Source organism: Camellia sinensis, chromosome 6, assembly GCF_055761805.1.
Source record: "Camellia sinensis isolate YWXY chromosome 6, ASM5576180v1, whole genome shotgun sequence".
Classification (NCBI taxonomy): Eukaryota; Viridiplantae; Streptophyta; class Magnoliopsida; order Ericales; family Theaceae; genus Camellia; species Camellia sinensis.
This window is the reverse complement of record NC_138966.1, coordinates 88,529,083-88,673,261: the sequence shown is the minus strand read 5'-3', so window position 1 is coordinate 88,673,261 and position 144,179 is coordinate 88,529,083. Positions and strand designations below refer to the sequence as shown.

The following is a 144,179-nucleotide window of genomic DNA, read 5'->3' as shown; positions in this document are numbered from 1 at the left end:
GCATGAAGTGTCATGGCTTGTTTATAATGACGAATATGATTAGTGGGGTCCAATTTTCTGTCATATAGGGTGAATGATGGCGCTTTGAACTTCTTGGGTAGCACTGCTCTTGTGATTCGTCACACAAAAAGGTCGTGCTTGTCTTCCTCATCTGAATCATTTTTCCTCCCTCACTTATGCCGTGCATATGGACTTCCTTCGGATGAGCTGGAGACATCGACCCGTCCCTTCTTTCTAGATTCCGGAGATGATAAGTCAAAGTCACTGCCACTATCGTATCTCCAAAGCTGATGTCATTGACCATCCTTCTTTCCCAAAGGTCGACCCCGATCTTAGCACGCAACCTGTTGAGATTTTGCCACCTCCAGGGCCAAATCCTATCAGAGGCGCTCATTCTCAAAAATCATGTTTTCTAACCACTGTTCGTTTTGTTTAGCTTGATCCATAATCGTTTGCATTATCTCGTGCACTGATGTCGAGGGTGAGTTCTGGGCTGCTGAGTTGAAGTTCAAGGCCTGTCGTGCAGCGATATTCTCTGGCTCAATCTGTTTCTTGGAGTGATGTTATCTCTTGGCGTAAGATTGTCAATGACTATTAGAGGATCATCTGTCACGCCCGCCATGGATGTGCTTGAGTATTCTCACAGACGGCACCAATTGTGGGAATATGGTTTGGAAATACTCTAGTATCCTGTAGGACGATCCCGATCCTCAGCTTGTCACTTGAAAAAGGATAAACACTTCGGTCGGGGGTGCCGGTAATTGTGGGAATATGGTTTGGAAATACTCTAGTATCCTGTAGGACGCTTTTGATCCTTAGCTTGTCACTTGAAAAAGGATGAACACTCTGGTTGGGGGTGCCGGTATTAGTATTCCGACGGACAAGTCAATATATACTCTCTCATTTGCTTGTATCATAAGTTAATCTTATCTATTCTCACATACCTCTCTTTAGTTTATGCTCCTCCTATTTATACTCGTCACTAATCTTAGGGGTCGAGCCCACCTTTAATCCAACGTATAATTGCTCACTCGGCCATTATGTCATGCCTATTCACACTCGGCTTCTTTTACAGCAGATTCTATAGCCGATTTAGTTATTCAGCTTCAGGATCCCCCCAGGCCAGAGCTGAATAGTATATATGCTAATTTTTCTTTAAATTCACTTGGCTTTCCTACATAAAAATAATATTCGGCTCCCACAAAATTAATTTCAGAAGTAAACTGAGGAAAGATTGAAACATGAAGGGTTAGAGTGAGAAAAAAATAAGCTTTAAAAGCCAAAGTGAAAAAGTAGCCAAACATAAATGTGGCAAAGTGTAATTTATCCATTTGTTTTATTTTTTTTTGGTGGCTAAATCTCGTGTTTTATACAAACTTATAGAGGGACAAGGAAAAAGAAAAAAAGAAAAGAAAGGCTAGTAATAGTGTATATAAAATTAGATTTTTTTTTTCTTTTTTTATTTAGAGAACCAGGCAAACTTCCAAATATATTACCCATAAGATATGAGTTTTACAGACTTTGCCAGTTTGTGCGTTGGCTTCACCAGAAACCTATCCACTTTAGTTACAAACAAAAATTGAAATTGTTTACTTAAAGCCAATACATCCTGGACAACCAAATCAACCTCCCAGTCCGGATTGCGTTGTCGCTCAAAACTATCTACCAATATCTGACAATCTGTAAAAATCGAGAGGCAACGAATCTGCATCTTGACAGCCCATTTAATAGCCTCCAAAAGAGTTCTAGCTTCTGCTAATAAAGGAGAATACAATCGAATAGAGCACTTGTTGAGATACCTGCACTTGAGCTTCATCAAAACAAACCCATGCCAGGCCAACTACTTCGGTGCTTTGCTTCCATGCTCCATCCACCACACAAGTAAAGAGCTAAAAATCATCAGATAGTATAGAAGTATTAGTAATAACACAACATTTATTTGATGAAGAAACATGTAGCTTGGCATTAGCACATTCAGATTTATCATTATCAGCTGTTGCACTTCTATTGTTCCATTTCCATAGAAGTTCAGTAACCAAGTATAAAGTTTGATCTATTGTTAGTTGCTTATGTTCAAACACCTTAAGATTGCGCTTCCTCCACATAGCCCCCATAATAGCAATAGAATGACTTATAATGTCTTTCTCTTGAACACTTCAAACCCATCCCTCTCACCATGTTCTAAAGTCAACAGGATGCCCACAAGTAAAATCCAATCCCAAAACAGTACCCCTCCAAACTCTTTGTGACCAAGGACATTCGAAAAAAGCATGCTCTACTGTCTCATTTACATGCTCACACCTGACACATCTTATATCGGCCAGCATACCTCTTCGTTTAAGTTGCCAACTCACCGAATGAATATTATGAAGACACTTCCAATTAAATAAAATCCATTTCGAATGTATTTTAGTCTTCCACAACTTTTTCCAAATAAAAGAATCAACCACATTCCCTGTATTAGACTTTTCATATCTTTGCCTAATGGCAACCTAATAACCTGATTTAACTGAATACATACCATTCTTGTTGTGAATACACACCAACTTGTCAGAGCAAGGAACTAAAGGAATGTGAATACCTAAAATGGATGAGACAACATTTTCAGGAAACAGCCACTGAACTAAATTCCGACGCCAACAATTATTCAGAAAGTCTATCAAATGGCTCACTTGCAATGTAGGAAAATATTGTGATAGCCCAACTCCTCTTACTAGGTTCTCCTGACTAGGAATTCACAAATCCTCAAAAGGATTTATTGATTGCCCATTGCCAAACCTCTATATCAGTCATTCCTTCAACAACTCGCTACCCCAAAGAATACTTTTCCATCCCCATAACCAGTGGCAGCGCCAAAAAAAATTAAATTAGAGGGGGCACTTATTAATTACAATATCAAAAAATTTTACAAAAATCTTTCACACAAGTTTTTACGATTGATTTCGAGAAACATCAAAAAAATAATGTTATTTGTAATTAGTATATCATGGATAATATAATATATATATATATATGTGGATATAAGTCTTAAAATAAATTATATAATTATAAATAAAAACAAAATTATACAAATTTGATTAAAAATTCAATATAATGGTAATACCACGTCATCATTGATATGTGATATCACCAACTAATAGTACATAAACACATAGAGAGTGAACCTCTCATGTCAAATGTAACTAATAATCTAATAAATTTCATATTTTTATTGTGATATTACTTATACTTACATGTCAATAATTATGACATCACCATTACATTCAAAAATTTTCATAGATAATATGGTTTATAGTAGTCTCTTCATTTTCAATTAAAATAACCATTATTATTCTTATAATTTTTAAATGTCATTAACATTTCACTCTAATAATATTTTTGTAATTTTTTTTATTTAAAATATTTTCTTTATGTTTGCAAAATTTAAAAAAAAAAATTCCCAAAATCCAGGGGTGGCACATGACCTCCCTAGGCCTTCAATCCCTCCACCACTGCCCATGACGCTATCCTATTTCCCCCCAACTTGAAGAAAATTATTACAAAAACTATATTTACCTAAAAGTACTTTAGCAAACAAAGATGTTAGATTAGAAATTAACTGCCAAGCTTGTTTTGCTAATAATGCTTGATTGAAACAACCCAAATCTTTAAAGCCAAGGCCTCCCTCCATCTTAGCTACACACAAACTATCCCATTTTTCCAACACATCCCTTGTTCTTTATCTGATTTTCGTAAGAAATGACGAATTATAGCTGTTATTTTTTTAATGACATTACATGGCACTTTAAAGACTGACATGATATATAACGGAACTGCTTGTAACGCATGCTTAACCATAATACACCAACTAACAAAATTTAACAAACCATATTTCCACCCCTACAACTTCCTAACAACTTTATCTACCACGGCATTAAATAACATAGTTTTTGACTTACCCGACCAATCCATGGACACCCCCAAGTAGACTCCAAGATTAAGTACCACTTTAAAGTGGAAAATTGACTCCAACATATACCATTCCCTGGCACCAAAATTGGGACTTTGGTACAACTTTGATTTGTTAATGTTAATCCTTAAGCCCATTTGTTTACAAAACACATTTAACAACCATTGCAAACACCATATTTCCTCCCCCTTAAATTGCATAAATAAAAAACAGTCATCTGCAAACATCAAATGGGAAATTGGAGGTGAATGCCTACTGATGGCAATACCCTTGCAAATACCCTACTAAGCAAAATGAGCCAATCCCTCAGATAATGCTTGCATGACTATTATAAATAAATAAGGCGACAAAAGATCTCCTTGCCTTAATCCAGCTTGTGGAGTAAAAATTCTAATGGTTGGCCATTTAGAAGGATGGAAAAAGAAACTATTGACACACATTGATGTACCAGCTGGATCCATCTTTCACTAAACCCCATACGACGAAGGATTGAAATTAAGAAATTCCAATCAACCAGGTCATAAGCCTTATTCATATCCAATTTTAACCAAAAAACATTTTCTTCCCCTTCTTTCTATGTCTGATGAACTCCATTAGCTCATGTGCTAGCAACATATTATCTGAAATGAGACGACCTATAAGAAAGGCATTTTGGTAAAATTAGATAAAATTACAAAAACATGAAGTAAATTAAAAATATTAGTAATTCAATGAAATATTTCTCAAATTGCAAAATTAATGAAAGCTTTGAAAGTAATTATGAAGAGGTTGAATCTAGAATTTTTAGGACAAACCTACCCTCTAGCTTTTTTTCTTCCTATTTCTCTGTTGTATATTTGGTTACTGTCGCTAAGAATATGGCTGAATAAGGAATTTGTAAAATTCGCAAACCAAATTGGTCTAGTCTAATCTGGTAAGTTTGGACTGGATTTTTGAATCCGTAATCCAATTATGGATTGAAAAATTGAGGAATTGTTTCCAACGGATCATTTTCGGATTTCACTTTACGATTCCGGATTGGAACCGATCCAGACTGTATGCAACTTAGATTATATTCACACCATACATCCTTGATACATACTATATCCTATCTCTTATATATCAAACCAAAATCCTAATTTATAACATTTAATTCTCTTCTCTTCTCTTCTCTTTGTGTGCAACAACTGCTTTGTTGCTATTGTTGTGTCATTTTATAGTTTTAGTTTTGTAATGATGTAATGGTAGATTCAGTTTTATTTTATTTTATTTTTTTAAATTTGGTGATGGCTATTGCTATTTGTAACGCCCCGAAAATAATTACAGTAATTCGACCCAACACAATTTAAACCAAGACAACATAATCGAAATAGTAAACTTTCGTTAATCTGAAGTGTTATACAAAAAGTGACACATGCGATATACATTCATAAATAGTTTATCCTGAATCTACAACATGTGTTACAAGTAGTAAAGAGGGATAAAAGCTAAACAGATATTTGCACGCCCTAAAGGCTTACATCTTTCCAAGTCATTGCTTGGTTACAACAAAAATGAGACTAGCTCAATACAAATAAAGCCCTTGGCTATACAAAAGAAAGCTCTTGCTCCAAGGTCCCTCTAAGCTATGGCCTTGGTGGAGGCATATTACCAACACCTGAAATGGTTTTTCCCAAATAAGGTGAGCCAAATCCCAGTAGGAACAATCTAACACAATAAATGAATCTTAACAAAGATATAGGTACAAGATGCATACACAATGCATATGATAAAACATTCGTATTCTACATGATCATAAAATGCCAACTTTTCCATCTCAATCCATTTCCTTTAATTCATTTTCATGCTAATTTATTTTATCTCAATTCATGAGTTAATTTTATTATCTTCCAAACAACCCAATTGAGACTACAACTCAACGGTTCTCAAATCAACACAGCTTCACACAAACACTTCAATTTTTCCATTTTACAAAAATTTCGTCTGCGGGATTGGCACCTATGTATATGCACGGTTTCGGGACTTTCACTCAGGACACAGAAGCCAACTTAATTTGAATGGAATGCATAATCTATCTCCTCTCAAACATTGGAGTACATCTTCTTTCTCCTCTCAAACAATCATACATATACAATGTATTTAAAACATAGTCATATTTAATGACAACCAACAGGGGATTAGTTTCAATTCACCTAATTCTCATGCAATTTCTACAGCAATCATAGCTATCCTCTACCGATAGCCCAATATAGATATTTCTAAATAGATATTCAATCTCAAGATAGATAATTTATTCAAAATTTCACAGATGAGAGGTAATGCATATCCAACTCCACAATTCACAAATATATTCATCTAATTTCACAATTTCAATCCCAATTCCATTTATTTGTACAAAATAAGTATTTGAAACATTTTAGGACAAACTCTCGTCTTTCCCAAACATCAACCCAATTGCCAAAATCAACTATTTTGCCACAATGTAACCTCATATTCAACCCCCGTAACCATTTATAGCACATCTACTTAGAAACCCCTCTTTTAATTTTGAACCCCAAATCCTAGGTTTGCTCAAAATACTCTCAAGTCCCACCATTGTTACACAAAGACGAATAACTAAGTTAAAAACCATATGAAAGTGTAGAAAACCCCTACCTCAAAGAGAGAAGATGAGCAAAGCAAAGATGAAACTCCAATGACGCCGAAACTAAAGTCTATTCGAATCAAAACGATGCCCATGATGTGCTCTGCCTTGTTATCAAAAAGGGTAGGGTGGAGAAACCACTAGATCTAAATGGAAATGTAGAGAGAACATAAGTTTAGAGAGAGGGTCTCAATTTGTTGGATTTGAAAGGAAATGGATCTGAAAAAAGTGATATAAAAAGTCATTTTTACGAACTGATATACACATAGTCCGCTCGAGCGTGAAAAGTGATGCTCAAGCATCAGACACAAAATGTTGTTCCGCTCGAGCGCTAAGACACAATCAAAAGAGCATTACCACTTGAGTGCAAAAAAGGCCGCTCGAGTGCAGAATACACACATCCAGTAGTTTTGCAGCCAACAGGCCAACGCTTGAGCACCCACCTGCTCGAGCGTAGGAAATGCAGTTCGAGCATAGAATACACTCTCCCAATAGTTTTGCAGACCTATAAAAGTACTGAAAGTTTACAAAGCCCGCTTGAGCCCAAGAAGAGCCGCTCAAGCGGAGAACCAAAAATCTAGGCAACAAAAGGTTTGAAAACCAGGCAACCAACATGTTCCAAACATAATCACAACAATCCTAAAGCCAAATTTAAGGGAAATACAAGGGAAGCTAGATATAAACAACAGTATGAAATCATTAAACCCGAGTCTAGGATACAACAGGAGTCGAATCAAAATTAAGATCGCTATGCTATTGTTGCTGTAGAACTAGATATTATATTTGTTTAAATTACTTGTGGAACAATATGCATGTTTATGTTTTGAAAAATTATGGACAGATTAATGTTAAAATGAAAATGTTATATGATTTTTCTTTATTAATAGATTATGTGAATCCATGGTTCCAAACTGAGTTGAACCACGTTTAAATGGTTTAGTTTGGATTGGTTCCGTGATTTAAATGGATTGGATTGGTTTCAATTTTTATGGAACCGTAGACAATGGATTGGTTCTGGTTTTATTCCAAACGAAACCAATCTGAACCATGCCCACCCCTAGCTAACAACTATTGCCATACCTTCTCCCACCATCCCTAACCCTTCTTTACTATCCCCCAACCCTCTCCAGTCACTTTCACCCCTTACAACTCTTTCATTGTTATGGATTCCACCTCCCGCCACTCCAATCACCATAAACCTCCTCTAACACCTCTTTGTCATGACCCAAAGCCCCTAACCCACATTCTTGCAAGAATAATTTGGCACATGTGTAACTTGTATCTAGCAAAGGTGGCACTTCCATAAAACTTTGTTTTGTGAACATGGTGGTTGGAAGTTTAAACTCATCATGAGGAAAGGCTAGGGGGTTTATCGCAGCTCCATTGCCTAAGTTTTGGTTGAAAATAAGTTGTTGGATGAAAGAGATGAGGATTTGAAATGGTGGGAGAGTAATAGAGGGCAATGGGCACGGGATGGGGATGGTGATTGTAAACACAAATTTCGTAGCTGCAATTAAGACACGAAATAAATGCACAAATAAGTAATTTTATTGATTATAAAAAGGGCAAACTTCACTTTACCCCCCTATGGTTTTGGCCATTTGCTAATTACCTCCCTGACGTTCGAATATCACCACATAATCCCCCTATGGTTGATGGACTAATACGCACACTAACTTCTGTTAACAGAAGTTATAAATTGACAATTATACCCTCATTCATCTTTTTTTTTCTCTCTCTCTCTCTCTCTCCCCATTTCATCTTCATCGTCATCATCTCTAGTTTTCGCTACAAAGAGGACAGAAAGGAAAGACCCTCTTAATGGGTTCAAGAAATATACAGAAGGGTGGAACATTAGCAATGAACATTACTGGGCAGTAAGTTAGTTCTATTAGCTCTCTAACCAAACCTTGAATTTTTATTAATTTATTATTATTATTATTTGATTTTCTAGATGTTATATATAGCGATCTTGATTTTTCCCCGTCATTTATTGTGTTCTGGACTCGGGTTCCATAGTTGTTTGTTATTGTCCATATCTTGTTTCCATCATTTAATTCCTTGTATTTTAGTTTTAGGATGTGTTGGGTGAGTTTGGTACAGGTTGGTTATGAGTTGAAACAAATGGTTGCTGCCCAGGATTTGGCTTTTTCGCTTGAGCGAGGCTTTTTGTGCTCGAGCGAGCCTTGAGTATTTGCTTCTTCGCTCGAGCGAGGCTTCTTGCGCTCGAGCAAGCTTTGTGTGGTGTGTCTCTTCACTCGAGCGAGAATTGTTGTGCTCGAGCATGCATCTGTGTCTCTTTTGGACTTGAAGGTTGCTATTCTTCACTCGAGCGAGCTTTCTTGTGCTGAAGCAAGGTCTGTGTTTTGAGTTCCTTCGCTCGAGCGAGCACTTTTGCGCTCAAGCATGCGTCTGGGTTGCAAACCTGAAGCTTTGCTCTTTTCACTCGAGCGATGCTTCTTGCGCTCGAGCGAGGCCCTTTTGTATGTCTGGTCGCTCGAGCGACCACTCCTTTGCTCGAGCGAGCCCTGTATATATCAGTTCGCAGCAGCGTGATTCTACATCACTTTTTCATCACCATTTCACTCCAAACCCTAAATCTGGCTATTTCTCTCTCTCTACACTCTCTCTCTCTCTCTACAAATACACCTAGTTCTAGAGTTTCTCTACCCTAGTCCCTTTGTATAAAAGTTAGGGCTTGGCTTAGGCTATCTATTGATCTGAAAAAGTTTGGTTTTGGAGCATCTTTAAGTTTCTCTTCCTTCTCCTTTGAGCCTCTCCATTTGAGGTAGGGTAAATCTCATTCTTATGAGCTTTAACATAAATGTTGGTCATTTTGTATAATGGTTGGATTTGGGAAGTTTGGGTGTTGATTTATGAAAGAGGAGTTTTCAATTTTAAACTCCATGTGTGTATGTGGGTCTTAAAAATGGGATTATTGGTGTATAATTGTTGAGATGGTGAGATTAGGACCTTTGGGCCAATGTTGTGGAATTTGGGGGAAAATGCCCTAGTTTGAAATTAAATAACTACTTTGTATAAATAGTGAATTCATTGTGGAATTATGGAATTGGGAAGGATTGTGATTAGATGGTGTGGTTGGATTGAATAATCACCCACCTACGAAAAAGTTGATAAATTATCTGTTTGGTAAATTTATTATCTGTTTAGAAATAACTGTTTTGGGCTATCGGTGGAGGATAGTCTTGATTGTTGTAGACACTGCATGATGATTAGGTAAATTGAAACTAATCAATTGAATTATGTCATTGAATATGACGGTTGGATTAAAATGTTGAATATGTGAATTGTTAGGTCATTGTATATGCCAACATGTTTAATACACCGTATATGTATCTTTGTATAGGAGGAGATAGGGGATGTACTCCATTGTGTGGGAGGAGATAGGGGATGGACTCCATTGATAACTAAGTTGGCCGGAGTGTCCTAGGTGAAAGTCCAGAAATCTTATTTATTTATGGGTGCCGGTTCTCTCGGACGTAGTTCCATAAAATAGCAAATGAATGGAAGTGCATGAATGATGTTTATGAGGGAAGTGTTAATAATATGAGTTTTAGTCTCATTTTAAATTGATTTGGATAAATAAAAGGAAATGGGTTGAAACGTAAATGTAAATGCTGATTGGCTATGGAAAGTGTATAAGTTGGTCTTATGTGTTAAACATTTATCGGATGCTAATATTTTAGTTAATTCTCATATTTTGTTTAGCATATCTCCACTGGGCTTTGGCTCACCCTATTTGGGACATCATTTTTTAGGAACAGGGGACATGCCGCCTCCAAGGTCTTAGCTTGGGAGGTGTTGGAGTTGAAGACTCTCTTTTATTATTTTGTTTTGATGTTAAATGTAAATTCAAGCCGAGGGCTTTATATGTAAAGAGTTAGAACTCTTCTGTTGTTGTAACCAAGTGTTCACTTGGAAAGTTGTAAGCCCGTAGGGCATCTACTTTGTTGATTAACATGTGTCACCCTTTGTATAGAGCACTCTGATGAATGAAATATAATGTTTCCTTTATGATTATGGACCTTATGGATGATTGATTTGTATTGTAATTATGAGGGCGTTACAACTTGGTATCAGAGCGTACTGGGTTTGAATACTTTTGGTACGTAGGAAGTGGTTAGTACTACAATGGGTTAGTCTCACTTGTTAGAGACTTATGTATGATGTTATGTGCTTATATGATAACATGCTTATGTGATTATATGGGTATGGGATTTAGTTTCTAGGATGATGATTAGGTCCATGGATTTCTGGGTGTCCTGTTGGAAAGGCACTTGATCACTGCCGTTTCTAGCTAGAACTCTAGCAACGTCACAGAACGGTCATTATCCGAAAATGAAATTCGTAAGTGTCTATGTGATTATGTGCTTATGTGGAGTGAAATATTGTTGTCCACTGTATTAGGACGCGAGTGAAATAGCTTCAGCACATTTGTGAATGTGCTATCTACCTTTATTAGGATGTCAGGACGAGGTCGTGGAGGTAGGTGTGGTAGGCCTAGGAGGCAGGAGATGCCTATACCGGATGAGATTCCGGCACAAGAGGAGGGAGTTGGTCAGGCCAACGTGGCCGAACCAGTAGGTCAGCAGGCCATGGGCGCCTCAGCCCATGAAATGGCCGGAGCATTGAGAGAGTCTATGGACATTCTCCGAGCTGAGAATCAAGTCCAGGCCTAAGTAGCTGAGGCAGGGCCGTCTTTTCTGAAGAGGGAGTTTTTCCGGTTGAACCCGAATGAGTTTTTGGGAGATCCTAAAGAGCCACTGAAGGCTGATGAGTGGCTTGAGCAGATGACGAAGACATTTGAGATGCTTGGCATTAAAGACGAGGGTTTACGAGTGACCTTGGCGTCCTTCCAGCTGAAAGGAGACTCGGGTCAATGGTGGAAGTATGTGCGAGAGTGCATTTGAGGGACTTGGAAGGCCTTTGTTGAAGCGTTCCAGGACAAGTATTTTCCAGCTACAGTACGGGAAAAGTTGAGAGATCAATTTTCTCAGCTTAAGCAGTTGAATACACCAGTGGCAGAGTTCGAGGCCACCTTTACTAGCTTGTCCAGGTTTACACCAGAGTTGGTGGCAACCGAGGAGCGTAGATATTTGGAGTTCAAGAAGAAGTTGAGGACCGGACTCATGTTTCGAGTTGCCGAGTCCATGATTAGGGACTATGGGCGCCTTGTGGAGGCTGCAGCCCATCTTGAGACCATTATGCATGCAGAGGAGGAGAGGATGAGGGGCTCCAGGAGGAGTCAAGATGGCCAGGGGGATGGTAAAAAGCAGAGGGGCCCTAACCCTCAACAGTCCCAGGGAGTGCATTCGAGATCTACCTTTCCAGTACCGAGTTCGGGTTCTAGGAAAGGCGGTTAGGGAGACATCACTTATTACAAATGTGGACAGTTGAGCCACAAGTCTCTAGCTTGCCCACAGAGAGGAGGAGGGCAGCAAACAGCACCATCTTCGGCCCGTTCTCAGGGCCAGAGTCAGGGTAGAGGCCAGCCGCTCACTTGTTATCAGTGTGGGCAGGCGGGCACCTGAAGAGGTTTTGCCCACAGCTGGGTGGCATACCTGGTGCATCTGGTTCGAGACTGGCATAGAGTTATCAGCCAGCGCAGTCAGTTCAGGCCTCGAGGGCCAATCAGGGAGCCTCTTCGGCTCAATCTGTGCAGCAGTCTTATGCTCCAAGAGGTGAGTAGGTGGATCAGAGGCCTACGCGGCGCGTGTATGCTGTTACAGCGCCGGATCTTGTACCTACTCCACCAGTAGTGAAAGGTACCTTTTTGTTTTGCAACTCGGTTGCTAATGTGTTAATTGATATGGGGTGCGTCCTATTCTTTTATATCTTCTGCTTTTGCATCTGTTTTGGGATTTGAGTTAGCGCAGTTAGTTTCTCCTATTTGTGTTATATCACCTATTGGGAGTGATTTGATTTTGAAACAGGGATGTCGGGGCTGTGGTATGGAGGTCACCGATCGTTTGCTTCCATTTTCTTTCGTAGTAATGGATATGTTTGGATTTGACGTGATTTTGGGTATGGACTGGTTATCGTCATACCAGGCTGTTATAGATTGCTATCACCAGAGAGTTACTGTATGTACCTTGACCGGTGAGTGTTTTCATTTCTTAGGGGATCGGGTTGGTAGAGTCTTACCACCGGTGTATGATCTACGAGGGCGGAGTGAGTTTAGTTGCCTTCTCGCTAGCTTTATGAGTAGTGAGTGTGATGAGACCCGAACTGAGTTTCCAAGAGTGGTTTGTGAGTACTCGGATGTTTTTCCCGAGGATCTTATTAGTTTACCACCCCATCGAGAGATTGAGTTCTCTATTGACTTAGTGCCTGGCACGGCACCGATTTCCATGGCACCATATCGTTTTGCGCCAGTTGAGTTGAGTGAGTTGAAGGTTCAACTCCAGAAGTTACTAGCTAAGGGTTTTATTTGCCCTAGCACTTCGCCTTGGGGAGCACCAGCCCTCTTTGCTAAGAAGAAAGATGGGGCTTTGAGACTTTGCATAGATTACCGAAAACTGAACCGGGCTACGGTTAAGAACAAGTAACCTATGCCACGTATAGATGATCTGTTTCACCAGTTGAAAGGATCACGTTGTTTTTCTAAGATAGACTTGAGATCGGGTTACCATCAGTTGAGGGTCAACGAGGAGGATATCCTGAAGACGGCATTCCGCATGCGGTATGGCCATTATGAGTTTCTGGTGATGCCTTTTGGGCTTACCAATGCACTGGTTGTGTTCATGGACTTGATGAATCGGATTTTTAGAGAGTTCTTAGATCACTTTGTAGTCATCTTTGTGGAAGATATTTTGATTTATTCACCTTCTGAGGAGGAGCACAAGGAACATTTGTGAGTAGTGCTTTAGTTTCTTAGAGCCCATAAGATGTATGCTAAGCTTGGGAAGTGTGAGTTCTGGCTAAGAGAGGTTAAATTCTTAGGCCATGTGGTATTCAGGGAAGGGGTAACTGTAGATTCATCCAAGATAGAGGCAGTGCAAGATTGGGCACAATCTAAGAATGCCTTCGAGATCCGTAGTTTCTTAGGGTTGGCCGGGTGTTACCATCGGTTTGTAAAAGATTTCTCCAGGCTAGCTTTGCCTTTGACTAGATTGACACAAAAAGGGGTCAAATTTGTGTGGAGTGAGACTTGTGAAAAGTCGTTCCAAGAGCTTAAGGTTAGACTTACCACCGCTCCAGTTTTGATTATTCTGGAGAGAGATTTAGGTTATGCAGTGTATTGTGATGCCTCACGAGAGGGTTTGGGATGTCTATTGATGCAAGAGGCGAAAGTAGTAGACTATGGTTCACGTCAGTTGAAAACACATGAGAGGAACTACCCTACTCACGACCTAGAGTTGGCGGCTATAATATTTGCCTTGAAGATTTCGAGGCACTATCTTTATGGTGAGAAATATGAGGTGTTCTCGGATCATAAGAGTCTGAAGTATCTGTTTACACAGAAGGACTTGAATTTAAGGCAAAGAAGATGGATGAAGTTCATAGAAGATTATGACTTTGAGTTGCATTACCATCCGGGAAAAACCAATGTTGTGGCCAATGGCCTAAGTAGGAAGTCCATTAGTGATGTAGCTTGTATTGCTATCCGGGAATGGGAGATGTTGGTGCTCTTGGCGAGTTTGACTTGCTTTTGGGTGAGTCTGTTGAGTCTGCGGCCTTGTTGTGTGTAGTTGCACAACCTATGCTTATGAATCGAGTATTAGAGGCACAGAGGGGTGACTTTGAGGTAGAATCCCTCTGGGAGAAGATCTATAGTGGGAAGATAGAGAAGGGTTTGACTATGTATCCCAACCTGAGTGTGAGGTACCGAGACCGCTTGTTTGTGCAGGGGTCTTACCGACAGGAAGTACTCCGAGAATTTCACCATTCATGCCTTGCGGTGCATCTAGGAGGCACGAAGATATACCATGATCTGAGTCGCTAGTTTTAGTGGAGAGGTATGAAGAAAGATGTGGCGGTGTTTGTGTCAAAGTGCCTTACTTGTCAGCAACTGAAGGCCGAGCATCAGAGGCCAGCGAGTTTGTTGCAACCCTTGCCTATAGCGAGGGAAATGAGAGCATGTCACGATGGATTTTGTCGTGGGTCTTCCGAGGACTCAACGAGGTAGTGATGCCATATTGGTGGTAGTTGACCGGTTGACTAAGTCGGCTTACTTTATTCCTATGTGTGTAAGAGATTTGGTAGATCACCTTGCCGATTTATATATTCGGGACATAGTGAGGTCGCACGGGGTCCTAGTGTCGATTGTCTTAGATAGAGATCCGTATTTTACTGATACATTGTGACAGAGTTTGCAAAGTGCCTTGGGCACTAGATTGACTTTTAGCACGACTTACCATCCTCAGATTGACGGCAATCCGAGAACACTATTCAAGTCCTTGAGGATATGCTTTGAGGCTGTGTCCTTGACTTTAAGGGGTCGTGGGAGAGACACCTACCATTAGTGGAATTTGCCTACAATAACAGTTTCCAATCGAGTATTGGTATGGCACCGTTTGAGGCCTTGTATGGCCGATCGTGTAGATCTCCAGTGTGTTGGGCCGAGATGGGTGATGCACCTTTGTTAGACCCAGAGTTGGTGCGGGAAACGACGGAGAAAGTGGCACTTATCCGTAGAAGGCTGGTTACAGCCCAGAGTCGCCAAAAAAGTTATGCCAACCGTAGGAGGAGACCTTTTTCATTCGAAGTGGGTGATCACGTCTTTCTGAAAATATCACCTAGACGGGGTTTAATGAGGTTTGGAAAGATTGAGAAGTTGTCCCCTCGGTTTATTGGCCCTTTCGAGATCCTTGAGAGGATTTGAGAGGTTGCCTACCATTTAGCATTACCACCAAACCTCTCCGGAATGCATGACGTGTTTCATGTTAGTATGCTTCGGAAGTATGAGCCGGATCCATCACATGTTTTGGATTGGACCGACTTAGAGGTAGATGAGGATTCCTCGTATGAAAAAAGACCGGTGCGGGTCTTGGATAGGCAGGACCAAGTCTTGCGATGTAAGACGATTTCCTTGGTAAAGGTCTTATGGAAACATCACGGAGTTGAGGAAGCCACTTGGGACTGTGAATTGGAGGTCCAAGAGAAATATCCGGACCTATTTGTTAATGATTGAGTCATGTTGAAATTTTGTTTTGTCGATGAGCTCTAAGAACATTGTATATGTTTGAGATTATGAAACATTATATATGTTGAATATGTTTTAGAAAACCAAATATGATTATGAAAATTGAATATATTTTGAAAAATATGAGATTATATGTGTTGAAGTTAGTTGAATTTCAAAGGAATGCATGTTGAGTTATATTGTATATTGTTCTCTTGAGAAGAGATGGAATGACCGGAAATGGGTCAAGACGGTGGGTATTGAATTATAATCATGTTGAAAATTGAGTAATCACAATTTTGGAACTTGTATAAAAATTTCGGGGACGAAATTCTTTAAGGGGAGGAGATTATAGCGATCCCGGTTTTTTTTTTTCATTTATTGTATTCTGGACTCGGGTTCTGTGGTTGTTTTTTGTTGTCTATATCTTTTTCCATCCTTTAATTCCTTGTATTTGAGTTTTAGGATGTGTTGGGTGAGTTTGGCACAGGTTGGTTGTGAGTTGAAACAAATGGTTACTGCCCAGGATTTGGCTTCTTCGCTCGAGCGAGGCTTTTTGCGCTCGAGCGAGCCTTAGGTATTTGCTTCTTCGCTCGAGCGAGCTTTATGTGGTCTATCTCTTCGCTGGAGCGAGAATTCTTGTGCTCGAGCATGCGTCTGCGTCTCTTTTGGACCTAAAGGTTGGTATTCTTCGCTCGAGTGTGCTTTCTTACGCTCAAGCAAGGTCTGTGTTTTGAATTTCTGCGCTTGAGCGAGTACTCTTACGCTCGAGCGTGCGTCTGGCTTGCAAACCTGAAACTTCGCTTTGTTCGCTCAAGCGATGCTTCTTGCGCTCGAGCGAGGCCCTTTTGTATGTCTGGTCATTCAAGCAACCACTCCTTCACTCAAGCGAGCCCTGTATATATCAGTTCACAGCAGCGTGATTCTACATCACTTTTTCATCTCCATTTCACTCCAAACCCTAAATCTGGCTATTTTTCTGTCTCTACAAATATATAGCGATCCCGATTTTCCCTTTCTTTGTTTACTGTATTCCAGACTTGGTTCCGTGGATGTGTTATTGTCTCATTCTCATTTCCATCCTTTGCTCTTGGTATTTGAGTTTTAGGTTGTGTTAGGCAAGTTTGAAACAGGTTAGTTGAGCTTTGGTCTCCATTCTTGTTGCCCAGGTTTTTGGTGATCCGCTCAAGCGAGTCTTCTTGCGCTCGAGCGGAGTTTGCATCCTTTTAGCATTTTGTGCGTTTGCAAAAATACTGCAAGTGTGTTTTTCACACTCGAGCTGATTTCCTTACGCTCGAGCGGGTCGCGCTCGAGTGGGTATCCTTGCGCTCGAGCAGGTATTCGATGTCTGTAAAAGTACTGGAAGAGTGTAATCTACGCTCGAGCGGGTTCCTTTTTACGCTCGAGCAAGTGATGTCTTGTTTTGTGCCTTGGCGCTTGAGTGGGTATTTTTGCGCTTGAGCGGATTAAGTTTTTGTGTTCTCCACTCGAGCGTCCTATTCTCCGCTCGAGCGGGTCATACGTATATCAGTTAGCAACTGGGTCATTTTAGATCATTTTTTACACTCTCTCTCTCTCTTACTTTTCAAAAACCCTATTTTGAGAGCCTCTCTCTCTAGAATACTTCTCTCTAAGGTTTGATCTAGTTTGAGTGATCTTCCACCCTTGTCCCTTTGTAAAAAGTGTAGAGCTTGGCTTGGGCTACCTTTCCATCCGAGAATCTTGAAGTTTGGAGCATTTTTGATTTTCTTCATCCTTCCTTTGGGTCTCTCCATTTGAGGTAGGGATAACTACTCATTTTTATGATCTTTGATATAAACTATTAGTCATTTTGATATAATGTTGAAGTTGGGAAATTTTGGGTGTTAGGGTTTCAAAATGTATAAAGAGGGGTTTTGTTCTTTGGGCCAATACATGTGTATTTTGGGTCTCAAAACGGGTTATTGTTGTTTATTGTCGATATTTGAGCCTTTGGGTCAATATTGAGGAAAGAGAGAGAAAAGCCCTAATTTGTAATGTAAATTAATTTGTATAATTAATTTGGGAAAGTTATGGAAATGTGAAATTGAGTTGAGAATAATGAAATTGAGAAGTTATGAGAATAAATGGTGGAGTTGGATTGATTAATCACTCAACCTTGAAAATATTGAAAATTTATCTGTTGATGCATTTATTATCTGTTTAGAAATAATATCTTTGGGCTATCGGTGGAGGATAGTCTTGATTGTTGTAGACACTGCATGATGATTAGATGAATTAAAACTAATTAGTGGAATATGTCATTGAAAATGACGTTTGAAATAATACATCTAATTTGTGTATTGATTAAACATGTATATGATAAACGTTTATATACATTGTATTGTATGGAAGGAGATAGGGGATGTACTCTACGGTTTAGGAGGAGATAAGGGATGGACTCCTAAACCGGATGTTATTTGGGAGGAGATAGGGGATGGACTCCATTGATACAGCAAATATGTGTATCTATTGTGAAGTATGGAAGTGTTTTGATATGAGTGATATCTCATTTGGAAGTGAATTGTGGATGAAGGAAATGTTTTGACATGAGATGTAATCTCATTTAATTTGTTTGGCCAGGTTCTGAGCCATGTTTATTACTTGAAACTGTATAAGTAAAGGAAAGTGGAATGACACATAGATTATTTGCCATGGGACTGGATTGTTTGCATGTTGGGTAATGTGGGTTAAACATTTATCAAATGTTAATGTTTTAGTTATTGCTCATATTATGTTTAGCATATCTCTACTGGGCGTTGACTCACCCTATATGGGACATCATTTTCAGGTGCTGGTGACATGCCACCTCCTAGGACGTAGCTTGGGAGGCATGAGGCAGTTAGATGCTTTTGTTGTTCTTTTGTATTACATGTATATCAAGCCAAGGGCTTATTTGTGTAAAGAGTTAGAACTCTATTTTTATCGAACCCAAGTGTTGACTTGCAAAGTTGTAGGCCCGCAAGGCATTTCTTTTGTTGTCAACATGTGATACTTTTGGACTAAATACTCTGATGAATGGAAAAATGTGTATTTTCTCTTATGTTTATGGATGTCTCGAATGTATGATTGGTGGGTTTATTTTGAGGGCGTTACAAAATATACCTTGTTCTAGAGTTTCTCTACCCTAGTCCCTTTGTGTAAAAGTTAGGGCTTGGCTTGGGCTATCTATTGATCCGAAAAAGTTTAGTTTTGGAGCATCTTTAAGTTCTATTCCTTCTCCTTTGAGCTTCTCCGTTTGAGGAAGGGATAATCTCATTCTTATGAGCTTTAACATAAATTTTGGTCATTTTGTATAATGGTTGGATTTGGGAAGTTTGGGTGTTTGATTTATGAAAGAGGAGTTTTCAATTTTAAACTCCATGTGTGTATGTGGGTCTTAAAAATGGGATTATTGGTGTATAATTGTTGAGATGGTGAGATTCGGACCTTTGGGTCAATGTTGTGGAATTTTGGGGAAAATGCCCTAGTTTGGAATTAAAGAACTACTTTGTATAAATAGTGAGTTCATTGTGGAATTATGGAATTGGGAAGGATTGTGATTAGATGGTGTGGTTGGATTGAATAATCACCTACTTATGGAAAAGTTGATAAATTATCTGTTTGGTAAATTTATTATCTATTTAGAAATAACTGTTTTGGGCTATCAGTGGTGGATAGTCTTGATTGTTGTAGATACTGCATGATGATTAGGTAAATTGAAACTAATCAATTGAATTATGTCATTGAATATGACGGTTGGATTAAAATGTTGAATATGCGAATTGTTAGGTCATTGTATATGCCAACATGTTTAATACATTGTATATGTATCTTTATATAGGAGGAGATAAGGGATGTACTCCATTGTGTGGGAGAAGATAGGGGATGGACTCCATTGATAACTAAGTTGGCCAAAGTGTCCTGGGTGACAGTCCTAAAATCTTATTTATTTATGGGTGTCGGTTCCCTTGGACGTAGTTCCGTAAAATAACAAGTGAATGGAAGTGCATGAATGATGTTTATGAGGGAAGTGTTAATAATATGAGTTGTAGTCTCATTTTAAATTGATTTGGATAAATAAATGGAAATGGGTTAAAACGTGGATGTAAATGTTAATTGGCCATGGAAAGTTTATAAGTTTATAGCGATCTTGATTCTTCCTCCTTTGATTGTTGTATTCCGGACTCGGTTCCGTGGATGTGTTGTTGTCTTATTCTCGTTTTCATCCTTTACTCTTTGTATTTGAGTCTTGGGTTGTGTTGGGTAGGTTTGAAACAGGTTGGTTGTGTTTGGAAACTAAAAGTTGATGCCCAGATTTTCGCCTTCACGCTCGAGCGTGAATATTCATCTCCCAGTATTTTCTCTGCAGGTCATCGTACGCTCGAGCAGGAGTTTGGACGCTCGAGCGGGGACCATGGTCTGCAAAACTTCTGGAAGTGCACAATCGACACTCGAGCAGCGCTTTTCACGCTCGAGCGTGAGTCTGTGTCTGACGCTCGAGCAGGGAGACTTTTATATCAGTCTGAAAAGTGACATTTGGATCACTTTTTGACTTTCTTTCTCTCTCCTACTTTTTCAAAACCTCCATTGGAGAGCACCTCACTCTAAAACTCCAACTTCTCTCTAAGGTTTCATCTAGTAGGGTTGATCTTCTATCCTTGAGCCTTTGTAAAAAGTGTGGAGCTTGTTGAGGGCTACATTTTGATCTGAAAATATTGGGGTTTAGAGCATTTCGAATTTCTTCATCTTCTTCCCTTAAGCTCCGAATTTGAGGTAGGGATAACTACTCATCTTTATGAGCTTTGACATAGATTTTGAGCATTTTGTATAAATGGTTCGATTTGGGTGTTAGGGTTTAAGATTCGGAATATTGAGAAAGAGGGGTTTTGTTATTTTAGCCCATAAATGTGTATTTTGGGTCTTAAAATGAGATTAGTGATAATTATTGTTGATATTTAGACCATTGAGTCAATAATGGAAAAAGTGGGAGAAATGTCATATTTGGGTTTTATTAGGTCATTAGTGTAATTAATGACTTCCATTGTGAAATATGAAATTGGGATGGAAATAATGAAATTAGCATGATATGAGATGGAATGGTAGAGTTGGATTTATTAATCGCTCACTTTTGAAATTGTTGATAAATTATCTGTTGGATGCATTTATTATCTGTTTAAGAATAATTGCTTTGGGCTATCGGTGGAGGATAGTCTTAATTGTTGTAGACAATGCATCATGATTTGGAAAATTAAAACTAATCAATTGGTTATGTCATCGAGTATGGCAGTTGGAATAATACATCAAATTTATGTATTGATTGATCGTGTCTATGATATGTGTTTATATTTATTGTGTTGTGTGGGTGGAGATAGGGGATGTACTCCATGATTTAGGGGAAGATAGGGGATGGACTCCTAAACCGAATATTGTTTAGGAGGAGATATGGGATGTACTCCATTGATACAGCAAATATGTGTATCTATTGAAGTATTGATACAGCAAATATGTGTATCTATTGTGAAGTATAGAAGTGTTTTAATGTGTTATTAATACAGCAAATATGTGTATCTATTGTGAAGTATGGAAGTATTGTTGATATGAGTTGTTATCTCATTTAAAATGTCAGTAACAGAAATAGTGTTGATATGAGTTGTGGTGTCATGGGAACAGTTTGGCCAGGTTCTGAGCCATATTTATGAATTAAAAATCGGTTAAGTAAAGAAAAGAGAAATGAAACATGGACATGTTTAACATTTAATTGAATTGGGTTATGAATTGATCTATGTGGGTTAGACATTTATCAAAATCTAATGTTTTAGTTATCACTCATATTATGTTTAACATATCTCTACTGAGCATTGGCTCACTCTATATGGGACATCATTTTCAGCTACTGGTGTTATGCCACCTCCAAGGACGTAGCTTGGGAGGCTTCAGGCTGTTAGACCCTTTTTGTTGTTTTTGTTGTATTACATGTATGTCAAGCCAAGGACTTATGTTGTGTAGAGTTAGTACTCTCCTTTTTATAACCAAGTGCTGACTTGGAAAGTTGTAAGTCTACAAGGCATTTACTTTTGTTGTCAACATGTAATACCTTTTGTAAGAATACTCTGATGATTATGATATGAAATCTCTTTTCTTTATCGTGAATGTATGATATTATGGGTTTTTTTTAGGGCGTTACAACTTGGTATCAGAGCGTACCAGGTTCGAATACTTTGGGTACGTAGGAAGTGATTAGTATCACAATGGGTTTGTCTCGCTTGTTAGAGACTTAGACGTAATGTTATATGCTTATGTGATAACATGTTTTTGTGACTATATGGGTATGGGATTTAGTTTCTAGGATGTTGATCGAATCCTTAGGTTTCTATGAGTCTTGTTAGAAAAGCACTTCATCAATGCTGTTTCTAACCGGAACTCTAGTAACTCCATGGGACTATCATTATCCAGAAATGAAATTCGTAGGTGCTTATGTGATTATGTGCTTACGTTAAATGAATTACAGTTGTCCAATGTATTAGGACGCGAGTGTTATAGCTTCAGTACATTTGTGAATGTGCTAATGTCTTCGTTACCTTTATCAGGATGTCAGGACGAGGACGAGGTGGTAGGCGAGGTAGGCCTAGGAGGCAGGAGATGCCTATACCGGATGACATTCCAGCGCAGCAGAAGGGTGTTGGTCAGGCCAATGTGGCCGAGCCAATAAGTCAGCAGGCCATAGGCGCCTTAGCCCGCGAGATGGTGTAGACACCCCATTTTTGACCGACCTTGAGACTCAGACGTCACCAGTTGAGCACTTGGTGATATTGCATAATGTGCTCGTTCAGAAGTCTCAGAGTCGCGGCCGTGAGCCCTGCCTCCGAACTTCCGAACCCTCTTCTGTGCCTTGCCTCGGTTTGCGAACCAGACTCGGTTTTCTCTGTTTCTTTTCCTGAGGGGAGGGAGAGGTCCTGTAGACCATCTCTCAGTGGCCGTGGGCTACATTTGGTGGCCGTAGGCCATTTTGCCCATTTCGGAGCCCGGTTTCCGATTTTTCGGGACCGTTGGCCGTGTGCCTCGGTTTGGGACCGCTTAACCATCTCCGTTTGCTCTAAATTTTGGAATACATCTTATTTACTCCCTTTCAAGGGACACTGGGGTCGGAGAAACCCACTTCATGGCCAAATGCCACTTTCGGTGCTTAACAGCCCGTTTTCGGGACCCCGAGCTGCGTGTTTTGGCCCCCGAGCATTCGTTTTGCATCGGTTTTCGTTCATTTTTGGCAGGTGCCTCTGTTTCATCACCAAGAAGGTCACTGGAGGGTGAGAGGCCAGCAATTATCTTAGCAACCAGTTATATTCCATTTTCGCCCTCCAGCGCCCGTTTTTCTCACTTCCGAGCCAATGTTGAACACCTTGGGGCCACTTTCTTCAACCCCAAACCACATATTTGTGTTGTACACACATGGGAGGACCCTAAAAGTTGGTGGCCGGCCAGAAACTCCAATTGAACCTTTTGAACCCCTCCTAAAAATGGCTTGTTCTCTCTCCTGTTTTAGAGTTTCCAAATTCAAACCACAAGGTTGTGAAGAGGAGACCTGGGAGGCCACCTTTTTGTGGTGGCCGGCCACTAAAGCAAGTTGACCTTTTTGACCCCTAGCCGGCCGGCTAGGGGAGGTGGCCGGCCGGCCACCCGTAAGTCCAAAAGGTGGCCGGCCATGTTCCTTGCAAGTGGCACTTTACAGTTGTATAGCTGTTTCCCCCAGAAAATATCTTGATCCGGGGGATATTTTGTGGGGGAAAGTCTTGGTCCTTTTCCCCCACCCTTTCCTTCCATACTCCCCCTCCTTTTTTGGTCCATATAACCAGCTGCAAGCATTGGTCTTGAGGGTTAGAAAAATTGCTTCAAGGATATACATACATATCTCCATCCATCTCTCTCATTTTCCTTAAAAAACTCCTAAGTTCTACCTCATTTCTTCATCACCACCAAGCACCATCACCATCACTCCATACCAGCAGCAAGGGGAGGAATTCCAACAGCTTAGAGTCATCAAACTTGGTCCAAGAAGCAACAAAAGCATTGGTCTTCAAGGGTAAGTCCACTTTCCCTCTTTTCTAGCTCATTTTTGCACCATTTCTTAGCCATATGTGCTTACTGATTTGAGCTCCGACCAAAACTGAAAAGGTCATTTTTTTGAGCTCATTTTCTTGTTTCATTAAGGGCTCAACCCTGTTTGAGCCCACCATATTGCACTTGCTTCAATATCCCTCCTTGGTCCCCTTTTCTTGCATGTCTTGGCAGCCCATTATGCTTCCATTTTTGGGCGTTTTACAGAGCTAGAAAAAGTCTTATTTTGACCTTATTAACATGTTTTATTAAGGGTCTTTGCTTGTTTGATGAATTCTTTATATACCTCATGTTATAGCCACTTTTTGAGCCTCATTTTGCATTGCATTTCTAGCATGTTTGTATACTGTTTTGGGGTTTTTACAGTTCTGTAAATATGCATATTTTTTGTCCCTATTCAATGTTGTAGAAGGGAATTTTTCAGTTTGGGCTTTTCATATACCACTTGCCTCTTTGGCCACTTTTTGGCCCTTTTTCTTGCATAAGAGCTTAGACATATCTATGTTTGTTTTTAGGGTTTTTACAGTTCTTTAAAGTGGCTTATTTTTTTCCCCTCTTCAATGTTGTTGAAGGGCCCTAACCTATTTGGAGTTAGCAGCTGTGAGTTGCTTCATAATCTCATGTTTAGGGCCATTTTTGCATGCCATTGTTTCCCTATCTTTGCTTGCTTTTTGGCCATGATTTGTACTGTAAAAATGCTTATTTTGAGGCTGCCTTTCTTCTGTATTTTCATCTCGTGTACCAATCATGCATGCTTTGTATAGCTGTAGTTCATTTTATGCGCCTAATTTGCATTTCGGGAGAGATTCCATGCATCGGGTGTCATTTCGCCTCGTTCCGGGGCTGTTTTGCCCCTCATTTTGCTACTGAAAATTGCATGTTTGCATATCACTTTCCATGTCTTTGCCATGTCTCATTAGAGTGGCATTTCGGTGCCTGAGGGTCGGTCCTCGGTTTGCGTGCACGTGTGCACGCATTTCGAGTTGTTTTGTTTTCATCTGATGGCTTCCTATGTGAGTGTGGCTGAGGCTCTCTCATGTTGGTATAAGCCCATTATTGCATTGCGTATGCCATTGCCTCGGTTTGCGTGCCCGTGTGCACGCGTTTCGAGGCACTTCATTTTCATCCATCGGCCTCTTATGTGAGTGTGGCTGAGGCTCTCTCATGTTAGTATAAGTCCATGTTGCATTCTATATGCCATTTTAGCCATATTGCATTGTGTATGCCATTGTCTCGGTTTGCGTGCCCGTGTGCACGCGTTTCGAGGCACTTCATTTTCATCCATCGGCCTCTTATGTGAGTGTGACTGAGGCTCTCTCATGTTAGTATAAGTCCATGTTGCATTCTATATGCCATTTTAGCCATATTGCATTGCGTATGCCATTGCCTCGGTTTGCGTGCCCGTGTGCACGCGTTTCGAGACACTTCATTTTCATCCATCGGCCTCTTATGTGAGTGTGGCTGAGGCTCTCTCATGTTAGTATAAGTCCATGTTGCATTTTCCATGCCATTTTAGCCATATTGCATTGCGTATGCCATTGCCTCGGTTTGCGTGCCCGTGTGCACGCGTTTCGAGACACTTCATTTTCATCCATCGGCCTCTTATGTGAGTGTGGCTGAGGCTCTCTCATGTTAGTATAAGTCCATGTTGCATTTTCCATGCCATTTTAGCCATATTGCATTGCGTATGCCATTGCCTCGGTTTGGGTGCCCGTGTGCACGTATTTCGAGGCACTTCATTTTCATCCACCGGCTTCTTATGTGAGTGTGGCTGAGGCTCTCTCATGTTAGTATAAGTCCATGTTGCATTCTATATGCCATTTTAGCCCTATTGCTTTGCGTATGCCATTGCCTCGGTTTGCGTGCCCGTGTGCACGCATCTCGAGGCATCTCATTTTTATAGCATTGTGCATACTAGGCTGTATCTTAGTTGCATTCATGCATATCATGCATATTGCATCGTGTTCGGGATAGGAGTTAGCCCGGGCACGGGAAACGAGGTGCGTTTCGTACTCCGCGTGACGGAACGTGTCTCAATTCCCTAGTCACTGACACTCCGGATCATCCATGATGGAGTTAGGTTCTTGTTGTGTTTATACGTGCATTCATTCTATATTGAGTTGCACATTTCGACTCCTCTGCCATCATGCATCGATATGCGTGATTGGTGGCACGAGGATCGAGGCATGCATATATCTGTGAAAATACATTGCTATGCCCCTTTCCTGCTCTCTGTCGCAGCAAATGAAGAATCAGCAAACTTCCGGAGTTTGGCGCGCTTCCCAAGAAAAATCACAAAACAAAGGCTAATTGGGGCATCCCGGTGGATTTCCACGCAAGGCAACCCAGACATGCATCATTCATCAGAAGCAAGGCAGTCCCTGGCTTGCACGCCAGTTTTACAGTTTTTCTTAGTTAATTTGTTAATTAATTAGGAATTTGTATATTATTCAGACTGTTATATTTGGACTGTAATATTCTTTTATTCGGGACTGTATTATTTATTCGGACCCTCTGCGCGAGGGCAAAACTGTAATAAGTGTGGGTGAGTGTGATGTATGTCTTCCAACCCCACGTCTTTCTTCCCTTTTATTTACCTGCTTATGATGGTTAGATTAGGGCATGTTTAAATTAGCATACAGTATGACAGCATGTTTGCATCATTCATCTGTATTGCATGCACCGGGCTCGGCGCACCATACTAACTGCATCGTACTTTCAATTCCGAATTGAATACATGTTAGTTGTAGCATTTCATATGCCATGTTTAGAATAGCCGAGCCTGCTATAGTTGCATTTTTGCATGTGTTGCATTAGGCATTTCTGTATATTTAGGATCATGCATGATTTCTAATAAACTTCTTTTTTTAGCTTGGAGTACTCGGTGAGTTTTATGCTTTAGCATCCTTGCATGCGTGTGAGTGACTGCCATGAATAGCATGCTTACCATGAGGCTAATTGCTAATGTGATATAACTGTCTGAATGCCTGTGGGTGAAGGTTGGGTTATTTGAATTGGAATAATTCATCAAATATGTGTTTTAAGCCCACTAGATAGTGGCAAAACGATCTTTTCCAAGCCCACCTGCGGGTGGCAAAATCTGCATTTTAAGCCTACTTGCGAGTAGCAAACCATCTTTCAAATAAACAAGCATGAAATGTTTTATTCCAATTCGGGCGACCCAGTCTATACTTATATGCTGTGTGCATCACATAGTAACCTAGGCTAATAACCGGAATAAGAACACACAAAGTTTTCAAAAATAGATATCACGGTTAGTAGAGGCCGATCTTTGATCGGGCGAGCGGGGGTGCTCACAAAGTGACCTTCCCCAATCGTACCCAAGTTCCCGAGCCGAGGCAACTTTGGTGATAACGGACACGTGGTCTTTGGCACCGAGTCAGGGTTTCCTAAATTTCCCATTAAAAAACATTTAGGTGGCAACTCTGTATCTGGCAAAGCAGTCCATGTTTGGCACTTCTTTCAAAATCTGTTTTCTCAAAACGATTTGCCAGATTTAGACTCTTTGGTTCAGACTTAGAACCGTGACAAATTTGAGAGTCCTGAGCTGTAGTGACCCCAAAATGAACAGAACGGGAGCTCGTTTCTCCCGGGGCGTTCGGGGACGTCTACAGATGGCAGGAGCTTTGAGGGAATCTATGGGCATTCTCAGGGCTGAGAATCAAGCCCAGGCCCATGTAGTTGGGGTAGGGCCTTCCTTTCTGAAGAGGGAGTTCTTCCGGTCTAACCTGGACGAGTTTGTGGGTGATCCAAAAGAGCCACTTAAGGCAGATGAATGGCTCGAACAGATGACAAAGACGTTTGAGATGCTTGGCATCGAGGACGGGGCTTTGAAGGTGACCTTGGCATCTTTCCAGTTGAAGGGAGATGCGGGTCAGTGGTGGAAGTTCATGAGAGGTCGTGTAGGAGAGACTTGGGAGGCCTTTGTAGATGCTTTCCAGGAGAAGTTCCTGTCTCCAGCTGTCCAGGAGAAGTTGAGGGATCAGTTTCGCTAGCTTAAGTAGCTGAGTTCATCAGTGGCCAAGTTTGAGGCCGCATTTACTAGTTTATCCAGGTTTGCACCTGAGCTTGTGGCATCTGAAGAACGCCGTTGTCTGGAATTTGAGAAGAAGTTGAGACACGGGCTCAAGATAAGAGTTAGGGGGTCTATGACCCGGGATTATGGGCGCCTTGTCGATGCTGCGGCCCATATGGAGATTATGATGCAAGAAGAAGATGAGAGACAGAGGGGCTCCAAGAGGAGTCAGGATGGTCAGGGGGACGGTAGGAGGCGAGGGGTCCTAACCCTCAGCAGTCCCAGGGTGCTTTTGCTAGATCGACCTTTCCAATGCCAAGTGTAGGCTCTGGAAGAGGCAGTCAGGGAGACATCACCTGTTACAAATGTGGTCAGTTGGGCCACAAGTCTCCAACTTGCCCGCAGAGGGGAGGAGGTCAGAGAGCAGCTTTATCTTCGGCTCGACCTCAGAGCCAGAGTTAGGGTAGAGGCCAGCCACTCTCTTGTTACCAGTGTGGTCAGGCGAGGTACCTAAAGAGATTTTGCCCGCAGTTGAGTGGCACATCTGGTGCATCTAGGTCGAGGCAGAGTTTTCAGCCAGCTCAATCAGTTCAGGCCTCGAGGGCCAATCAGGGGGCTTCATCATCCAAGTCTGTGCAGTAGTCTTTTGCTCTGAGGGGTGAGAAGGTAGATCAGGGGCCTACACGGCGTGTGTATGCTGTTACCGCGCAGGACCTAGTACCGGCTCCATCTGTTGTGAGAGGTACCTTTTTGTTTTGCAACTCGGTTGCCAATGTGTTGATTGATACGGGTGCATCTCATTCCTTTATATCTGCTGCATTTGCATCTGTTTTGGGGCTGGAGTTGGCACAGTTAGCATCTCCTATTTGTGTAGTATCACCTGTAGGGGTGAATTGATTTTGAAACAAGGGTGTAGAGGGTGCGATATAGAGGTCGCCGACTGTCGACTTCCATTCTCTGTTGTAGTTATGGTTATGTCGGGTTTTGATGTTATTTTGGGTATAGACTGGCTATCGTCATACCGGATAGTTATTGATTGTTACCGCCAGAGGGTCACAGTATGTACCTTGAGCGGGGATTGTTTCCATTTCTTAGGGGATCGAGTCGGTAAAGTGTTGCCACCGGTGTATGATCCGCGAGGGCGGAGTGAGCTTAGTAGTCTCCTCGCTAGCTTTATGAGTAGTGAGTGTCATGAGACCCAGACTGTGTTGCCGAGAGTGGTTTGTGAGTACTCGGACGTTTTTCCCGAGGATCTTGTGAGTTTGCCACCACATCAAGAGATCGAGTTCTCTATTGATTTAGTGCCCGGCACGGTGCCGATTTCTATGGCACCTTATCATTTTGCCCCAGCCGAGTTGAGTGAGTTGAAGATTCAACTCCAGGGGTTATTGGATAAGGGCTTTATTTGCCCTAGTGTTTTACCGTGGGGAGCACCGGCCCTCTTTGCCAAGAAGAAAGATGGTGCCTTGAGACTTTGTATCGATTACCGAAAGTTGAATCGGGGTACGGTTAAGAACAAGTACCCTATGCCCCGTATAGATGACCTGTTTAACCAGTTGAAAGGGTCCCATTGTTTCACTAAGATAGATTTGAGATTGGGTTACCATCAGCTGAGGGTCAGGGAGGAGGATATTCCAAAGACGGTATTCTGTACGCAGTATGGCCACTATGAGTTCCTGGTGATGCCTTTTGGGCTCACCAATGCACCGGCAGTGTTTATGGACTTGATGAACCGGGTCTTCCAGGAATTCTTAGATCGTTTGTGGTCATTTTCGTGGACGACATTCTAGTTTATTCACCTTCTGAGGAGGAGCACAAGGAACACTTGGGAGTGGTGCTTAAGTTGCTTAGAGCCCATAAGCTATATGCTAAGTTTGGGAAATGTGAGTTTTGGCTAAGAGAGGTTAAATTCTTAGGCCTTGTGATTTCTGGGAAAGGGGTGTCTGTTGATACATCCAAGATAGAGGCAGTGCAGGATTGGGCACAACCTAAGAGTGTGTTTGAGATCCGTAGTTTTCTAGGATTAGCTGGGTATTATCACCAGTTTGTGAAAGATTTCTCCAGGCTAGCTTCGTCGTTGACTAGATTGACACGGAAAGTGGTCAAGTTTGTATGGAGTGAGACTTGTGAAAAGTCGTTCCAAGAGTTGAAAATTAGATTGACCACCACTCCAGTTTGATTATTCCGGAGAGAGGTTTGGGTTATGCGATTTATTGTGATGCCTCACGAGAGGGTTTGGGTTGTGTGTTGATGCAAGAGGGAAAAGTTGTAGCCTATGGCTCACGTCAGTTGAAAATTCACGAGAGGAATTACCCTACTCTGGACCTAGAGTTAGCAGCAGTAATTTTTGCCTTGAAGATTTGGAGGCACTACATTTATGGTGAGAGATTCGAGGTATTCTCGGATCAAAAGAGTTTGAAGTACCTGTTTACACAGAGAGACTTAAATTTGAGGCAGAGAAGGTGGATGGAGTTCATTAAGGACTACGATTTCGAGTTGCACTATCACCTGGGAAAGGCCAATGTTGTGGCCGATGCCCTTAGTAGGAAATCCATTAGTGATATAGCTTGTATAGCCATCCGGGAGTGGGAGATGTTGGGTGCACTTGGCGAGTTTGATTTGCTTCTGGACGAATCCGTTGAGGCTGCGGCTTTGTTTTCTATTGTTGCGCAGCCTACACTTGTGACTCGAGTGTTAGAGGCACAGAGAGGTGACCTTAAGGTAGGGTCTCTCCGAGAGAAGATCACTAGTGGGAAGGTTGAAAAGGGTTTGGCTGTGTATCCCGACCTGAGTGTGAGATACCGAGACTGTTTGTTTGTGCCGGAGTCTTGCCGAGAGGAGGTACTCCGAGAGTTTCACCATTCACGTCTTGCAGTGCATCCGGGAGGCACTAAGATGTATCGTGATTTGGGTCGCCAGCTTTGGTGGCGGGGTATGAAGAAGGATGTGGCAGTCTTTGTATCGAAGTGCCTTACTTGTCAGCAAGTGAAAGCCAAGCATCAGAGGCCAACGGGTTTGTTACAACCCTTGCCTATTGCCTAGTGGAAGTGGGAGCATGTCACTATGGACTTCGTTGTAGTCTTACCAGGACTCAGCGGGGTAGTGATGCTATTTGGGTGGTTGTAGACCGGTTGACGAAGTCGGCGCACTTTATTCCTATGCGCGTTAGAGATTCGGTAGATCATCTTGCCGACTTGTATATTCGGGACATAGTGAGGTTGCACGGGGTCTCAATGTCGATCGTCTAAGATAGAGATCCACGTTTTACTGCTAGGTTGTGGCAGAGTTTGTAGAGTGCCTTGGGCACTAAGTTGACCTTTAGCACGGCTTATCATCCTCAGACTGACGGGCAGTCCGAGCATACTATTCAAATCTTGGAAGATATGCTTTGAGGTTGTGTTCTTGACTTTAGTGGGTCATGGGAAAGGCACTTGCCCTTGGTGGAGTTTGCCTACAACAACAGTTTCCAGTAGGGCATCGGTATAGCACCGTTTGAGGCCTTGTATGGCCGACCGTATAGGTCCCTAGTATGTTGGGCCGAGGCGGGTGATGCACCTTTGTTGGGCCCGGATTTGGTGAGGGAAACGACGGAGAAAGTTGAGCTTATCCATAAGAGGCTTGTTACAGCCCAGAGTCGCCAAAAGAGCTATGTCGACCGTAAGAGGAGGCCTTTGGCATTTGAGGCGGGTGATCATGTTTTTCTGAAAATATCACCTAGGCGGGGTTTGATGAGGTTTTGGAAGAGTGGGAAGTTGTCCCCTCGGTTTATCGGTCCCTTTGAGATCCTTAAGAGGATTGGGGAGGTTGCTTATCGTTTAGCTTTACCGCCACAGTTGTCCGGGGTGCATGATGTATTTCATGTTAGTATGCTTCGGAATTACGAGCCGGATCCATCGCATGTATTGGATTGGACCGACTTAGAAGTCGATGAGGATGCCTTGTATGAGGAGAGACCGGTTCAGGTCTTAGATAGGCGGGATCAAGTCTTGCGAGGCAAGACCATTCCCTTGGTGAAGGTTTTGTGGAAACATCACGGAGTGGAAGAAGCCACTTGGGAACATGAGTTGGAGGTCCGTGAGAAATATCCGAACTTGTTTGTTAATGTGTAATCATGTCTCGGTAATTTGGTAATATTGATGAACTTTAAGAGTATTGAATATGTCTTAAGTTGTAAAACATTGTAAATGTTTCAGTTTATGGAAGTTTATTTTAACATTGCATATGTTAATTCTGTTTTAGAAATGCAAATATAATATTGGCATTGAATATGTTTTGAGATGCATGTTGATAATGCATGTTGGAGATTATGTTGTAAATTGCCTCTTGAAAAGAGATGGGATGACCGGTAATGGATCAGGTTATTGAATGTTGGTTGGTAATGTTATTGAGAATTGAGGAAAACTTGTTTTTGAAAACTTGTACTTAATTTCGGGGACAAAATTCCTTAAGGGGGGGAGGTTATAGTGATCCTGGTTCTTCCTCATTTGATTGTTGTATTCCGGACTCAGTTCCGTGGATATGTTGTTGTCTTATTCTCATTTTCATCCTTTACTCTTTGTATTTGAGTCTTGGGTTGTGTTGGGCAGGTTTGAAACAGGTTGGTTGTGTTTGGAAACCAAAAGTTGATGCCCAGATTTTGGCCTTCACGCTCGAGCGAGAGTTTTGACGCTCAAGCGGGGACCATGGTCTGCAAAACTTCTGGAAGTACGCAATCGACGCTCAAGCGGTGCTTTTCACGCTCGAGCGTGAGTCTGTGTTTAACGCTCGAGCGGAGAGTTCCACGCTTGAGCGGAGAGACTTTTATATCAGTCTGAAAAGTGACATTTTGGATCACTTTTTGACTTTCTTTCTCTCTCCTACTTTTTCAAAACCTCCATTAGAGAGCACCTCACTCTAAAACTCCAACTTCTCTCTAGGGTTTGATCTAGTAGGGGTGATCTTCTATCCTTGGGCCTTTGTAAAAAGTGTGGAGCTTGTTGAGGGCTACATTTTGATTGAAAAATATTGGCGTTTGGAGCATTTCGAATATCTTCATCTTCTTTCCTTGAGCTCCGAATTTGAGGTAGGGATAACTACTCATCTTTATGAGCTTTGACATAGATTTTGAGCATTTTGTATAAATGGTTCGATTTGGGTGTTAGGGTTTAAGATTCGGAATATTGAGAAAGAGGGGTTTTGTTATTTTAGCCCATAAATGTGTATTTTGGGTCTTAAAATGAGATTAGTGATAATTATTGTTGATATTTAGACCATTGGGTCAATAATGGGAAAAGTGGGAGAAATGTCATATATGGGTTTTATTGGGTCATTAGTGTAATTAATGACTTCCATTGTGAAAGATGAAATTGGGATGGAAATAATGAAATTAGCATGATATGAGATGGAATGGTGGAGTTGCATTTATTAATCGCTCACTTTTGAAATTGTTGATAAATTATCTGTTGGATGCATTTATTATCTGTTTAGAAATAATTGCTTTGGGCTATCGGTGGAGGATAGTCTTGATTGTTGTAGACAATGCATGATGATTAGGCAAATTAAAACAAATCAATTGGTTATGTCATCGAGTATGGCGGTTGGAATAATACATCAAATTTATGTATTAATTGATCTTGTATATGATATATGTTTATATGCATTGTGTTGTATGGGAGGAGATAGAGGATATACTCCATGGTTTAGGGGAAGATAGGGGATGGACTCCTAAACCGAATATCGTTTGAAAGGAGATAGGGGATATACTCCATTGATACAGTAAATATGTGTATCTATTGAAGTATTGATACAGCAAATATGTGTATCTATTGTGAAGTATAGAAGTGTTTTAATGTGTTATTGATACAGCAAATATGTGTATCTATTATAAAGTATGGAAGTATTGTTGATATGAGTTGTTATCTCATTTAAAATGTTAGTAATGGAAATAGTGTTGATATGAGCTGTGGTGTCATGGGAACAGTTTGGCCAGGTTCTGAGCCATATTTATGAATTGAAAATCGGTTAAGTAAAGAAAAGAGAAATGAAACATGGACATATTTGACATGTAATTAAATTGGGTTATGAATTGATCTATGTGGGTTAGACATTTATCAAATGCTAATGTTTTAGTTATCGCTCATATTATATTTAGCATATCTCTACTAGGCGTTGGCTCACCCTATATGGGACATCATTTTCAGGTACAGGTGTTATGCCACCTCCAAGGACATAGCTTGGGAGGCTTGTGGTTGTTAGACCCTTTTTGTTGTTTTTGTTGTATTACATGTATGTCAAGCCAAGGGCTTATGTTGTGTAGAGTTAGTACTCTCTTTTTTGTAACCAAGTGTTGACTTGGAAAGTTATAAGCCTATAGAGCATTTACTTTTGTTGTCAACATGTAATATCTTTTGTAAGAATACTCTGATGATTGTGATATGAAATCTCTTTTCTTTAACGTGAATGTATGATATTATGCGTTTTTTTTTTTAGGGCGTTACAAAGTTGGTCATATGTGTTAAACATTTATCGGATGCTAATATTTTAGTTAATTCTCATATTTTGTTTAGCATATCTCTACTGGGCTTTGGCTCACCCTACTTGGGACATCATTTTTTAGGAACAGGGGACATGCCGCCTCCAAAGTCTTAGCTTGGGAGATGTTGGAGTTGAAGACTCTCTTTTGTTATTTTGTTTTGATGTTAAATGTAAATTCAAGCCGAGAGCTTTATATGTAAAGAGTTAGAACTCTTCTGTTGTTGCAACCAAGTGTTCACTTGGAAAGTTGTAAGTTCGTAGGGCATCTATTTTGTTGATTAACATGTATCACCCTTTGTATAGAACACTCTAATGAATGAAATATAATGTTTCTTTTATGATTATGGGCCTTATGGATGATTGATTTATATTGTAATTATGAGAGCGTTACATTATAAAACATGTGTATATAGATGTATATATATGCACAGTCTTGGTTTGATTTTAGAATTGTAGGTTAGCCAAGGGTCAAATCTGAACTTTAGTTATATATAGTAAATAAAAAAACAGTAAAAAAAATAAGGAAAGAAAAAAGAACAACAACAATAACAACACCAGCCAAGGGTTAGATCTTAGATGAATATTTATCCTTTTGCTTTGATTTTACAATTATGACCAAAAACAAGTTTGAATAAACTAGTTCACTTTTTGAGGTCGGCATGCTCTTTATTACAATAAAAATATATACAAAATATTTAAGGGGAAATTATTGAGTTTTTAAAAAATTAATTAAACCACCAACCAAGCTTCTGAATCTGTTGCATCAGTCATTTCAGCCCTATCTTCACACTGCAATTTTTCATTGATATTCATGGGTGTAGTTGCGGGTTTACAATTAAGCATGCCAAGTTTATTAAGAAGATCCTTGGCATATTTTCTTTGGGAAATAAAAATCCTATCTTCTGGTTGTTGAGTGGCGTCGAAATGGGATTGACCGGAGTTGGATTGTAAGAAGCTCAAAAAATTTTGGTCGTAAGAAGATCAAACCATCTTTCATCTACTTTTTCTTTTTTTTCTTTTTTTCCTGGGAAGCGGTTTACACATTTGATGGCATTGTTTATAGATTTAAAGATGTGCCAGGGGCATTTTTGTCTTAAAAATAGTGTTACTCTTCTTGCAAGCGCGTGACTCTCACTGTGTGTTATCTTTAACGAAAAAGCTAATTGTGTATTTTAGTCCACAAACCACATGGGGGTTATGTGGTGATTTTCGAATGTCAGAGGGGTAATCCACACTTGGCCTAAACTACAGGAGGTAAAATGAAGTTTGCCCTATAATAAATGGGTACAATCCTCTGTAGATTTGTTCTATTACAAAAGAACAGATCCTTTGATTCGATCTCTGAAACGGTTGCAATCCAACAGTTGTAAAAGCTTGTTGTTGAACTAGACAAGTTCATAAATTTCTTTAAGTCTTCGAATGGAGAAACTTGGAGAAGAGAGGCTTGATCGAGGGCTTGAATGGCTTGATCTCGAACGAGTTTTGAAACTATCTCTTTGAAATGAGAGATCAAATTTGTATTTGTAACTTGAAAGGATTGGCACAAGTTCAGAGTACTTAATAATCCTTCATTTCAAATTTGAAGAGGTTTAGAGAGAATTTTAAGAAAAGAATTTGACAGAGTTTTGAGATTACTTGGGAATCTGCAAGACCTTAGCAAAATGTCCCTCTCTTTTTCAATAGTGAGAGTCTCTATTTATAGGTTTCAAGAGAGACAAGTTTATTTTGGCAACTCCAAAATTTGATTTTAATTTCCAATAAAAGAGAAATTTGTCTCTCATTTTATAGAAATAATTTGCACTGAAATTTGAATTTGAATTTGACCAAATTTTAACAAAATATCTTCATGGGCCCCCATGCCTTTGGGTTAACGTAATTGTCAAAATAAGTTCACTTTTTTTTTTTTTGTGACCCATAATTTAAAATGGGTTAAAATCTGTAATTTTAGTAGGACCCATATCCATTTGAAAATTTTGATCATCTTAATTTTGATCAATCAAGAAAATTTATTTATCTTGATTAATCAGACGGTGATTAAGATACGTAAAAATTTAAGTGTCTACAGTGGTAAAAGACATGATAGTAGTGGTTGACTACCAAAGTTGTGAAGGCAAGTGCAAAAGGGAGGAGCATGATGTGAAGAGAAAGGGGAGTTTGGTAAATTCAAAGAAAATGAAGGGACTTTTTGGTTCAATTTTGAATAAGGCCTTGTTTTGGACCATTTTTTTTAGTGACTTTTTGATTTTTTTACTAAAATATGATGTAAAAAAAAACTTGTATGTTTAGGACGACTTTTTAGTTTCTTATGAAAAAATGTGCAAAATGTAAAGAGAAAATGGAATATTTGGCTTTTTGGTATAGGTTGTTAGTTTTTTTTATTTTTTTTAATGACTTTTCAACTTTTAAGCTAAAGAGTAATATTACCAAACGAGGCATAAATTAGATTTCATATCTTGACAATGAGAATTTATTTTATTTTTGACCTTCCATGTCTATTGCATCCACCATGTCTAGTGCAACTAATTTTTATTTCCTTATTTCTTCACAATTTTCTTAGATGTGGCTATTTATTTGGAATTTATACATAAAATTACTAGTTCAGATTTTCAGTTTTTTAATTTCTGAATTACAAAATTTTATCAGTCCTATTTATACAATCTCCTATCCAAAAAAATATAATAAAAAATTACAATCTCCAATTTTGATTTTCATTTTTCAACAATTATTCGGCTTTTGTCAGGACAAATCAAACTGTACATAGCCTTAAAAGCTTGTACCATATTTTGGGAGAATCTCATCGACTTTACATTTTAGCCGAAACCCTAGAATCTCGTCTCTTGTTGTTGTTGTAAATTCATCAGAGTAATCGTATTCATAAATACAGAGTTAAACAAACTTAACATATTCAAAAATTTATATCTAAATATTGAATAAAAATTTAATTTATTTTAACCGAACTAACTTAAAATGTTCAATTTTTTATGTATGAACATTTAATATTTTGTCAATCTTAATAATTTGAACAAAATTATTTTGTTCAAATATAAATAATCGAACATTGTGTAAAAATTCAACTCTGGTTATCCGAACACGACACACAAACTCATCTTCCCAATATACGAGCGAAATAAATAAAAAATTTAGAAACTAAAAAGTCATAAACTAACATTTTCAATATTCAAATCAACGTTTTCAATGTTCATATCGAGGCCAACCATTTCAGTGTTATCCATGGTATGCAAATTTTTAAAACAAATTGATTTAAATATTCTTAAACCTTAAATCATCAAAGCCAATAATGTTTTGAGTTTGAAAAATAGTATAATGGAGAAAAGAATAAAGTAAGCTAATTGATAATGGATGATATCATAACTATATGTCAATGGTGAAGATAATGAAAAAATACAATGTTTTTATGTTAGAACCCTAAATCCTATAGGAATGATGGTGTGTAAAGAGTATTTTGTGTTTTTAAATATGAAATTTTTTATTGGATAAAATACACTGCATGTTGTCTTTAATGGTCATTTCAGTAGAAAATATTATTAAAATATAAATTTAATTTATTAATGGTATATACTGAAAGTATTAGTGATGTATAAATAGAATCACCCTTAAATTTTTAGTTTGAGTGCCCTCCATATTAAAACTAGTTCAAAAAGCCCATATTATGTTATGTTTGGATTTCTCATATATATGTGTTTGGTTTGTGTTTTGAGATAAATTTTTGAAAAAAATTTGAGAGAGTTTAGAATTTTTTTTTGATTTGTTTGGTTATATATTTCGAAAATAGTTTTGGAGTTTGAGAGTTTGGGATAATTTGATATTTTATTGTAGTTGAGTAAATGTGTATGACAAAAAAAGTGATTGAGAAAAATAAAGGAGAGAGAAAAGGTGATTGATTGTAGGAGAGAGAAGGTAATTTTGAAAAAAAAAATTCAAAAAATTTGAACCAAACAAAAAATTCAAAATTTTTCTCAAAAATTATGAGTGTGTTTGGTTTGTCTTTTAAAAAAAAATTAAAAAAATAATAAATAAATAAATAAATCAGGGGGGGAGAGTTTAAAAAAAAAATTGATTTCTTTGGTTAAATATTTTGAAAAATGGTTTTAGAGTTTGAGAGTTTGGGATGATTTGATATTTTATTATAGTTGAGTAGATGTGTGTAAGAGAAAAAGTAATTAAGGAGGAGAAACGAGAGAAAAAAAGTGATTGATTGATGTGTAGGAGAGAGAGAGAGAGAGAGAGAGTAATTTTGAAAAAAAAATTTCAAAAAAATTGTAACAAACAAAATTTTGAAAAATTTTCTTAAAAATTGTATCTTGAGATACAAATCAAACAAACCCATATCTTGAGATACAAACCAAATAAGACACTCACAAAAATAAATGATAAATGATTTATGATAAAAATATAGATAGAATCACAAGAGATAAATTATATTATAAATAAATAAATAAAATGAATGGATTTTATTATCATATTTTTTAGGATAAATTACAAATATACTTCCTGAGATTTTTAAACTATGGATTGCCCTATCTGTTTTGAAAAATTACAAATATTCTCTTATCAGAATTTTTTATTTAATAGAATTAACAAAATAAATAAATTTTCTAACTACTCTCCTATACAATAATAACATTATGTGAATTATTATTAATTAAAATATATTTGTGGTATCTTTGAAATTATTTATTGACTTGATGATTTATTAATAAAATGTATCATTTATTATACGGTTAGAAACTTGAAAGGACGAGATGTATTTTTCGAAATTACAAAAGGCAATTAGTATTTTAAACAAATCCCATGATGTATTTGTAATTTACCCTATTTTTTATTAGGATGAGATGAGAAAAAAAAAATTTGTAATTGTTAGATTAAAAAAAATTCAAAAGATCTAAAAGTATAAGATGCCATTTCTTAGGTAAAAAACAACACTCAAGTAGTACACATTAATATGTGTTCCAAAGGAAAAAAAATTAAGTACACACCTAACCTTTTGTATAGTACACAAAGTGATTATCCCAAGACTTAAACCTATAATCTTAAGATTATTAGGCTAAGGTTTTACAATGCTAAGAATTAAATTTTCATTTCCTAAATAATATTTGATTATGTACTACCAATAATATTATAATGATTATATTTATATATTGTATTTTACTTATCATATCTTGTGTGATAATTTATAACCAACCTCATTTTACGGAGTTTAAGACTAGTTTGATTTAGTTTATCTTGTATGATAATTGCATTGGCCTGTAGTGTTTTTATAGCGATCCCGGTTCTTTCTCCTTTGGTTGTTGTATCCGGACTTAGGTTCCGTGAAATTGATTGTTGTCTATATCATGTTGTCATCCTTTAATTCCTTATATTTGAGTTTTAGGATGGGTTGGGCAGGTTTGAAACAGGTTGGTTGTATTTAGAAACAAAAAGTTGATACCTAGATTTTGGCTTTCACGGTCGAGCGTGGCTTTTGACACTCGAGCGGGCCCTTTGTTGTTGCTTCTCCGCTTGAGCGGGAGTTTTGACACTCAAGCGTGATTCTCCATCCCCCAGTACTTTTCTCTGCAGGTCGTCGGATGCTCAAGCGAGAGTTTTGATGCTCGAGCGTGTCCCTTATATTTTGTTCCTCTGCTCTAGTGGGGAATCTGACACTCGAGCGGGTACCATGGTCTGCAAAACTTTTGAAAGTGTACAATCGACGCTCGAGCAGCGCTTTTCACGCTCGAGCATGAGTCTGTGTCTGACGCTCGAGCTGGGCGTTCCACGCTCGAGCAGAGAGTGCAATATATCAATCCGAAGTCCGACTTTTTGGATTACTTTTTCAACTCCTTTTCTCTCTCTTACTTTTCAAAACCTCCATTGGAGAGCACCTCACTCTAAACTTCAACCTCTCTCTAGGGTTTGATATAGTTTGAGTGATCTTTTACCCTTGGGCCTTTGTAAAAAGTGTGGAGTTTGGTGAGAGCTTCACTTTGATCCAAAAATATTGGAATTTGGAGCACCTTCGAAATTCTTCATCTTCTCCTTTGAGCTCCGAATTTGAGGTAGGGATAACTACTCCTCTTTATGGTCTTTGACATAAACATGTGATCATTTTGATTAAATGCTGGTTTGGGAGACTTTGGGTGTTAGGGTTTCAAGAGTTATAAAGAGGGTTTTGTTATTTTAACCCGTACATGTATGTCTTGGGTCTTAAAATGAGGTTAGTGATGTTTATTGTTAGTATTTGAGCCTTTGGGTCAATGTTGAGGAAGAGGGAGGAAAGCCCTAATATTTGTTATTAATTAATTTATATAATTAATTTGGGAATGTTATGGAAATATGAAATTGAGTTGGAAATAATGAAATTGACTCATTATGAAGTAGAATGGTGGAGTTGGGTTTAATAATCACTCACCTTGAAAATTGTTGATAATTTATCTGTTAATGCATTTATCGTCTATTTAAAAATATTTGCTTTGGGCTACCGGTGGAGGGTAGTCTTGTTTGTTGTAGACAATGCATGATGATTAGGCGAAATAAAACTAATCAATTAAGTATGTCATCGAATATGACGGTTGGAATAATACATCAAATTTGTGTATTGAATGAACATGTATATGATTAACGTTTATATACATTGTATTGTGTGGGAGGAGATAGGGGATGTACTCCACGGTTTAGGAGGAGATAGGGGATGGACTTCTAAACCGGATATTATTTGGGAGGAGATAGGGGATGGACTACATTGATACAGCAAATCTGTGTATCATATATAAAGTATGGAAGTGTTTTATTTGAGATTGATACAACAAATCTGTGTATCATTTGTGAAGTACGGAAGTGATTAATATGAGTTGTTATCTCATTTGAAATTGAAAGTATTGTTGATATGAGTCGTTATCTCATTTGGAAATGAATTGTGGGTAAAGGAAATGTTTTAACATGGGATGTAATCTCATTTAATTTGTTTGGCCAGGTGCTGAGCCATGTTTATTAATTGAAACAGTATAAGAAAAGGAAAATGGAATGACACATAGATTATTTGTCACGGAACTGGATTGTTTGTATGTTGGACTATGTGGGTTAAACATTTAATCAAATGTTAATGTTTTAGTTATTGCTCATATTATGTTTAGCGTATCTCTACTGGGCATTGGCTCACCCTATATGGGACATCATTTTCAGGTTCAGGTGACATGCCACCTCTAAGGACATAGCTTGGAAGGTTTGGGGAGTTGAAGACTCTTTTGTTGTTTTTTTGTTATTTTGGTATTACATGTAAATTCAAGCAGAGGGCTTAATGTGTATGAGTTAGCACTCTCTTTTTGTAACCAAGTGTTGGCTTGGAAAGTTGTAAGCCCGTAGGGCATTTACTTTTGTTGTCAACATGTAATACATTTTGTAATGAACACTCTGATAAATAGAAATAAGCTTTATTCTCTTATGTCTATGCATGTCAAGAATGTGGCTTTATATGTTTTATTTTGAGGGCGTTACAACTTGGTATTAGAGCGTACCGGGTTTGAATACCTTGGGTACATGGGAAGTGGTTAGTACCACAATGGGTTCGTCTCGTTTGTTAGAGACTTAGGTGTAATGTTATGTGCTTATGTGATAACATGTTTATGTGACTATATGGGTATGGGATTTACTTTCTAGGATGTTGATTGGACTCTTGGGTTTCTGTGAGTCTTGTTGGAAAAGCACTTGATCAATGTTGTTTCTAGCCGGAACTCTAGCAACGCCTCGAGACTGTCATTATCCGGAAACGAAATTCGTAGGTGCTTATGTGATTATGTGCTTACGTGGAGTGAATTACAGTTGTCCATGCATTAGGACACGAGTGTTATAGCTTCGGCACATTTTTGAATGTGCTAATGTTCTTCGCTACCTTTATTAGGATGTCAGGACGAGGACGTGGTGGTAGGCGAGATAGGCTTAGGAGGCAGGAGATGCCTATACCAGATGAGATTCCGGCACAGTAGGAGGGGGTTGGTCAGGCCAATGTGGCCGAGCCAGTAGGTCAGCAAGCCATGGGCGCCTTAGCCTGCGAGATGGCAGGAGCATTGAGGGAATCCATGGACATTCTCAGAGCTGAGAATCAGGTCCAGGCCCATGTTGCCGAGGCAGGGCCTTCTTTTCTGAAGAGGGAGTTCTTCCGGTCTAACCCGGACAAGTTTGTGGGTGATCCGAAAGAGCCACTTAAGGCTGATGAATGGCTCGAACAGATGACGAAGACGTTTGAGATGCTAGGCATCGAAGACGGGGCTTTGAAGGTGACCTTGCCGTCTTTCCAGCTGAAGGGAGACGCGGGTCAGTGGTGGAAGTTTGTCCGGGGCCGTATTGGTGGCACGTGGGAAGCCTTTGTAAATGCCTTCCAGGAGAAGTTTTTATCTCCAGCTATCAGGGAGAAGTTGAGAGACCAATTCTGTCAACTTAAGCAGCTGAGTATGCTAGTGGCCAAGTTTGAGGCCGTATTTACCAGTCTATCCAGGTTTGCACCTGAGCTTGTGGCATCTGAGGAACGCCGTTGTCTTGAGTTTGAGAAGAAGCTGAGGCACGGGCTTAGGACTAGAGTTGCGAGGTCCATGACTAGGAATTATGGACGCCTTGTGGATGCCGTGGCGCATCTTGACATTATTATGCAGGAGGATGAGGAGAGGATGAGGGGCTCCAAGAGGAGTCAGGATGGCCAGGAGGACGGTAAGAGGCAGAGCGGTTCTAACCCTCAGCAGTCCCAGGGTGCTTTTGTGAGGTCTACTTTTCCAGTGCTGAGTTCAGGTTCTGGGAGAGGCAGCCAAGGAGACATTACTTGTTACAAGTGTGGTCAGTTGGGCCACAAGTCTCCAGCTTGTCCACAGAGGGAAGGAGGGTAGAGAGCAGCTTTATCTTCGGCTCGACCTCAGAGCCAAAGTCAGAGCAGAGGCCAGCCGCTCTCATGTTATCAGTGTGGTCAGGCGGGGCACCTGAAGGGGTTTTGCCCGCAGTTGAGTGGCACATCTGGTGTATCTGGGCCGAGGCAGAGTTTTCAGCTAGCTCAGTCAGTTTAGGCCTCAACGGCCAATTAAGGGGGTTCATCATCCCAGTCCGTGCAGCAGTCTTTTGCTCCGAGGGGTGAGCAGGTAGATCAGAGACCTTCTGGACGCATGTATGCTGTTACCACGCAGGACCTTGTACCGGCTCCATCTGTTGTGAGAGGTACCTTTTTGTTTTGCAACTTGATTGCCAATGTGTTGATTGATACGGGTGTATCTCATTCCTTTATATCTGCCGCATTTGCATCTGTTTTGGGGTTAGAGTTGGCACAGTTAGCATCTCCTATTTGTGTTGTATCACCTGTTGGGGGTGAATTGATTTTGAAGCAGGGGTGTAGAGGGTGTGATATAGAGATCGCCGACCACCAGCTTCTATTTTCTTTTGTAGTTATGGCTATGTCGAGTTTTGATGTGATTTTGGGTATGGACTACTTATCGTCATACCGGGCTGTTATTGATTGCTACCGCCAGAGGGTCACTATATATACCTTAAGTTAGGATTGTTTCCATTTCTTGGGAGATCGGGTTGGTAGAGTGTTGCCACCAGCGTATGATCCACGAGGGCGGAGTGAGCTTAGTAGTCTTCTCGCTAGCTTTATGAGTAGTGAGTGTGATGAAGCCCAGACGGTATTGCTGAGGGTGGTTTGTGAGTACTCGAACGTCTTTCCCGAGGGTCTTGTTAGTTTGCCACCACATCGAGAGATCGAGTTTTCCATTGATTTAGTACCCGGCACGGCGCCGATTTCTATGGCACCTTACCATTTTGCCCCAGCCGAGTTGAGTGAGTTGAAGAATCAACTCTAGGAGTTGTTGGATAAAGGCTTTATTCGCCCTACTGTTTCACCGTGGGGAGCACCGGCCCACTTTGCTAAAAAGAAAGATGGTGCCTTGAGACTTTGTATCGATTACCGAAAATTGAATCGGGCTACGGTTAAGAACAAATACCCTATGCCCCGTATAGATGATCTGTTTGACCAGTTGAAGGGGTCCCGTTGTTTCTCTAAGATAGACTTGAGATTGGGTTATCACCTGTTGAGGGTCAGGGAGGAGGATATTCTGAAGACGGCATTCCGTACGCGGTATGGCCATTATGAGTTTCTGGTGATGCCATTTGGGCTCACCAATGCACCCGCAGTATTTATGGATTTGATGAACCAAATCTTCCTGAAATTCTTAGATCGCTTCGTAGTCGTTTTCGTGGACGACATCTTGGTTTATTCACCTTCTGAGGAGGAGCACGAGAAACACTTGAGAGTGGTGCTTGAGTTGCTTAGAGCCCATAAGCTATATGCTAAGTTTGGGAAGTGTGAGTTTTGGCTGAAAGAGGTCAAGTTCTTGGGCCACGTAGTCTCCAGGGAAAGGGTGTTTGTTGATACATCCAAGATTGAGGAAGTGCAAGATTGGGCACAGCCTAAGAGCATTTTTGGGATCCGCAGTTTTTTGGGATTAGCTGGGTATTACCACCGGTTTGTGAAGGATTTCTCCAGACTAGCTTCGCTGTTAACTAGATTGACGCGGAAAGGAGTCAAATTTGTATGGAGTGAGACTTGTGAAAAGTCATTCCAAGAGTTAAAAGTTAGACTTACCACCGCTCCAGTGTTGATAATTCCGGAGAGAGGTTTGGGTTATGCAATATATTGTGATGCCTCACGAGAGGGTTTGGGTTGTGTGTTAATGCAAGAGGGGAAAGTGGTAGCCTATGGCTCACGTCAATTGAAAATACACGAGAGGAATTACCTTACACATGACCTAGAGTTAGCAGCTGTGATTTTTGCCTTGAAGATTTGGAGGCACTACCTGTATGGTGAGAGATTCAAGGTGTTCTCAGATCATAAGAGCCTGAAGTATTTGTTTACACAGAGGGACTTGAATTTGAGGCAAAGAAGGTGGATGGAGTTCATTGAGGGCTACGATTTTGAGTTGCACTATCACCCGGGAAAGGCCAATATTGTGGCCGATGCCCTTAGTAGAAAATCCATTAGTGATGTAGCTTGTATAGCCATCCAGGAGTGGGAGATGTTGGGTGCACTTGGTGAGTTTGATTTGCTTCTGGGTGAATCCGTTGAGGATGCGGCCTTGTTCTCTGTTGTTGTACAGCCTACACTCGTGACTCAAGTGTTAGAGGCACAGTGAGGTGACCTTAAGATAGAATCCCTCCGAGAGAAGATCTCCAGTGGGAAGGTTGAGAAGGGTTTGGCGGTGTATCCCAACCTGAGTGTGAGATGCCGAGACCGTTTGTTTGTGCCGGAGTCTTGCCGAGAGGAGGTACTCCGAGAGTTTCACCATTCACGCCTTGCGGTGCATCAGGGAGGCATTAAGATGTATCGTGATTTGGGTCGCCAGTTTTGGTGGTGGGGTATGAAGAAGGATGTGGCAGTTTTTGTGTCTAAGTGCCTTACTTGTCAGCAAGTGAAGGCCGAACACTAGAGGCCAACGGGTTTGTTACAACCCTTGGCTATTGCCGAGTGGAAATGGGAGCATGTCACTATGGACTTCGTTGTAGGTCTTCCGAGGACTCAGCAAGGTAGTGATGTTATTTGGGTGGTTATAGACCGGTTAACTAAGTCGGTGCACTTTATCCCTATGCGTGTGAGAGATTCGGTAGATCATCTTGCCGACTTGTGTATTTGGGACATAGTGAGGTTGCACGGGGTCCTAGTGTCGATCATCTCAGATAGAGATCCATGCTTTATTGCCAGGTTGTGGCAGAGTTTGCAGAGTGCCTTGGGCACTAGGTTGACCTTGAGCACAGCTTATCATCCTCAGACTGCCGGGCAGTCCGAGCGTACTATTCAGATCCTTGAGGATATGCTTTGAGGTTATGTTCTCGACTTTAGTGAGTCGTGCAAGAGGCATCTGCCCTTAGTGGAGTTTGCCTACAACAACAGTTTCCAGTCGAGTATCGGTATGGCACCGTTTGAGGCCCTGTATGGCCGACCTTGTAGGTCTCCAGTGTGTTGGACCGAGGTGGGTGATGCACCTTTGTTGGGCCCGGAGTTGGTGAGGGAAACGATGGAGAAAGTTAAGCTTATCCGTAGGAGGCTTGTTACAACCCAAAGTCGCCAGAAGTGTTATGCCGACCGTAGGAGGAGGCCTTTGACATTTGAGGTAGGTGATCATGTCTTCTTGAAAATATCACCTAGGTGGGGTTTGATGAGGTTTGGGAAGAGTGGGAAGTTGTCCCCTCGGTTTATCGATCCCTTTGAGGTCCTTGAGAGGATTGGGGAGGTTGCATACCATTTAGCTTTATCGTCGCAGTTGTCCAGGGTGCATGACGTGTTTCACGTTAGCATGCTTCGGAAGTACGAGCCAGATCCATCGCATGTGTTAGATTGGACCGACTTAAAGGTTGATGAGGATGCCTCGTATGAGGAGAGACCGGTACGGGTCTTGGATAGGCGAGATCAAGTCTTGCGAGGCAAGACAATACCCTTGGTAAAGGTTTTGTGGAAACATCACGGAGTGGAAGAAGCCATTTGGGAACGTGAGTTTGAGGTCCGTGAGAAGTATCCGGACATGTTTGTTGATGTATAATCATGTATTGGAAATTCTGTAATATTGATGAACTTTAAGAGCATTGAATATGTCTTAAGTTGTAAAACATCGTATATGCTTTGGTTCATGGAAATAACATAGAACTTGCCTTGAAATGGAAGTTTATTTCAAACATTGCATATGTTAATTCTGTTGTAGAAATGCAGATATATTGATTGGCATTGAATATGTTGTAGAATTGTGGAATATGTGTTGAAATTGGTAAATTTCAAGAGAGTGCATGTTGATAATGCATATTGAGTTATATATTGTGAAATGCCTCTTGAATAGAGATGGAATGACCGATAATGGGTCAAGTTGTGGAATTTTGGCTTGTAATATTGTTGGGAATTGAGAAAAACATGTTTTTGAAAACTTGTACTTAATTTTAGGGACGAAATTCTTAAGTGGGAAAGGTTATAGCAATCCCGATTCTTTCTCCTTTGGTTGTTGTATATATCATGTTGTCATCCTTTAATTCCTTATATTTGAGTTTTATGATGGGTTGGGCAGGTTTGAAACAGGTTGGTTGGGTTGGGCAGGTTTGAAACAGGTTGGTTATGTTTAGAAACAAAAAGTTGATACCCAGATTTTGGCTTTCACGCTCGAGCGTGGCTTTTGACTCTCGAGCGTGGCTTTTGACGCTCGAGCGGCCCTTTGTTGTTGCTTCTCCGCTCGAGCGGGAGTTTTGACGCTAGAGCGTGATTCTCCATCTCCCAGTACTTTTCTTTGTAGGTCGTCGGACGCTCGAGCGGGAGTTTTGACGCTCGAGCGTGTCGCTTATATTTTGTTCCTCCGCTCAAGGGGGCAGTCTGATGCTCGAGCGGGTGCCATGGTCTGCAAAACTTCTGGAAGTGTGCAATCGACGCTCAATCGGCGCTTTTCACACTCGAGCATGAGTCTGTGTCTAACGCTCGAGCTGGGCGTTCCATGCTCGAGCGGAGAGTGCAGTATATCAGTCCGAAGTCCGACTTTTTGGATTACTTTTTCAACTCCCTTTCTCTCTCTTACTTTTCAAAACCTCCATTGGAGAGCATCTCACTCTAAACTTCAACCTCTCTCTAGGGTTTGATCTAGTTTAAGTGATCTTTTACCCTTGGGCCTTTGTAAAAAGTGTGGAGTTTGGTGAGAGCTTCACTTTGATCCAAAAATATTGGAATTTGGAGCACCTTCAAAATTCTTCATCTTCTCCTTTGAGCTCCGAATTTGAGGTAGGGATAACTACTCCTCTTTATGGTCTTTGACATAAACATGTGATCATTTTGATTAAATGTTGGTTTGGGACACTTTGGGTGTTAGGATTTCAAGAGTTATAAAGAGGGGTTTTGTTATTTTAACCCATACATGTATGTCTTGGGTCTTAAAATGAGGTTAGTGATGTTTATTGTTAGTATTTGAGCCTTTGGGTCAATGTTGAGGAAGAGGGAGGAAAGCCCTAATATTTTTTATTAATTAATTTATATAATTAATTTGGGAATGTTATGGAAATATGAAATTGAGTTAGAAATAATGAAATTGACTCATTATGAAGTAGAATAGTGGAGTTGGGTTTATTAATCACTCACCTTGAAAATTGTTGATAATTTATCTGTTAATGCATTTATTGTCTATTTAGAAATATTTGCTTTGGGCTACCGGTGGAGGGTAGTCTTGTTTGTTGTAGACAATGCATGATGATTAGGCGAAATAAAACTAATCAATTAAGTATGTCATCGAATATGACGGTTGGAATAATACATCAAATTTGTGTATTGAATGAGCATGTATATGATAAATGTTTATATACATTGTATTGTGTGGGAGGAGATAGGTGATGTACTCCACGGTTTAGGAGGAGATAGGAGATGGACTCCTAAACCGGATATTATTTGGGAGGAGATAGGGGATGAACTCTATTGATACAGCAAATCTGTGTATCATATATAAAGTATGGAAGTGTTTTATTTGAGATTGATACAGCAAATCTGTGTATCATTTGTGAAGTACGGAAGTGATTAATATGAGTTGTTATCTCATTTGAAATTGAAAGTATTGTTGATATGAGTCGTTATCTCATTTGGAAATGAATTGTGGGTAAAGGAAATGTTTTAACATGGGATATAATCTCATTTAATTTGTTTGGCCAGGTTCTGAGCCATGTTTATTAATTGAAATGGTATAAGAAAAGGAAAATGGAATGACACATAGATTATTTGTCACGGAACTGGATTGTTTGCATGTTGGACTATGTGGGTTAAACATTTAATCAAATGTTAATGTTTTAGTTATTGCTCATATTATGTTCAACAAATCTCTACTGGGCATTGGCTCACCCTATATGGGACATCATTTTCAGGTCCAAGTGACATGCCACCTCCAAGGACATAGCTGGGAAGGTTTTGGGAGTTGAAGACTCTTTTGTTGTTTTTTTGTTATTTTGGTATTACATGTAAATTCAAACAGAGGGCTTAATGTGTATGAGTTAGCACTCTCTTTTTGTAACCAAGTGTTAGCTTGGAAAGTTGTAAGCCCGTAGGGCATTTACTTTTGTTGTCAACATGTAATACATTTTGTAATAAACACTCTGATAAATAGAAATAAGCTTTATTCTCTTATGTCTATGCATGTCAAGAATGTAGGTTTATATGTTTTATTTTGAGGGCGTTACAATTTTTATCACTTATATTTATTTAATAGTATAATTATGACATGTAATAAATTATGATATAAAAATATACTTATCAGATATTTTATCAAACCACAATTGCCTAAGGTCTGTGTATGACATATGTCACGCCCCACTTTTTATTACCCAGAAGTATAACCAAATTCATATATGGGTGTAACCCTTTTACATATATGGCATTCCGCCCACACAAAAGAGGCCCCGTGGCCAACAAATAAGAAGATCCAAATCTTGTAGCACATTCTGCTTAATACCTAAAAAGATTCAATAGCGTGGGATGAACATATAGTCCAGTAGGGATCTCAACATGATCCATAACAATAACAATTTACAGATAGCTATGATCATGAATGCTCAATATCATACTACAATAGTAATGTGGCAGTTTATACAAAATATACATAAGTACGAACTTTTCTCGAAAACAGCCATTTCATTCAACGTTATCAGCGATTCATCTTTCTTTTCTTTTCATTACCCCTTGTTCCTAAACTTTCATAAAAATAACAACTTAGAAAACAATTCCACTAAGCCCATTACTTTTCTCCCATTTTCCATACTTACAACAGACTTGCCTTTTTCAACACTTCTTTTCACATACTCGATGTCTTTCACACTTTCCAAAATCTAGAAATGGCATTTTGGTTTATTCCCAATACATTCATATTTATGCATGCATGCCTTTAATAGAAAGGAAATAACAAGTCACCAACATGTATATGATCAACAAATGAGGCAACTTAGCCCTCCAAAACTGTAACCATCGCAATCTATGATATACTCAGATACACTGAGACAAAAACAATAAAACTCTGCTCTACCGGCTATATGCACAGTAAACTAAGGATACAACTCTCACAACAGTATGCCATTTTACCAGGCGCTAGCTGGAAGGGTGTGGTACCTTAGATTCTCAACGTAGTCAGTTCTCCAGGCGCTAGCTGGAAGGTAACGGTACCTCTGATTATAAGTGCGGTGTACAACACCAATAATCACAATACAACAAAACAAAACCAACAAGTGTAATACATACACATAAACAATTCAAGATACATAAGCAATGTGTTAAAGTATATGAACACATAGGCGTGTGGAGTACATTCCCTATCTCCTCCTACACACTGGAGTACATCCCCTATCTCCTCCCTAATAATTATACATATATAATGTATCATAGCGCTTCTTTACAAACAATGTTCAATCGACACAGGTGTAATGCATACATGCCAATTCAACACAACCATGTCATCCTCCACCGATGACCAAGGACAAAACCTCTAGATGCATGATTTTAATACACCTATTATAAAGACTCAGCTCTCATGAGATCTTAAACCCAACAACGACACTAGTACGCTAGGTAAGGGCAAAACCCCCAAATGTGTGTATTCAACACTCATGATACAATAGTTCAATTCTCATATTTATTTTCTGAAACTCCCATAGAGTTAACAATTCATTTGCTGTTTCCAAGATCAACTTCCAGGATTTTCCAATTCCAAAACCCCTTTTTCATTTCACAACACCAATTCCATTCATTATAAAGCCATAACCTGACTCGATTCAATACATTCATTTCAAAACAACCCCAAAGCCATAGTTAATCCCTTAGTCATTAACACCTTCACCCAACTCATATTAACAATAGAGACTTACAAACATTGATCAACTACCCTCCATTTTAATTTACCAGATCAAAACATAATTTAGGGCTTTCTCTTCTTTCCACAATAACATGCTAATTTACACTCCAATTATCCCAAAGAACTATCAATGATAAAAATAATCATTCTCAAACAACCAACCCTAGGTTCCCTCACATGGTTTTCAAAGAAATTCAACATGATATGATTTTCATGCAATACAAAACTACCACATGTCTATCTATAGACGGAGTATTGAAAAAGAACAAGGAGAATCCCTACCTCAAATGGAGAACCCAAGGGAAAGAAGAGCCAAACTCGGAAGTGCTCCAATCCCAAAGTTTTTCGGATCAAAACAAAGTCTACACAACCCTTTATCTTTCTTACAAAGTTATTAGGGTAGGAACACCCAAGAACTAGATCAATCCCTAGAGAGAAGTTGGATTCTAGAGAGAGAGGCTCTCAAAAAGGGTTTTGAAAAGTAAGAGAGAGAAGGAGAGTGTGAAAAGTGATTTAAAATATCACAGTCCAGATCTGATATACGTATGACCCATTCGAGTGGATAATAGGACGCTCGAGCGTCAAACACAAAAACTGAACCCGCTCGAGCGCAAAAAGACCCACTTGAGCGCCAAGACACAACTGCAAAACACACCCGCTCGAGCGTAGAACACCTTCTTCCAGTATTTTTTACAAACATTGAACACCCGCTCGAGCGCGGCCCGCTCGAACGTGACCTACTCGAGCGTAAAGAACTCCGCTCAAGCATGAAAAACAAACCTACAGTACTTTTGCAGAGGCACAAATGCTGGAAGTGTGTAAACTCCACTCGAGCGCACAGGGACCCGCTCGAGCGGATCACCAAAAACCTGGGCAACAACACTTGAGATCAAAACTCAACCAACCTGTTCGAAACACGCCCAAAACAAATCTAAACTCAATTACTAAGAGTTAAAGAATGGAAATGCAACACAGACAACAACCATCAACCACGGAACTGAGTCCGAGACACTGTTAAACAGAAAAAGGAAAACTGGGATCACTATAACGTACATAAGTAGCAAGATGCAACTATCAATAGGATCAAAGTAGTAGATTTATGAAATAAAAGTGTGTTTATAAAGAACCTCAAAAAATAATAAAATTACAATAGGTACAAAAAGATAAAGTTGTAATTAAAACACAGGGAAGGATACCTGGGAAGAAACTAGGGCTGAGCAAGGAATCCGTAAAATCCGTAATCCGATCCAGTCTAGTCCAATCCGATAGGTTTAGATTGATTTTTTGAATCCGTGGTTCGGTTCCAGATTGAATAATTAAAAATCCGTAGTCCACGGATTGGTTCCGGATTGAACCCCACGGTTCCGAATTAGAACTGATCCGGACCGTATACAAATAATCTATATTTTTATTATACATCCTTCCCCATAATATCTTCTCTTATTCTATATAAAACCTAAACTCAAACCTAGACCCGTATAATATCTTCTTTTATTACTTTTATTTGTTAGTTTTTAGTTTTAATTTGTAATGGTTTAAATACTTATGGTGAAACTAGTTTTCTTATGGTTGTTTAAATTCTAGAACAATATGCCGCTATCATAGAAAAACATGTTGCTATTGTGGAACTAATATAGCGCTATATTTATGTTTTTATAAAATTAAAGTGTTATATATATATTTTTTTGTTATTTAATTATGTGAATCCATGGTCCTAAACCGATCCGATCCGTGTTTAAATGTATTGGTTCGGATTGGTTCCATGATTTAAACGGATTGGATTGGTTCCAATTTTTCAGGAACCGTAGATAACGGATTGGTCCTGGTCTTACCTCAATCCGGTCCAATCCCGACCATGCTCACCCCTAGAAGAAACTGCAAAATACAAGCCAAAGAAAGAACCTCAAAAATGAAGAAAATTACAACAAGCGCAATAAGACAAAGTTGTAATTAAAACACAAGAAATGATATTTTGGAAAGAAAATGTAAAATACAAGCCAAAGAGATTCTTATTTTTAGCAATGAGGATATTTTGGAAAGAAACTGCAAAATACAAGCCAAAGAGATTCTTATATACATATATATATAGGAGAAATTTTTGGGTGCGCGTAGGGTACCATACTGGCAGCTCACAGGTGGTATCTTTCCACCAATGAGAGATGGAAAAAACACAAGAAGTCAAATTATGGCTCATTTTGAGTCACATCATCTCTTATATTAAATAATAAAAAAATTAAAAAAGTCAAAAAATTAATTTTTAATCATCTTTCCGAAACACCCTATGTCAACAAGTTACCCCATCGAAAAAAACACTCCCAAAAACTAACAGAAAATTCACAGATAGTTTGATATTCTCCCTCCCCTCATTTGCTTTAATAACATACTAGTGGTAACTCGTGCTATGCACGGGACTTTATAAATTTTTTTTAAAAAAAAAAATCATTATAATTATCTTAAAATAATTTAATATTTTACCTTGTGGTATATATGAAATTTATAATTTTTATGTTTATAACTTTCTAAATTATTAGTTTTGAAAATTTTAAAAATAAATGTAGTGCAATTTTGTTAATTTGTATTAAAAAAAGTTAAATCTGATTAAATGAGATTAACTGAGTTATGATATACCTCTTCTTGTTATGAAAATATACAAATTTAAAAGTTATAATTAAAAAAATATATATAATTTTATTATTAAATGTGAAGTGAAGTGATATTTAACAATAATTAATATAATATTTCTATTATTAATCCAATAATTTAAGTTACATTTCTTTTTATTTCAATTTCATAACTAAAAATACAATACGAATATAATACACATACGAATTTCTAGTCTTTATAAATAAGAAGGTTTCAAAATATTTTCAAATTTTCATCATTTTCTTTTAATTTTTTTTATCTGATTTGATTAAATTTGAATAAAAATTTTGATTTGATTTGATTTGATATGAATTACTTTAACTTTTTCATTAAATTTTTATCAATTTTTAAAAGAATTTTTCATTCTTATCCCAAATTTTTTTATTTTCACCAATTTTGATGAAAAAAAACAATAATTTTCAACATTTCATTCTTTTAAATTTTTATCAAATTATAATTTGATAAAAATATATATTAAGGGTTGAAGATTCTCTTAATTGGAATTATAGTGAAATAACATGTTGAAATAGTCAAAGTTTGAGTATGTAGTTGGTTGAAATGTATAATTTAATTAATTCTCTCTCATATTTGTATAAAAATTGACACTTATGACTACATTATAAGTTGGATTATGGAAAAAAATTTGGGGTGTCAAACATTTTCTATTTGTAAATATCTTACATATTAAAAATGAAAAAAAAATGTGTAGCTTTTTTATATGTGTTTATCAGTTTTGTTTGATGGACATAAACAATTGATGTTTCAATTTAAAAAATTAAAAAGTAAAAAAAAAATAGATTGAATTTTTTAGAGATAAAAGAAACCATCTAACTCTTCTATATACTATTAAGATTGACTATTTCAATTTAACAAAATTAAAACGTAAAAAAATATATATATATAGATTGGGTTTTTTAAAGATAAAAAAAAAACATCTAACTCTTCTATATACTACTAAGATGGACTATTTTAATCACATAAAAAAAATTATATTTAGATATTATCCCTATATATTATTCTATTATATGCAACTATAGTTGTAACAAATTAACTATAATATATATATATATATACATATACATATATAAAGTTATATTAAGCTTTCATTTTCAATTAATTGAATTATAATTAACAAACTAACAAACAGCAGTACTGGTCTAATGGGATAGAAAGATAATAAAAATAAAGAATACGGTGATATTTAAAAGTTTTAAATTTATCTGGTTATACAAAAATCTAATGTTATAGTAAAATCTTGAATTCTCAATAAATTTTCACATTTTTTATAAAATAAAATGACAGGAAACATAAAAAATTTGATACCCATTTTTTTAACTTCAATTTTATGGTATTCACTGAAGAAAACAAAATCTGATCAAAATCCTTAGCATAGAACGGATATAAATACTTCGATTGCAACCATAATCACTAATAATTATTTTCTACAATGCAAACTTGTAAACAAACACATAAACTTCACTAAAACCGAAACCAAAGCCAAACCAACGGTAGAGAAAGAGAATCACACAGGGAAAAAATAAAATTAAAAAAAAATAAATTTATAGAGTGTGAAAATGTTGCCTCCAACAACTTAAACCTCACCTAATCCAATCCGTTAGCTTCTCTGCCAGTGCCCGTGAAGTTTAGAAGTTGAGATGACTAATCAGATTATTCTTTAAATAAGACTTGCAAATTGATTAATTTATCTCATTAAGTGATTTAAAATTTTGATATATATACATCAAAAAAATAGATAATTATTTTACTAAATCATAATTCAAATGTAGGTATTGTCATATTTTTTTAGATCCATATTTAAATTCTTATCTTTTTTATTTTTGTGTGATTTCTATTCGTTTTTTTTTTTTTTTGTTAATTTATTTAAGATGGAGCTGTGGGTATCTATTTTTTTTAATTTAATTTATCTGTGATTTCTATTTGTTGTTAATTATTATTATTTAGGTAACTTATGGTGCTAGTTAGATATGTGATATACATGTGAGTTTTATTGATTGAAAGTATAATGGTGAGAGATATTTTTCAAATTAGATTTGTTTAGATAAACTTTAAAGATTTTTAAAATTTAAAATTGGATATTGAGATGGAAAAGAAAAAATTTAACTGAATAAATAAAAATCAAATTTATTAATTTTATCTGTTTGTATATCTGATTTTTAGTTTTTTTTTTATTATGTTATAATATAATATATAAGATATTGATAGATATCTACAATTTTCATAAAAAAATATTATCTGATTTTTTTGGAGAAAAGAGAATGTAACGCCCTTAAAATAAATCCATAAAACAAACAATATTGACATTCTTAGACATAAGGGAATAAAACATAATTACATTTCATCAGAGTAATTCTTACAAATGTATTACATGTTGACAACAAAAGTAAATGCCTTACGGGATTACAACTTTCCAAGTCAACACTTGGTTAAAAAAAAGGAGAGCACTAACTCTACATAAAATATGCCCTTGGCTTGATGTACATGTAATACAACAAAAATAAACAAAAGAGTCTTCAACTCCCACAGCCATCCAAGCTAAGATCTCGGAGGCGGCATAATACCTTAACCTGAAAATGATGTCCCATATAGGGTGAGCCAACGCCCAGTAGAGATATGCTAAACATAATATGAGCAATAACTAAAACATTGGCATTTGATAAATGTTGAACTCACATAAATCAATTCATAACCCATTTCAATTACATGACAAATGTGTCAATGTTTCATTCCATCTTCCATTTCTTATCCAATTCTCAATTTTTAACTATGACCCAGAACCTGGCCAAACAATTTAAATGAGATTACATCTCATATCAACCGTACTTCCATTTCTATTGAGATAACAACTCATATTAGACACTTCATACGTCACAATGGATACACATAATGGATGTATCAATCTCAAACAAAACACTTCCATACTTCATAGATGATACACAGATTTGCTGTATCAATACTTCAATAGATACACATAATTGCTGTATCAATGGAGTCCATTCCCTATCTCCTCCCAAATAAAATCTGGTTTAGGAGTCCATCCCCTATCTTCCCCTAAACCGTGGAGTACATCCCCTATCTCCTCCCACACAACCTAATGTATATAAACACATATCATATACATACTCAATCAATACATAAATTCGATGTATTGTCCCAATTGTCATAATCGATGACATATTCAATTAATTAGTTTTGGTTTGCCTAATCATCATGCATTGTCTACAACAATCAAAACTATCCTCCACCGATAGCCTAAAGCAATTATTTTTAAACAGATAATAATTACATCCAACAGATACATTATCAACAATTTCCAAGGTGAGTGATTAATAATTCCAACTCTACCTTTCTATCTCATAATGAGCCAATTACATTATTTTCAACTCAATTTCATATTTCCATAATAAATGTCATTAATTACACTAATGACCCAAATATACCCAAACATGGCATTTTTTCCCTTTTTCTCAATATTGACCCAAAGGCTCAAATATTATCAACAACATCAATAATCCCTTTTTAAGACCCAAAATATACATATATGAGTCAAAAGGACAAAACCCCTCTTTTCAATATAACACATCTCAAACCCTAACTTCCCAAATCAAACCATTTATACAAAAAACTCAACATATATGTTAAAGTTCATAGAGATGAGTAGGAATCCCTACCTCAAGAGATGAAACTCAAAGGAGATGATGAAGGAATCTCGAAATGCTCCAAAGCCCAAGATTTTCGGATTGATAGGAAACCCAAGCCAAGCTCTACACTCTTTGCAAAGACACTAAGGGAGTAGATCACTCGAGCTAGATCAATCCCTAGAGAGAAGGTATATTCTAGAGAGAGGAGCTCTCAAAAGAGGGTTTAGAAAAGTAAGAAAGAGAAAAGAAATGCGAAAAATGATTCAAAATCACCCAGCTGCCAACTGATATACGACTAGTCCGCTCGAGCGGAGAATATGATGCTCGAGCGTCAAATACAAAAACTGGACCTACTCGAGCGCAAAGTTACCCACTCGGGTGCCAAGACACAAAAACAAAATACGCCCGCTCCAGCGCAAAGGAAAGCCCGCTTGAGCGTAGATTAACCTCTTCCAGTATTTTACAGACATTAAACACCCGCTCGAGCGCCAAGAGGCCCGCTCGAGCGCGACCCGCTCGAGCGTATGGAAATCCGCTCGAGCGTGAAAAACGCACCTGCAGAAGTTTTGCAGAGACACAAAATGCTGAAAGTGTGTAAACTCCGCTCGAGCGCAAAGGGACCCACTCAAGCGGATCACCAAAAATCTGGACAACAAGGAATGAAGGACTAAAGCTCAACCAACCTGTTCGAAACACGCCCAATACATCCTAAAACTCAAATATATGGAATTAAAGGATGACAACAAAACATATACAACAATCAACTCCACGAAACCTAAGTCCAGATATAACAACCAGAGAAGGAAGAACCGGGATCGCTATAGAGAAGGAATGCAACTTTTAATATTTTTTTTAGATCCATATCTAAATTCTTATCTTTTTTATTTTTGTGTGATTTCTATTTGGGGTTTTTTTTTTCAATTTAGTTAAGATAGAGTTGTGGGTATCTATTTTTTTAAAAATTTAATTTGTCTGTGGTTTCTATTTGTTTTTAATTATTATTATTATTTAGGTAATTTATGATGTGAGTTAGATATGTTATAGGTATGTGAGTTTTATTGATTTAAAGTATAATGGTGGGAGATATTTTCAAATTAGATTTGTTTAGATAAACTTTAAAGATTTTTAAAATTTAAAATTAGATATTGAAATGCAAAAGAAAGATTTTAACTGAATAAATAAAAATCAAATTTATTAATTTTATCTATTTGTATATCTGATTTTAGTTTTTTTTTATTTATTATGTTATAATATAATATATAAGATATAGATAGATATTTACAACTTTAATAAAAAATATTTTTTGATTTTTTGGAGAAGAGAAAAAGAATGCAAGTTTTAATATTTTTTTTAGATCCATATCTAAATTCTTACCTTCTTCTTCTTTTTCTTTTTCTTGTGGTTTCTTTTCGGGTTTTTTTTTTTTTTCAATTTATGTAAGATGGAGTTGTGGTTGTCTATTTTTTTAAAAATTTAATTTAACTGTGGTTTCTATTTGTTTTTAATTATTATTATTTAGGTAAATTATGATATGAGTTAGATATGTAATAGACATATGAGTTTTATTGATTTAAAGTTTATTTAGATAAACTTTAAAGATTTTTTTTTAGTTTTTTGTTATGTTATAATATATAAGATATAGATAGATATTTATAACTTTAATAAAAAAAAACTATTATCTAATTTTTTGGGAAAGAGAAAAGGAATGCAAGTTTTAATTTTTTTTTTTTTGGAAATTGGTGAGAGAGATTAAAAGGGAGAGATTATGAAATATTTTTGCTATTAAATAAATAAATCAGTCAATAGTTTTTTTAATCTATTTTGTAAATTAAAAAATCAATAATTTTTGCAAATTGATTAATTTGTCCCATTGAGTGATTTAAAATTTTTGATAGATATACATAAAAAAATACATAATTATATTACTAAATTATAATTCAAATTTAGATGTTGTTATATATCTTTTTGAGATCTATAGCTAAATTCTTATCTTCTTTATTTTTGTGTGTAACCATAGTGTATGGAGAAATTGAAAAAATGCTGCAGTAATTATGAGAGAAGTTAAAAGGGTTTGTAGGTTGGGAGAAGTCAATAAATACTGAGTTTTTTTTTTTGTTAGTTAAATCAAAAAATCAAAAAATTAGGATTAGGATATTGAAACTCCCACAAAACTTGTAGATTAAAAACCCCTTTTTCCTTATATAATACTAGAACAAATGTATTTTCTACAAATTTTGAAGAAGCTTGTAATTTACGTTTGCTTCTTGTTTTTTCTCTTTAAAGATTGTTTTTAGTTTTTTTGAATGGTTAGAATGACAACTACACCTACCGCATGTATGGAGACCAATGTTTTAAAAATCGAATCGGTAAGTGAATCGGAAAAATAATCGGGTGGACGGGTCACCAGTTCAACCATCAGGTTGAACCGGAATCGAACCGTGACATCATCAATATATTAAAATTATATTTAAATAAAAATATAAGTAATAAAATTATAAATTAAAAATTTTAATAATCTTAAATATTTCTCCTAATACCTTTTTTACTAAAAAATATAAAAATATTTTTTAAAATACTATTAATTTTAATTTTAGAAGAAGAAATCAAATATTCAATATTCCCTCCATATGATTTTAATTCAAATAATTTAATTAAAAGAAGATCAAATATTTTGGAGGGATGTCAAAATTTTAAGTTTCCCTTCAATAAATTTAATTGAATCCCACATAGATTTCTTAAGTTTTTTTTGAAGAATTTTTTTCTTATAAATAGATAGAGTCTTTCACAATAATTTCAAACTCTCAATGGAATTTCTCACAAGAGACCCTTGAAAGAGAGTTTCCAATTAAATTATATATATATATATATATAATAAGAAAGAAAGAGAAAAGAAAGAATAAATAAATAAAAAAAGAAAAAAAAATCAATAATTTGGTTTCATCGACCCGATGAACTGGTACTGGGTCGACCGGTTCGGCGGTTCGATCGCCGATTTTCCCAGTTCTCTCAAAATAAGCCAGTTTTCCACTTTGACTGGTTTAGTGGGTGTATTCAGACCGAAATCTCAACCGATCGACGGTTCAACCAGTCGAATCGACCGATCCGATCCGATTTTTAAAACCTTGATGTAGACTGTTCTCTAAAAAATACATGTATGTGAGCATATGAATTCGTGTATATGCATATAATATAAGTATAATTGGGAAGAGGATATTGCAACTTGAAACCTTTTTCTGTCTCTTTTTGACTGATTGACTCTTGTCTCTCATATAAATATCATGCATAATATTTAGGGGTGTAATTTTGGCCCAGCGCATTCAAGCTCGGACCGGGCCGGGCCGAGCCCATGTCGGGCCTTGCAGGCTCCCACCAAAAAATTGGGCCGGACCGACCCACGAGCCAAAAAACTAGGCCCAGGCCTTAGTCCAAGCCAAGGGGTATTTGGGTTTTGGGCGGGCCAACAGGCGAGGCCCCTGGGCTAAGGCCTAGGCTTAGGCTTTGGGCGGGCCTAAACAATTTTTTTTTCCCACCAAAATTTTATTGTTTTCCATTAAAAATAACACTGGGCATCGGGTGGGCCGGGCCTCGGGCCGGGCTTTTGGGTGGGCCTTGAGTAGGTGAATTGTAACGCCCTCAAAATAAAACCATAAATCATGCATTCATTACATCCATAAACTTAAGAGAGTAAAACATATTGCCATTCATCAGAGTATTCTTACAAAAGATATTACATGTTGACAACAAAAGTAAATGCCCTATAGGCTTATAACTTTCCAAGTCAACACTTGGTTTCAACAAAATAGAGTTCTAACTCTTTACACAAAATAAGCCCTTGGCTTGATGTACATGTACTACAAAAAGATGATCAACAAAAAGGTCTCCCGCCTCTAAGCCTCCCAAGCTATGTCCTTGGAGGTGGCATGTCACTTGTACCTGAAAATGATGTCCCATATAGGGTGACCCAACGCCCAGTAGAGATATGCTAAACATAATATGAGCAATAACTAAAACACTAACATTTGATAAATATTTAACCCGCATATCCCAACATGCAAACAATCCAGTTCCATGACAAATAATTTATGTGTCATTCCACTTTCCTTTACTTATACAGTTTCAATTAATAGACATGGCTCAGAACCTGGCCAAACAAATTAAATGAGATTACATCTCATATTAAAACATTTCTTTTATCCACAATTCATTTCCAAATGAGATATTACTCATATCAAAACACTTCCATACTTCATAATAGATGTAACGCCCTCAAAATAAATCCATAATATCATACATTCTTGACATGCTTAAACATAAGAGAATGAAACATAATTACATTTCATCAGAGTATTCATTACAAAATATATTACATGTTGACAACAAAAGTAAATGCCCTATAGGCTTACAACTTTCCAAGTCAACACTTGGTTACAAAAAGAGAGTACTAACTCTACACAAAATAAGCCCTTGGCTTGATATACATGTAATACAACAAAAGACTAACAAAATAAGGTCAAACAGTCTCAAGCCTCCCAAGCTACGTCCTTGGAGGTGGCATGCTACCTGTACCTGAAAATGATGTCCTATATAGGGTGAGCCAACGCCCAGTAGAGATATGCTAAACATAATATGAGCAATAACTAAAACATTAGCATTTGATGAATGTTTAACTCACATAAATCAATTTACAACCCATTTCAATTACATGACAAAAGTGTCCATGTTTCATTCCATTCTCCATTTCTTATCCAAATTCTAAATTCATAATCCTGGCTCAGAACCTGGCCATACACTTTAATTGAGATTACATCTCATATCAATAATTCATCCATTTTAACAATTCGATGAGATAGCTACTCATACCAAAACACCTCCGTAAGCCTCAATAGATACACATAATTGCTGTATCAATAGCATATAAAAACACTTCCATACTTCAAGTATGATAAACAATTTCGCTGTATCACTACGTCAAAAGATACACATATTTGCTATATCCATGGAGTCCATCCCCTATCTCCTTCCAATCAATATCCAGTTTAGGAGTCCATCCCCTATCTTCCCCTAAACCGTGGAGTACATCCATATCTCCTCCCACACAACACAATGTATATAAGCACATATCATATACATAATCAATCAATACACAAACTTGATGTATTCTACCAACTATCATATTCGATGACATATCTAATTGATTAGTTTTAGTTTGCCTAATCATCATGTATTGTCTACAACAATCAAGACTATCCTCCACCAATAGCCCAAAGCAGTTATTTCTAAACAGATAATAAATGCCTCAACAGATATATAATTTCAATATTTTCAAAGTGAGCGATTAATAAATCCAACTCCACAATTCCATCTCATAATGAGCCAATTTCACTATTTCCAACTCAATTTCACATTTCCATAACAATTGTCATTAATTACACTAATGACCCAATTATACCCAAACATGGCATTTTCTCCCTTTTTCTCAATATTGACCCAAAGGTCCAAATATTATCAATAACATCAATAATCTCATTTTTAGACCCAAATACATTTGTATAGGCTCAAAATAACAAAACCCCTCTTTAATCATTTGAAACCCTAACACCCAAAATCACCCAACTCCAACATTACATCAAAATGACAACAAGTTTAGGTCAAAGACCATAAATATGAGTAGTTATCCCTACCTCAAATTCAGAGCTCAAAGGAAGAAGATGAAGAAAAACGAAGGTGCTCTAAATCCCAAGATTTTCGGATCAAGTGTAGCCCTCAACAAGCTCCACACTTTTTACAAAGGCCCAAGGTTAGAAGATCACTCCTACTAGATCAATACCTAGAGAGAAGTTGGGTTTCTAGAGAGAGAAGCTCTCCAATGGAGGTTTTGGAAAAGTAAGAGAGAGAAAGGAAATCAAAAAGTGATCCAAAAAGTTACTTTTTGGACATATATAAAAGTCTCCCCACTCGAGCGTGGAACGCCCCGCTCGAGTGTTAGATACAGACTCACGCTCGAGCATCAAAAGCGTCGCTCGAGCGTCGATTGCACACTTCCAGAAGTTTTGTAGGCGATGGTCCCCGCTCGAGCGTCAAACTCCTCGCTCGAGCGGAGAAACAAAATCAAAGGGTCACGCTCGAGCGTCAAAACACCCGCTCGAGCGTATGAAGACCTGTAGAGAAAATACTGGGAGATAGATTTTCACGCTCGAGCGTCAAAACTCCCGCTCGAGCGGAGAAGCAACAACAAAGGGCCCGCTCGAGCGTCAAAAGTCCTGCTCGAGCGTGAAGACCAAATTCTGGGCATCAACTTTTGGTTCCAAAGCACAACCAATCAATTTCAAACCTGCCCAACACAACCCAAGACTCAAATACAAAGAGTAAGGGAAGGAAATGAGAACGAGACAACAACACAACCACGGAACCAAGTCTGGAATACAATATACAAAGGAAGGGAAAACCAGGATCACTGTAATAGATACACATATTTGCTGTATCAATCTCATATTATAACACTTCTATACTTCACAATAGATACACAGATTTGCTGTATCAATGGAGTCCATCCCCTATCTCCTCTCAAATAACATCCGGTTTAGGAGTCCATCTCCTATCTCCTCCTAAACTGTGGAGTACACCCCATATCTCCTCACACACAATATAATGTATATAAACGTTTATCATATACATGTTCAATCAATACACAAATTAGATGTATTATTCCAACCGTCATTTTAAATGACACATTCAACCGATAAGTTTTAATTCACCTAATCATCATGCAGTATCTACAACAATCAAGACTATCCTCCACCGATAGCCCAAAGCAATTATTTCTAAACAGATAATAAATGTATCAACAGATAAATTATCAATAATTTTAGGGTAAGTGATTAATCAATCCAACTCCACCATTCATTCTCATCTCTTCTCAATTTCATTATCCCCAACTCAATTTCACATTTTCATAACTTTCCCAAATTAATTATACAAATTAATTTATACTAACAAATCAGGGTTTTTCTCCTCTTTTCCTCAACATTGACCAAAAGGCTCAAATATTGACAATAAACAACCATAACCCCTTTTGAGACCCAAAATACACATGTTTTGGCCCAAAGAACAAAATCCCTCTTTGTACATTTTGAAACCCTTATACCCAAATTTTCCAACTTCAACATTAAATCAAAATGATTAATAGTTTATGTCAAAGATCATAAAAATGAGTAGTTATCCCTACCTCAAATGGAGAGACCCAAAGGATTGATGAAGAAAAATGAAAATGCTCCAAACTTCAAGATTCTCGGATGGAAAGGTAGCCCAAGCCAAGCTCTACACTTTTTACAAAGGGACAAGGGTGGAAGATCACTCAAACTAGATCAAACCTTAGAGAGAAATTGTATTCTAGAGAGAGGAGCTCTCAAAATAGAGTTTTGAAAAGTAAGAGAGAGAGAGAGAGAAAGTCGAAAAAATGATCTAAAATGACCCAGCTGCTAACTGATATACGTATGACCCACTCGAGCGGAGAATAGGACGCTCGATCGTCAAACACAAAAACTCAACCCGCTCGAGTGCCAAGGTACAAAACAAGACACCACCCGCTCGAGCGCAAAAAGGAACCCACTCGAGCGTAGATTACACTCTTCCAGTACTTTTACAGACATCAAACACCCACTCAAGCCCGAGGACACCCGCTCGAGTGTAAGGAAATCCGCTCGAGCGTGAAAAACACATCTGTAGTATTTTTGCAAACAGACAAACTACTGAAGGTACGCAAACTCCGTTCGAGCTCAAGAAGACCCGCTCAAGCGGATCACTAAAAATCTGGGCAACACGAGTTAGGACAAAAGCTCAACCAACCTATTCGAAACACGCCCAAGACAATTCTAAACTCAAATACAAGAGTTAAAGATGGAAATGGAATACAGACAACAACAACTATCAATGGAACCGAGTCCGGAATACAGTAAACATGAGAGGAAAATTGGGATCGCTATATGAACGGGTTGGGTCAAGCGGTCCGGGTCCATGGGCCGAGCCGAGGCTTCAAAATGATGGCCCAGGCCCTGGCCCAAGGCATCAGGCTGGGCTTGGGCTCGGGTCTAAACGGGTCGGGCCCATCTCGGGCTGCTCGCGGGCCATAGGCCAAAATTACACCCCTAATAATATTGGGTGGTTTTAAAAATATCTTGAACATGGGGTCCACCACTCCTTCATGAGTCACGAGACCCCTCTCATGATTTAAAACTAGTGGTAACCCTTACTATGCACGATATGTAAAAAATTAATAATATATTTTTATACAAAATATATAAATAGTTAAATTTTTGTATACAAATTATGAAAATAAATAAGATTGAAATTTACAATTTTATCACAATTTATTTATTATTTTTAAATTTGTTACAAATTTAATCATGTAATTTTCAATCGCCCTATAAGGATCCTGGTTCTTCCGCCTTTGGTTGTTATGTTCGGACTTAGGTTCCGTGGAGTTCGTTGTTGTATATATCTTGTTGTCACCCTTTAATTCCATATATTTGAGTCTTGGGTTGTGTTGGGCAGGTTGGGAACAGGTTGGTTGTGTTTAGAAACCAAAAGTTGATTCCCAAATTTTGGCCTTCACGCTCGAGCGGGGCTTTTGACGCTCGAGCGGGCTCTTTGTTTTTGCTTCTCCGCTCGAGCAGCCATTATGACACTCGAGCGTGATTATCCATCTCCCAGTATTTTGTTCTGCTGGTCATCGGACGCTCGAGCGGAGACCATTGACTATTAAACTTCTGGAAGTGTGCATCCGGCGCTCGAGCGGCGCTTTTGACGCTCGAGCGTGAGAATGTGTCTGACGCTCGAGCGGGGTGTTCCACGCTCGAGCGGACCTATTTGTATATTAGTCCAAAAAATAGCTTTTTGATCATTTTTTTTCATCTCTTTCACTTTCAAAACCCTAGATCCAACTCTCTCTCTACACACTCTCTCTCTCTCTAAGATTTCATCTACCTCTAGAGTGCTTCTACCCTAATCTCTTTGTAAGAAAGGTAGAGGGTGGTGTGGGCTTCACTTTAATCTGAAAAATCTTGGATTTGGATCACTTTGAGTTTTCGCCATCTTCTCCATTTGGTCTCTCCATTTGAGGTAGGGACTACTCATCTCTATGGTCTTTGACTTAAACTTGTAGTCATTTTGGTTAAATGTTAAAGTTGGGAAAGTTTGGGAGTTAGGGTTTCAAATCTTGAAATTATAAAAGAGGGTTTTTTGTTTCTTTGAATTATGGATGTGTATTTGGGTCTTAAAAGGAGCCTATTAATGATTATTGTTAATATTTGGACCTTTGGGATCAATAGTGAAAAAAGGGAAAAAATACCATAGTTGGGTATAATTGGGTCATTTGTGTAAATAATGACATTTATTATGAGATAATGGAATTGGTTTGGAAATAATGAAATTGAGAAGTTATGAGAATAAATGGTGGAGTTAGATTGATTAATCACTCACCTTGAAATTGTTGATAATTTATCTGTTGATGCATTTATTATCCGTTTAGAAATAATTACTTTGGGCTATCGGTGGAGGATAGTCTTGATTGTTGTAGACACTGTATGTTGATTAGGGAAAACTGAAACTAATCACGTTGAATAAGTCATTGAATGTGACTGTTGGAATAATACATCGAATGTGTATTGATTGATCTTGTATATAATAAGTGTTTATATACATTGTATTGTGTGGGAGGAGATAGGGGATGTACTCCACAGTTTGGGAGGAGATAGGGGATGGACTCCTAAACCGGATATCATTTGGGAGGAGATAGGGGATGGACTCCATTGATACAGCAAATATGTGTATCTATTGTGAAGTATGGAAGTGTTTTAATATGATATTGATACAGTAAATATGTGTATCTATTGTGAAGTATGGAAGTGTTTTAATATGAATTGTTATCTCTTTTGAAATGGAAGTATGGTTGATATGAGTTGTAATCTCATTAAATTGTTTGGCCAAGTTCTGAGCCATGTTTATGAATTGAAAATTGGTTAAGCAAAGGAAAGTAAAATGAACATGGACATGTTTGTCATGAAATTGGATTGTGTTGTAAATTGGTTGACCAGTGTTAACATTTATCGAATTCTTATGTTTTAGTTATTGCTCATATTATGTTTAACATATCTCTACTGGGCGTTGGCTCATCCTATATGGGACATCATTTTCAGGTGCAGGTGATATGCCGCCTCCAAGGTCTTAGCTTGGGAGGTTGTAGAAGCTGAAGGCTTATTTTTTTGTGATTATTTTGTGTATTACATGTAAATCAAGCCAAGGGCTTATTTTGTATTTTGAGTTAGTACTCTCTTTTTTGTAACCAAGTGTTGGCTTGGAAAGTTATAAGCCTGTAGGGCACTTACTTTTGATGTCAACATGTAATACTTTTGTAATGAATACTCTGATAAATAGAATTATGCTTTAGTCTTTTAAGTTTATATATGTCATGAATGTATGATTTATGGGTTTATTTTGGGGGTGTTACACGCCCTTGCTAGAATTGCAAATTTAGGTGAACTCAACCCAAACAACTTGAGTCAAGCTTAAATTTTTTAAAAATTTAACAATATAATTTTTAATTAAGTGAGCAAAAATTCAAAAATTCAAATTAAATTTGAGTGAACTTGGGTAGAAACACCAAATAACCTGAAAAATCAAAATAAAATTATATATATAAATATATAAATTATTTGCTAATTTATTTTTAAAATAATAAATAAAATTAATTCAAATTTAATATTAATGAACAAAAGAAAAGGCAATATATTTAAGATTTCCAATATAATTTTTTTAAAATATTTAAAAAATAAACCTTTTAGAAATGGATCATCAAATAAAGGGCTGTTTGGAAAGTGTCATATTAGCTCACTTTTTATCTTTTTATCTTTTTTAGGTCACATCACATTTCTACTTTTCTATATATTTTTTCATGAAAAGTAAAAAAGTACTTAATTATCTTTTTCAGGTCACATCACATCTTTATTTTTTTACATATTTTTGTAAAAAGTAAAAAATATATATTTAATTATCTTTTTTAGGTCACATCACATTTTTACTTTTTTGTATATATTTTCGTAGAAAGTAAAAAAATATATTTAATTATCTTTTTTAAGTTACATCACATCTTTACTTTTCTGTACATATTTTTGTGAAAGTAAAAAAATATACTTATTTAGGAGTGTTCTGAGAAGATGGTTAAAAGCTATTTTTTGATTTTTTTTGACTTTTTTGTGAGAGAGGGAAGTGGATTAAAAGTTGGGAAGTGGCTTTTAACCCATTTCCCAATATAGGCCTTATTACTTTCCAAACTACCACTCAGTTAATATTAAAAAAAAATTACTTTTTATAATGGCATAAATAATTTAAATATAATTTTTTAGAAATTATTTTTAATTTAAAAATTACAATAAAATATTAAATAGAATAAAAACAAATTTCTTATAAAATAAAAGTGTTTGAATAAAAAAAGGTAAGAAGAAAATTTAATATGGTATTTTCATTTAATCTGAAAATAATTTTAGATGAATAATAAATTATCACTTATAACCTTCTTTTTTTAAAATAAAAAAAGTTTAGCGAACTATCACTTTTAATAAAAAAAAATTAACATTTCTTTCTAATTGATTTTAGCAAAAGTTTTGAGTCAAAGATATTTTATTCTTTATTTTAATTTCTTTAATTAACAATTGAGATTTTAAAATAAAATAAAAAAAATCTAATAAAATTCACCATATTTGGTAAGTACTATAGCGATCCCGGTTCTTTCTCCTTTGGTTGTTGTATCAGGACATAAGTTCCGTGGAGTTGGTTGTTGTATATATCTTATTGTCATCCTTTAATTCCTTATATTTGAGTCTTGGGTTGTGTTGGGCAGGTTGGGAACAGGTTAGTTGTGTTTAAAAATCAAAAGTTGATACCTAGATTTTGGCCTTCACGCTCAGGCGGGGCTTTTGACGCTCGAGCGGGCCCTTTGTTTTTGCTTCTCCGCTCGAGTGGGCATTTTGACGCTCGAGCGTGATTATCCATCTCCCAGTATTTTGTTCTGCAGGTCGTCGGACGCTCGAACGGGGACCATCGACTACAAAACTTCTGGATGTGTGCATCCGGCGCTCGAGCGGCGCTTTTGATGCTCGAGCGTAAGTTTGTGTCTGACGCTCGAGCGGGGCGTTCCACCCTCGAGCGTAACTGTTTGTATATTAGTCCGAAAATCATCTTTTTGGATCACTTTTTCGGCATTCTCTCTCTCTCTACCTTTTCAAAACACAAACTTGAGAGCCTCTCACTCTAGACTTCAACTTCTCTCTAAGAAATCATCTAGCTTGAGTGATCTTCTCCCTTAGTTCCTTTGCAAAAAGTGTAGAGCTTGGCTTGGGCTACATTTTGATCCGAAAATATTCGGGTTTAGAGCACTTTCGAAATCCTTCATCTTCTCCATTTGGTCTCTCCATTTGAGGTAGAGATAACTACTCATTTTTATGATCTTTAACATAGATGTTGGGCATTTTTGTATAAATGGTTTGATTTGGGAAGTTAGGGCTTAAGGTTTGAAATATTGAAAAGAGGGGTTTTGTTCCCTTTGAACTATATATGTGTATATGGGTCTTAAAATGAGGTTATGAACATTTATTAATGATATTTGGACTTTGGGTCAATATTGGGAAAATGAGGAAAATGCCATATTTGGGTTTTATTAGGTCATTAGTGTAATTAATATAGCGATCCCGGTCTTCCCCCATTTCGCTGTTGTATTCTGGACTTAGGTTCCGTGGTGTTGGTTGTTACATATATCTTGTGTTCATCCTTTAATTCCTTATATTTGAGTTTTGGGATGTGTTGGGCAAGTTTGTTACAGGTTGGTAGTGAGTTTGAACCTGTAGTTGATGCCCAGAATTTTGTTCCTTCGCTCGAGCGAGGATTTTGTCGCTCGAGCAAGCTTTGTGTTTTAGGTCCTTCACTCGAGCCAGGGTTCCTTCACTCGAGCGAGAGTTGGGTGATGTGTTTGGTGGTTCGAGCGAGTAGTCTTGCGCTCGAGCCTACAACTGCGTCTGGTTCTGGACCTGAGAGTTGCATTTCTTGGCTCGAGCGAGTGAGCGAGCTGTTTGTTTTGGGTTTCTTCGCTCGAGCGAGATATTCTTCGCTCGAGCGAGCATGCTTCTGGTTACAGACCTGAAGCTTCGAATTGTTGGCTCGAGCGAGGCTTTCTACGCTTGAGCGAGTTATCTTTGTCTCTGGTCACTCGAGCGACCACTTATTCGCTCGAGCGAGCCTCTGTTATATCAGTACGCAGCAGCAGTCCCCTTCATCACTTTTTGATTTCCTTTTCTCCCTCAAACCCTAGATTCGACCTCTCTCTATATATATATATTTTCTCTCTAGGGTTTCATCTATTTCTAGAGTGTTTCTACCCTAGTCTCTTTGTAAGAAAAATAGAGGGTGGCGTGGGCTTCATGTTAATTTGAAAATTTGTGGATTTGGAGCACCTTGAGTTTCACCTCTCTTCTCCATTCGATCTCTCCATTTGAGGTAGGGATACCCTACTCCTTCTTATGAGTTGTGACATACATTTTTGTCATTTTGATTAAATGGTGTTATTTGGTAATTTTGGGAAAGTTAGGGTTTGATTTGAAGTTATAAAAAGGGGATTTTCAAATGATAAAACCTATGTTTATATGAGACATTGGAGAATGGAATTTTTGTCGTTAAATTGATGAAATTGGACCTTAGGGTTGATATTTGAGAAATGGGGAAAAAATGCCCTAATTATGTTGAATAATTAATTTGGAAAAATGTGAAATTGAGTTGAGAATCATGAAATTGGAGAATTGTGAGAGTAAATGGTGTAGTTAGATAATTTAATCACTCACTTATGAAAATGTCGATATTTTATCTGTTGATAAATTTATTATCTGTTTAGAGATAACTGCTTTGGGCTATCAGTGGAGGATAGTCTTCATTGTTGTAGATATTGTATGTTGATTAGAGAAAACTGAAACTAATCAAACGTGTTGTGTCATTGAATATGACGGTAGAAATAATGCAGCAAATAAGTGTATTGATTGATCATTGTATGTGATGAAGTGCTTAAATACATTATATATGTATATTTGTTAGGGAGGAGATAGGGGATGTACTCCAGTGTGTGGGAGGAGATAGAGGATGTACTCCACACACATATGTGTTCATGTACTTTAACACATTATTTTTTTGTATCTTTGTTTGGGAGGAGATGGGGGATGTACTCCATATGTGCTTATATGTATCTTTGTTTGGGAGGAGATGGGGGATGTACTCCATAGGTGATTATATGTTTGAATACATTGTGTATGTATATTTATTTGGGAAGAGATGGGAGATATACTCCATAGATAAGTAAGCTTGCCGGAGTGTCCGAGGTAAAAGTCCCGAAACCTTATAATTGAAGTACAGGAATGAAGCTGTCAATTGAAGAAGTAATTACGTGAGATGTAGTCTCATTTTGAATTATGGGAAACGGAGGTGTTAATAAGTCGAGTTGTAGTCTCACTTAAATTGTTTGGGTTAGATAATGAACCATATCTAGGAGTTGAATTGGATAAATAAGGGAGGTGGATGGAAACATGGATGTAATTGTTGTTGGGCTATGAGAAGGGTGTGAATTGTTTATGCGTGCTAATCACTTGTTGAATGATAATGTTTTAGTTATTTCTCATATTGGGTTTAGTATATCTCTGCTAGGCTTTGGCTCACCCTACTTGGGACACCATTTTCAGATACCGGAGACGTGCCAAGTTCAAGATCTTTGCTTAGGAGGTTTTCGGAATTGAAGACTCGGTTTTGTTATTTGTTTTATTGATTTTATGTAAATGCAAGCCGAGGGCTTTACCTGTAAAAGAGTTAGAACTCTTCCTTTGTGTAACCAAATAACAACTTGGAAAGATTTAAGCCCGCAGAGCATTCAATTATTTTTGTAAACATTTGTAACTTATATGAAATACTCTTTTGTAATATTAACTCTGATGTATGTATGGAAATGTGATATATCTATCATGAATATAGAACTATTGGGTGTTAGGTTTATGTATTATTTTGGGGGCGTTACAATTAATTACTTTCAGTGTGAAATAATGAAATTGGCTTGGACATAGTGAAATTGAGAAGTTATGAGAAAGAATGGTGGAGTTGGATTGATTAAGCACTCACTTTTGAAAATGTTGTTAATTTATCTGTTGATGCATTTATTATCTGTTTAGAAATAATTGCTTTGGGCTATCGGTGGAGGATAGTCTTGATTATTGTAGACACTACATGATGATTAGGTGAACTGAACTAATTACGTTGAATATGTCATTAAATGTGACGGTTGGAATAATACATCGAATATGTGTATTGATTGATCTTGTATATGATAAGTGTTTATATACATTGTATTGTGTGGGAGGAGATAGGCGATGTACTCCACGGTTTGGAAGGAGAAAGGGGATGGACTCCTAAACCGGATGTTATTTGGGAGGAGATAGGGGATGGACTCCATTGATACAGCAAATCTGTGTATCATTTGTGAAGTATGGAAGTGTTTTATTATGAGTTGTTATCTCATTTGAAATTGAAGTATTGTTGATATGAGTTGTTAACTCATTTGAAAAGGAAGTGTTTTGATATGTGTTGTAGTCTCATTAAATTGTTTGGCCAGGTTCCGAGCCATGTTCATAAATTGAAAATTGGTTAAGTAAAGGAAAGTGGAAGGAAACATTGACATATTTGTCATGAAACTGAGTAATGTTGTAAGTTGATTTATAAGTGGTAACATTTATCAAATGTTAATGTTTTAATTATTCCTCATATTATGTTTAGCATATCTCTACTGGGCGTTGGCTCACCCTATATGGGATATCATTTTCAGGTTCAGGTGATATGCCGCCTCCAAAGATGTAGCTTGGGAGGTTGCAGAAGTTGAAGGCTTCCTTTTTGTGATTATTTTGTGTATTACATGTAAATCAAGCTAAGGGCAGATTTTATGTTTTGAGTTAGTACTCTCTTTTTGTAACCAAGTGTTGGCTTGAAAAGTTGTAAGCCTGTAGGGCATTTACTTTTGATGTCAACATGTAATACTTTTGTAATGGATACTCTGATAAATAGAATTATGCTTTATTCTCTTAAGTTTATGAATGTCTTGAATGTATGATTTATGGGTTTATTCTGAGGGTGTTACAAGTACTAAAAAGTTATATTTTGTTCTTTTGTCAAAAAAAAAAATTATATTAAAAAATATTATTGTTCAAGTCCTTATAGTTTAAAAAGATATAATTTTTTTTTATAAAATTTAAAACAAAAAAAGAAAAAACAATTTAATAGCGATTAATAATTTGAACACATTTATATTATGACACGTGAATATTGATCTCATTTAATTGTAGCAATATAATTTGAAGAAAAAAAATTAAATTTGAAATTTTATTTTATAATTTAATAAAGGATGCAAAATTTAAGGAATGAATATTAATCTCATTCCAATTATAGCAACATAATTTAAGTAAGAATCCAAATTTGAAATTTTATTTTAGGATAAATTACAAACACACCCCTTGAGGTTTGCTTAAAGTACAGATGGCCTCCTATGGTTTTGGAAAATTACAACACCCCCTTGCTAAAAAAATTTATTTAAGAAAATTAACTAAAAATATAAAATTCATAATTTCTCTCATTTACAATAATAAAATTACCTAAATTGTTAATTGAAATATATTTCTAACAGCATTAAAAACTATTAATTAATTTGATGATTTATTAATAAAAGGGACGATTTGTTATGAAATTAGAAATCTTATGAGGTGGAATGTAATTTTCAGAATTACAGGGGGCGATTTGAATTTTAATCAAACCTCAATGGGTGTATTTGTAATTACCATTTATTTTAAGAATATAAAATTAATTTATAGACCAATTACATTGTAATATATAGCAATCCTGGTTCTTCCTCCTTTGATTTTTGTATCCGGACTTAGGTTTCATGGAGTTGATTGTTGTATATGTCTTGTTGTCATCCTTCAATTCCAGGTATTTGAGTTTTAAGATGTATTGGGCGTGTTTCGAACAAGTTGGTTGATCTTTAGTCCCATTCCTTGTTGCTCAGATTTTTGGTCGTTCGCTCGAGCGGGTCCCTTTGCGCTCGAGCGGAGTTTACACACTTTCAGCATTTTGTGCCTCTACAAAACTTATGCAGGTGCGTTTTTTACGCTCGAGCGAATTTCCTTACGCTCGAGTAGGTCGCGCTCGAGCGGATGTTCAAGGTCTGTAAAAGTACTAGACCGCTCGAGCGGATGTTCAAGGTTTGTAAAAGTACTAGAGGAGTGTAATCTACGCTCCAGCGGCTTTCCTTTTGCGCTCGAGCGGGTGTGTTTTGCAGTTGTGTCTTGGCGCTCGAGCGGGCATTTTTGCGCTCGAGCGAGTTCAGTCTTGTGTGCTTGACGCTCGAGCGTCCTATTCTCCGCTCAAGCGGACTAGTCGTATATCAGTTGGCAGTTGGGTGATTTTAGATCACTTTTACACTTTCCTTCTCTCTCTTTCTTTTCAAAAAGCCATTTTTGAGAGCTCCTCTCTGTAGAATCTACCTTCTCTCTAGGGTTGATCTAGTTAGAGTGATCTCCTACCCTTGAGCCTTTACAAAGAGTGTAGAGCTTGTTAAGGGCTACTTATCAATCCGAAAATTTGTGGATTTGGAGCACTTCGGGGTTTCTTCATCATCTCCTTTGAGTTCCATCTATTGAGGTAAATTTGTGGATTTGGAGCACTTCGGGGTTTCTTTATCATCTCCTTTGAGTTCCATCTATTGAGGTAGGGATAACTACTCATTTTTTATGGTCTTTGACATAAATTATTGGTCATTTTGATGTAATGTTGAAATTGGGAAATTTTGGATGTTAGGGTTTCAAAATGTGATAAGAGGGGTTTCATTATTTGGCCTATAAATATGTATTTTGGGTTTCAAAATGAGGTATTTGATGTTTGTAGAGAATATTTGGACCCTTGGGTCAATATTGAGAAATTGGGGAGAAAGCCCTAAATTGTTGTATAAATTAATTGGTATAATTAATTTGGAAATGTTATAGAAATATGAAATTGGGATGGAAATGATGAAATTGGCTTAAGATGAGAATAAATGGTAGAGTTGGATTTATTAATCGCCCACTTTTGAAAATATGAATAACTTTATCTGTTGATGCATTTATTATCTGTTTAGAAATAATTGCTTTGGGCTATCGGTGGAGGATAGTCTTGATTGTTGTAGACAATGCATGATGATTAGGCACACTAAAACTAATCAATTGGATATGTCATCGAATATGACAATTGGTAGAATACATCAAGTTTGTGTATTAAGTGATAATGTATATGATATGTGTTTATATACATTGTGTTGTGTGGGATGAGATAGGGGATGTACTCCACGGTTTAAGGGAAGATAGAGGATGGACTCCTAAACCGGATATTATTTGGGAGGAGATAGGGGATGGACTCCATTGATACGGCAAATATGTGTATCTATTGAAGTATTGATACAGCAAATCTGTGTATCATTTGTGAAGTATGAAAGTGTTTTTATGTATTTTTGATACAGCAAATATGTGTATCTATTGAGGCTTATGAAAGTGTTTTGATATGAGTTGTTATCTCATTAAATTGTTGAAATGGATAAATTACTGATATGAGATGCAATCTCATTTAAAGTATATGGTCAGGTTCTGAGCCTGGATTATCAATTGAGTAATTGGATAAGGAATGGAAGATAGAATGAAACATGGACACTTTTGTCATGTAATTGAAATGGGTTGTGAATTGATTTATGTGAGTTAAACATTTATCAAATGCTAATGTTTTAGTTTTTGCTCATATTATGTTTAGCATATTTCTACTAAGCGTTGGCTCAGCCTATGTGGGACATTCTTTTCAGGTACAGGTAGTATGCCACCTCCAAGGACGTAGCTTGAGAGGCTTAGTGGCTGGGACATCTTTTGTGATTACTTTTATATTACATGTATATCAAGCCAAGGGCTTATTTTGTGTTTTGAGTTAGTACTCTCCTTTTTGTAACCAAGTGTTGGCTTGGAAAGTTGTAAGTCCTTAGGGTATTTACTTTTGTTGTCAACATGTAATACGTTTTGTAATGAATACTCTGATGAAATGTAATTATGCTTTATTCTCTTATGTCTAAGCATGTCAAGAATGTGTGATTGATGGGTTTATTTTAAGGGCGTTACATAATACGTATTAATAACAAATTAAAAAAAATTTAAAAAAAATGAGAAAAAAGAATTATAACTTTCAACCTTAATGAAATGACAATATTTTACAATTATAATAGTATATATATAGATAAATTATAGAATAGATCATTATTTAAAACTTATATATTATGGGATAAATCATTATAATTTTAAATTTAAATTAATGGAATGCTTTCCATATTTAGTGCTCTCAAATTTGAATTTTAAAATGGTTAGTATACTTTCTATTTTTTATTTTATATATATATATATATATAAATGATATACTTCATATTTGAAAATCATAAATTTAGAGATATTAAATATATATATATATATGCTTGATTGAGAGCTATAGAGAATTTTTTTTATTATTTAAAATCAAAAAATTAAAAATTTTAGTTTGAAATATTGGAGTTCCTACCAGACTTGTAGTTATCAACCTCTTTTTACTTATATAATAGATAGATAGATAGATTTAATAAAAATTTATATTTGTTTTAGATATTTTTTTAATATATAAATTTTTTTTTAAAGATTTTTTGGTGTCGTTTGGGAATAGCTCATTTGGGCTCTTTTGGCTCTTTGAGTCATAAAAGACAAAATAGGCTATTTGAGCCATAACAGACAAAATATCACATCCCAACCTATAATCATTACACTCTTCTCTCACAAAAAAAGTCAAAAAAGTCAAAAAGTCAAAAAACCTTTCACAAACCAAGCTTTTGAGCCCAGGCTCAAATAGCCAAAAAAGTCAAAAAACCAACCCACTTCCCAAACGGAGGCTTTATAAAAATAATTTAACAATCTCATCACTAACCATAGTATATGAGAGAAGTTACAAAAGGTGTAGCAATAGACATGAGAAAAGTCAAAAAAACTTGTGAGTTAGAAGAAGTTAAGAATTTTTTAAAAAAAAATTAAAAAATTAAAATTAAGATATTAAAACTCTCATAAAATTTGTGGATTAAAAATTTTATTTTTTTTATATAATATATAGATATAAATTTTCTCTCTCCCCAATTAATTTCTCTTAATATTTTAACTTAATAAAATAATTAAAAATTAAAATAATCAACTTAAAAAAAGGTCATAGAGTGGAGAGAGATTGTGATTGTGGGGAGACTTGAGTCAAATATCAGCTTTAGCTCAGCTCTCCTCTTTTCTTTGACGCGGTTTTTTGAGAACCTAAATCTCTTGTCCTCTTCTTGTTTTTGACGCGGTTTTATAAGGGACCTAAACATCACTTGTCTTTGCGTGTATTGGCTTGGCCCCTTCCTACCCCCTCTCGAGAAATGCGGATGGGGTACCACGCTGGCAGTCACAGGTGATGCCTTGTCACTGATAAGAGATGGAAAAAACATAAGAAATCAGATTATATCAGCAAGTTACCACATCGAAAAAAAAACTCTCAAAAACTAACGGAAAATTCATGGACGGCTTGAAATTCTCCTCCTCTCACTTGCTGGACTGTTTTGGCAACGTGAAAAAAAAAAAAAAAAAAAAAAAAAGAGAGAAGTTAAAAGTCAATTTTCTAATTTATTTTGAATTATATCATTTTTTATATAAAATAATGAAAAAAGTTTAAGAAATTAAAAAGTCAACTTTTAATCATCTTCTCAAAATTTGTATTTATAATTACTTATATATATATATATGAATTGTGATTTTTAAATATCTTTTTTTTTACAAAAAAAAATATAAAAAATGTAGCGTATCTTCAATCAATATATTTTATGTTTGTTTTTATTCAAAATTTAAAAATAATGTACAGCTAAAATTTATAACTAAATTAAGGAAAAATTTATTCCTAACAATATTTTTTACTTTTATATAAATATTCAAAAAATAAACTTGAAAAAGATAGTCAATATAATATTATATATTAAGTAAAAAAATGTGGTTAGCAATTATGGTTACATAAATTTACTATAGTTTTAATTTCAAATTTGAAAATATATATATATATATATATATTTTAAAAGCATTTTATTTAGCTAGTACCAAATATAATTTTTTTAGTAAAAAATAAAAGTTATAAAATTTTATTACAAATTTTCAAATGTCTATTGTTAAATATTATATTCTACTTGTTTTTTTGTTTGTTTGTTTGCGTGTTTATTTTGAAAATTTTGATCTTTGATATAATATAATGTTTAACAATATAAGCGAGCAAAATAAAATGCTTTTAAAATAATAAATTTATGTAAGCATAATTGTTAACCACATTTTTTTACTTCATGTATAATACTATATTGACTGCATTGTTCAAGTTCATTTTTTTAAGCATTTATATAGAAGTAAAAAATGTTGTTAGGAATAAATTTTTCCTTAATTTAGTTATAAATTTTATCCGTACATTATTTTCAAATTTTGAATAAAAGCAAACATAAAATAATTGATTGAAGATATGTTGCATTTTTATATTCTTTTTTCTATGTGAAAAAAAAGACATTTAAAAATCACAATTCATATATATATATATAAATAATTATAAACACAATTTGTACATAGCATGAGTAGAACACTAGTAAATAATATTTAAAAAAAAGTAAAATAAATTGGAGAGAGAGAAAATATGTTATTAAGGCCAAGTTTGGCAATTCAAAAATAATCCATCTTTTTATCTTTTTTTCATCACATCACCTCTCTACTTTTCTGCACAATTTTTCGTAAAAAGATAAAAAATACATTTATTTAGGTTATCCCAAACAACCCCTAAAAGCAAGTGAGATGAGGGAGAATTTCAAACCGTCCGTAAATTTTTGGGAGTTTTTTTTTTCGATATAGTAACTTGCTGACATAATCTGACTTCTTGTGTTTAGTGTTTTGTCGGAATAAAGCTTGAGACCCCCAGTGGGGCTACTGGGAGTCCTCTCTGAATGGCCAAAAAAATAGTTTTTTTTTTTTTGGCCATTGACAGCCCCACACGTGGAGGTAGGGGTGCTGGGGTCGTCCCCCACTGGGGTCCCCAGGATTGCCGTATTTTGTCCATCTCTCACTGGTGAAAAAGTACCACCTGTGGCCGCCAGCATGGTACCTATATGCACCCAAAAATTTCTAACAATTGTGTCAACAAAATGGAGGGGTGTTTTGAAAAGTTAGTAAAAAATTAAATTTTTTATTTTTTTTACTGTTTTGGTGATTTTTTTGGGAAAAAAACTGACTTTTTTGATAGCTTTTTTAGTGGCTTTTTAAAAAAACTTAGTAAAAAGTAAAAAAAAATTAAGGTTGCGTTTGGTATAATTTTGTAAATATGATTTGAAAGTATGAGTTGTATTTTGAGTTTGTGAGTTGTGAAATTATTATTTGAGTGTAGAAAATTTGTTTGGTTATCGTTTTTTAATAAAGTGTTGAATTAAGTTTTGAATTGAGTGTGAAATTGAGTTTTGAAAGTTTGATTTGACATGTGAAGTAAGAAAATTTGTTTGGTTATGAGTTTTGGAAAGAATTTTTAAAACTTAATTCAAATTGGTATAACTCATAACAAAACACATTACTTTCACACTATTGAAAACTCTGATCAACACTCATAATCAAACTCTTTTGAAACTTCAATTAAATTTTTTTTATTATTAACAGAAAATAACATTAATCAATTTTTTAATTGAAAATACTACAAAAGAAATAATTTTTTTTCAAAATAAATATTCAAAAAATTTAAATCATAAATATTTAAATAATCTAAAAAATTTAATAAGTAAAAAATTAAAATAAATATTCAAAAAATTTATATCGTAAAAATTTAAATAATTTAAATATTCAAAAAATTTAAATAATTTAAAATGTTAATATTTTAAATTTAAAAACAACTCTATACTCAAATCGTAACTAAACAAATAAAACAAAACTCAATTAAGATATTATTTTTAAAACTCATAACCATACACATAACTCGAAATTCCATACTACTTTCACAACTCTACACTTAAATCGTAACCAAATACTTAACGAAAAAATTAAAATATTTAAAAATATTTTTATAAAATAGAGTTTGAATTTATTTTTATAAAATATTTTAAAATTTAAACAATTAAAATCGTAATATTTTGAAATTAAAATATGTAAAAATATTCAAAAAATTAAAAAAATCGTAACATATTTAAATATTAAAATATTTAAAAAATTAAAATATTAATTTGAATTGAATTTTGAAAAGAGTTTTGAATTATGTGTTTGGTTATGAGTTTTGAAAAGTAATGATTATATTTTGAATTAAGTTTAGAAAAATTAATGTAGAATTATGATTTGAAAAATCAAAACAAACAATACACTTAAATCAATAAGTAAAACTATAATTTGAAAGGTTAACCAAACGTAATTTAATTTTCTTATCAATTTCACAAAGGAGCACAAAATCGTGTTGAATCAAAAAATAATAATAATAAATTAATAGACAGACCGCGTTAAATTTCCTTTTTCTAACCTTCATAATAGGGAGAGATGAATCAGAGAAGAGAAGGAGAGAGAGAGAGAACATGGCGTTAACGAAGAGAATTCAGGGATGGTTCAAATATCAAGAACGTCAAGCTCTGATCGTTCTAGGTAAATATATATTAGGGTATTGCTACATCCCCTAAAAATACCCCCTAATCTCCCTAATTTTCATATCAAGTAAAAAAAAAAAAAAAAAAAAAGGAAAAAGTTGTCCAAATTGGAAATTAGAGAGATTAGGGGGATATTTTTAGGGCTCCAAATCATTTTCCTATATATTAATTGCATCTTTCATTTCTTGTGGAGCTTATATTTTACTTCAATACTGTAGCAACTAGTTTCCTCATATACTCTTTTTTTATTTTTAAATTTGCATTTCATTTCAAGGTTCTGATATAAATATCATTGGCAACTGGAACTACTAGCATATTATAATTTACGACAATACTACGTAACTCAAATTTTGTGGCTCAAAAGTGGTTCAAATGGCCAAAACGACGTCGTTTTGAGTACAGAACAACATAAAAATGGTCAAAACGACGTCGTTTTGGCCATTTGAGCCACTTTTAAGCCACAAAATTTGAGTTACGAGACATTTTCCTATAATTTACAAGAGCGTCTGCTCCATAAATGCATAAAAAAGCTCCATCATACTTTCTAAAGAGCTATAATTTCAATCCAGTTATTTGTTGCTTTTCCGAGTCCACCAAATAGGCCACATCCATAAAGCCCCAACACATCTGAATCATCTTACCTTATCTTAGTTAATAAGTATATCTTATCTTAGTTAATAAGTAATAGGGTAAATTACAAATATAATCATGAAGTTTGCTTTATATATAAATTATTTTTTGTGATTTAAAAAATTATAAATATCTCATTATTAGAATTTTTTATTTAACAAAATTAATTAGAAAAAAAATTCTAACTATTTTTTTATATAATAATAAAATTACTTAAATTATTAATTGAAATAAATTTTTGAAATCATTAAAAACTGTTAATTGAATTGATAGTTTATTAATAAAGAGAGCCATTTATTATGAAATTAAAAATTTTAATAAGTGAAATTTAATTTCTAAAATTAGATAAAAATAATTTATATTTTAAGTAAGGGGTTGTTTGGGATGACCTAAATAAGGGGTTGTTTGGGATAATCTAAATAAGTGTACTTTTTGACTTTTTATGAAATATGGGTTGGGTTTGGGTTGAGTTTGAAGCGATGGGTTAGAGAGGTGATATGACTTAAATAGGATAGTGACTTTTTGACTTTTTATCTTTTTCAAGACATGCCAAACTTGGCCTAAGTGCACTTTTTGTCTTTTTACGAAAAGATGTGCAGAAAAGTAGAGAAGTGATGTGATAAAAAAAAGATAAAAAGTGCATACTTATTTTGAATAGTCAAACTTAACCTAAATTTTAAATAATATATTTATAATTTATCTTAAACAATAAGAGGCAATAAGAGAATTCAACTTCATCCACCACTAACATGTCATTGATTCAAGCAATTGGAGACTAGGCCCAAGCGTGGAGAAACCTTAATATTTTAACTTCTAACACATCTCAAGTAAGGACACTTTTTTCCTCTAGTATGAATCATTATTATTATTATTTTTTTAAGGTATCAAGTTCTTTCTTATATCTTATTGGGCGGAGTATTTGTATTTGAGTGTTTCAAGTTCATTTCAAAAATATTATTAATAATAATTTACATTAGCCAATAATTTTATTTTATTTTTCCTAATCCATTCAACACCCATGGTAATATAGATTGTTTCAAATCCGTCATTATCTATTTCAATGTTATATTTAAGACTATCTTTATTTTAAAAAAAAATTATTCAATTCATATTTTCAATTGAAATGAGTAATAAATCAAAAGATGTAATTCAAGTGATTATAAAGAGGCATTAGTAATATTAAAATTTTATTTCATATTTGATTCAAGTTGCTACTAACCTACTTTGGTGTTAAAAATAAATAAAAAATCAAATTGTCCAATCACTCTTTAAATTTTCAAAAATAAAAATTACATCTTATATCACTTGTGATAAATAATTCTAGAGGGGTCATCTATTTTTTCCCTGAATTTCAAAATTACCCTTCTTATACTTTGTTGGAACACCTTATTCCTATTCCTAACTTTTTTTATTTTTTCAATTTTTTTTTGAACTAGTTATTCATATTCCTAACTAATTCCACACAATTACAAACTCAAGCAAGCCACCAAATTTGAAATTCCCATCCTATTCTTATCCTCGACAAACCCATCCTGCTGTCGGTCACGGGATAAGGCTACTGAAGTCTATGTCTATAGCTCTTAAATTTTGATTTAAAATAAGATTTCAAATTTATTAATTTTATATTATATTAAAAGTTTAAAATTTAATTTTTTTTTATTGTTTGAGATCTAAAAGGTCTTTCAAAAAAATTTGTTAAGCCAAATTAAAAAAATATATATTATCATTGTTAGGCTTAATTAAAAATTTATACAATTAGTTCAAACAAATATATATGATATAATGAGTTTAAATAGAGTCTAATGTCAAGATTTTAATAGGATAAATAATTTTATTTTAATTTTTTTACCCTCTCTCTTTATCATATTTTAATTGAATAATTTTACCTTAATTTATTTTCTTTAATTTTGTTTGACCCTAATTTTTTTGCCCTATCTCTTTATCATAATTTAATTGAATAAATTTGCTTAGTTTTTTCTCCTAATTTTTTTCCAATAATTTGTGTTTTGTTATCAAATAATTAATAGATTGTGATTTGTGTGGATTATGATTGTGTTATCAGATATCATATTACAATAATATAATTATTTCGTTATCAAATAACAGCAAATTATGTTGTTTGTATCGATTATTGCTGAATTATAAAACAACACCACCCTATTTTATCTTTTTTGAGTCTTTGTAATGGTTTTTTCTTATCTTAATGTATGAAAACAAATTTTAATGATTATATGTATAAGGAAACTTTATGTAGCTACTAAGGTCTTGTTTGGCATGATTTAAAAAAGTCAAAAAGTCACTATCCTATTTAAGTCAAATCATATTATTTAAGTCACATTATCTCTCTAACACATCACTTCAAACCCAACCCATAGCCAATCCATATTTCATAAAAAGTCAAAAAATGCACTTATTTAGATCATCCCAACCACCTCTAAATAATAAAAAAATTATAGATAACTTATTATTTATCCGTAATTTTTTTTATAAAAAATAGAACAAATTACCTACACTTCCCTTGAGATTTAATAAAATTACAGATTTTTCCTGAGATTTCAGAAATTACATCACGCCCCATCGCAATTAACGCCGTTAATGGATATCATAAATTGACTAAAATGCCCTTTTGACAAATAAGAGCAAATTACCTACACCCCATTGAGGTTTAACTAAATTACAGATTCCCCCATGAGGTTTAGGTAAATTACAGATTTTTCTCTGAGGTTTAGTTAAATTATCATTTTTAAATAATTTATGAAACATAAAATTAAAATGGAAAAATACTTATCACACTACAAAAAATTAAGGTTTTGGAGTCCAAAGTTTAGGGACAAAATTATGTTTAGGGGACCAAATATTTTTGTTGCGAAAAGTGTCAATGAAAATTGAACATTAGTGATTAATTATTATCTTTTTGGTATCAATTTTTTTTTTCTCAAAAAATAAACCATTTGAGACCAAATAATTTTGTCTCTAAAAGTTTATTTATTATTGACATTTTCGAAATTTTATCACTAAAAGCCATATTTTTGACTTTTCAGGGCGATCTTTTAGCGACTATCTTCATGACAATAAAAATTAGTCTCTAAATATCTTTTGCAATAAAATTTTCACTTTTAGAGATAAAAAAAATTAGTCTCTAAAACTCTTATATGTTGTAGTGTGAGATAGTAAAAATATCATAAAATTAACAAATAATTAAATAAATTAAAAACACAAGAAATGGCTTGTTAAAAAAATCTTAGAATAAGTTTGGTTTTATTTTTAGAAATTTATTTTTATTTTTTAAAAAAATTAAAATTTAATTTGATTAAGAAATAAAAAATAAAAAAAATTATTATTTTTTTATAATTTTATTTTTTGAGTGGTTAGATATAATTTTTACAAATTAAATATATTTTTTTCATATTTATTTTTATTAATTTTTTTTTTAATTCTAAATTTTTTTTTTCTAAACAACAAATCAAACATGGTTCCAAAAACTTAATTTTTTTTCATCTAATGTAATTCTTTTGTAAATTTTGTTAATTTATCAAAAGGATTTCAACAGGGGAAATATCGTCCATCAATTTATATTTTGATGATGTCAGCTAACTATTCTTAACGTTTAGTTAACGGTAGGAGTTAAATTATTATGCGATTATAAATCTTAAAGGACGAGATTTAATTTATAAAATCTTAAGAAAATCTGTACTTTAACTAAATCTCAAGAGAAGTGTAAGTAATTTGTCCTAAATATATATATATATATATATATATGAGGGCCCACTTTCAAAGTCCATCTCAGGTCCCATAAATCTCAGGGGCGACCCCTGACCCGACCCGACCCGACCCGTAACTCGCAGTCCCCTATTTCTTTCTTTGGCCGCCATAACTCCTCTCTGCCTCCTCGCCACCCTTGTAGGTCCCTGAACTCAACCGTTCGAATATGGTGGGTTTTAGTCAACGATGGGCAGAGGAGGTGGGGCTTCAGGTGATGATCCAAGGGGTTGATTTTAGTGGTGATGGGTGGGTCAGTTTTGGTAGTGATTTGTTGTTGGATTTGGATGATGGTGGTGGTTGGGTATTTTGGTGGTGGTGGTGATAGTGGAATGCCAGAGTGAAGGGAGATGATAATTGTTGTGGTGGCAGTGCTGTGGTTTGGCGGGCGGTGTAATCGTGGTGGGAAGGCAAGTGATGGGGTGAGGCTAGTGGAGATGTGATGGTGTGTGGAGGTGAGACCGTGGCGGGGTGTGGAGGGATGGGGAAAAAATGGTGATGATGGTGGTGTATGTCAAATTATTCAAATGTAGTTTTGCCAATTATAACGGAAGGTCCGTGTAATTTATCCAAAACTATTTTATTTCAATGTACAAGATTGGTTGCCTACCTGTTATATGTTTCTCAAATTATGCTGTAAAAGTACATTTGATAATAACTTCCCTTTATTTTTCTATGTTGGTTTCAACCTAGAAAAGGGAAATTATGCCGATTCCCTATTGTCAACGTAATCACATTGAATTGAATATTTAACACTTCATGTTATTATAAAATAAGATCTGAATCTTCGTGCTAAAAACCAGAATGTCTATATTGCAGGTCTGATTTACGGCAACAGTATGGCCGCATATCTCTTGGCTAACTTGGTGACCTTCTTGACTCACATTTGGAAGTTAAAGCTCAAGCATGCTGTTGCAATCATAAACATTAAAGGTGGAGCGGCAGGTATCATGGGGTTAGTGGAGGCTACTCTCATAGATGCTTATCTTGGCCATGCTGGGATGTTGCTCATCACAAGTGTTCTTTACAGCATTGTAAGTCACCGGAATTCTGCACACCCCTTTCATTTGTGGCATAGCATTGCTAATTTGTTAGTAGTAGTAGTAGTGAAGATATAGATAAACTACTCTGTTCTGACTGGGAATTGACAACCAAAACTAAACTAGGCTAATTGTGCATTTGCTGAGGCTGATAGGCAGGAATTGGATCTTTCCTTGCATTTTACATAGGGAATTATACTTCTTAATTGATTCTCACCGATAGAATAAAACAACTCATAATTTAGCCTTTCTAGAAGCACTTTGTACATTTTCACTTGCTTTCTCAGACAAATTTAGTCATGGTCTTTGGTGTACTACATCCAAGTGCGAAGCCAAAGTTCTCATATCCAGCCAGAACAAAAATAAAAAATAAAAAAAATTGGAGCATTATTGAATGAAATTTAATATTTCATGGCTTTTCAATTGGTGTATTTATATAAATGATGCATGTAAACAATAACCCTTTCTTAGTTAAATACTTTGAATATGCCATTGAATCAAGTTTAACTCAAGAACTCAAATCTTCAAACAATACAATACAATGCAAACCCTAACTTTCTTAATTTTTTGATCCAAAATGCAATTAAATCTTTGATCAAACACCATGACCATTTCTTTAGACTATGTTAACCACTAACCTAGGGTGGCCAAACCACCCACAATGATTCTATTCTTTAGTTGGAAACCACTCAAATCTAGCATCAAAATTAGAGTCAAGATGCATACACCCTTATCTTACATCAAAGCTGGTCCAAATTAATTTAAAATATTTTGCAAATTTGTCTCTCACTAATGAATAGGAGATGGTTTGATGCAGGGATTGGGGTTGCTAGTAATGTCAGTTCCTGATCGGTTCTTTTCCAATGGTGTAAAGTCATGTCCAGCAAGGGAGAAATTATGCTCTTCAAAGCTAACTGCTTCACCATTCTATTGGGGATTAGCTTTGATTGTTCTTGCCAAGGCTGGCGAGGGAATATGTTTGAAAGCCCTCACCTTTGGTAAAATAAAATTCAAAAGAGATCCACTCGAAACAAAGGAATACAAATTTGGTTTCTTGAAGTTTGAAGTTCCCCGAAGAAAGATTCGAGACGAAAGGAAATGTCAAAAGAATATTATTCAAATTACCTGCAACATAGTTGGAGCTGCAGGTGGCATCACATTGATTTTTGTATTGTCGATTTTTACCCCTGATTGGTCTTATCGGTTTTTGATATCTGCATATGTAATGGCAATTGGGATCGTTATATTTTTTAGTGGATACGCATTTCTTTCCCCCCCTCAACTGCGAGCAAGTGCCCTCACAAACATGTTGCGGGTCCTTCTGGCTGCATTCTTAAAGGGGCATCTTGACTCTGCCAAGCAGGGCACAGAATTTAACTATGGGGATGAAGATCAGACACCTCAAGGTCAAGGTCACAACCAGGAGACACCTCAAGGTCCCAAGAAAAGGACGACGCTCGATCGGTGAGTACACAATAATCATAAAGTTTATGTATACATTTTTATGTTACCTTTATAGAAAATTTAGAAACTATAAACCAAAACTTGGTTGGCATCTGTTTTTTTGAAAAAATATTATAACGTTTTACAAAATGTACTAAATTATGATAGCATTATATTTGAAATAAAGTTGGAAATGGTATTGGTGTAAAATTTGTGTAGTTTGTAACATCTTTTACACTTGCGCAGGCTCAATAATGCTGCAATAAATGTGCCATGCAATTTCTACTGGTTTCCCGATGGATGGATTAATTGCACAGTGGATGAGGTTGAGGAGACAAAGCATCTGTTAAGAATGGTTCCAATCTCAGCTACCTTTCTTTTGTATGGGGTGATCAAATCCAACAGTAATACCTTTTTCATTGCGCAAGGAAATGCAATGGACAGGACATTTCATTTTGTATTACAAAAAAAGCAGCATCAAATTCAACTCCCCATTCAAATCTTCCTTCTTATGGCAGGATTTGCAAATTGTGCAGTGAAACCTCTGTATAGGATAGTATTTGAACGACGAATAGAGCGAATGAATGGGAGATACTCAGCTGGAATGAAGGTTGGTTTAGGAATGGTTGCCGCTTTGGCTTGTTGTAGAGTTGCTTGGTGGGTGGAGAATAAAAGGCTAAAAGCTTTGACAGAACATGGCTTGTCAGGTAATCCCGATGCCATTGCACCAATATCTGTATTTTGGCTCTCTCCACAGTTTGTACTGATGGGAATCATGGATGGATTAGCTCTTGGTGGTATGGAGGATTTCTTTAAGTATCAGGTTCCAGAGTCAATAAGGAAGAGTTATGCACTCGTACTCACTGAAGCTGTGATCGGAGGGGGAAAAATACTGAACATAGGGTTTATTATGATATTAGACGTGGTGGTCATGAAGTTGAGAGCTGAAGATGGAAGTTGGATTGCAGACACTGTGAATCAGAGCCGTTTAGATCATTTTTATGCTGCATTAGTGGTGGTGAGCATAGCCAATCTGTTATTCTTTGCATATGTTGCTAGGTTCTACACTTATTGTGATTTTCTAAAAGAGGAAGACGACGATGAAGAAGAAGATCCACATGAAGAAATTAAAACTGGAAAGAAGCAAGACAAGATGGAACCCACACCTGATGAAGAAACTGAAAGAACAATAAGAACTAAGGTTGTGCAAAATGCCACTCAATTCAATGAAATCGAATTGATCGGTAGCAATTCACACCACTCTAACCGTTATCAGCGTTAAACTTTAAAATTTATAATCTGTCAACTGAACCGCTCCGTTCCGCTATAGTTAATGCATATACATTTTTTAACCTCTAATGAAATATCAATGTGAAAAAAGTGTGAGAGATATTTAAGATATAAAATTTATTACAAATTACTGGTTATACATATGAAACATTTTATATAAAATTACTTTGTGTCATATATTTAAAAAATATTATACAAATTAGTGTTATATATTATGCAAATATATGATAATTAGTCAGAATATTATTCTGTAACACCCTCAAAATAATACATAAAACCCAACAATCTTGACACGCATAGATATAAAAGAAATAAACATCTTCCCATTCATCAGAGTAGTTAGATACAAAAGTATTACATGTTGGCAACAAAAGTAAATGCCCCATGGGCTTACAACTTTCCAAGTCAACACTTGGTCACAAAAGGGAGTACTAACTCAATTACAAAGTAAGCCCTTGGCTTGATTTACATGTAATACGCAAAAGATAACACAAAAAATCTGTCAGCCTCTAGCCTCCCAAGCTACGTCCTTAGAGGTGGCATACCATCTGTACCTGAAAATGATGTCCCATATAGGGTGAGCCACAGCCCAATAGAGATCTACTAAACCAAATATGAACAATGACTAAATAATGGCATTTGACAGATGGTTAACACATATAAACCAATGTATCTCACAATACAATTCCATGACTAGCAAGTCCATGTTACAATCCGTTTTCCTTTACTTATTAAATCATTTCATAAACGTGGCTCAGAACCTGGCTAGATAATTTAAATGAGATTATATCTCATATTAATAGTACATCCATTTCAATTGGGATAACAACTCATATTAAACACTTCTTACTTCACAATAGATACACATAATTGTTGTATCAATCTCAAACAAAACACTTCCATACTTCGTATATGGTATACAGATTTGCTATATCAATACTTCAATAGATACACTTATTTGTTGTATCAATGGAGTACATCCCCTCTCTTCTCCCAAACAATATCTGGTTTAAGAGTCCATCCCCTATCTTCCCTTAAACCGTAGAGTACATCCCCTATCTCCTCCCACACAACACAATGTATATAAACACATATCATATACAAGATTAATCAATACATAAGTTTGATGTATTATTCCAACCGCCATATTCGATGGCATACTCAATTGATTAGTTTTAGTTCGCCTAATCATCATGCATTGTCTACAATAATCAAAACTATCCTCCACCGATAGCCCAAAGTAGTTATTTCTAAACAGGAAATAAAAGCATCAAACAGATATAATATCAACATTTTCATAGGTGAGTGATAAATTAATCTAACTACACCATTTAATCCCATAATTCCCCAATTTCATTATTCTCAACTCAATTTCTCATTTCCCCAAAATTAATTATACAAATTAATTTATTATTATAGTTAGGGCATTTTCCCAAATCCTCAATATCAACTCTAAGGTTTGATTTCACCTATAATACAACATTAATTCCATTTTCTCAATGTTTCACATACATATGGGTTTTAATATTTGAAAACCCCCTTCTTTTATAAATTACAAAACAACCCCAACTTTTCTCAAAATTACCCAATACCACCAACAAATCAAAATGACCAAAATTAAAGACAAAGCTCATAAGATGGAGTAGGGTATCCTTACCTCGAAATTAGAAGCCCAAAGGAGAAGATGACCAAAATCCAAAGTGCTCCAAATCCAAGATTTTTCAGATTAAAACAAAGCTCACACCACCCTCTATCTTTTTTACAAAGAGCTTAAGGTAGAAACACACTAAAAAGAGATGAAACCCTAGAGAGAAGGTGTCTAGAGAGAGAGAGAGAGCTCAGATCTAGGGTTTTGAAAAAGAAAGAGATGAAAAAGTGAAGTGTAAACCCGCTGCTATCTTCTGATATACGTATGACCCGCTCGAGCGGAGAATAGGACGCTCGAGCGTCAAGCACAAAAACTGAACCCGCTCGAGCGCAAAAACTCCCGCTCGAGCGCCAAGACACAACTGCAAAACACACCCGCTCGAGCGTAGATTACACTCCTCCAGTACTTTTACAGACATCGAACACCCGCCCGAGCGCCAAGGTACCCACTCGAGCGCGACCCGCTCGAGCGTAAAGAATTCCGCTCGAGCGTGAAAAACAACCCTACAGTAGTTTTGCAAAGGCACAAAATACTGAAAGTGTGTAAACTCCGCTCGAGCACAAAGGGACCCGCTCGAGCGGACCACCAAAAATCTAAGCAACAAGGAATGGGACTAAAGCTCAACCAACCTGTTCGAAACACACCCATTGCATCCTAAAACTCAAGTATATGAAATTGGCGGATGACAACAAGACATCTACAACAACCAACTCCATGGAACCTAAGTCCGGAATATTGTTAAACAATGAAGGAAAAACCGGGATCGCTATATATTCAATCTGCCAATCCATTAAAAATCGCTCAAATCGCAATTTGTCAATCTGTCAATCTGTCATTCGATTTGTAATTTTACTCTCAAACTGTCCAAATCGTATTGCGTACACCCTTAATAAAAACTACCTGATGCTGAAGAAAACTTGGAGAAGAGAACACTAGTGGTAGGGTTGGTCTAAGCAGCAATTTGATTTCTTGTGAATGTTCTTTTGAGTTGTTTAGGTTATTGATTTTTTTAGCTAGGGTTAAATCGTTAATTAATTGTAGGATTATATTATACAAATCTATATATCTATATATATATTATATAAGGAAAATGAGGGTTTTAATTCACAAATTTTGTAGGAGCTCCAATATCTCAATCCTAATTTTCTAATTTTTTTTATTTAAAAAAATAAATAACCTCAGCATTTATTGACTTCTCCCAACCCACTAACCTTTTTGACTTTTCTCATAGTTACCGCAGCATCTTTTTCAATTTCTCTCATACACTATGGTTAGTGATGAGATTGTTAAATTAGTTTTATAAAAAATCTAAAAAAATAATTTCTATATTAAAAAAATATCTAAAACAAATATAAATATTTATATCTATCTATATATTATATAAGAAAAAGGGGGTTTCTAATGAGAAGTCTTCTAATGAAAAATATTTATATCTATCTATATATTCATAAATTAGATTTTTATTTATTCAGTTAAAATATTTTTTTTTGCCTCTCAATATCCAGTTTTAAATTTTAAAAATCTATAAAGTCTATCTAAATAAATTTGATTCGAAAATATCTTCCACTATTATACTTTAAACCAATAAAACTCACATAGCTATCACATATTTAACTCGCATCATAACTTACCTAAATAATAATAATTAAAAACAAATAGAAATCACAAATAAATTAAATTTTAAAAAAATAAATAAAACCCAAACTCCATCTAAAATAAATTGAAAAGAAAACTTAGAAACCACACAAAAATAAAGATGATAAAAATTTAGATATGGATATCAAAAAGATATAACAATATCTAAATTTCAATTATGATTTAATAATATAATTATCTATTTTTTTAATGTATGTCTATCAAAATTTTAAATCACTTAATATGACAAATTAATTAATTTTCTAAAATTATTGACTTTTCAATTTATAAAATAGTTTTTTTTTTTTTAAAAAAAAACTATTGGCTGATTTATTTATTTCATTATTTTAGAAATAATAATTATCCTTTAATTTATGAATTTCAAATGGAAATATATCAAAAATATTTCATAATCTCTCCATCCTAATCTCTCTCACCAATTTCCAAAAAAAAATATTAACACTTGCCTGTCTTCTATAGCAATCTCGGTTTTTCCCCATTTGGTTGTTGTATTCCGGACTTAGATTCCATAGTGTTGGTTGTTGTATATATCTTGTTTCCGTCCTTCAATTCTTTGTACTTGAGTTTTAGGATGTGTTGGGCAGGTTTGTGTCAGGTTGGGAGTGTTTTAAAACAAATGGTTGCTGCCTAGTTTTTGGTGTTTTCGCTCGAGCAAGACTTTTGTCGCTCGAGCGAACTCTGTGTTTTTTATCCTTCGCTCGAGCCAGGGTTCCTTCTCTCGAGCGAGAGTTGGTTGTTGTGTCTGGTGGCTCAAGCGAGAAGTCTTGCGCTCGAGCTTGCGCCTACGTCTGGTTCTGGACCTGAAGGTTGCATTTCTTGGCTCGAGCAAGCAAGGTCAATGTTTTGGGTTTCTTCGCTCGAGCGAGCTTTTCTTCACTCGGACATGCTTCTGGGTTGCAGACTTGAAGCTTCGATTTGTTGGCTCAAGCGAGGCTTTTTACGCTCGAGCGAGGTTTCTTTGTGTCTGGTCGCTCGAGCGACCACTCCTTCGTTCGAGCGAGCCTCGAATATATCAGGTCACAGCAGCAGCTTCTTCTTCGCTTTGTCTACATCTCTTTCTCCTCAAGCCCTAGATCAGCTGCATCTCTTTCTACATATACTTTCTCTCTAAAAATACACCTAGTTCTAGTGTGTTTCTACCCTAGTCCCTTTGTAAGAAAGGTTGTGCTTGGTGTGGGCTTCATTTTGATCCAAAAATCCTTTGGTTTGGAGCATCTTGTGTTTTCTCCATCTTCTCCTTTGAGCTCCAAAAATTAAGGTAGGGATAACCTACTCTATTCTATGAGTTTTAACATAAATTTTGGTCATTTTGATTAGATGGTGTTGCTTAGTCATTTTGAGAAAGTTAGGGTTTGGTTTGAGGTTATAAAAAGGAGGTTTTCGAATGTTAAAACCTATGTATGTATGAGATATGGAAAAATGAAATTGTTGTTGTTAAATCGATGAAATTGAGTCTTTGGGCTAATATTGAGAGAAGGAAAAGATGCCCTAATTATGTTGAATAATTAATTCGAATAATTAATTTGGGAAAATGTGAAATTGAAGTGAAATTCATGAAATTGGAAAATTGTGGGATTAAATGGTGTAGTTGGATAATTTAATCACCCATCTATGAAAATGTCGGTATTTTATCTGTTGATAAATTTATTATCTATTTAGAGATAACTGCTTTGGGCTATCGGTGGAAGATAGTCTTGATTGTTGTAGACATTGTATGATGATTAGGGAAAACTGAAACTAATTACATTGAATATGTCAATGAATATGACAGTTGGAATAATATAGCAAATATGTGTATTGATTGATCATTGTATATGATAAGTGTTTAAATGCATTATATATGTATATTGTTTTGGAGGAAATAGGGGATGTACTCCATGGTTTGAGAGGAGATAGGGGATGGACTCTCAAACCTGTTTGAGAGGAGATAGGGGATGGACTCCACTGATACAACAAATTTGTGTATCACTTGAAATATGGAAGTGTTGAAGTATGGAAGTGTTTTAATATGTGTTATAGTCTCATTGAATTGTTTGGCTAGGTTCTGAGCCATAATCATGAATAGAAACTGTATAAGTGAAGGAAACTGAAATGAAAAATGGATGTAACTGATGTTGAATTGAAAAGTGTTGTAAGTTGGTTTATAAGTGTCAACCATATATCAAATGCTATTGTTTTAGTTATTTCTCATACTTGGTTTAGTATATCTCTACTGGGCATTGACTCACCCTATATGGGACATCATTTTCAGTTTTAGGTGATATGTCACCTCCAAAGACATAGCTTGGGAGGGCTTAATGTGTATGAGTTAATACTCTTTTTTTTGGTAACCAAGTGTTGGCTTGGAAAGTTGTAAGCCCGTAGGGCATTTACTTTGTTGTCAACATGTAATACTTTTGTGATAAATACTCTGATAAGTAGATGTACACTTTATTCTCTTGAATATATTGTCAATTTCTTGCATCATGAATGTATGAATTATGAGTTTATTTTGAGGGCGTTACATCTTCTCTCTTCCCCAAAAAATCAGATAATACTTTTCATAAAAGTTGTGAATATCTATCTATATCTTATAGATTATATTATAACATAACCAAAAAAAAAACTAAAAATCAAATATACAAACAGATAAAATTAATAAATTAGATTTTTATTTATTCAGTTAAAATATTTCTTTTGTGTCTCAATATCCAATTTTAAATTTTAAAAATCTTTAAAGTTTATCTAAACAAATCTAATTTGAAAATATCTCCCGCCATCATACTTTAAATCAATAAAACTCACATGTCTATCACATATCTAACTCGCATCATAACATACTTAAATAATAATAATTAAAAACAAATAAAAATCATAGATAAATTATATAGCAATCCCGGTTTCCCCTTCTTTATTTATTGTATTCCGGATTCGGTTCCGTGAATGTGTTATTGTCGTATTCTCATTCCTATCCTTTAGTCTTGTATTTGAGTCTTGGGTTGTGTTGGGTGGGTTTGAAACAGGTTGGTTATGTTTAGAAACCCAAGGTTGATGCCCAGATTTTGGCCTTGACGCTCGGGCGGGGCTTTTGACGCTCGAGCGGGCCCTTTTGATTTTGTTCCTCCACTCGAGCGGGGATTCTGACGCTCGAGCGGGGACCATGGTTTGCAAAACTTCTGGAAGTGTGCTATCGATGCTCGAGCGGCTCTTTTCACGCTCGAGCGTGAGTCTGTGTCTGACACTCGAGCGGGGAGGTTCACGCTCGAGCTGAGCGACTTTTATATCAGTCTAAAAAGTGACATTTTGGATAACTTTTTGATTTTCTTTCTCTCTCCTACTTTTTCAAAACCTCCATTGGAGGGCACCTCACTCTAAAACTCCAACTTCTCTCTAGGGTTTGATCTAGTAAGAGTGATCTTCTATCCTTGGGCCTTTGTAAAAAGTGTGGGGCTTGTTGAGGGCTACATCTCTTGGGGTTTGGAGCACTTCAAATTTCTCCATCTTCTCCTTTGAGCTTTGAATTTGAGGTAGGAATAACTACTCATTTTTATGGTCTTTGACATAAACTAGTGGTCATTTTGACGTAATGTTGAAATTGGGTAATTTTGGGTGTTAGGGTTTCAAAATGAATAAAGAGGTGTTTGGTTATTTTGACTCATAAATGTGTATCTTGGGTCTTAAAATGATGGTATTGATGTTGTTGATGATATATGGAACCTTTGGGTCATTGTAGAGAAAATGGGGAGAAAGCCCTAAATTGTTGTATGAATTAATTTATATAATTAATTTGGAAATGTTATGGAAATATGGAATTGAGTTGGAAATAATGAAATTGACTTATTATAAGAGGGAATGGTGGAGTTGGATTTATTAATCGCTCACTTATGAAATTGTTGTCAAATTATCTGTTGATGCATTTATTATCTGTTTAGAAATAAATTGCTTTGGGCTATCGGTGGAGGATAGTCTTGATTGTTGTAGACAATGCATGATGATTAGGCAAATTAAAACTAATCAATTGATTATGTCATCGAATATGACGGTTGGAATAATACATCAAATTTATGTATTGACTGCTCATGTATATGATATGTGTTTATTTACATTGTGTTGTGTGGGAGGAGATAGGGGATGCACTCCACAGTTTAGGGGAAGATAGGGGATGGACTCCTAAACCGAATTTTATTTGGGAGGAGATATGGGATGAACTCCATTGATACAGCGAATCTGTATATCATTTATGAAGTATGGAAGTGTTTTAATGTGTTATTGATACAGTGAATCTGTGTATCATTTATGAAGTATGGAAGTGTTTTAATGTGTTATTGATACAGCGAATTTGTGTATCATTTATGAAATATGGAAGTGCTTTGATGTGGTATTGACACAGCAAGTATGTGTATCTATTGTGAATTATAGAAGTGTTTGATATGAGCTATAGTCTCATTAAATTATTGGCCAGGTTCTAAGCCTTATTCATAAATTGAGAACTGGATAAGTAATGGAATGAAACATGGACATATTTGTCATGGTACTGAAATGTGTTGTACGTTGGTTTATGTGAGTTAAACATTTATCAAATGCTAATGTTTTAGTTACTGCTCATATTATATTTAGCATATCTCTACTGGGTGTTGGCTCACCATATATGGGACATCATTTTCAGGTACAGGTGATATGCCACATCCAAGGGTGTAGCTTGGGAGGTTGGAGAAGCTGAAGGCTTCCTTTTTGTGATTATTTTGTGTATTACATGTGTAATCAAGCCAAGGGCTTATTTTGTGTTTTGAGTTAGTACTCTCTTTTTGTAACCAAGTGTTGGCTTGAAAAGTTGTAAGCCCGTAGGGCATTTACTTTTGATGTCAACATGTAATACTTATGTAATACTTTTGTAATGAACACTCTGATAAATAGAATTATGCTTTATTTTCTCAAGTTAACGGATGTCTTGAATGTATGATTTATGGGTTTATTTTGAGGGGGTTACAAATTAAATTGGAAAAATAAAATAAAATCCACAACTCCATCTTAAATAAATTGGAAAAAACAACAAACATACAAACAAAATAGAAACCACACAAAAATAAAAAATAAAAAGATAAGAATTTAGACATGGATTTCAAAAAAATATGACAATATCTAAATTTGAATTATGATATTGTAATCTACTCAAAAAAATTACGATTTAGTAATATAATTATCTATTTTTCTTATGTATATCTATCCAAATTTTAAATCACTTAATGGGATAAATTAATCAATTTTTTAAACTACAAGTTTTGTAGGAGCTCCAATATCTCAATCCTAATTTTCTAATTTTTTGATTTAAAAAAATAAATAACCTCAGTATTTATAGCGATTCTGGTTCTTCCTCCTTTGATTGTTGTGTCCGGACTTTGGTTCCGTGGAGTTAGTTGTTGCATATGTCTTGTTGTCATCCTTTAATTCCATATATTTGAGTTTTAGGATGTATTGGGTGTGTTTCGAACAGGTTGGTTGAACTTTTGTCCCATTCCTTGTTACCTAGATTTTTGGTGGTCCGCTCGAGCAAGTCCCTTTGCACTCGAGCGGAGTTTACACAGGTTCAGCATTTTGTGCCTCTACAGAACTACTGCAGGTGCGTTTTTCGTGCTCGAGCGGATTTCCTTACGCTCGAGCGGGCCTCTTGGAGCTTGAGTGGGTGTTCAATGTCTGTAAAAGTACTGGAGGAGTATAATCTACGCTAGAGCGGCTTTTCTTTTACGCTCGAGCGGCTGTGTTTTGCAGTTGTATCTTGGCGCTCGAGCGAGCATTTTTGCGCTCGAGCAGGTTCAGTCTTTGTGCTTGACGCTCGAGCATCCTATTCTCCGCTCGAGCGGACTAGTCGTATATCAGTTGGCAGCTGGGTGATTTTAAATCACTTTTTACATTTCCTTTCTCTCTCTTACTTTTCTAAACCCTTTTTGAGAGCTCCTCTCTCTAGAATCTACCTTCTCTCTAGGGTTTGATCTAATTAGAGTGATCTCCTACCCTTGAGCCTTTACAAAAAGTGTAGAGGTTAGTGTGGGCTTCCTATCAATCCGAAAATTTCTTGATTTGGAGCATTTCGGGATTTCTTCATCATCTCCTTTGGGTTTCATCTCTTGGGGTAGGGATAAGTACTCATTTCTATGGTCTTTAACATAAACTATTGGTCATTTTGATGTAATGTTGGAGTTGGGTAATTTTGGGTGTTAGGGTTTCAAAATGAAAAGAGGGGTTTTGTTTATTTGACTCATACATATGTGTTTTGGGTCTACAATGGAATTTATTGATGTTGTTGATAATATTTGAACCTTTGGGTCACTATTGAGAAAAATGGAGAAAATGCCAGGTTTGGGTATATTTGGGTCATTAGTGTAATTAATGACATTTATCATGGAATTATGAAATTTAGTGAAAAAAATGAAATTGGCTCATTATGAGGGAGAATGGTGGAGTTAGATTCATTAATCACTCACCTTTGAAATGTTGATGAATTATCTGTTGATATTATTATTATCTGTTTAGAAATAACTGCTTTGGGCTATCGATGGAGGATAGTTTTGATTGTTGTAGACGATGCATGATGATTAGGCGAACTAAAACTAATCAATTAAATATGTCATCGAATATGACGGTTGGGAATAATACATCAAATTTATGTATTGATTGATTGTGTATATGATATGTGTTTATATACATTGTATTGTGTGGGAGGAGATAGGGGATGTACTCCAAGGTTTAGGGGAAGATAGGGGATGGACTCCTAAACCGGATATTGTTTGGGAGGAGATAGGGGATGGACTCCATCGATACAACAAATACGTGTATCTATTGAAGTATTAATACAGTAAATCTGTGTATCATATATGAAGTACGGAAGTGTTTAATCTGAGAATGATACAACAATTTGTGTATCTATTGCGAATTATGAAGCGTTTAATTTGAGTTGTTATCTCAATTGAAGTGGAAGTATTGTTGATATGAGAGGTAATCTTATTTAAATTGTTTGGCCACGTTCTGAGCCGTAGTGTGAATTGAGAAATTGGATAAGAAATGGAAAACGGAATGAAACATGGACACAATTGTCATGTAATTAAAATGAGTTATGAGTTAATTTATGTGAGTTAAACATTTATCAAATGCTAATATTTTAGTTATTACCCATATTATGTTTAGCATAGCTCTACTGGGCGTTGACTCAACCTATATGGGACATCATTTTCAGGTACAGGTAGCATGCCACCTCCAAGGACGTAACTTGAGAGGCTTAGTGGCTGGGACATCTTTTGTGATTACCTTTTGTATTACATGTATATCAAGCCAATGGCTTATTATCTGTTTAGAGTTAGTACTCTCATTTTTTTGTAACCAAGTGTTGACTTGGAAAGTTATAAGCCTATAGGGCATTTGCTTTTGTTGTCAACGTGTAATATCTTTTGTAAAAATACTCTGATGATTATAATATGAAATCTCTTTTCCTAATCGTGAATGTATGATATTATGGGTTTATTTTGAGGGTGTTACAGTATTTATTGACTTCTTCCAACCCATTAACTTTTTTGACTTCTCTCATAGTTACTGCAGTACCCTTTTCAACTTCTCCTTTACACTATGGTTAGTGATGGGATTGTTAAATTATTTTTATAAAAAATCTAAAAAAAATAATTTGTATATTAAAAAAATATCTAAAACAAATATAAATATTTATATCTATCTATCTATATGTTATATAAGGAAAATGTGGTTTCTAATGAGAAGTCTCCTGAGAGCTCCAAACTCTCATTCTAAAATTATTGAACTTTCAATTTATAAAATAGATTTAAAAAGACCTATTAGCTGATTTATTTATTTAATTATTTTAAAAATATTTCATAATCTCTCTCACCAATTTTTTCTTTAAAAAAAATTAAAACTTGTATTCATTTTCTCCTCTCAATCAGATAATATTTTTCATGAAAGTTTTGGGTATCTGCCTATATCTTATATATTATAACATAACCAAAAAAAAATTAAAAATCAGATATACAAACAGATAAAATTAATAAATTAGATTTTTATTTATTCAGTTAAAATATTTATTTTGCCTCTCAATATCCAATTTTAAATTTTAAAAATCTATAAAATCTATCTAAACAAATTTGATTCAAAAATATCTCCCACTATTATACTTTAAATCAATAAAACTCACATATCTATCACATATTTAACTCGCATTGTAATTTACCTAAATAAAAATAAATAAATAAAATAGAAACCACAGATAAATGAAATTTTAAAAAAAATAAATAAAAACCCACGACTCCATCTAAAATAAATTGAAAAACAAAAATAGAAACCGCACAAAAATAAAGATGATAAAAATTTAGATATGGATCTCAAAAAGATATAACAATATCTACATTTGAATTATGATTTAATAATATAATTATCTACTTTTTTATGTATGTCTATCAAAATTTTAAATCACTTAATAGGACAAATTAATTAATTTTCTAAAATTATTGATTTTTCAATTTATAAAATAGATTTAAAAAAAAGACTATTGACTGATTTATTTATTTCATTATTTTAGAAATAATAATTATGCTTTAATTTATGAATTTCAAATGGAAATATATCAAAAATATTTCATAAGCTCCCCATCCTAATCTCTCTCACCGATTAAAAAAAAAAAACATATTAAAACTTGCCTGCCTTCTCTCTTCTCCAAAAAAATTACTTTTCATGAAAGTTGTGAATATCTATCTATGTCTTATATATTATATTATAACATAAAAAAAAAAAACTAAAAATCGGATATACAAACAGATAAAATTAATAAATTTGATTTTTATTTATTCAGCTAAAATATTTCTTTTGCATCTCAGTATCCAATTTTAGATTTTAAAGATCTTTAAAGTTTGTCTAAACAAATCTAAGTTGAAAATATCTCTAATCATCATACTTTAAATTAATAAAACTCACATGTCTATCACATATCTAACTCGCATCATAACTTACCTAAATAATAATAATTAAAAACAAATAGAAACCATATATAAATTAAATTGGAAAAAAAAATAGAAACCCACAACTCCATCTTAAATAAATTGGAAAAACCAAAAAACAAACAAACCAACTAGAAATGAGAATAAGACAACAACACAACCACGAAACCAAGTCCGGAATACAATATACAAAGGAAGGGAAAACTGGGATCGCTATAACCTTCCCCCCTTAAAGAATTTCGTCCTCGAAATTAAGTACAAGTTTTTCAAAAACATGATATTCTCAATTCTCAACGATGTTACAATTCATTATCCAACAACTTGACCCATTACCGGTCGTTTCATCTCTATTCAAGAGGCATTTCACAATATATACTCAATATGCATTGTTAGCATGCTTTCCCTTGAAATTCACCAATTTCAACACATTTTTCACAATCCCATATCATATTCAAAGTTCGTGATATATTTCCATTTCTACAATACATTCAACATATGCAATGTTACATTAAACTTCCATAAATCAAAACATATACAATGTTTTATAACTCAAGACATATTTAATGCTCTTAAAGTTCATCAATATTACAAAATCCCAATCTATGGTTAAACATTTACAAATAAGTCCGGATATTTCTCACGAACATCCACCTCACATTCCCAAGTGGCCTCCTCCACTCCGTGATGTTTCCACAAAACTTTTACCAAGGGAATGGTCTTGCTTCGCAAGACTTGATCCCGCCTATCTAAGACCCGAACCGGTCTCTCCTCATATGAGATATCCTCGTCAACCTCCAAATCGGTCCAATCCAGCACATGGGACGGATCCGGCTCATACTTCCGAAGCATACTAACATGAAACACGTCATGCACTCCGGACAACTGCGGCGGCAAAGCCAAACGGTAGGCAACCGCGCCAATCCTCCCAAGGATCTCAAAAGGGCCAATAAACCGAGGGGATAACTTCTCACTCTTCCCAAACCTCATCAAACCTCGCTTAGGTGATATTTTCAGAAAAAAATTATCACCTGTCTCAAATGCCAAAGGCCTCCTCCTACGGTCGGCATAATTCTTTTGGCGACTCTGGGCAGTAACAAGCCTCCTACGGATAAGCTTAACTTTCTCCGTCATTTCTCTCACCAACTCCGGGCCCAACAAAGGTGCATCACCCACCTTGGCCCAACAAATCGGAGACCTATAAGGTCGGCCATACAAGGCCTCAAACGGTGCCATACCGATACTCGACTGGAAACTGTTGTTGTAGGCAAACTCCACCAAGGGCAAATGTCTCTCCTATGACCCACTAAAGTCAAGAACACAACCTCGAAGCATATCCTCAAGGATCTGGATGGTACGCTCGGACTGCCGGTCAGTCTGAGGATGATAAGTCGTGCTAAAGGTCAATCTAGTGCCCAAGGCACGCTGCAAACTCTGCCACAACCTAGCAGTAAAACGAGGATCTCTATCTGAGACGATCGACACTAGGACCCCGTGCAACCTCACTACGTCCCGAATATACAAGTCGGCAAGATGATCTACCGAATCTCTCACGCGCATAGGGATGAAGTGCGCCGACTTAGTCAACCGATCTACAACCACCCAAATAGCATCACTACCCTGCTGAGTCCTCGGAAGACCTACAATGAAGTCCATAGTGACATGCTCCCACTTCCACTCGGCGATAGGCAAGGGTTGTAACAAACCCGTTGGCCTCTGATGCTCGGCCTTCACTTGCTGACAAATAAGGCACTTCGACACAAACACTGCCACATCTCTCTTCATATCCCGCCACCAAAACTGGCGACTCAAATCATGATACATCTTGGTACCTTCCGGATGCACCGCAAGGCGTGAATGGTGAAACTCTCGGAGTACCTCCTCTTGGCAAGACTCCGGCACAAACAAATAGTATCGGTATATCACACTCTAGTCGGGATACACAAACAAACCCTTCTCAGCTTTCCCACTGGAGATCTGCTTTCGGAGGGATTCTACCTCAAGGTCATCTCTCTGTGCCTCTAACACTCGACTCACAAGTGTAGGCTGTGCAACAACAGAAAACAAGGTCGTAACCTCGACGGATTCGCCCAGAAGCAAATCATACTTGCCAAGTGCACCCAACATCTTCCACTCCCGGATGGCTATACATGCTACATCACTAATGGATTTCCTACTAAGGGCATCAGCCACAACATTGGCCTTTCTCGGATGATAGTGCAACTCAAAATCATAATCTTCAATGAACTCCATCCACCTCCTCTGCCTCAAATTCAAGTCCTTCAGTGTAAACAGATACTTCAGACTCTTATAATCTGAGAATACTTTGAATCTCTCACCATAAAGGTAGTGCCTCAAAATCTTCAAGGCAAATATCACTGCTGCTAACTCTAGGTCATGTGTAAGGTAGTTCCTCTCGTGTATTTTCAACTGACGTGAGCCATAAGCTATCACTTTTCCCTCTTGGTACCTTCCGGATGCACCGCAAGGCGTGAATGGTGAAACTCTCGGAGTACCTCCTCTTGGCAAGACTCCGGCACAAACAAATAGTATCGGTATATCACACTCTAGTCGGGATACACAGACAAACCCTTCTCAGCTTTCCCACTGGAGATCTGCTTTCGGAGGGATTCTACCTCAAGGTCATCTCTCTATGCCTCTAACACTCGACTCACAAGTGTAGGCTGTGCAACAACAGAAAACAAGGTCGTAACCTCGACGGATTCGCCCATAAGCAAATCATACTTGCCAAGTGCACCCAACATCTTCCACTCCCGGATGGCTATACATGCTACATCACTAATGGATTTCCTACTAAGGGCATCAGCCACAACATTGGCCTTTCTCGGATGATAGTGCAACTCAAAATCATAATCTTCAATGAACTCCATCCACCTCCTCTGCCTCAAATTCAAGTCCTTCAGTGTAAACAGATACTTCAGACTCTTATAATCTGAGAATACTTTGAATCTCTCACCATAAAGGTAGTGCCTCAAAATCTTCAAGGCAAATATCACTGCTGCTAACTCTAGGTCATGTGTAAGGTAGTTCCTCTCGTGTATTTTCAACTGACGTGAGCCATAAGCTATCACTTTTCCCTCTTGCATCAACACACAACCCAAACCCTCTTGTGAGGCATCGCAGTAAAGCGCATAACCTAAACCTCTTTCCGGAATAATCAAAACCGGAGCGGTGGTCAATCTAATCTTCAACTCTTGGAATGACTTTTCACAAGTCTCACTCCATACAAATTTGACCCCTTTCCGAGTCAATGTAGTTAACGGTGAAGCTAGCCTGGAGAAATTCTTCACAAACCAGCGGTAATACCCAGCTAATCCCAGAAAACTGCGGATTTCAAAAACACTCTTAGGCTGTGCTCAATCCTGCACTGCCTCAATCTTGGATGTATCAACAGACACCCCTTCTCCAGAAACTACATGGCCTAAGAACTTAACCTCTTTTAGCCAGAACTCACACTTCCCAAATTTGGCATACAGCCTATGGGCTCTAAGTGACTCAAGCACCACTCTCAGGTGTTCCTCGTGCTCCTCCTCCGAACGTGAATAAATCAAAATGTCATCCACGAAAACAACCACAAAATGATCTATGAATTCCCGAAATATCCGGTTCATCAAATCCATAAACACTGCCGGTGCATTGGTGAGCCCAAATGGCATCACCAGAAACTCATAATGGCCATACCGCGTACGGAATGCCATCTTAGGAATATCCTCCTCTCTGACCCTCAACTGGTGGTAATCCGATCTCAGATCTATCTTAGAGAAACAACGGGAACCCTTCAACTGGTCAAACAAATCATCTATACGGGGCATAGGGTACTTATTTTTAACTATAGCCCGATTCAACTTCCGGTAGTCAATACAAAGTCTCAAGGCACCATCTTTCTTTTTAGCAAAGAGGGCCGGTGCTCCCCACGGCGATACACTAGGGCGAATAAAAGCCCTTATCTAATAATTCCTGGAGCTGAATCTTCAACTCACTCAACTTGGCTAGGGCAAAACGATATGGTGCCATAGAAATCGGCACTGTGCCAGGCACTAAATCAATAGAGAACTCGATCTCTCGATGAGGTGACAAACTAATACGATCCTCGGGAAAAACATCCGAATACTTGCAAACCACTCTCGGCAACTCAGTCCCGGTCTCATCACACTCACTACTCATAAGGCTAGCTAGAAGACCACTAAGCTCACTCTGTCCTCGCGGATCATACACCGGTGGCAACACACTACCAACCCGATCCTCCAAAAAGTGAAAATAATCCCCGTTCGGGGTACATATGGTGACCCTCTGGTGGTAACAATCAATAACAGCCTGATACGACGATAGCCAATCCATACCTAAAATAACATCAAAACGCGACATAGCCATAACTACAAAAGGAAATGGAAGTCGGCGGTCGGCGACCTCCATATCACAGCCCCGACACCCTTGTTTCAAAATCAATTCACCCCCAACAGGTGATACTACACAAATAGGAGATGCTAACTGTGCCAACTCCAAACCCAAAATAGATGCAAATGCAGCAGATATAAAAAAATGGGATGCACCCATATCAATCAACACATTGGCAACCGAGTTGCAAAACAAAAAGGTACCTCTCACAACAGATGGAGCCGGTACTAGGTCTTGCGCGGTAACAACATACACACGCCCTATAGGCCCCTGATCTACCTGCTCACCTCTCGGAGAAAAAGACTGCTGCACAGACTGGGACGATGAAGCCCCATGATTGGCCCTAGAGGCTTGAACTGACTGAGCTGGCTGAAAACTCTATCTCGACCCAGATGCACCAGATGTGCCACTCAATTGCGGGCAAAACCTCTTCAGGTGCCCCGCCTGACCACACTGATAACAAGACAGTGGCTGACCTCTGCCCTGACTCTGGCTTTGAGGTCGAGCTGACGATGAAGCTACTCTCTGACCTTCGCCCTTCTGCAGGCAAGTTGAAGACTTGTGGCCCAGCTGACCAAACTTGTAACAGGTAATGTCTCCCTGACTGCCTCTCCCAGAACTTGAACTCGGCACTGGAAAGGTAGACTTCACAAAAGCACCCTAGGACTGCTGATGGTTAGCACCCCTCTGCCTCCTACCGTTCCCCAGACCATCCTGACTCCTTTTGAAGCCTCTCTACCTCTCCTCCTGCTCCTGCATCATGATCTCCATATGGGATGTGGCATCTACAAGGCGCCCATACTCCTGGGTCATAGAACCCACAACTCTCATCTTGAGGCCATGCCTCAACTTCTTCTCAAACTCCAGACAACGGCGTTCCTCAGACGCCACTAGCTCCGGTGCAAACCTGGACAAACTAGTAAATGCGGCCTCAAACTCAGCCACTGAAGACCTTAGCTGCTTAAGCTGGCAGAACTGATCTCTCAACTTCTCCCTGACAGCGGGAGACAGGAACTTCTCCTGGAAAGCACCCACGAAGTCCTCCCAAGTACCACCAATACGGCCCCTCATGAACTTCCACCACTGACCCACATCCCCCTTAAGTTGGAAAGATGCTAAGGTCACCTTCAATGCCCTGTCTTCGATGCCAAGCATCTCAAACGTTTTCGTTATCTGCTCTAACCACTCATCTGCCTTAAGTGGTTCCTTAGGATCCCTAACAAACTCATCCAGATTTGATCGGAAGAACTCCCTCTTTAGGAAAGAAGGCCCTGCCTCTGCAACATGGGCCTGGGCCTGATTCTCAGCTCTGAGAATGCCCAAGGACTCCCTCAAAGCTCCTGCCATCTCGCGGGCTACGGCGCCCATGGCCTGCTAACCTACTGGCTCAGCCACATTGGCCTGACCAACTCCCTCCTGCTGCTCCGAAAACTCCTCTGATATTGGCATCTGCTACCTCTTAGGCCTACCTCGCCTACCACCACGTCCTCGTCCTGACATCCTAATAAAGGTAACGAAGAACATTAACACATTCATAAATGTGCCGAAGCTACAACACTCGCGTCCTAATACATGGACAACGGTAATTCATTCCATGTAAGCACATAATCATATAAGCACCTACGAATTTCATTTCCGGATAATGCTAGTCCCGAGGCGTTACTAGAGTTCCGGTCAGAAACATCATTGATCAAGTGCTTTTCCAACAAGACTCACAGAAGCCCAAGGATCCAATCAACATCCTAGAAATTAAATCCTATACCTAAGTAATCACGTAAGCATGTTATCACATAAGCACATAACATTACATCTAAGTCTCTAACAAGCGAGACAAACCCATTGTGATACTAATCACTTCCTACGTACCCAAAGTATTCAAACCCGGTACGCTTTGATACCAAGTTGTAACGCCCTCAAATAAACCCATAAATCATACATTCTTGACATGCTTAAACATACGAGAATAAAGCATAATTACATTTCATCAGAGTGTTCATTACAAAATGTATTACATGTTGACAACAAAAGTAAATGCCCTGTAGGCTTACAACTTTCCAAGTCAACACTTGGATACAAAGAGAGAGTATTAACTCTACACAAATAAAGCCTGTGGCTTGATATACATGTAATACAACAAAAATAAACAACAGAGTCTTCAACTCCCACAACCATCCAAGCTAAGATCTCGGAGGCGGCATAATACCTGAACCTGAAAATGACGTCACATATAGGGTGAGCCAACACCCAGAAGAGACGTGCTAAACATAATATGAGCAATAACTAAAACATTAGCATTTGATAAATGTTTAACTCACATAAATCAATTCACAGCCCATTTCAATTACATGACCATTGTGTCCATGTTTCATTTCATTTTCCATTTCTTAACCAAATTCTCAATTCATAAACCTGGCTCAGAACCTGACCATACACTTTAAATGAGATTACATCTCATATCGATAATTCATTCATTTCAACAATTCAATGAGATAACAACTCATACCAAACACTTCCATATGCCTCAATAGATACACATAATTGTTGTATCAATAACACATAAAAACACTTCCATACTTCATATATGATACACAGATTCGTTGTATCAATACGTCAAAAGATACACATATTTGTTGTATCCATGGAGTCCATCTCCTATCTCCTCCCAATCAATGTCCGGTTTAGGAGTACATCCTTTATCTTCCCCTAAACCGTGGAGTACATCCCCTATCTCCTCCCACACAACACAATGTATATAAACGCCTATCATATACATAATCAATCAATACATAAACTTGATGTATTCTACCAATTGTCATATTCGATGGCACATTCAATTGATTAGTTTTAGTTTGCCTCATCATCATGCATTGTCTACAACAATCAAGACTATCCTCCACCGATAGCCCAAAGCAGTTATTTCTAAACAGATCATAAATGCATCAATAGATAAAATTATCAATATTTTCAAAGGTGGGTGATTAATAAATCCAACTCCACCATTCCGTCTCATATTATGCCAATTTCATTATCTCCAACTCAATTTCATATTTCCATCATTTCCCAAATTCATTTCAACAATTAATTTGTCATAACAATTTAGGGTTTTTTTCCCATTTTCTCAATATTAACCCAAAGGCCCAAAATAACTTCAATACCAACAATACTATTATTTTAAGACCCAAAATACTCATTTATGAGTCAAAATAATAAAATCCCTCTTTATTCATTTGAAACCCTAATACCCAAAATCACTTCACTTCAACATTAAATCAAAATGACTAAATATTTATGTCAAAGATCATAAAAATGAGTAGTTATCCCTACCTCAAATTCGGAGCTCAAAGGAAGAAGATGACGAATTTCAAGATGCTCCAAAACCCAAGATTTTCGGATCAAAAGATAGCCCACACCAAGATCAACACTTTTTACAAAGGCCCAAAGGTGGGAGATCGCTAGGGCTAGATGATTTCTTAGAGAGAAGGTAAGGTTTTAGAGAGAGAAGCTCTCTAATGGTGGTTTTCGAAAAGTAAGAGAGAGAAAGGATGTTGAAAAGTGATTCAAAAAGTGAAATCCCGAAATGATATAGAAATCGCCCTGCTCGAGCGTCAAACTCCCCGCTCGAGCGTCAGACACAGACACACGCTCGAGCGTCAAAATGACCGCTTGAGCGTCGGATGCACACTCACAGAAGTTTTGCAAGCGATGGTCCCCGTTCGAGCGTCAAACTCTCCGCTCGAGCGGATGAACAAAATCAAAAGGGTCACGCTCGAGCGTCAAAACCCCCGCTTGAGCGTACGAAGACCTGCAGAGAAAAATACTAGGAGATGGAAATTTACGCTCGAGCGTCAAAACACCCCCTCGAGCGGAGAAGCAACAACAAAGGTCCCGCTCGAGCGTGAAGGCCAAATTCTGGGCATCAACTTTTGGTTCCAAAGCACAACCAACCTATTTCAAACCTGCCCAACACAACCCAAGACTCAAATACAAAAAGAAAGGGAAGGAAATGAGAATGAGACAACAACACAACCATGGAACCAAGTCCGAAATACAATATACAAAGGAAGGAAAACCAGGATCGCTATAGCCCAGGTTTTGGCTTTTTCGCTCGAGTGAGGCTTTTTGCGCTCAAGCGAGCCTTGGGTATTTGCTTCTTCGCTCGAGCGAGTATTCTTGCGCTCGAGCGAGGATTGAGGGTCTTCGGGTTTCTTTTCAGACGTAGCTTTTACTCAAGCGAGCTTTCTTGCGCTTAAGCGAGGCCTGTGTTATTTGTCCCTTCGCTCGAGCGAGGTTTCTTGCGCTCGAGCGTGCGTCTGCGTCTCTGTGAGACCTGAATGTTGGTGTTCTTCGCTCGAGCGAGAGTTCTCGCGCTCGAGCGAGGCCACTTGTTGAGTCTGGTCACTCGAGCGACAACTCCTTCGCTCAAGCGAGCCTCGCGTATATCAGTTCGCAGCAGAGATGGTTTACACTATTTTTGACCCTCTTCCTTCTTCAAAACCCTAGATCGACAGCTCCTCTCTCTAAAATGCTCCTTCTCTCTACAAATACTCCTTATTCTAGGGTTATTCTACCCTACTCCCTTTGTTAAAGAGCTAGAGCATTGCGTGAGCTTCCTTTTGATTTGAAAAAGGTGGGATTTGGAGCATCTTTGGGTTTTTCTCTTCTTCTCTTTTGAGCTTCCTCACTTGAGGTAGGGATATTCTACTCTCCTATGTGGGTTTTAACATAGATATTGTCATCTTGCATAAATAGTGGGATTTGGAAAGGTTTTTGGTGAACTTTTGGTTGGTTTCTATATATATATATAAAAAGGGTTTTCTATTTGGGTTCCTTATGGGCATGAGAGGTCTTGAACATGTTTTGGCTTGAGAAGAATTGATGAAATTTGGGCTTAGGTGTAATGTTTGATAAAGGGGGAGATTTGCCCTAATTTGAATTAAATAAGTTATTTTGTGTAAATAACAAGATTGGCTTGGAAATTATGGAATTGAAGGAACATGTGATTAAATGGTGTAGTTGGATTAATAAATTACTCACCTATGGAAAAGTTGATAAATTATCGGTTGATAGATTTATTTATCTGTTTCGAAATATCAATTTTGGGCTATAGGTGGAGGATAGTCTTGATTGTTGTAGAAACTGCATAATGATTAGGTGAATTAAAACTAATCAATTGGATTTTGTCATTGAATATGACGGTTGGATTAAACCAATGAATATGTGATTTATTTGGTCATTGTATAAGACAATGTGTTTAAATACATTGTATATGTATCTTTGTTTGGAAGGAGATAGGGGATGGACTCCATTGATAATTAAACTGGCCGGAATGTCCAGGATGAAAGTCCCGAAATCTTATATTTATAGGTGTCGGTTCCATTGGACGTGGTTCCGTAAAATGACAAGATATTGTAGTGTTGAAGTGATGAATGTGTTGAATTGTGAACCATTGAGTTGTAGTCTCATATTGGTTCTTTTGATAATAATGAACTTGATTAATTGATTTACCTGACATGGGAAAAATGGAAATGAAATGATGTATTGACTACCTATATTAACTGATCTTGAAAAGAATACATATTGGTTAAGGATGTTGCACCTTTATCTGATACTCATATCTTAGTTGATTCTCATATTTTGTTTAGTATATCTCTACTGGGCATTGGCTCACCCTACTTGGGACACCATTTTTCAGGTACAGGTGACAGGCCGCCTCCAAGGTCTTAGCTTGGGAGGTTTAGGAGTTGAGGGCTCCGTTTTGTATTTTTTTTTTTTTTTTTTTTTTTTTATGTGCTAAATGTAAAATCCAAGTCGGGGGCTTTATATGTAAAGGAGTTAAAACTCTTCCTGGTTGTAACTAAGTGATGACTTGGAAAGCTGTAAGACAGTAGGGAATTTATTTTGTTGCTAATCTGAAATATCTTTTGTAAAGAAGACTCTGATGAATGAAATTATAACATCTCTTTTATGTTTAAGGAACTTATGAATGATTTACTTATATTGTATTTTGAGGGCGTTACAGATGGGATTGTTAAATTATTTTTATAAAAAATCTAAAAAAAATAATTTGTATATTAAAAAAATATCTAAAACAAATATAAACATTTCTATCTATTTATCTATCTATCTATCTATCTATTTGTTATATAAGGAAAAGGTGGTTTCTAATGAGAAGTCTCTTTAGAGCTCCAAACTCTTATTCTAAAATTATTGAACTTTCAATTTATAAAATAGATTAAAAAAACCTATTGGCCGATTTATTTATTTAATTATTTTAAAAATATTTCATAATCTCTTCATCATAATCTCTCTCACCAAATTTTTTTTTAAAAAAAAAATTTAAAACTTGCATTCATTTTCTCTCCTCAATCAGATAATATTTTTCATGAAAATTGTAGGTATCTGTCTATATTTTATATATTATAACACAACAAAAAAAAATTAAAAATCAGATATACAAACAGATAAAATTAATAAATTAGATTTTTATTTATTCAGTTAAAATATTTCTTTTGCCTCTCAATATTCAATTTTAAATTGTAAAATTCTTTAAAGTTTATCTAAACAAATCTAATTTGAAAATATCTCCCACCATCATACTTTAAATCAATAACACTCACATATCTAACTCACATCATAACTTACCTAAATAATAATAATTAAAAAGAAATAGAAACCATAGATAAATTAAATTGGAAAAAAAAACAGAAACCCATAACTCCATCTTAAATAAATTGGAAAAACAAACAAACAAACAAACCAAATAGAAACCACACAAAAATAAAAAATAAAAAGATAAGAATTTAGACATGGATTTTAAAAAAATATGACAATATCTAAATTTGAATTATGATTTAGTAATATAATTATCTATTTTTCTTATGTATATCAATCCAAATTTTAAATCACTTAATGGGATAAATTAATCAATTTTTAAGTCTTATTTAAAGAATAATCTGATTAGTCATCCCAACTCCTAGACTCCGCAAGCACTGGCAGATGAGCTAACGGATTGAGTTAGGTGAGGTTTAAGTTGTTGGAGGTAACATTCTTTCATTCCATAAATTTATTTGTTTTTTCATTTTATTTTTTTTCATGTGTGATTCTCTTTCTTTGTTGTTGGTTTGGTTTTTGTCACGCCTCAAAATAATACATAAAACCCAACAATTTCGACATGCATTGATATAAGAGAATAACACCTTTTCCATTCATCAGAGTAGTTAAGTACAAGAATATTACATGTTGACAACAAAAGTAAATGCCCTATGGGCTTACAACTTTCCAAGCCAACACTTGGTCACAAAAGAGAGTACTAACTCAAATACACTTTAAGTCCTTGGCTTGAATTTACATGTAATATCCAAATAACAAAATAGCCAAAAAGAGTCTTCAACTCCAAAACCTTCCAAGCTATGTCCTTGGAGGTAGCATATCACCTGAACCTGAAAATGATGTCCCATATAGGGTGAGCCATAACCCAGTAGAGATATACTAAACCAAATATAAGCAATGACTAAAACAATAGCATTTGATAGATGGTTAACACTTATAACTCAGTTATATCACAATACAGTTCCATGACAATTGTGTCCATGTTACGTTCCGTTTTCCTTTACTTATCCAAATCATTTCATATACATGGCTCAGAACCTGGCCAAACAATTCAATGAGACTATAGCTCATATACCAACACTTCCATATTTCACGATAGATACACATATTTGATGCATCATTAACAAATTAAGACACTTTCATACTTCATAAATGATACACATATTTGCTGTATCAATACTTCAATTTAATACACGTGTTTGCTGTATTAATGGAGTCCATCCCCTATCTCCTCCCAAACAATATCCGGTTTAGGAGTCATCCCCTATCTCCTCCCAAACCGTGGAGTACATCTCCTATCTCCTCCCATATAATACAATGTATATAAACATTTATCATATACAATAATCAATCAATACACATATTTGATGTATTACCCCAACCGTCATATTCAATGACATAATACGTTTGATTAGTTTCAGTTTTCCCTAATCAACATACAGTGTCTACAACAATCAAGACTATCCTCCACTGATAGCCCAAAGCAGTTATTTCTAAATAGGAAATAAATGCATCAAACCGATATAATATCAACATTCTTCATAGGTGAGTGATTAACTTATCCAACTATACCATTTAATCCCATAATTTCTCAATTTCTCTATTCTCAACTTAATTTCATAATCTCACATTTTCCTCAAATTAATTATACAAACTAATTTATCATAACATAATTAGGGCATTTTTCTCCCCTTCTCAATATCAACCCTAAGGTTCGATTTCACCAATTTAACAACAATAGTACCATTTTCCAAGGTCTCACGTACACATAGGATTTAACATTTTGAAAACCCCCTTTTTATAAATTACAACATAACCCTAACTTTTCTAAAAATTACCCAACAACACCAACTAATCAAAATGACTAAAATTTAAGACAAAACTCATAAGATGGAGTAGGGTATCCCTACCTCGAAATGAAGAGCTCAAATGGAGAAGATGACCAAAATCCAAAGTGCTCCAAATCCATAACTTTTCAGATTAAAAGGAAGCCCAAGTCACCCTCTATCTTTCTTACAAAGAGACTAAGCTAGGAACTCACTAAAAATAGATGAAACCCTAGAGAGAAGGTGTGTAGAGAGAGAGAGAGAGCTCCGATCTAGGGTTTTGAAATCAAAAGAGATGAAAAAGTGAAGTGTTTACCCGTTGCTGTCTACTGATATAACACAGGCTCGCTCGAGCGAAGGAGTGTTCGCTCGAGCGACTAGACACAAGGAACCCTCGCTCGAGCGTAGGAAACCTCACTCGAGCCGACAATTCGAAGCTTCAGGTCTGCAACTCAGAAGCACGCTCGAGCGACAAAATGCTCGCTCGAGCGAAGAAACCCAAAAAATAGACCACGCTAGCTCGAGCGAAGGAAAGCTCGCTCGAGCCAAAAAAATGCAACTCTCAGGTCGAGAATAAGACGCAGTTGCCGACTCAAGCGCAAGACTTCTCGCTCGAGCCACCAGACACAACACCCAACTCTCGCTCGAGCGAAGGAACCCTGGCTCGAGTGAAGGATAAAAAACAAAGAGCTCGCTCGAGCGAAGACACCGAAATTTGGGCGCAACCATTTGTTGCCAATCACAACCAACCTGTTACAAACCTGCCCAAAACATCCTATAATTCATACATAAGGAATTAAAGGATGGAAAAGAAACAAATGCCACAATACTTAACCACAGAACCTAAGTCCAGAATACTATACATAAAGGGGAAAACCCAGGATCGCTATAAGCTCTTCCCCTTAAAGAATTTCGTCCTCGAAATTAAGCACAAGTTTTCAAAAACAAGTTTTCTTCAATTCTCAACGACATTATAATTCAAAAATTCAGCAACTTGATCCATTACCGGTCATTCCATCTCTATTTAAGAGGCATTTCACAATATAGCTTTCAACATGTAATACCAACATGTATTCCTTTCAAGTCCAACAATTTCCAATATACAAGGTTCCTAATTCCATATCATGGTCAATGTTCATGATATAATTCTATTTTTATAATATATTCAACATATGCAACGTTAATGATATACTTGCATTCTTACAATATATTTAACATACACAGTATTAAAATAAACTTCCATTTCGAGGCAAGTTCCGTAATTCTTCCATAAATCAAAACATATACAATGTTTTACAACTTAAGACATATTTAATACTCTTAAGGTTTATCAATACAACATATTATACAACATATGCTCAATACATGTTTTAAACATTAATAAACAAGTCCAGATATTTCTCACGGACTTCCAATTCACGTTCCCAAGTGGCGTCCTCCACTCCGTGATGTTTTCACAAAACTTTCACCAATGGGATGGTCTTGCCTCGCAAGACTTGATCCCGCCTATCCAAGACCCGTGCCGGTCTCTCCTCATACGAGGCATCCTCGTCAACCTCTAAGTCGGTCCAATCCAATACATGTGATGGATCCGGCTCATACTTCCGAAGCATACTAACATGAAATACGTCATGTACTCCGGACAACTGCGGCGGTAAAGCTAAACGGTAGGCAATCTCGCCAATCCTTTCAAGGATCTCGAAAGGGCTAATAAACCGAGGGGACAACTTCCCACTCTTCCCAAACCTCATCAAACCCCATCTAAGTGATATTTTTAGAAACACATGATCATCCACCTCAAATGCCAAAGGCCTCCTCCTACGGTCGGCATAACATTTTTGACGACTCTGGGCTGTAACAAGCCTCCTACGGATGAGCTCAACCTTCTCCGTCGTTTCCCTCACTAACTCCGGGCCCAACAAAGGTGCATCACCCACCTTGGCCCAACAAACTGGAGGCCTACAAGGTCGGCTATACAAGGCCTCAAACGGCGCCATACCGATACTCGACTGAAAACTGTTGTTATAGGCAAACTCCACCAAGGGCAAGTGCCTTTCCCACGACCCACTAAAGTCAAGAACACAATCTCGAAGCATATCCTCAAGGATCTGAATTGTACGCTCGGACTGCCCGTCAGTCTGAGGATGATAACCCGTGCTAAATGTCAATTTAGTGCCCAAAGCACTCTGCAAACTCTGCCACAACCTCGCAGTAAAACGTGGATCTCTATCTGAAACGATCGACACTGGGACCCCGTGCAGCCTCACTATATCCTGAATATACAAGTCGGCAAGATGATTTACCAAATCTCTTATACGCATAGGAATAAAGTGCGCCGACTTGGTCAATCGGTCCACAACCACCCAAATAGCATCACTCCTCCGCTGAGTCCTCGGAAGACCTACAATGAAGTCCATAGTGACATGCTCCCACTTCCACTCGGCAATAGGCAATGGTTGTAACAAACTCGCTGGCCTCTAATGCTCGGCCTTCACTTGCTGACAAGTTAGGTACTTGGATACAAAAACAGCCACATTCCTCTTCATACCCCGCCACCAAAACTGGCCACCCAAATCACGATACATCTTGGTGCCTCCCAAATGCACCGCAAGGCGTGAATGGTGAAACTCTCGGAGTACCTCCTCTCGGCAAGACTCCAGCACAAACAAACGGTCTCGGTATCCCACACTCAAGTTGGGATACACAGTCAAACCCTTCTCAACCTTTTCACTGGAGATCTTTTCCTGGAGGGATTCTACCTACAGGTCACCTCTCTGTGCCTCTAACACTCGACTCACAAGTGTAGGCTGTGCAACTACAGAAAACAAGGTCGCGGCCTCAACAGATTCGCCCAGAAGCAAATCAAACTTGCCAAGTGCACCCAACATCTCCCATTCTCGGATGGTTATACAAGCTACATCACAAATGGATTTCCTGCTAAGGGCATCGGCCACAACATTGGCCTTCCTCGGATGGTAATGTAACTCAAAGTCGTAATCCTCAATAAACTCCATCCACCTCCTCTGCCTCAAGTTCAAGTCTTTCTGTGTAAACAGATACTTCAGACTCTTATGATCCGAGAGCACCTCGAATCTCTCACCATAAAGGTAGTGCCTCCAAATCTTCAAGGCAAAAATCACAGCTGCTAACTCTAGGTCATGTGTAGGGTAATTTCTCTCATGTATTTTCAACTGCCGCGAGCCATAGGCTACCACTTTTTCCTCTTGCATTAACACACAACCCAAACCCTCTCGTGAGGCATCACAATAACTGCATAACCCAAACCTCTCTCCGGAATAATTAACACTGGAGCGGTGGTAAGTCTAACTTTCAGCTCCTAGAACGACTTTTCACATGTCTCACTCCATACAAATTTGACCCATTTCCGTGTCAATCTAGTCAACGATGAAGCTAGCTTGGAGAAATCCGTCACAAACCGGCGGTAATACCCAGCTAATCCCAGAAAACTGCGGATCTCAAAAACACTTCTAGGCTGTGCCCAATCCTGCACTGCCTCTATCTTGGATGTATCAACAGACACCCCTTCCCCGGAGACCACATGGCCTAAGAACTTGACCTCTCTTAGCCAGAACTCACACTTCCCAAACTTGGTATACAGCCTATGGGCTCTAAGCAACTCAAGCACCACTCTCAAGTGTTTCCCGTGCTCCTCCTCAGAAGGTGAATAAATCAAGATGTCGTCCACGAAAACGACCACAAAATGATCTAAGAATTCCCGAAATATCCAGTTTATCAAGTCCATAAAGACTGCCGGTGCATTGGTGAGCCTAAAAGGCATCACCAAAAACTCATAATGGCCATACCGCGTATGGAATGCCGTCTTCGGAATATCCTCCTCCCTGACCCTCAACTGATGGTAACCCGATCTCAAGTCTATCTTAGAGAAACAACGGGACCCTTTCAACTGGTCAAACAAATCATCGATACGAGGCATAGGGTACTTGTTCTTGACCGTAGCCTGATTCAATTTCCGGTAATCAATACAAAGTCTCAAGGCAGCATCTTTCTTTTTAGCAAAGAAGGCCGGTGCTCTCCACGGTGAAGTACTAGAGCGGATGAAGCCCTTATCTAGCAACTCTTGGAATTGAATCTTCAACTCAACCAACTCGACTGGGGCAAAACGATATGGTGCCATAGAAATCGGTGCCGTGCCGGGCACTAGATCAATAGAGAACTCAATCTCTCGATGAGGTGGTAAACTAACAAGGTGCTCGGGAAAAACATCCAAATACTCACAAACCACTCTCGACAATACCGTCTGGGTCTCATCACTCTCACTACTCATAAAGCTAGCGAGAAGACCACTAAGCTCACTTCGCCCTCGTGGATCATACACTGGTGGCAACACACTACCAACCCGATCCCCCAAGAAGTGGAAACAATCCCCGCTCAAGGTACATACAGTCGCCCTCTGGCGGTAGCAATCAATAGCAGCCCGGTATGACGATAACCAGTCCATACCCAAAATCACATCAAAACCCGACATAGTCATAACTACAAAAGAAAATGGAAGCCGATGGTCGGCGACCTCTATATCACAGCCCGACACCCTTGTTTCAAAATCAATTCACCCCCAACAGGTGATACAACACATATAGGAGATGCTAACTACGCCAACTCCAACCCCAAAACGGATGCAAATGCAGCAAATATAAAGGAATGGGATGCACCCGTATCAATCAACACATTAGCAACCGAGTTGCAAAACAAGAAGGTACATCTCACAACAGATGGAGCAGGTACAAGATCCTGCGCGGTAACAGCATACACGTCCCCTGAAGATCTCTGCTCTATCTGCTCACCCCTAGGAGCAAAGGACTATTGCATAGACTGGGATGACGAAGCTCCCTGATTGGCCCTCGAGACCTGAACTGACTGTGCTAGCTGAAAACTCTGCGTGTGCCTCAAACCAGACGCACCCGATGTGGCACTCAACTGCGGGCAAAACCTCTTCAGGTGCCCCGCCTGACCACACTGGTAACAAGAGAGCGGCTGGCCTCTGCCTTGACTTTGGCTTTGAGGTCGAGCCGAAGATGAAACAGCTCTCTGACCTCCTCCCCTCTGCGGGCAAGCTGCAGACTTGTGACCCAGCTGGCCACATTTGTAACAAGTAATGTCTCCCTGACTGCCTCTCCCAGAACCTGCACTCGGCACTAGAAAGGTAAATTTAGCAAAAGCTCCCTGGGACTACTGAGGGTTAGAACCCTTCTGCCTCCTGCTATCCTCCTGGCCATCATGACTCCTCTTGGAGCCCCTCAACCTCTCCTCCTCTTCATGCATCATAATCTCCATATGGGCTGCAGCATCCACAAGGCGCCCATACTCTCGGGCCATAGACCCTACAACCCTCATCTTGAGCCCGTGCCTCAACTTCTTCTCAAATTCTAGACAACGGCGTTCCTCAGACGCCATTAACTCAGGTGCAAACCTGGATAAACTAGTAAATGCGGCCTCAAACTCGGCCACTGATGAACTCAGTTGCTTGAGCTGACAGAACTGATCTCTCAACTTCTCCCTGACAGCAGGAGACAGAAACTTCTCCTGAAAGGCATTAACGAAAGCCTCCCAAGTACCTCCAATGCGACCCCTCATGAACTTCCACCACTGACTTGCATCTCCCTTCAACTGGAAAGATGCCAAGGTCACCTTCAAAGCCCCGTCCTCGTTGCCAAGCATCTCAAACGTCTTCGTCATCTGCTCCAGCCACTCATTAGCCTTAAGTGGCTCTTTCGGATCCCCCAAAAACTCATCCGGATTAGACCGGAAAAACTCCCTCTTTAGAAAGGCAGGCCCTGCATCAGCAGCTTGGGTTTGAACTTGATTCTCAGCTCTGAGAATGCCCATGGATTCCCTCAAAGCTCCTGCTATCTTGCGGGTCAAGGCACCCATGGTCTGCTGACCCACTGGCTCGGCCACATTGGCCTGACCAACTCCCTCCTGCTGCGCCGGAATATCATCCGGTAAAGGCATCTCCTGCCTCCTAGGCCTACCACACCTACCTCCACGTCCTGACATCCTAATAAAAGTAACGAAGAACATTAGCACATTCACAAATGTGCCGAAGCTATAACACTCGCGTCCCAATACAATGGACAACAGTAATTCATTCCACGTAAGCACATAATCACATAAGCACTTACGAATTTCATTTCCGAATAATGATAGTCCCGAGGCGTTGCTAGAGTTCCAGTTAGACACAGCATTGATCAAGTGCTTTTCCAATAGGACTCATAGGAACCCAAGAATCCAATCAACATCCTAGAAACTAAATCTCATACCCATATAGTCACATAAACATGTTATCACATAAGCACATAACATTACATCTAAGCCTCTAAAACACGAGACGAACCCAATGTGATACTAATCACTTCCTATGTACCCAAAGTATTCAAACCCGGTACGCTCTGATATCAAGTTGTCACGCCCTCAAAATAATACATAAAACCCAACAATTTTGACATGCACTGATATAAGAGAATAACACCTTTTCATTCATCAGAGTAGTTAAGTACAAGAATATTATATGTTGACAACAAAAGTAAATGCCCTATGGGCTTACAACTTTCCAAGCCAACACTTGGTCATAAAAAAGAGTACTAACTCAAATACACTTTAAGTCTTTGGCTTGAATTTACATGTAATATCCAAATAACAAAATAGCCAAAAAGAGTCTTCAACTCCAAAACCTTCCAAGCTATGTCCTTGGAGGTAGCATATCACCTGAACCTGAAAATGATGTCCTATATAGGGTGAGCCATAACCCAGTAGAGATATACTAAACCAAATATAAGCAATGACTAAAACAATAGCATTTGATAGATGGTTAACACTTATAACTCAGTAATATCACAATACAGTTCCATGACAATTATGTCCATGTTGCGTTCCGTTTTCCTTTACTTATCCAAATCATTTCATATACATGGCTCAGAACCTGGCCAAACAATTCAATGAGACTATAACTCATATACCAACACTTCCATATTTCACGATAGATACACATATTTGATGCATCATTAACAAATTAAGACACTTCCATACTTTATAAATGATACACATATTTGCTGTATCAATACTTCAATTTAATACACGTGTTTGCTGTATTAATGGAGTCCATTCCCTATCTCCTCCCAAACAATATCCGGTTTAGGAGTCCATCCCCTATCTCCTCCCAAACCGTGGAGTACATCCCCTATCTCCTCCTACATAATACAATGTATATAAACATTTATCATATACAATAATCAATCAATGCACATATTTGATGTATTACCCCAACCGTCATATTCAATGACATAATTCGTTTGATTAGTTTCAGTTTTCCCTAATCAACATACAGTGTCTACAACAATCAAGACTATCCTCCACCGATAGTCCAAAGCAGTTATTTCTAAACAGGAAATAAATGCATCAAACCGATATAATATCAACATTCTCCATAGGTGAGTGATTAACTTATCCAACTACACCATTTAATCCCATAATTTCCCAATTTCACTATTCTCAACTTAATTTCATAATCTCACATTTTCCTCAAATTAATTATACAAATTAATTTATCATAACATAATTAGGGCATTTTTCTCCCCTTTTCAATATCAACCCTAAGGATCGATTTCACCAATTTAACAACAATAGTACCATTTTTCAAGGTCTCACATACACATAGGATTTATCATTTTGAAAACCCCCTTTTTATAAATTACAACATAACCCTAACTTTTCTAAAAATTACCCAACAACACCAATTAATCAAAATGACTAAAATTTAAGACAAAGCTCATAAGATGGAGTAGGGTATCCCTACCTCAAGATGAAAAGCTCAAATGGAGAAGATGACCAAAACCCAAAGTGCTCCAAATCCACAACTTTTCAGATTAAAAGGAAACCTTAGTCACCCTCTATCTTTCTTACATAGAGACTAGGCTAGGAACTCACTAAAAATAGATAAAACCCTAGAGAGAAAGTGTGTAGAGAGAGAGAGAGCTCGGATCTAGGGTTTGGAAATCAAAAGAGATGAAAAAGTGAAGTGTTTACCCGCTGCTGTCTACTTATATAACACAGGCTCGCTCGAGCGTAGGAAACCTCGCTCGAGCCAACAATTCGAAGCTTCAGGTCTGCAACCCAGAAGCATGCTTGAGCAACAGAATGCTCGCTCGAGCGAAGAAACCCAAAACATAGACCTCGCTAGCTCGAGCAAAGGAAAGCTCGCTCGAGCCAAGAAATGCAACTCTCAGGTCGAGAACCAGACGCAGTCGCCGGCTCGAGCGGAAGACTTCTCGCTCGAGCCACCAGACACAACACCCAACTCTCGCTCAAGCGAAGGAACCCTGGCTCGAGCGAAGGATCTAAAACAAAGAACTCGCTCGAGCAAAGACACCAAAATTTGGGCGCAACCATTTGTTCCCAATCACAACCAACCTATTACAAACCTGCCCAAAACATCCTATAACTCATACATAAGGAATTAAAGGATGGAAAAGAAACAAATGCCACAATACTCAACCACAGAACCTAAGTCCAGAATACTGTACATAAAGGGAAAAACCCGAGATCGCTATAAGCTCCCCCCCTTAAAGAATTTCGTCCTCGAAATTAAGCACAAGTTTTCAAAAACAAGTTTTCTTCAATTCTCAACGACGTTATAATTCAAAAATTCAGCAACTTGATCCATTACCGGTCATTCCATCTCTATTTAAGAGGCATTTCACAATATAGCTTTCAACATGTAATACCAACATGTATTCCTTTCAAGTCTAACAATTTCCAATATACAAGGTTCCTAATTCCATATCATGGTCAATGTTCATGATATAATTCTATTTTTATAATATATTCAACATATGCAACGTTAATGATATACTTGCATTCTTACAATATATTTAACATACACAGTATTAAAATAAACTTCCATTTCGAGGCAAGTTCCGTAATTCTTCCATAAATCAAAACATATACAATGTTTTACAACTTAAGACATATTTAATACTCTTAAGGTTTATCAATACAACATATTATACAACATATGCTCAATACATGTTTTAAACATTAATAAACAAGTCCGGATATTTCTCACGGACTTCCAATTCACGTTCCCAAGTGGCTTCCTCCACTCCGTGATGTTTCCACAAAACTTTCACCAATGGGATGGTCTTGGCTCGCAAGACTTGATCCCGCCTATCCAAGACCCGTACCGGTCTCTCCTCATACGAGGCATCCTCGTCAACCTCTAAATCGGTCCAATCCAATACATGTGATGGATCCGGCTCATACTTCCGAAGCATACTAACATGAAATACGTCATGCACTCCGGACAACTGCGGCGGCAAAGCTAAACGGTAGGCAACCTCGCCAATCCTTTCAAGGATCTCGAAAGGGCCAATAAACCGAGGGGACAACTTCCCACTCTTCCCAAACCTCATCAAATATTTTCAGAAACACGTGATCACCCACCTCAAATGCCAAAGGCCTCCTCCTACGGTCGGCATAACATTTTTGACGACTCTGGGCTGTAACAAGCCTCCTACGGATAAGCTCAACCTTCTCCGTCGTTTCCGTCACCAACTCCGGGTCCAACAAAGTTGCATCACCCACCTCGGCCCAGGAATCCTGGAATACCTAACATGTGCAACTGTTTTCCAGTGGATACCTATGTTGAGAGCTTAGTCTCGCTTGATGGTAATAATTTGGGTTAGAGGCAAGAATAATATCAAAAGCTCGAGAAAGGTAAAATTAGTATATCTTATTATTCCCTCAACACTATATGTTTAATGCACAAAGATTTCTTTTCTTTTCTTTACATGGACAGCCTTGCTTTTATGTCTATATGTTCAAACTCAAATCAAATAAAAATAAGACACCCAAAAGATCAAATGAGTTGTAGTTCTCTCCACTTTGCAGGCGTTTACAATTGTCACATATTTATTTTCTCTCCCGAAGTTTGTCTCTTTTAAGTAAGCATACTACACCATTCTTGTAACACCCTCAAAATATAAGATAGATTAATCATTCATAAAATCCATATTCATAGGAGAAATACTATATTTCTATTCGTCAGAGTTTTCTTTACAAAGGATATTGCATGCACTACATTTTCATAAACATCAATCTTGAAACTATAACATGTAACTCTAATTTCTATCCAACAAAATAAGTGCCCAAAGGGCTTATAACTTTCCAAGTTAACACTTGGTTACAACAACAAAAAAGTTCTAACTCTTTACACATAAAACCCTTGGCTTGATATTTTACATTTAACACCAAACAAAAATATACAAAATGGAGTCTTCAACCCCTAAACCTATAGCGATCCTGGTTCTTCTTCCTTTGATTGTTGTATCCAGGCTTAGGTTCCGTGGAATTGGTTGTTATATATGTCTTGTTGTCATCCTTTAATTCCATATATTTTGGTTTTAGGATGTGTTGGGCATGTTTCGAACATGTTGGTTGAGCCTTGGTTCCATTTCTTATTGCCCAATTTTTTGGTGGTCCGCTCGAGCAGATCCCTTCGCGCTCGAGCGGAGTTTGCACACTTTCAGCATTTTGTGCCTCTGCAAAAGTACTGTAGGTTTGTTTTTCACGCTTGAGCGAAGTTCCTTACGGTTGAGCGGGTCGTGATCGAGCGGACCTTTTGCGCTCGAGCGGGTGTTCAATGTCTGTAAAAATACTGGAAGAGGGTAACCTACGCTCGTGCGGGTTTCCCTTTGCGCTCGAGCGGGTGTATTTTGTAGTTGTGTCTTGACACTCAAGCGGGTATTCTTAAGCTCGAGCGTGTCCAGTTTTTGTGCTTGACGTTCGAGCGTCCTATTCTCCGCTCGAGCGAACTAATCATATATCAGATGGCAGCTGGGTGATTTTAAATCACTTTTCACACTTTCTTTCTCTCTCTTACTTTTCAAAACCTCCATTGGAGAGCACCTCACTCTAAAACTTCAACTTCCTTCTAGGGTTTGATCTAGTAGGAGTAATCTTCTACCCTTGGACCTTTGTAAAAAGTGTGGAGCTTGTTGAGGGCTACATTTTGATCTGAAAATAGTGGGGTTTGGAGCATTTCGAGTTTCTTCATCTTCTTCCTTTGAGCTCCGACTTTGAGTTAGGGATAACTACTCCTTTTTATGAGCTTTAACATATATGTTGAGCTTTTTGTATAAATGGTTTGATTTGGGAAGTTAGGGTTTGAGATGCGTTATATTGAAAAGAGGGGTTTCATTCTTTTGATTCAAACATATGTGTTTTGGGTCTGAAAAGGGGGTTACTGATGTTGATAATATTTGGACCTTTGGGTCAATGTTGAGAAAATGGAGAAAATGCCATGTTTGGGTATATTTGGGTCATTAGTGTAATTAATGACATTTATTATGAAAATATGAGATTGAGTGGAAATAATAAAATTGGCTCATTATGAGGGAGAATGGTGGAGTTGAATTCATTAATCACTCACCTTTGAAATGTTGATAAATTATCTGTTGATATAATTATTATCTGTTTAGAAATAATTGATTTGGGCTATCGGTGGAGGATAGTCTTGATTGTTGTAGACATTGCATAACGATTAAGCGAATTAAAACTAATCGGTTGAATGTCATTGAATATGATGAATGGAATAATACATCAAATTTATGTATTGATTGATCGTGTATATGATATGTGTTAATATACATTGTGTTATGTGGGAGGAGATAGGGGATGTACTCCACGGTTTAGAGGAAGATAAGGGATGGACTCCTAAACCAGATATTGTTTGGGAGGAGATAGGGGATATACTCCATTGATACAACAAATATGTGTATCTATTGAAGTATTAATACAGCAAATATGTGTATCTATTATGAAGTATGGAAGTGTTTGAATGCGTTATTGATACAACAAATATGTGTATCTATTGTGAAGTATGGAAGTATTGTTGATATGAGTTGTTATCTCATTTAAATTGTTAGTAACAGAAATATTGTTGATATGAGTTGTGTTGTCATGGGAACAGTTTGACCAAGTTTAGAGCCATATTTATGAATTGAAAATCGGTTAAGTAAAGGAAAGAGAAATGAAACATGGACATATTTGTCATGTAATTGAATTGGGTTATGAATTGATTTATGTGGGTTAAACATTTATCAAATGCTAATATTTTAGTTATCGCTCATATTATGTTTAGCATATCTCTACTGGGCGTTGGCTCACCCTATATGGGACATCATTTTTAGGTATAAGTGTTATGCCACCTTCAAGGACGTAGCTTGGAAGGCTTGAGGCTGTTAGACCTTTTTTGTTATTTTTGTTGTATTACATGTATATCAAGCCAAGGGCTTATGTTGTGTAGAGTTAGTACTCTCCTTTTTGTAACCAAGTGTTGACTTGGAAAGTTGTAAGCCTACATGGCATTGACTTTTGTTGTCAACATGTAATACCTTTTGTAAGAATACTCTGATGATTATGATATGAAATCTCTTTTCCTTATCGTGAATGTATGATATTATGGGTTTATTTTGAGGGTGTAACAAAACCTTCCATGCTATGTCCTTGGAGATGGCATGTCTCCAGTACCTGAAAAATGGTGTCCCAAGTAGGGTGAGCCAAAGCCCAGTAGAGATACACTAAACAGTATATGAGAATTAACTAAAACATTAGCATCCGATAAATGCTTAACACTTAAAAACCAATTTACACCTTTTCCATAATCAATTAACATTGACATCACACTTCCATTCACTTACACTTATTTACCCAAACCAATTCATGAACATAATTCATCATCATGTAAACAATTCCAAATGAGACTACAAGTCACTTATTAATACTTCAATCATAAACATTTATTCACACACTTCCATTTCTTTGTTATTTTACGGAACTACGTCTGAGGGAACCGACACCCAAATATATATAAGATTTCGGGACTTTCACCCTGGACACTCCGACCAACTTAATTATCAATGGAGTCCATCCTCTATCTCCTCCCAAATAATGGAGTATATCCCCTATCTCCTCCCAAACAAAGATACATATATAATGTATTTAAACACGTTGTCATATACAATAACCAATTAAATCACATATTCAATGCTTTAATCCGACCGTCATATTCAATAACATAATCCAATTGATTAGTTTCAATTCACTTAATCATCATGCAGTTTCTACAACAATCATGACTATCCTCCACCGATAGCCCAAAGCAAGTATTTCTAAACAGATAAATAAATCTACCAAAAGATAATTTATCATTTTTCCAAAGATGAGTAATTCATTAATCTAACTACACCATTTAATCACAAGTTCCTTCAATTCCATAATTTCCAAGCCACTCTTGTTATTTATACACATAACTTATTTAATCAATTTTGGGCAAACCTTCCCCTTTATCAAATATTATACCAAAGACCAAATTTCATCAATTCTTCTCAAGCCTTAACATATTCACGACCCCTCATGCCCATAAAGGACTCAAAAAGGAAACCCCTCTTTTATATACATAGGAACCAACCAAAAATTTACCAAAAACCTTCTAAAGTCATACCATCTATAATCAAACAATTATTTGGACGGAAAATTTATTTTTAATAAAGCAATCTCAGTCTTTCAATCTTTAATCAGATCGATCTTTAGTTTATTTTGAATCAAACAAATATAATCAATATATTTTGATAAAACCACTAAAATCACGATTAAACCAACAAATCAATCAAATCAAAAATGATTTAGCCTAATCGGCTAGGTCATAATTAATTAATTAAAACTTTTAAAATTTAAACTATATTGAATTGAAACATACACAACACTATAATATTAAATGAAATTGGAGTATAAGATTCACTTTATATGAGTAAAACAACTCTTTTTTTTCTTTTCCCGGTGTGGGATTATCAAATAAAAGTTAGTCAATAGAGATTTTCTTAATTGTTTAAAATTAAGAAAATCAAAAAAATTAGTATGAGATATTTAAACTCTCACAAGGCTCCTCACTAAATGGGATGGAAGTATAAAATTCTTTTTATATGAGTAAAACAACTCATTTTTTTTTCTTTCTTTTCCCGATATGGGATTATCAAATAAAAGCTAGCCAAAAGAGATTTTCTTAATTGTTTAAAATTTAAAAAATCAAGAAAATTAGTATGAGATATTGAAACTCTCACAAGGCTCCTCACTAAAAATATTATTTTCCTTTTATAATATATAGATAGATAAATAGATAGACGAGTGTCATGTCATTATAATATTTAATATTTAAATTATGTCAATTTGATTCTCAATGTATAATAAGTGTTTTAATTTTGTCTTTCAATGTTTAAATTGCATCGGGGGACTAAATTGAAACCCTTTTTTTTTTTTTTTTTAACATTGAACACCAAATTAAACACTTCTATACATTGGGGATTAAATATAATTTACACTATCATATCTCCATGGAATGTCCTTTTTTTGATGTTTAAAAAAAAATTGACGCAACTTAAATATTATGGACCAAAATATCTCATACTTTGGAGATTAAAAATGCAAGTGAATTTCAATCATCTCAATTCAGTACATAAGGTGAAACTATTTTAAGTACATACAACCTCACTACAATCATATATATCAATTATAGTGATGTTAGGAACATAAAAACTAAACACATGCACATCGATTAAGCTCAAACTTTGTCTATATTGAAAATCATACAAAAAACAACTAATTAAACACCAAAACAGTTGTGTACACACACACTGTTCATGAACACAGTTGTTTTGTTTTACAGGTAAATTTTGTTTTGTACATGAAACACATACGTAGTCAAGGACTACAACAAAAGAGAATTGATTCCTGACCTTGGAGTGATGTTTTTAACCTATAGCCTCTATGGATCGAATAATATTTTTCAAGTGATTGAATAACAAGTTTCACAAAAGGAGAAAAACGTACTTGCATGAAGTGGTATTTTTGTTTTTTGCTTTGTTTTGAATGATTTTTCTAATTTTCCCGGAAAAGAAAATCAGAGGATGACCCTTTTTAGGTTGAAGATTATGTAGATGGTGAAAGATGTGGTGAGGTAGCGGTGAGGTAGGCTGGTTATGGTGGCATATACAGATTGTAGCTACATTCCATCTAAGGGTGCAACTTGGCCAGGCTTAACCCGAGCAATCCGAACCTAGTTTAAATTTTTTTAAAACTTGGACAAGATATTTTCAAATTCGGTACAGACCTGGACAAAAATTCAAAAGTATGAATTAAATTTGGACGGACTTAGATAAAGATGTCAAACAACCGGAGCAACCCAAAACCCGAATTATATATATAGATATATAAAAATATTAAATACACATAAATTATTATTCATTACATGATATTAAAGTAAGGAAAAATTACCAGTAAATCCTATATAGTAGAAAGTTAAACCATTTAGTCCTATAAGTTTTCTTATGCACCATTTAGTCCCACTATCTACATCAACAACATCATTAACATCATCAAAACATTAGCTACATTAGCAACATTAACTGCACCAATCAACAATATCAAACATTAACAAAACATCATAAAAAAAAAAAATGTGAACATCATCAATTTCCAGATTCAAAACACAAACAGATTGAACACGTACATACACGCGATCATATATATATATATATATATATAAGCCCTAAATGTCGATCAATGTTATAAATAAAAACAAACCGAATGTTAACTCAAAATACCGTGGTCAAACACGAATCTAGGTTTTAGAAGGAAGATGGGTTTTGAATCTGGTACAGGGTCGATGAGGGAAGGCAAAGAACTCTTCAAGACCCAAGAACACTTCACGGTTTGAATCTGGTTTTGAATCTAGGTTTGAACCTTTGGATTAAGAACACTTCACGGCAGGCGAGATTGTCTGCGACATCATCATCGGCGTCTCTCACGGCCTCACCGTCCACTTCGCCTCTCGCTGCCGGTCTCTCCAGTGCCAACGTTTCCTCTTCCATCATCCTCACAGCCGGCATCGCCAAGGTCGCCGCCATCGCAATCTCCATGGGACTCGGCGGTGGTTTCAATGTCATCAACGCCACATTCAGTCGGTCTGATGTTCTTCTTCGATTTGAGGGATTTGAGGGAAGAACATCACTGTGTTGATGATTTCGATCGAATATCACACATCCGATATTCAAGAACATTCAAGAACATCACTATGTTGAAGAACATCACAGATCCAACATTCAAGAACATCAATGTATTGAAGAACATCACAGATCCGATATTCAATCTGATTTGAGTGAAGAACATCACTGTGTTGATGATGTTTGATCTGTTTTGATGATGTTAATGTTGATATGTTTTGATGATGTTAATGTTAATGTTTGCTGTTTGATCTGTTTTGATGATGTTAATGTTGATCTGTTTTGCTAATGTGGATCTATTTTGCTAATGTGGATCTATTTTGATGATGTTTGATGTTGTTTTGATAATGATGTTGTGATATTTGATGTTAATGGGACCTTTCAGTCTAATAATGATGTTTTGATAATGATGATGTTGTGATATTATATCACAGTGATGGATAATGTTTGATGTCGATGATGTTCAATGGTCACTAACATTGGGATAGGACCTAACGGTTCATAAGAAAATTCATAGGACCAAATGGGTTACAAGATACAAATTTGGGATTTATTGGTGCATGCCCCTTAAAGTAATTTAGATTATTAAATCATATTGAATATATATTATATATACAAATAACAAAAAATCTTACTTTTTTATTTTCACTCATAAATTGTAAGAACTACTATAGCAGCATCTCTTTTACATTATATAAATTATTTGTTTTGATGGTATTAATGATTTTCTATAATAAAAAAAATGCAAATCAAAATTTTAATAATTTAATAATGTAGCTGTCAAAAAAAAAATTAAAATTCATTTACAATTCGGACAATTCAGGTTTAACTCGGATCAAACTTGGACAGGCAATCTTAGGTTATAATTTGGGCTTGGACGGACCTGGACAAGTCTCAGCACAACTTAGGTTAGGTTTGGACAACCTCTTATCCCGACTGAACCTGCCCGAGTTCCATCCCTAATTCCATCCCAAACAAGTATTTGGGGAATTCCATGTCTAGTCAACCATCTCTAGCCAGGTTATTAGACAATTATTAAGATTCTTCTTTTCATCAATTTTACAAGCCCAAATAAAAGGCTTAGATAGTCCGATCATTCCAGGCTTTTGTTTTCTATTGACTATATTTGAAGGTAGATCATAATCAAACTGATTGGCAGCCAAGGCTAAGGTCTTTCTCCTTCAATCTATAATTGCCAAGCTAGCAGAAATTAGGTCAGGGTCCCAATATTAGGCTGTGTTTGGTTGATAGATTTAGATAGAGATTTGAAAAGAAAAAGAAAAAAAGTATGCAAAATATGGATAGAATATAATATATTTCACACACTTTTTACTTACCTTTTCCGTTTCTATTTTCAAATCCCCATCCAACTCCATCAACTAAACACAGCCTTAATAAGAGTAATATGTTCATTTCTTTTTTAAAAAAAAGTTAGAAGTATCCACTAAATTTTTTTCATAACAAAAATATAATTTTTTTTTAACAATTACTCAATGCATAAACTTTTTTAACATTTATTTGTTTTTAAAAAAAAAATAAACAATTGTCAAATTCAACTTTCATTTTCATTGGATCAAAATCAACTCATGAAAGTGTAGCTGAAAATATCTCCTATAGTTGCTATACTTATAAATGTGGCAATTATCATGACTCATTCATCAAATTGCCCTTTGACCAAGTTGCAGACTATCAGATATTGCAAATACCCAAATCAAATGCAGTGTCATGAATGAGTCATGATAATGAACTGTTAATCTTGATCTGTTAGAAATATAGATAAAAAATTATACTACAATCTCTTTTACCCTTAATAAAAAGGAGATCAGTGTAATTTTGTTTAACTTGTGAGGCTTCATATATTTTTTTCAAACCTTAGGGAAAGACAATGTAATTTACCCTATATTAAAGGATTATGTAACATTGCTTAAAAGAAAGCAAAACATATATATGTAGCCAAACTCTGCCACTCTTTTCTTGTTAAATAGAAGTAAGAAGTAGAACATAAAAGAGAAGCACAGGAAGGAACGCTTACACCAATCAAATTTGTAACTCTTGGATTAATCACCACCAAAAGAATATAATAACAATCTATATTCATTCAATTCATTATGTACAGTAATATCTTCTGTCGACAATTTCATTCAACTTGATGTCTGCTATGCTTCTATTTGCCAAACAATATTAGCAGATGAGATGAGTGATAAAAGTTAGTCTGGTGACATATTTTTAGTTGAAACGGAGGAGAAACCTAATCATATATATAATGCTCATTAGTCATCACTATCTAGATAAAATATGTATAGTTGACTCGGACGTATTTACAAATGTACTCACCATATAATGTGGGTCATAGCTTAAGATCCATCAGTGACAGTTAGCCCCATGCCATGGAACAAGCATAATTAACCACCAGCTTACCATCGAAACCAAAATTCTGAAAACACAAAAGTGGCAAAACTAAATGACTGAGAAACAGAAGCAAAATCAGTATCAGAATTCAAACAGAGTGTTTGCACTTTCTTTCAGAATTATAGAGAAACAGCACGCAAGTCGCTGGAAAGCAATCTTATATTTCTAATTTACATTAATATACCCATAAAAATAACTGGAAATTTAGCTGTCTTCTTATCCGAGAAAGATTTGAGAATCTCCATAAAAATCTTGCTAACCATTTACTCAATTCCCCCCTATAAAGAATGGGTATTTCGAAAAATATGTCGTACCCGTACCAGATATTTACCAACGTATGGTACCTTGTATGGTACTTCTACATACGTACCAGGTACACGAAACACGTACCCAATTTTTTTTTTTTAATTTTTGACGTACCCAAACGTACCTACAATATACCCAAGATGCACCGTACCTCAGTTGAAACAATATTTTCTTCTACTACAGAGATAAAACTCCTTTCACTAGACTTCTTTTTAATTTTTACTTTTATGCTTATCATGTTTTTAAAATCAAACTATGGTTTGTAAGTTATTTAATATATTGACATTTAATTTTGATTTATACCTCTACTTTTAGCATTAAATGTTAATTATAGGTTGAATCTTAACAAATTAAACCATTTAATTAATTTTTACAATACTCTAAATTAAAGATAAATATTTTTTTACAAACGTACCAAGCAGTACCCGTGCCCTACTTTTTTTGGATTTTACCGTATCAACATACCCATATCGTACCAGTACCAGTACTAGTACTAGTACCCGTGCTTCATAGATTCCCCCATTGGTGAAATTTCTAAAATCAAATTGCCTTCACAAACACAGCCCACATACCAGTTTATAGAAGGTGAAAAAAAAGGTTGTCAACTTATCACAAACAAACATAAATTCCACTTGCAATTGGAATATATCTATTTAAGAACAAAGTTTTTTTTGCAGCTTTTGAGAAACTCATTATATGTATTTTCCTCTTCCTGAAAATCAGACTAAAATGTGACAACATATAAACCATAATGTAGATTTCAATCATACCTAGACACAACAAACAAAATGATACACGTCTACAAATGCCATCTTGTTGGTGCTCTTTGTTATTGTTTGCTACTTATAAACATATGCAATCACAAAAACTCAAAAACAGAAGATGTTTAGGTTTGACTATCTGACAATTTTACATGAACATAATTGATGTAATATAAAACAAACCTGCCCAAACACACAAGAAAAATGGAATTAACTCGCAACAACTTACCTTATACAGATCTATCACCAATTCATCTGGGTTGGGTGAGAAGGCACTGTTGACATACACAAACTATAGAGCAAGAAAAACAATTTTTAAAAAAGGAATTAATTACTGCAAGCCTCAGTGATTCAACAAAAATAAGGAAAAAAAATAAATAAAGAGAATCATCTACCAATGTCTCCCTGTGAAGCTGGCGACGAAGAAAGTCAATCACTTTAGCAAACTTATCAGTTCCAGCAATCTGTAATCCTCAAAAGTATCAAACACGTACATATCAACATTGGTTAATGGCAATCAACAACAATACAAAAAATAAGGATTTCCAAGAATTGACTAAAGCCACATAATTTGTACATAGCACCAGGAAAAGGGCAAATCCATGAACAACCAAAGCATCCTCATTAATTACACAACCTTTCAGTTATAAACTATAACTCACTCTGGTGATACAATCAGATTTTAATAGAAGGAAAAATATCATACAGTTTCCTCCATTAACATATTTCATTGACTAAGAAGTGCTAATCATGCTCTGTCCGAAAGTTCCCTTTCAGAAGAATGTTAAAGACTCTGTCATGATAGGATATGATAATCTCATTATATACTTCTCAAAATTTAGAAAAGCTAAGATGCTCAGGCCGAAAGTTCCCTTTCATAAGAATGTTAAGACTTTGTTATATTGGGATCATTGTTGTCAAATCATGAGTCATTTTGCTAAAATAGGGAATCGAAAAATCGTAAGATAGTGTTTAAAATAAATTATATATTATACACCTATAAAAATATACACATAGCGTTTAAATAAAATAATTTTCAGCATAACTAAATTGTATTTATATATGTACATATAAAATTACATATAAATTAATATAATTAGTTGATCACTTTTTTATTTTGAAAAAAACATGTCGTTTCATGCATTATGCAAACAGAATTGAATCGCAACTAATCGCAGCGAATTGCAATGAATCATTGTCAATCATAATTGAATCGTACAATCCAATCAATATAAGATTCAACAGCAAGAATCAAATCATTTCTGTTGAAAACTGTATCAAATCGCATAAATCGAATTGTGAATCATAGGATTCTACCAACCATGGATGGGATGATCATATCCACCCTCCACCCAATCTCAGCACAATTCTAATGATCTAGAAGCATTTGAGAATGCCTCAAAATAAGTATTGCATACAAGATGGTTACCACATGCAATTAAGCTAATATTGCCATGTGAATGATCTACAATTATATACAGTAAGTTGGAGCCACTAAATTCTCTTGCTTTCTTATTGGCTAGGTCAGTCCAATGCAGTTTACTCACAAAGAAGAAGATCCCCACAAATTGCTACAAAGTTATATAAAGAATAATGTTTCGGGAGAAAGCTATCACATGAAGGCAGAAATATGAACCCAAGCATAATTCATAACATTCTGACATTATATACAATACAAACACAGTTAAAAACTCTAATAATATTCAATGCACAATATACACATTTATTCAAACATTCTATAAAAAAAAAAAAAAAAATTTAAAAACCCTACTGCAAACTCCACAAAAACAGAGAGAACCCCATCAACCTAATGAATTCCCAATCTCTCACTTGGCCTAATTTTGAATCATAATACTGGATCATTGATGTTAGGACATAAATTCATATTTGTATGTGAACTAGGTTTTCAAGTATAGTTTTCAGATCAGCAATTCAATGAGAGAATATTCAAATTAGATTAAAACAATCACAAATTAAGTAATCAATCAAAATGATATTAAAAAAAAAAATTAACAAAGAAATCAAAGAAGACATGCCTTGAACTTGGCTTGCTTTAGAATTGGGGCATCACCAGTGGCTCTTAGATGAACAACAACTACATCAAATAAAAAGGGAGGAACCCAAAAAAAAAACACCATTAATGAAGCTTAATCAACTAAAATTAAAATTCAATTTAAGAAAAAAATTAGGGATTGAACAGAGACTACTGACCTTTACGAGCAGAACTCGGAGACTCCGAAGCCATATTTCTCAGAAAAAAGAAGCAGAGGAAGACGCACCTAGGGTTACAACCTTTGGGCCCCGTTTGTTTCGTTGGATATAAAATGGAGGATATAATATGATGTGGGATTTAGTCAGGATATATAATGAATAGGATATAAATATTGGATAGTATATCCCCAAGTCATGTTTGTTGACTTGATATATAAGATTGGATATATGTTATGCATGTTTGTTTTATAAAATATATTGTGGAATATAACAAGTAATTTCCAAGATTGCGCTCATAATATTATATTATATTAAATTAAATTAATTAATATTATATTATATTAAATTCAAAATTTATATTAAATTAAATTCAATAATATTATATTAAATTAAATTAAATTAAATAATATTATATTATATTATATTATATTATATTCAAAATTTGTATTAAATTAAATAATATTATATTAAATTAAATTAAATTCAATAATATTTATATTAAATTAAATTCAATAATTATATTATATTAAATTAAATAATATTATATTATATTAAATTAAATTCAATAATATTTATATTAAATTAAATTCAATAATTATATTATATTAAATTCAAAATTTTATATTAAATTATATTATATTAAATTCAATTCAATAATATTATATTAACTTAAATTAAATTAAATAATATTATATTATATTATATTATATTCAAATTTTGTAGTAAATTAAATAATATTATATTAAAGTAAATTAAATTCAATAATATTTATATTAAATTCAATTCAATAATTATATTATATTAAATTAAATAATATTATATTATATTAAATTCAAAATTTTATATTAAATTATATTATATTAAATTAAATTCAATAATATTATATTATATTAAATTCAAAATTTGTATTAAATTATATTATATTAAATTAAATTAAATTAAATAATATAATATTATATTATATTAAATTCAATAATATTTATATTATATTAAATTCAATAATATTAAATTAAATTCAATAATTATATTATATTAAATTCAAAAAAATATATTAAATTATATTATGTTAGATAGAAAAAAGGGTAAATTGGGCTTTTTACATCATATCCCCACCAAGGGGATATGATATAATGGGGGGGGGTGTGGTATTGTATATCCTCCACTTTTTGAGGATATACAATCCCACCGGATATTATATCCCCTTCAAAAAAAAATTGCAAACATGGGATATATGGACCCCACCGGATATAATATCCAATCCCAATCTTTATATCCCCCAATCAAACAGGGCCTTGGATTATTGTTTTTTGGGAAGACAAACAGCTATTTCCATGACATATTTTACTACTTCCACTCTTTATTATTATTATTTTTTATTTTTATTTTTTTGGGTAATTACCAAAGAAACAACAACAAAAAAAAAAGTGTAATAATCCAAAGTTTCTATTTGAATTTTTGATTTCATCAATTTAAATTCAAAATTTTTTATTTGTTTTCAATCTAAATTATTTATCTATTTTTATTGAATAAAAATTAGCAAAAAAATTATATTTTAATTATTAAACACAACAAAAAATTATATTTTAAATATTTTATGTACAACTACATTGAGCATTTTTATGTCAGTTTTACTTAATGAAAATAAACTGATAGTTTATATTAAAAATAAATTAAAAAATAGAGTTTAATTTGATAAAATTAAAATTCAAGATCTATTTTTTTTACAAAGGTCAAACCTTAGGGATTTTTTTTTTTTCTTGGTTTTTAATGTTTATTTTGGGTCAAATTCACTATATCTTTGTTTTTGGGGTTAATTATAGACCTCATCAACTATTTGTAAATGTACACTTATCTCCTTTATTTATTAATTAGTATATTTTGACACTTTCAATTCAACTATAAAAATGTATCTCTTTCATCCTTCTAAATTACTTTTAAAAGGGGTATACTTGTATCTATCTATCTATCTATCTATCTATCTATACTATATATATAACCAAATGTAGTTGTTAGGTCAAAAGACTCAAAAACTTGAATCCTAAATTCTCATAATTTTGGAAAAATAAAATAAATAGGTGGCACATCTCTTTACCCCTCTTCTCACTATTCAAGTATTCCCACTTCCTCTCCCAATTGTGTTATATAAAAACATATTTTAAAAAATCAAATAATATCTTTCATTGGAGTTGTGGATATACATATGTATAACAACTCAAAAACTTGAATCCTAAATTCTCATAATTTTGGAAAAATAAAATAAATAGGTGGCACATCTCTTTACCCCTCTTCTCACTATTCAAGTATTCCCACTTCCTCTCCCAATTGTGTTATATAAAAACATATTTTAAAAAATCAAATAATATCTTTCATTGGAGTTGTGGATATAGACTCAAAAACTTGAATCCTAAATTCTCATAATTTTGGAAAAATAAAATAAATAGGTGGCACATCTCTTTACCCCTCTTCTCACTATTCAAGTATTCCCACTTCCTCTCCCAATTGTGTTATATAAAAACATATTTTAAAAAATCAAATAATAACTTTCATTGGAGTTGTGGATATACATATGTATAACAACTCAAAAACTTGAATCCTAAATTCTCATAATTTTGGAAAAATAAAATAAATAGGTGGCACATCTCTTTACCCCTCTTCTCACTATTCAAGTATTCCCACTTCCTCTCCCAATTGTGTTATATAAAAACATATTTTAAAAAATCAAATAATATCTTTCATTGGAGTTGTGGATATACATATGTATATGTATATCTATATTATATATATAACCAAATGTAGTTGTTAAGTCGAAAAGTTTCAAAACTTGAATCCTAAATTCTCATAATTTTGAAAGAAAAAAAATATTACGTGGCACTATCTTTCACCTCTCTTTTCCCTCTTCAAGCTTTTTCACACTCTCTCTCCCTATATAAAATATAAAATATTCATCCATATCCATCACCAACAATAATATTTATCCCCAAATAATAAAATATCCATCTATATCCATCACATACAATAATATCTTACGTGGCACTATCTTTTACCTCTCTTTTCCCTCTTCAAGCCTTTTCACACACTCTCTCCCTATATAAAATATAAAATATTAAAATATTCATCCATATCCATCACCAACAATAATATTTATCCCCAAATAATAAAATATTCATCCATATCCATCACCTACAATAATATCTATCTCACTCTCAATCTCAATTTAATAAATAAAAAAAAAAACCCGGAACTCCTATGACTTTCACATACACACCTCTATTCAATTTATTTCAATCAAATTCAATAATTTTCTCATCTATCCATATTTTATTTCTCAGAATAACTCATCTTCTCCATTGTTACATTTTGCAAGTTTGATGATCTGAAAAAAAATCATTACAAGGTCAGTGTAATATTATTTCTTATTTTATATGTATTTTTTTAGTGTTTGTTACTTTGTGTGTATATATTTCTCTTTCTTAATATTTTTCAATTCATCTACACATCTTTTCATATTCTCTATTTTTATGCTCCTAATATCATTTCTTATTTTATATGCATTTTTTTAGTGTTTATTACTTTTGTATGTATATATATATTGCCAATATTTTTCAGTTTATTTACATATCTTTTCATCTTCTCCATTATTACATTCAATCATTCTCTCATCTACCTATCTTTTCTCAAAATAACTCATCTTCTCGATTGTTATATTTTGCAAGTTTGATGATCTGTGAAAATCATTACAAGGTCAGTGCAATATTATTTTTACTTTCTATGTATTTTTTTAGTATTTGTTACTTTGTGTGCATATATATTTTTTCTAATATTTTTCAATTCTTCTACACATCTTTTCATTTTCTCCATGTTTATGATCCTAATATTATTTCCCACTTTATATGTATTTTTTCAATGTCTATTACTTTTATGTGTGTATATTTTTTTGCTAATATTTTTCAATTTATTTACACATCTTTTCATCATCTTCATTATTATATTTTACATGATTTGGGCTTGCTTTTTTTTAAAAAAAATAAAAATAAAAAATTGTGAATTGCGTTTGTTCTTCAATTTAATCAGATTTGAAACTCATCAAATCTTGAATTTAATTTTATTTTATTTTATTTTATCTCATATCTATCACACCATCACACCCGTTAATAGTTTCAGATAAACTCTTGAAATCAAGAAGATCAACTATGCATAGAGTTAATCTCACATTTGCTCCTTCAAGCTCTTTCAATCGTCTACAACCAATATACATCCAGTTAAATACACACACAAAAAACAACTTCAAAACCTTAAACACAATTTCTCAATTTTAAAATTTTTAAAAATAAAAAATATATTTGGCTTAAAGTGATAGGTACATCTAACAATATTTAATTTTAAAATGTTTAAATTCTATCTAAACATACCTAATTTAAATTTTTGAAATTTTTTTAATAATATGAAAAAAAATGGTTCAAATCTATTAGTGTATTATCTAAATTTTGAATTAACTCACATGGCATAATCTTATTGGATTGAACATTTAAATTTTAAAATTAACTAAAATGTCTAATTATATGATTAGAGGAATTCCAATACTTTGTTTTGAATTTTTCATTTTTTTTTTATTTTTGCAAAATTTAATGCTAAGTGTTGATTTTTTATTGGCTATCCATGATTTTATCCAAATTTTTTTTGTAGGCTATAATGATAACAATTGACTACCATTAATTTAAAAATTTTCTATCAATGGTTTTTTTTTTTTTTTTTTTTGAAAAAATCATCATCAAGCATGCAATTTAATAATTAAATATATTTTATTCTATTACAACTTTATTAAAAAAATAAATTTATTTTGCTACTATTTAATAAAATATATATGCCTTTATTTTGATATAACAAACAAAATTAAATTATCTTTTACTCATACGTAATCTCTCATAAATATTTTATTTTTTAAAAATTTTGATTATCAACAACCGAATTCTCACATTTCTCTCTTCTTTTTTTTGTAGGATGTTTATTTTACTTTTATCTTTATTTTTCAAATTAGATTTGATATCTATCTTTTTACCTATGTATATATCTATACTATATATATAAGCAAATATAATGTGTTCTCTAAAATTTTTAAAGTCTCTATACTCAATTCTTAAGCAGAGTTAAGTTTCTATTTCCTACATGTTGCTTTCTCAAAGTTATGTTTTTAATTTTTCATCCTTATTTTTCTCCAATAAGAAATATTTTTTTTCTCTTACTATTGTTTTTATTTTAAATTTTTAGCTTTTAAAATCTTTTTATTATCGAAGACTCCTTATCTTTTTTTTATTGATTTTTTATTTATCTTATTCTTCTCCAATATTTTCGTTTTTCTTTATTTCTTATTTCTTCCTTTTTAATTTTTTTTTGTATCCCCAATCCTATCATTATCTCCAACTTTATTTTTATTATATTTTTCGTATGATCTTTTTTTTTTTAATTTATTTTAATCTCTAATCTAATAATTATTTTCAAATTCATTTCTATCTTATTTTTCAAATGCTTCACACTTTAGCTATATATTTTAACATGCCATCGAGTTTTTTTAGTGTTTGCATATTGGGTATAAAGTTTTGTTCAAACTCTACGTTTAAGATTCGAGTTACATTCAACCATCGACAACGTCATAATTGGTTAGGCAATTGTAGGATTTTAGGGTTTTGATGAATTTTATTCTCTTTGTATACCTATATGTATATGTAGTGGGGGCATTTTTTTTTTTGTTGTTTTCTTTAAAGGGGCCTTTGAACATTTTTACATTATTTGTAGTAGTATTCATTTTTACATTTTTATATTATTTGTAATGGTATCCACTTTTACATTATTTGTTTTTAAAGTTAGAATAATGTTCGATATAAATATAGTTCATGCTGCTAAATGACCTACTTGGATTAAGATAATTTATAATCAATGTTTCAAATGACAAATTGATGGAAAAAATGAATGTATGAACTTAGGTATTAGATAGTTATCATATTCAAAATATTTGTTAGTTATAACTCCCTATTATATTTTAAATTTATAAGAATTTTATGTTTTATAATACAAAAATGAGTATAATAAATTATTTAACTTATACATTCTCGATTTTCGTGCATAGCACGGGTTACCGCTAGTAGAATATATAACCAAATGTAGTTGTTAGGTCAAAAGACTCAAAAACTTGAATCCTAAATTCTCATAATTTTGGAAAAATAAAATAAATAGGTGGCACATCTCTTTACCCCTCTTCTCACTATTCAAGTATTCCCACTTCCTCTCCCAATTGTGTTATATAAAAACATATTTTAAAAAATCAAATAATATCTTTCATTGGAGTTGTGGATATACATATGTATATAGAACCATGGCTTATGGATAAAGATTTGAATTTCAAAATTCCTCCATATAGATAAACATATAAAAACTGATAAATAATTTATGAAAATTAATTTCATGGTATACAGATAAAGATAAAAATTAAATACTTAATTTCATCACTTATAGATAATTTAAAATTTCTTCCCATAAATAAGCATATAAAAATTGATAAATAATTTATAAAAATTAATTTCATGGCCTACTGATAAAAATAAAGGTTAAAAAATTGATTTAAAAAAAAACTACTCATGTTTTTTGCCCTTCATTTTGTACTTTAATTAATTTCATTATAAATAAACATATAAAAAAATCATAAATAATTTATGGAAATTTATTTCATGACATTTAGATAAAGATAAAATTTTTTAAAATTATTTAAAAAATAATAATTTCATGACTTATAGATAAATAAACATATAAGAATTGATAAATAATTTATAAAAATTAATTCCATGGTCTACAGATAAAGATAAAGATTAACTAATTGATTTACAAAAAAAAAATTAAAATAATAAAATTTAGATAAATATATGATTTGTTAATCCATATCTATCAAAAACATATCTATCTAAATCTTTATTTTGGTTTACTTATATTTTTTTTCTCCTTTTATCACATATTATCTTTTTTTTATTTTGAATTTTTTATCTTGTGAAATACTTTTATCTATAACTTCTTATCTCCTCTTAACCTACTCCTCATAATTTTTATTATTTGTTATTATCTACCAAGTGATAAAGATATATATAAAAAAAAGAATGGTTGGCTATGAATAAGAAGAGTATTAATAATTAAATAATGAAAGCTGTATGGGAGAAGGCAATATAAAAATCTCACAAAATTATTTTCCGTCCCTATATTTATCCAAGGTAATAATTTGATATTCTTTCTTTTAATTTTTAAAAATAGTTTACATTAGATCATTGCTATGTGTTTTTTCTTTTTCTTTCTTTTTATTTTTTTTATAAGATTGTCATTTGTTATAGTATTTTTTCAATCCCATCTCTAAATTTTCTCTTTGAAATTTCTATTTTTTTAATAATAAAGTTTTGAGCTAATTTCTTATCAAATTTGTTTTCTTGGTGCTTATTTTATTGAAAGATTGAGACAAGTAAAACTTTCATATGATATATGAAATTAATGAATATAATACAAAGATGGTAGAAAAATACTACATATTTGTTGATATCTCTCTTTTATTATTAGTTGATTTATTAGATTATATTATCAATTTAGAGCCCATATGATAACTCTCACAACTCTTATTCCCACTTATTATATATATATATCTATACTATATATATAACCAAATGTAGTTGTTTAGTTAAAAGCTTCCAAATATTTATTCCTAAATTCTCATAATTTTGAAACTCTCTCTTT

General features: G+C 35.7%; 2 protein-coding genes across 4 annotated transcripts; one reads left to right on the top strand and one right to left on the bottom strand.

Annotated features, from left to right (window-relative positions):
- Window positions 1-81,190: 81,190 nt before the first annotated feature.
- Window positions 81,191-89,681, top strand: LOC114264144 (protein NRT1/ PTR FAMILY 5.5). Of its 2 annotated transcripts, none has more exons than XM_082874165.1 (4): window positions 81,191-81,355; window positions 86,566-86,780; window positions 87,604-88,250; window positions 88,476-89,681. In XM_082874165.1, exons 1-4 carry the CDS (start codon window positions 81,289-81,291, stop codon window positions 89,509-89,511), a joined length of 1,965 nt encoding a protein of 654 aa, XP_082730291.1. In that variant the 5' UTR covers window positions 81,191-81,288; the 3' UTR covers window positions 89,512-89,681. The 2 variants fall into 2 exon arrangements, with proteins under 2 accessions (XP_082730291.1, XP_028060551.2); XM_028204750.2 differs by lacking the exon at window positions 81,191-81,355 and adding an exon at window positions 84,912-86,300.
- A 31,453-nt stretch (window positions 89,682-121,134) lies between these two features.
- On the bottom strand, window positions 121,135-136,500 carry LOC114265366 (ubiquitin-like protein ATG12). 2 transcript variants are annotated; one of them, XM_082874166.1, is made up of 6 exons: window positions 136,419-136,500; window positions 136,244-136,302; window positions 134,603-134,671; window positions 134,437-134,499; window positions 133,066-133,165; window positions 121,135-121,390 (listed from the first exon to the last, which is right to left on the bottom strand). In XM_082874166.1, exons 1-5 carry the CDS (start codon window positions 136,450-136,452, stop codon window positions 133,106-133,108), a joined length of 285 nt encoding a protein of 94 aa, XP_082730292.1. In that variant the 5' UTR covers window positions 136,453-136,500; the 3' UTR covers window positions 121,135-121,390; window positions 133,066-133,105. The 2 variants fall into 2 exon arrangements, with proteins under 2 accessions (XP_082730292.1, XP_028061946.1); XM_028206145.2 differs by lacking the exon at window positions 121,135-121,390 and adding an exon at window positions 132,760-132,979.
- Window positions 136,501-144,179: the final 7,679 nt, after the last annotated feature.

What these genes read in the sequence shown, in the direction of transcription:
- LOC114264144 (XM_082874165.1), top strand. Translation starts at nt 81,289, where the DNA reads ATGGCGTTAACGAAGAGAATTCAGGGATGGTTCAAATATCAAGAACGT. An exon ending in TCAAGCTCTGATCGTTCTAG is followed by an intron (nt 81,356 to 86,565) that starts GTAAATATATAT and finishes TCTATATTGCAG; the next exon opens with GTCTGATTTACGGCAACAGT. An exon ending in AAAAGGACGACGCTCGATCG is followed by an intron (nt 88,251 to 88,475) that starts GTGAGTACACAA and finishes ACACTTGCGCAG; the next exon opens with GCTCAATAATGCTGCAATAA.
- LOC114265366 (XM_082874166.1), bottom strand. Translation starts at nt 136,452, where the DNA reads ATGGCTTCGGAGTCTCCGAGTTCTGCTCGTAAAG. An exon ending in TAAAGCAAGCCAAGTTCAAG is followed by an intron (nt 134,672 to 136,243) that starts GCATGTCTTCTT and finishes TGAGGATTACAG; the next exon opens with ATTGCTGGAACTGATAAGTT. An exon ending in TGGTGATAGATCTGTATAAG is followed by an intron (nt 133,166 to 134,436) that starts GTAAGTTGTTGC and finishes TTGTGTTTTCAG; the next exon opens with AATTTTGGTTTCGATGGTAA.